Below are 144179 nucleotides of genomic sequence, written 5' to 3' on the forward strand. Positions count from 1 at the left end.
TCGCTGCAATCTATATAAACATCATGCATATTCTCACTGAATTAGCCAATACTGCAAGATCGTTAGCCAGACGTAACGATGTTGTGCAGCTAGAATTAGTCGGGGAAAATCTGAACCGTAACGTCACGTTTACCATTAACGATGATGGGGAATATGATTCTGCCTGCTTTTGAGAATTTTCTGGATGAGTTAGTACAGTCCAACGCTGAAATGCCTGCAGATAATAACCTGGAATTTGTTCTACAGGTAGTTAATGACCCTGCAGGAGGGTCAAAACGTAAGGTTAAAGGAACGTTAGACTGTGAACTGATTAATAAGAAAAAGCGTCACCTGTATATTGTAGATAATACCGGTAATCAGTTATGCTTTGCCATAAGTCTTGCACACGTCTCTGACTTTAACCTTACTGATAATCAGGCTTTAGAGCTGGGGAGGGAGTGGCAACACAGGGCTGGTTTAGATGATCAGACAGCAGTAACTTTCAGCGACATTGGTAAATTTGAAAACATTCTAAAGAGAAAAATTGTAGTGTTTCACAGAACCGTTACAGACTCTGCAGCTCTGTGTAAATTTGAGACCAGTTTCCCTGATCGATCATACCCTCTCTTTCTGCTGTTATTTCAAGGTCACTACTATGGGATAAAAAATCTCAAGGGTTTTATAGGATCGAGATACATCTGTGCATATTGTTACGGGAGCTATGAAAAGCCAGACACACACCATTGTGAAGGCTATTGTCCGGTGTGTCACTCATACCAGTGTATGCATGAAATTAACGAACCTGTCGCCTGTGCAGGTTGTCACAGAATCTGTCGTAACTCTTCTTGTTTCAGTAGACACAGGGAACCTCGCAAAAGACCTAGTGCTGACAGGCCCATGAGTGACTGTGAGTTGGTAAAACTGTGCAAGGTGTGCAAAAGGATATACATTATTCCAATCAGCAAGCAGGATAAACCACACGTGTGTAATGTAAAATGCCGTATTTGTGGTGAGAATATACCTCCTGATTTAGATGTGACGTGCGATGGTCATCTGTGTTACATTCAAACCGCCCAAGCCTGTAATCAGTTAGATGATAAACTGTTTTTTTATGATTTTGAATGCTTCATCGACGAGAACGGTGTGCACATCCCCTATCTGGTCTGTGTTAAAACGCTGAAAGGTGAGGAATGGCATGCTTATGGATTGAATTGCACCCAAAAATTACTTCTCCATTTCAGGAGACCGATGTACAGAGGCTTTACCTTAATAGCTCATAACGCACGTGGGTATGATAGCTACCTGATTATCACAGCTATGCTGCAGTTAGGCATTAAACCTCATCTCATTATGCAGGGAAGTAAAGTTCTCTGTTTAACCGACCCTGATTACAGGTTAAAATACATTGATAGTCTGTCCTTCATGTGTATGAAGCTTAGTGCGATGCCGAAAGCATTAGGTTTTAGTGATAAGACCAAAGGTTTTTTCCCCCACCTATTCTCGTCTGAGCAACATCTCCAGTATGTGGGGTCTTTTCCTCCTCCATCCTCCTACGCTGTAGAACGCATGAGCCTTCAAGAACAACAGGTGTTTAGCAGCTGGTACAGAGAAGCGAGCAAAGGGGTCTTTGACTTTGAGAAGGAAGCTCTTCGTTATTGTAAAAATGATGTGGACATTCTTTATCAAGGTTGTGTTAAATTCAGGGATGAGTTCTTTAAGGAGACAAGTGTGGATCCGCTTAAATGCGTCACGATAGCCTCAGCCTGCATGAAGGTTTTTGTAACCAATTTCCTTCCTCCTAAAACCTTGGCCATCCCCTCACCTCTGGACTATAGGCGTAGTAGTAAGACGTTTTCCAGCACGTCCATTCAATGGCTTGGCTGGATTTCAGACAGCAGAAAAATTGACATCGAACATGCATCAAACATGGGGGAAAGGAAAATTGGTCCATATTCTGTGGATGGGTATGCAGAGATTAACGGTGTCAAAGTTGTGTTTGAATTTTACAGCTGTTTTTTCCACGGCTGTAAAAAGTGTTACATGCCTCATGACAAATGTCCGTTGAGAGGGGTCGCATTTGAACAGTTTTACGCAGCCACTGTTGAGAGAAGCAAGGTGCTCCAAACTGTGTACGGTCTTCGTCTCGAGGTCATCTGGGAGCATGAGTGGACTGAAATGAAAAAATCAGACCCAGGGGTGATCAGCTTTCTTGAGAAAGTGAATGCACCCGAACCGCTATCACCCCGAGATGCTCTGTATGGTGGACGCACCTGTCCTATGAGGTTGAGGTACACAGCGGGGGCAGGTGAAACTGTACACTATGTAGATTACACATCTCTGTACCCCATGTAAATGCTAGCTGCGTCTTTCCCCTCGGGCACCCCACCATCATTTACAAAGATTTTGATGACCCCAGCAGCTACTTTGGCCTCATCAGAGCTGTGGTCTACCCCCCACGAGGGCTCTTTTCCCCTGTTTTGCCTTACAGAACATCCCAAGGTAAACTGGTGTTTACTCTCTGCCGCACATGTGCTGACATAAATAACCAGTCAGGTCCCTGCAGGCATAATGATGAGGACAGAGCTCTGACAGGTGTGTGGGTGAGTGTAGAGTTTCGTAAAGCGTTACAGTGTGGTTATAGCCTAGCTAAAATCACTGAAGTTTGGCATTTTGAGAAGACCAGCGACACAATCTTTAAAGGTTACATTCACTGCTTTTTAAAGGGTAAGCAGGAGGCTTCAGGCTACCCATCTGAAGCGGTGGATGAGGAGAGCAGGTCAAAGTATGTCGCAGACTACAAACTTCACCAGGGTATCCAATTAGACGCAGGCAAAATCGAGGTGAACCCTGCCAAAAGACAGGTAGCGAAACTGTGCTTAAACAGCTTTTGGGGAACGTTTGCGCAGCGAAGTGATCTGTCTCAGACCACAGTCATCACTAACCCTGATGAGTTTTTCCGCTTCATGTTCTCGAGTAAATACAGGGTTAACTACTTCCATTTCTTCAACCCTGAAATGTGTGTAGTGCAGTGGAACTACAGCAAACGTGTCATCTCTCCCCCAAGCAAGGTAAACAATGTCTTTATTGCAGCATTCACCACCGCTTATGCGCGTTTAAAACTTCTCAGCAGCATGGAGCAATTGCAGGACAGATTGATTTATATTGACACAGACAGTTTGATTTATGTGACAAAAAGTGGTGAAACTCCTCTGGAGTTGGGGAATTATCTGGGTGATCTTACTGACGAGCTCGCAGGAGACAGCATTTCGGAGTTTGCATCAACAGGACCCAAGAGTTATGCATATCAAACCAAAAACCAGAAAAAGCTAGTGATACGTGCTAAGGGTATCACTCAGACGCATGAATGCAGCGAGAGGGTCAATTTGGACAGCATCAAAGGGCTGGTCCAGGGCTACTTACAGGGGTCAACTGAGGGTGTCATTGAAATCCCTCAGCACACGATCAGGAGGGATAAAAAGAGATTCCTCTTAAGAAATGCTGCATTTGTTAAAAGGTTTCGGTTGGTGTATGACAAGAGATGCCTTTTTTCTGACGGGACAACTCTGCCTTTCGGTTATTAGAACATAAGAAGAAGAAGAAGAAAGATAAAATAAAAATGTAAAATTTGTGGAAGGATTGCCTCATTCTTTTGAAGATGAAAACCTGTTTCCTCCTGATCAGAATCATCTGATTATTCTAGACGATGTTATCGCTCAAGCCTCAGATGATGAAAACGTTATGAAGGTCTTTACCCAGTTTCGTCACCATCGTAATATGAGTGTTATGATGTTGACTCAGAATGTTTTTCATCAAGGAAAGTTCAGTCGCACTATTAGTTTGAACTGTAATTATATGGTGTTGTTTAAGAACCCGAGAGATAAGCTGCAGCTGAATATACTGGCCCGTCAAATGTTTCCATCTCAAAAGGGTCTCTTCTTGGAGAGTTTTGAAGATGCGACGAGAGAAGCTCATGGATATTTAATCATCGATTTTACGCCTACCTGCCCAGAACATTTCAGATTGAGAACAGGCATACTTCCTCACCAGAGGCCTGCTGTGTATGTGCCCAGAACAAAGTAAGTCATCATGTCTGCACGTATAAAAAGGAATGTACCATTATTCAGAGCCTTGTTTGAGGCCACCCCGCAGAAGCGCAAAGATATTCTTGCACACTGCTCTCCCGACTTTCTTCAGGCTCTGTGCGAGATTGCTCTGAATATCCTAAAAGGTAACATTAAACTATCTCCATCTCAACACCGGAAATTGAAGAAGCAAAGAAAAATCATCAGATTGTTGGGTGATAAAAAAACCGGAATAAAAACTAAACATCTGGCTCTCAAAAGGCAACGAGGTGGTTTTATTCTCCCCATCTTAACGGCTCTTGCACCCTTGATCGGTGATCTAGTGGGTGGTATAATCAGGAGATAATGTCTCTCAGAACATCGCAGAAGATGTTTCTCATTTCCCCTCATCAATTCAAGCGTCTGACCCAGTCAGACACGTCCATCAGACAGACGGCGGAGGAGAATTTGGATGCTGAAATGAGAGCAATAATAAACGAGCCCGGTTTGACTTCTTATGAAAAAATCAAGAAATATGATGCACTTTTCCAGAGGTATCTGACTCTACTCAAGCAAGGTGTGAAAGAAGAACAGCGGGTCAGTTTAACGCTGCAGCGTGACACAGAGGTTCCTGAACATGAGCGGTCCCAAGAAAAACAAGGCCCAGGGCAGGACGAGGCCCCTAAGGATCAGGTTGTTACGGATGTACTGAAAAGCCTACCGAAGCATAACTGTAAAAATGCTGAGTACATTTTGATGAAATTATCCGAAAGAAGTGAGAGTTGGACTTCGCGAGGTGAATTTGTATATAAAGGGAATGTTGTAAAGGGGTCCCACATGATTGACTTGTTGAAAAATCTCATCCTTCCGTTTAAAAAATCTGGAGCATGGCTACCCCAAGGGTGGTCAGACTTTCTACAAAACTTGTCAGAGGTAAACATCCCCATATCTTCAGTCATTAACCCTTATGCTCGTGAAGAATATAGACAGTTCAAAACAGGGGGTACATCTATTGAAAATGGGGGTACACCCCCCAGCGTTAAGCAGAGAAGAACAAGAAGAAGAAGGCAGATAACTCATTCTCCCCATTGGTCGAGATCCGAGCTGGAAGATCCAAAAAATGCTGATGGGAAGTCAAAAAAGTCTCTTCGTATGACGACACTACCACCCCGATGGATTACATTTTCACCATAAACCATTATAAGAAAATGAAACATGTAGCCTATTTCTTTTATTCAATAAAATATTTATTATATTATATTTTCAAGTCTAGCTTCGTTCTCTACTTCACACACTAACATATGATGTCATTACACAAATATTATATCATAAGAAAAAATAAACAATGGAAAAAAAAAAAAAAAGACAATTTAAATTCCATAACAATCCAGAAACATATCCAAAGAGCATCTTCCGTGAGTATAAAATGTACAACTTTGATTAATGACACATTTCTGATATTTTTTCACAAAGTTAGATACCATTAAATCATTCTTAATCACATCTCCGGTGTATTTTGACAACACTTGCTGCAGTGATAATCCGCACGCTCTATGACATAGATAAAAAATGCAATGGTGACCGCACACAGTGGACATAGTGTTTTGAAGCTGATTATTATGATACAATATTTTTGAGGATCTGTCTTCTAAAAATGTTACGATGCTTGATGGGTAGAACTTGAAATCCGGAGAGAATCCATAAGAGTCAAAAAAGCTGGATTGACCATTCTCATCCAATGTCAGAGCTAGCCAGTGTTCGCCAGGCATGTGTGAAGGATGTGTGTTCACAATAAAGTAGGCCGGCCCTGGGAATTTGTCAGCTAGCAGCGGGAGCTGGTCGCACGGCCACACACCGCAAAACAAATCTCCCAGCAGATGATGCAGTATGTTCTCAATTTCATGATTATTCATGTCTGATTAGATTAATAATAATCCACCAGCACACGCCTCTTTGAATCAATCTCTAAAATAGAGTCATAACAAGCGTAGATGATCAGCGTGGTGGTATGAGGCAACGGGTTTCTGAAACGCATTTCCAGTCTTAAATTCCCACTGGAAACTGGAGATAGAGCATCTGTGTCCTCACCCGGGTTAAGATTAAATGCGAATAGAGAGTATCCTTGATTAAATTCCTGACGTGTTATACTCAGTGGAAGATCTTTTAGATGTCGTCCTGTAGCCGTAAACAAGTTGTAATACTCTCTCACTGAATTACCTTGGTTAAAATTGGGCTGGAAGGCCTTAGCTGGAATTTGTCTGCCAGCCTTACACAAAGCTAAATATTCCATATCAAAATGATTAAAGTCAAATGGATTGAGATTGCGTGTTCCTGTAAAAGCGTCATGATCCAGTAATGCAATAACCACATACTTGGGAAAGACGCCTAAGAAAAGATTCTCTTGGTTGCATACCCTTGAATTTTCAGGGATGGAATATGTTTTTACATTCACACGTGAAAGTGGATACAGAGCATTTGCTTTCATTAAAGCTGTAGTGTGACCCAGTCGTACAGCTGGAGAGACAGTAACTTTTTTGATAAAAAGAGATGCTCCTAATATCCTGAGTTTGAAAATAGAGTCTCTTGCAGCCATGAGACAAAAGGCATCGTTGGCTCTTGTAAGTTTAATTTTGAGGTCAACAGAGTTTAAAAGAAGTCTTTCACAGAAAAATATGTCTGCATGCAGGGGGCCTAGGAGATGTACCTCCCTGGAATTTTCCGTAAAGCCTGCTCTGCTGTTAAGACCTTGGTTAGGGCCGTTAGTTGTAACAATAGAGTTCAGAGCCCCTGCAGTGTCTTTATAAAAAAGACCAGAGCTAAACTGGCTTTTTAAAGAATCCTCAGAAAAGTTTAACAATGTCTCAATCATGGCTCTATACGGATGTGTAGCGCTGGATTGTGAAATCAATCGATCTCCGAGAGTGACGTCACACTGACTGAAGATGGTGTTTAACGGGTAGTTGATGAGCCCTACAGGTGCATCATCCGGCAGGTTTGTTCCATCCTCGTTAGTAATTTTCACTCTGAGATGCAAGAGTGTATCGTTGAGATCTAGATACTTTTCTCCATCTCCCGGAATGAAAAACTCGATCGGGCCTCCATCGGTGTTTGCTGATAAAGGCTGGATCTCGGTGTAAATTTTATCTTCAATCGATAGCTGCGTCATCGGGGCAGAAAATAAGTCCAACTCTGCCAGCGTGCACTCTGATGATTTGTTATGTAAAAGAGCCATTATTTAAATATATCAAAACATGCGGATGACTTCCTTCCTCTTCGTTTGTCAGCTCCAACTGATCTCCTTTTTCGCGTTTGTCGTTGTTTTTTAACCGTCCTTAAACGATCACCAGGGGGTCTTGTTCTGGGTCTTTTGGATAAAACCGTAATTCCTTAACCTTCTTTACCTTCGGTGTGTGTAGAACCACTCATTTTACTCACGGCTCTACCGATGACATCCGAAGCGATATTTGATGCAGCCGTTTTAAGATGGGGTTTTGCAATAGAAAATCCTTTTTTAACCAGAGGGGATACGAAGCGGAATAATTTTGAAAATAATGATCCGATTCCGCGTCCATACATGACCGGTGCCCCATAAAACCCTGGCAGATTACCGCCTGATTGACTTACATAGTAATTTACAAAGCGATTTGGATCCCGTCTCAGACTTAGATGTGCCATGTTCTCTCTTGCCTGCTTGATGCAGTGTTGAATGACCAGGGTAATATGAATGATAATCAATCAGTCTTAGAGGTTATATATATCTCTGTTTATACAAATAAAATTTATCTCAGGCTACGTTGTGATATCACCGGTTTGAAGTGTAGTCTTACGATGGTCTTACCATAGACGAAATTTACAGGAAGATTTTGGTCCGATTTAATTTCTATATGGATATTTGCAATATGTCTTCTGGAAACTGGAAGGTAGTGGGCAGGGTTAAACGTCAGAGTAACCATATCACTGAAGTCGCCTTGTACTTTGACGGTCCGCAGTAAAGGCGCAAAAGTGTCGCCTACTATTTGCGGGCTGACCACGTCGCTGTAACAGTATAGGTGATAGAAACCAGCCTTTATATCTGCCGGAAAAGGAGCCAGTTTTGGTTCAGATACATAAATCCATTCCCCTGGTTTCACGCCCATCATATATGCCAGAGTGTTGAAGAAGCGTATTTCATACGGACCGCTTGCTTGAAATGCAAATCTCTTTTGAACTTTGCTGAATTTAATGCGGATACCCGAGTTCATTTTTTTGAAAAACAGTTCCATCTCTGTCTCGAGTTGAATAGCGCTGTTATAGTAGCCACTTCTGATCCTTTGCGTATTGATCTCCACATCGCCAACCTTCCTCCATTCAAAGTAGGCATCATAATCCGGTAAATTATGCCATGTATGAGGGTATGAAATCTCTACTAATGCAACCATCCATTGGCCTTCTAAATCAATATGTTGAGCTAAATTTACACGGAAACTCGAACTGGTATTATTTTTAAACACTTCCATGCTAGCATTAGAGGGAAGGGTAATGTAAAAACCGTCATCCTCTGCCTTGCGTTCCATGATGCTGTATGAATCATTAGGTTTTAGTACACACCTGTTTTATACGTTTCGTAGTTCATCAAACTTGATCCAACTGTTGAATTTCTCAGGCCAATTTTTCCAGCGTACAAAAACCTGTTTGACACCCTTGACGGTGCGTTGATTTAATATTTTCTCCACTTGATACATCTTGTCCTTAAATATTTTTACTTTTTGAAGTTCCTCAGCGTAAAAAGAACCCTCAATAGGTTCTCCATCCAAATCTTTGAGTTTGTATACAGGAGGAGATCGGGGTATCCGCTCATACACTGTAAACACTTCATCCGTAAAACTCTGTATTTTTTGTCAAACACTCCACGTACCTTGGATATTCTGACAAGATCCCCCTGTTTAAACATTGTCACTGAGTCCCTGCAATATCTGTTGGAGGTAACATCGTACAGATTCTGAAAGGCAATATCTGTTGGAGGTAACATCGTACACTTGAAAGGCATTTTCTGAGGTCACTTCCATTGGGCTCATCTTAATGCTGGTGTGGTAGCTGTGGTTGTAGCTTCTAGTTAAATTTTGCAGGACGTCAATGTACCGCCGGGTGTTGTTAGCAGTAAAATATCTCCACATCCTTGTTTTTAACGTACGGTTAAACCTCTCAACCACAGAGGCTTTTACTTCACTTGCTGTGGCAAAATGTTCAATACCGTGCTTCTCCATTAGAAGCTTAAATTTCTTGTTAAAAAATTCTTTCCCTGCATCAGTCTGAAGTTTTTTTGGGATCTGACTTTCTTTAAAAACTGATTCAAAAGCCTTTAGCACCTCTGCAGCAGTTTTCCTCTTCAAAACACGTACATACGCCCTCTTTGAAAATATGTCAATGACTGTTAATAAATAATTGTAACCGTCATTTTCCTTGGCCAGAGCTTGCATGTCACAGAGATCGGCTTGGAACTGTCTCAATGGTCTGGTGACAAAAACTCTGTTTCTCGGGAACTTTATTCTTGCAGGTTTATGTAGAGTATAGGTATCTTCTCTCGATAAAAAATCTTTAACTTTTTCAACCGCTACCTTCTTCCCCATTTCATCTTGTATAACCCTCCTCAACCTTTCTAAACCCCCTAAACTTCCAGGATTTGATGGGTTGTAATATACATTTTTCATGATCCTTCTTTCAGACATCCCAGTTTTATGCTCACTCTGACGACTACTTGTTAAATAATGAATAAAACAAACACCTGAGGGTATATTTATACTTCTTTTTTTATTTTATACCCGTATTTAATAGAGAAACAGAAAAAAAAACACATTCAGATAATAAAGATCAATTCAAACGTTGCAATCTTAAAAAAAAAAAAAAAAAAAAACTGTTATGTATGTATACCAGTAGAAAGCTGAGAGAGAATACAGAAAAGACAAAACAAGTCATCAATCATCTGAGATCGGATCGTAGCACTCTGAGACAGAGTTAAGCTGCTTGAGACAATCATTACCGCTCATCTTATCGTACATATCAGTGATTGCACTATGGAAGCCTTGTACCGATTTCAGTTCATATAAAACCATCTCAGCAATCGTTTTCACTCTGAAGTCATCTGCTTGTATGCGTCGAAGTGTCAGAAGTTTCCGAATAGCAGGAAAGAGCTTGGGGTTTACGAGTCGTCGCACGATGCGTTGAAAGTTGACTTGGTAATACTCCTCCTCCAATATCTCCAGGCACTGATGCTGTCGTTGGCTCGGGTGGTTCGTAATGCACCCATAACAGGTTTCTTTGACATAGTTCAAACAGGTTATGTTGAATAAATGAAGTATTGCTGTTTTCACCGTATTGATGAGAGCGCTTGAGATCCAGCCGTCAATTTCATCACCTTGATTACTCTCCTCCTCCTCTGGTGAAGGCTGAGGGGCAGGTATTGGGTCTGGAGTTGGTGGGGAGGGTGAGTAGCTGATGGTTGCCTTGTCCTCCACGATCACCCTCTTGTCTTCAGGTTGGATATCTGTGTGTACAGACTCAGCCACGCATAGTGGTGAATAGAGACCGGGTGAAGGCGGATGATACGATCTGAGGTTGTATCCTGTCGGTGTCCCTGAACTGAATAGGGACTCAAAGAGCTGCGATGATGAGGCGACTGGTGAGTAGAGGTCTGGAGAAGGTGGATGATATGGCCCGGTGTTGAAGCTTTTATCATCATGATCAGGAGAGAAGACGGTCTCTTCTTGCTGGCTGTAGAGGTCCCAGTATGGTGTTTTCCCGTACGCTCCATAAATTCTCAAGGTCTGCCGCCCGCCGTTATGAAGAAGAAGAGTCTGTGAGCTCGCAGTTAGACCCTGATATATAGCACAGGAAGGTGGGAGGGTCCTCAAGAAGGGGAGTGGGTCCTCAAAAGAGGGTGGGCTTTAGATCCACAACAGGGAACGTCAGGATTCTTTTCACTGACATAACATCAATCCAGCAGCGTGAGTTTTCGAAAAGGTTGGAAAGACGCTGTCCAATTTAATTCATCTTCTCAACCCAAGCATCATACGGTAGAGCCAGCACAGTCTTGAATACACCGCAGTTCTGATTGAATGCCTCCAACACAAACCGATCTGAGGGGGTCGTCTGGTTATTCTTGCGTATGCTTGCCTGAAAAGACCAGCGGCCATTTGCTGTGGTTTTTGACCCCCACACTGCACTAAAGAGAGGTTCTCTCGCAGCTATTTCGACATCAGAAGGACACATTCTCATCCTTTTTGCTGGTCGAGGAGAGCTTTCATCTTCATCCTCCCTTTCGTACACTGAGACTGATTCAAGGTTATCATTAAGGTGTGGGATTGCCAGCCGTAACACAGCCCAGTCGTTGTGGGTGAGAGTACACAGAGCCAATGATCCCTTAAATACCTCGTCTTGATCCAATTGATACAGGCAGAGCTCTCCTATTTCGTACATGAAAATATACCCCCAGCTACCGCTCAGTCCATATGGTTCCAAAGACCACTCTTCCTGCAGAGTGTCGAACGGAGGCCTTTGTACCTTGCATAGGTAGTATGTTGATTTCTTCGGGGCATCCATTTCACGGCGCGTATGCCTGTAGACGGTTACTGGGGTTTCACACAGAAGAGATGTACGTCTTAGCTGACCTGAGGCCTGTTTTTCATCCATTGTTGTTGGTGAAGTTGAATCATCATCTGCGGAGTATGTTACGATAGGAATTCCGATAGGTATCTCAGACGAGGAAATAGATGATGTAGATGGTTGTTCATCATCTTGGCACATCTTGCTTTTCTCCCCGGTTTGATGAAAAACTCTCTTAACTCTAACCATTGTTCAACAAGCGTTCTTTTCCAGCGAATGCTGCAGGTAAATTGTTGCGTTTTCTGCTAGTATTTAAAACAAACAATGAAGAACGCCCCTCTGTTTTTTAATTTGTTGATTCTAGATTCGCCCCCTAGTGACAAAATCCTATTAGCGCGCTTAGTTACGCCCCTTGGCCATACCCCCCCGAGACACCTCAGCAACAGCGCAGACGCGTTAATTCATTAAACAGTGGATGTGTATTGTCAGACAATGCTCCAGAGTTATAGCCAGGACAGTGCCATTTTCCTCTTAATTACTTTTTGAGTACAGTTGGTGTGAAGACTGTCTGAGACAATGCACACCTGTGGATGTGTATTGTCAGACAATGCTCCAGACTTATAGCCAGGAAAATGCCATTTTCCTCTTGATTACTTTTGACTACAGTTGGTGTGAAGACTGTCTGAGACAAGTTGTCTGCTTTAATTCAATAAACAGTGACATGTCTGAGGATTTTATAACCTTTATTTTTTATTTTTTCAGTTTCTTGTTACGTTTTACATAGACATACTGGTTACAACCTCTGGCTCCCACGTGGAATGAGGAGAAAACTGTTTTCTCTAAATCATCAAGATCTCTAAGATGAAAAAAAGAAAGCTTAAGGTAAGTAAAATTATCATCCATTTTACCAAATGGAGTCTCTCATGATTTCAAACAAAGTCTTTTAGCTGTAGAATCCATTTCTAATTTGGAAACAGGATGCTGAGCACTCATAATTTTTTTTTTTTTTTCAGTTCATTGGTTTCTCCGTTTTAGATCATCTCTACAACAGAAGCCAATTCATCCTTCTTTTCTAAATAGCATCTAAATAACCCCCTGTGTTAAAACAAAATGAATTTACAATCTGTCAGGTTCTCTCTTCTTATCAGAATTTCGTGTGATGTGCCTGCATTAAATTGAGTGACCTTTTAAAGTGGAGAAACTACATGTTTTGTTTTTAGATGTAAAAAAAAAACATCTAAAAAACATACAATTAGAAAGATTCGCTTCCTTGTAATGACAACTTCCGGTTAATGACAACATCCGATTAATGATGATATCCGGCTAATGACAACATCCGATTAATGATGATATCCGGCTAATGACAACATCCAATTAATGATGATATCCGGTTACGTCACAGGAAGCCCCAGCCACCGGAAGTCCCGCCCTAGGATGTCCCAGCCACCGGAAGTCCCGCCCACCTGTCAAAATGTTCACACCTCGTTTGATTGAAGGGTGTCCTTTATGTGTGTGAGGTGCCTCAGGCATCTATACCGGATGCCTCCTGGACGCCTTCCTCGGGAGGTGTTCCAGATACGTCCCACTGGTAGATGGCCCAGGGGACGGCCCAGGACACGCTGGAGGGACTATGTCTCTCGGCTGGCCTGGGAACGCCTTGGGCTCTCCCCGGAAGAGCTGGAGGAGGTGTCTGGGGAGAGGGACGTCTGGGTGTCTCTGCTGAGTCTGCTGCCCCCGCAACCCAGTCCCGGATAAAACGAAAGACGAGTACAAGTACGAGTATATTTGACAATGTTGTGTTGGCCACCTTGTTGTCTAGTGTTGCAATAGTAATTGGTGGTTTTGTTGATGTCATTATTAAAAATTGAGAGCATCACACATTAAATTTAAAATACTAACAGAACTTGATCACCACTTTAAGTCCGCAAGCTGAATTTATAAACCACTGGTAGCAAGGAAAATAAGCTAAAGTGCAAATTTAGCTGCCTATATTATATACAACCATCCCTAAACACCACAGGGGTGTTTGTAGCAGCAGAATGGTCACCTTAGTTGACTGACCGGTTTCAACCAGGTGTCCTTTCGGCAGATTTGAGTTCTAGACTGACAGACGTGTGCCAAAAGTTGAACAAGAATACATTTAATATGACTCCACTAAAAGCTGCCTAATCCAGATGTTTTAACCTCTCATTGGGATCCGTTTTCCTTTCCGTTGTTTCTCTGCTTCAGTTCAACTGAAATAAATAAATGATAGATTGGCAGGCCTCTGAAAAACATTCTAATATGTTGTGGAGGTAATTAAAGCCATTTGAATCTGGTAATTAAATAAAGTGTATAAATTACTCTGGCACCAACATCAATCATGTTAGTAGTGGTACGTTTTTGAATGTCAGCATATGTATTGCTAAACTGCCTCTAAACCTACCTCTTTGGCTGGTGTTTGACTGGCAGAACTGATCATCAGCTGGGAGGTCATTAATGCAGCCACATGTGTCACCAAGAATGACATCACAGACTCCGTATGTAATGCATTTGTTATAAGACCAGACAAAGTTTTTCTCACACGAGCACTGGTACCCAGTCATATTTGGTGAGCACACTGTGGGAAAAACATCAGCACACAATGTAAATGTTAATGTTACACTTGCCAAAAGACAAGGAAATGTAGAGTACTGACATTTCCCAATCTTTGGGGCTCCATGAAGTTAATACCTGTCGTAGTGTCCATGCTGGAAATCTCACAGGTGCTGTTGATTGTTATGGGCAAGTTGAGGTTTTTGAGAAACTGTTCAAGAACCTCCAGGTCAGATAGACTTATAACAGCTTGGAACTCATAATCAGTGATATTTGTTGGAGCTAGAGTGGAAAAAGACACATAAAGCTATTAGAACAGAGCTTGGCGAATTATTTCTCCCAACAGTAATGTTAATTCTATATACTAATATAGACATATTCTGTAAGTAAATAATGGTAATTGTGCTTTACAGTGACTCACATTCTCTTTTTTCTCTGACATGGTGGCTGGATAGTTTAATGCCCATCAACACCTGCAAAAATCATCAGAATAATCAAACTGTGTAGTCAACACTGATCAATAATTGTTTTTGGTATCAATCTGTGTACATGGTATGGCACCACAACTTTAGCATTTTAATTTTTCATGCTAACCTCAAAGAAGGTGGACAAAGACTGTCTGAATCCTGGCAGGCTTGGAGGGTAGCATATAACCAGAAGAATAACACCAAACAACACTAGTTTGGGTAAAGCCATCCTGACTAAAGAGAAGATAAAAACTGAGATAATCAAAAAATAGTCAAGAACAAAACATATTCATCATTTGGGACACAGTGTTCTTTGAAAAGCTATCTGATTCTTGGAAAAGCTACAAGGAAGTAAGCAGTAAAAATGTACTAAACCTCAATGTGGTTCATAGTCTTGTTTGAGAGTGCACAATCCAGATAGTATTGTAATCTTAAGTTTTAAAAGTTATATACAGCCTATGAAAAATATATTATTTCCCCCAATAAATAACATTTATTAATTTTGAAATAAAAACATGTCATTAAACCTTCTCTAAACTTGATGTCAAAATACAAATGGACATACTAACGGTGTCAGTGGCTGCTTGGAAAGAGGAGATGAGGAAATGCAAAGTATTATGCTTATAGAAAACTATTTTTATCTGTTTTCCTTTCAGGATACAGTGAACTTTAATACTTACATAATCCTGACATTTGGAAAAAGTACAACAGAACAAAACATAAAACATCATCAAATTTAGCTGTTGTCCTTCTGGACATCCCACTTAAGAAGCCTTCACCTTTTGCTCCTCATTTTTTTAAACTATGCGAGTCTTTGTAGGCTATTGTTTTAAAACTTACAATCTGGTTGTCAAAAACAAAATGTGTTTTTTAACAAAGGCGACAATAATTAAAGCAATCTAAGCACTGTTAATTGACAATTGCATTAATTTTTGCGGTTTTGTCCAAATCCCTCATTGGAGCTTTTATGTAAGCTGCAGTTGTTGGCACACTGAGTTTTGATGGTACACAGTGTATGAGATTCATGTGACAAAATAATGAACTACTGGGAAGAAACCAAAAACACAAACCAATTCAAAACACTGCAGGGCCAAGACTTAACCATTAACTGTAACACCTTTGACATGGAACTTTCAAGAGTGGACTGAGACTTCTCAATGCACTCTTTGTGTAACCTGTGTGATGACCATGGTAGTATGGGGGCAATAATGTAAACCACCATTTAAAGGGGTTTTGCAAGTTGCTGTTAAAAAGGAGGTATTACACAGCAACTTTGCAGTGGTGAGTTAAACTGAATAATACTGTCACTCACTGGTTCTACACTCTGAATTAATTTGTGTAAACACCCACCATCAAAGGACATAGCTAGCTCTGGTGGTTGATCTGTAAATGGAGAGGTGCCTTTAAGAAGGTCTAGTCTCTTTGGACTAAACATTGAACTCTTTTGTGCTCAGAGGCAATTCTACAGTTTCGCAAGGGCCTAGGCAAAAACATACTGGGGATTTCTACAATAAGCATTCATAACACTTTTATGATAAATGATCTGACACTAATAAAAACATGTTAAATGTACATACTCAAGTTTGTTGTATAATTCTAAAATAGCAATGAATGACCATTTCCAACTGTGCTCTTGACAAAAATATTAAGCTAGTTACTAAAGGGCTTAAGCTAGGTAGTGAAAATCTGATTTAAATCCAAGTTGTTTTCTACTGCTTTTCAAACATTTGCCAATTTTAAATACCTAATATTGTGCCACCCCCTAATACAAAAAAGCATCAAAATGTATTCTGATCAATGAAAATGACAAAACATTTCATCATCTCAAAGTTTTGTGTTGCACAAACCAGCCACTGCAAAATGGTAATATAATGTTTCAGCAATTTGTAGCATGGCAGTAACAAGCAATGTGACCACCAACAGTCTAGCCAGTCTAGCCTACATTAAGTTCTTGCCTTTAAATTCTTGTACTAAACATTCGTAACTTGATAGGTAAGCTTGGATGGACAAAGCTTTAATTTGATAACTAAAGAGGGAGTACTGTCAAGGTTAGGCATGCTTATGCCTTTGTCCTCATTGCGACACCCAAATACTTAACAGGGTAGACAAAGCTCTCTTTATGTTCATACAGTAGGAAGCATGCAGGGTCATGTGGTTGCCTGATGGTTTTAGGTGATATTTTCAATGTAATAATTTGCATCTCATGGTACAATAGACCAGTATGCATGGAAATACACATTTTCTCTGCTCGTTTTTCATGTTTCTCATCTCTGTTGTAAAAATTCAGTATGGAAACAAAATATTTTAATTTGAAATAAAGATTGAAGACATTTATGCACACATCATGTTAGAACTTTGTAACAGTGATCAAAAGAAATCAGATCAAAACAGATTTTTTCTCTTTCTGTTGTTTTTACATCCAGTGTTAGAAAGTTGCTAGTAGAACATTTTAATTCTGTTTCTGTGACCACAAAACCCAAAATATTTTTTTCATACATAAATGCTCTCCTCTAACTACCTTGAAATGCCCTTGAACTTTTACAGTTAGCCAAAGGACTGTCAGGATGTAGTATTTTAATTGCATCAACAGATGTCAACACATGATGTATCTTTCATATTATCAATTTTATGATGCAGATTTAAAAACTTTAAGAAATTCTATTTCAATAATCTCTAATTAACGTTAAATGATGACTGATTTATTATAATCTCTTGATTGATTGATTACATGTCTGAAAGCTTGAGATCGGGAATTCAGCTCCAGGCCAAGAGATAACTTTTTCTACCATATTTTTTGTATGTTTGGGGTAAAAATAGCTTTATACATTTTGTTTTTCCTTTTAGATATGAACAATTATAATGGCAGAACTCATCAATAGTCCTCTACTAATATGCCAAGTAATTGTGATGTCTTCCTCTCCCCCAGAAGCTGCCAAGCAAACACGGATTTATTGTGTGCTTTCTCAGAAACAATTAAACAACAACAATTTAAAAAAAAATCTTCTCAGAAATTGTACATTCTGCAATTTGCCAATGCCACTTGAAAATAAGAGTAACTTTTTTAGCTTCACTAAGTACCAAGCAGCTTTTTGACTGTTCTTCAACACGAACATTTTTAGTCAAAGTTAAAATTTGTAAAGAGAATCAGTTTTTAAATATTAAACTCCACTAATATGAGCATAATGGGCTAACTGCAGAACATAGATACATGTTATAGGATAGGGGAAGAAGTGTAAAATAAGAGGATTACATTACCTCTCTGTGTGTCCTGGCATCCAAAGAGGCTCTAATCAGGAGTACACATTAATTTTCCTGCTCATCTTTGAATACAGAGAGGAAAAGTTTGTGAGCTTCCTGGTTCCTGTCAAATACTAGTGTACTGCTAAGTTGTTTCAGTGTCCAGTTTGATTGTGATGCATGTTCTTTTTATTTCAAGATCTGTATCATTTTTGTCTAAATTTAAAATCCAACTTTAAAATATGAACTTAAGCAAAGTACAAAGAAAATACACAGGAAATTCCTAGAAAGAATCTTGTGAAATAAAAAGGTGGCTTCAAAATAAAATGTTACAAAGTAAAGGCTGTAAAACAAAGTTTATTAGAGAAAGAAAGAAAGAAAGAAAGAAAGAAAGAAGATACTCTGATATCAATAACAAACTGAACTGAGCAACAGCTCCTTGTTGTTATAGCTTTGATGTTTTTTCTCCACCTCACTGGGTTAGCATAGTGCTAACATCCTGTTTATTGAGTTATCAGCCAGCTGCTGCAGCAATTAGCTCTGCTAATGTAAGTTAGCTACTCAGATGGAAATATGGTTGCCACAATTCAAGGATAAAAATAAGGAACACCTGTTAGGGTTTTTATGACTTTTTGTATTGTTTATCACTCATCTAAGTGCTTTTCCCTCCTTACATGTTACAGGAAGGGAGATGGTCACAAGAATGAGTTATGCTTTTATTATTTTATTATTTTATTATTTTACTAGCAGCATCTGGGGGCTATTCACCAGGTCCCACTTCCCACTTCCTCTGTTTGTTTATAATCAAGACAAATGAACCCTAACCTTTCTGACCCCCCCCCCCCCCCACACACACACACACACACACACACCCTGAATGTTTGTTGAACTGTGTGTGACCAAGCATGTATAAATAAAGAGAGAGGGTTGCCAACACTTTGTAGTTTTGCACTGCAGAGTGCGACCTACCCTTGCCGCAAGTATAACTGACTGTGTCGTTCCTTACCTCTGAGTTGACTAAATAATACCTATCATTAATTTGGTCCTTCGGAGCCGGATATTATAAGAACTAAACTGATTTTATCTGTCTTTGCAGTGACTGGCGGATCTCCGGGAACAGCCTGACGTCGAGTTAAGCTCTGCCACACAGCCGCATCTAGGCCTGCTGGCTGAAAGTCCCGGTGTGTGACGTTCGCATCTGGCCGGTGGATTATTGTCTTACTCGGCGCCGGGTGACTCTGGAGGTCCGACAGAGTCACCTAGAAGTCAACTCCGAGGTGAGATAGTTTTAAAATACAATACATGAGATAAGAGTATGCGCTATATAAATGAAAGATGAAAAGTACTTAAAAGTTGTTTGGTAGTGTCTCGCCGAAAGGAGGCTGCATTGGAAAGGTTTTATTTCGCCACAAAGAAATAGTGATAAATTCAGGTAGGATCTTGCCGCAAGGAGATTAAAAACGACTAGGCGCCGTAAAGTGAACTGGATAATTTGGTTGGTAACATTCTGCCGGAAGGGAATGAAATTAAGTGTTAAATAATAAAGAGAGCTCATAAAATAAGCTAGGTCGACCATACATATTGCTGAAGGGACATAAATATGTTAAAATACTAACTGTGTGAGTGCTGTTTTGTGTGTTTGGAAGACTAAGCATTTTGGAAGAATCTTAGTAGGATTCTTCTAGTCTTGTGTTTTCTTTTGCCCAGAATAGAAAGACGTATTGGTGATTCTTGGAGATAAAGGTCGGGTTTAATCCCAGAAAATTAACACCGCTGCGGATTAGTCGCAGTAGAAGGGCGTGTTAATGTCCTCTCCCTGAATCTCATGCCAGTGAACTTCTATCTAGGACATTTATAGTATTGTCAAATAAAATTAAACATCATGGGGAAGAAACAAATAAACTAATTAACTTGGAAGGGGATGTAAAGTTTATGGAGAATTATTTAAAAGGAGCAGGTATAATCTGTCATAGATGGAACAAAAAACATGGTATCTCGGGTAAACTAAATATTAACGATATCTTAAAATTGCAAAGGGATTTAAAATTAGAAATAATAAAAACCAAGAAACCAACTAAAAAGAGAAAGGTCAGTATTAATTCTCAGACAAATGGCTGGAACAAAGTAAATTAAGGAACATGCAGAGGCAAGAAAAGGAGGAGAAGCGACAGGAGAAGCTGACAGCTGCAGTCTTGGTGCGCCCACATGAGGAAACAGTGGTCGCATCCAGACAGCGAGGTGTTCAGCCCCCTGCTGTGCAGACAGCTGCAGGTCAGGCAGCTGGAGCACAGCAAATTGGAGGAGAGATAGAAGGAGCTGTTCCTAAAACTCCTATAAGTAAGCAAGAAAAATTAAGTAATCCTTCTAAAACAGAAGAACAGAGCTCTTCTAGTGGGCCCTGGTCTCCTAATTCCTGGTGGGACACAGGAGCGCGAACTAGGAGTAAATATAAGAAAACTATTCCTAGCATGTACCCAGGCGAAGCCTTAATGGCTCACGAACAGAAATTTCATCCATCTGAAATAAATTTAGAGGGAGACACATTCCCTCTAGTTGAGGTAGCAAATCCAAACGTAGGTGACGCTAATCACTGACAGCCGCCAACTATTCTAGTGTATAGACCATGGACACAGGAAGACAGAACTGCTGCTTTAAAAGGTATCCCATCGATACAAGAAGGCGTGGAAGAATTTCTAGAAGCTATTACAGAACTCAGAGGAAGTTTTCATCTTAATGGCAGAGAGATGCTCCAGTGTTTTACCCAGCTGTTTGGTCATCGCTGGTGTAGAGTAGCAGGAGGTTTCACTGGATGCGATGATAATGGTGACATATTGGCACATAATTCATTAGATTTAAGGGACGCCTTACGCTTACTCTTTGAAAGAATTCGAAGAGTTTATATACAGACAGCAGATTATGGTTAAATCTCACAATGCAAACAGAAGAAGGAAGAGGACCCACAAGATTTCTTGGATAGGATGAGACGTGTTTTTAGAGCAAACTCTGCTATACCATATGATGAAGCAGAGGCAGGAGCCTATCAGCAACAGTTGAAGAGAGCCTTTTTGCAAGGACTTAAAATTGAACTCAGACGGTATATAGATAAACACTGGGTTCATCAAAATACAGGAACTGTTACACAAGCTTTAGAGTATGCGTAGCACGCTCATAAAACACAGAGAGATAGGAAGACAGATACGTTTGGAATGCAAGACAGTTTAATGGCTTTGCATCGCTCAGGGGCAAGCGGGCAAAGAGGACGGAGGGGATTTAGAGGTCACAGAGGAGGAGGAGGAGGGCCACGACACACCTACACACAGAGCAATGTGTGTCTGAGGTGTGGAAAAATAGGGCATTATGCTAGAGAATGTAAGACAATTTTACAAAACCCTGGCGCAAGAGATGAAAACTGCTGGATCTGCAATGAGCCAGGACATTTTGCAAGAGAATGTAATGAAAAGCGGGTGTATAACCCCAACTCTACACAGAATTGACAATTACAGCCAAACCCCCCACCTCCTCCCCCACTAGCAGAGAAAAACAGTAGTGAAATGGAGGAGATTGATATACAAGCCGCATTAGAACTTATAGCACTAAGTAGGACGCAAGATTTGCCATATAAAAACATAATAATAAATGGCAAAGTATATAGCTGTTTGTGTGATACAGGGGCATGTAGAACTGTGCTAACTAAACCTCCACCCGGAGTAAAATATTCTAACGCCGCAGTGCATGTTAGATCAGCAGCTGGAACATCAGAGGTACATTACCTAAGTGCACCAGTAACAATAACAGAACCGGAGACAAAACTTACTTGTCAGGCTCCCGTTCTGATAAGTCAAAAATGTCCAGTAAACCTGTTGGGAAGAGATCTTATGCAAAAGTTGCATATAAATATAGTATCAACAGAAACAGGTATGAAAGCTGTAGTGGAAGAAGGGGCCCTAGTCCTAAATGAACTCTCACTGCCGCATTATTACTGGTCCCTCGATCTAGGCCCCACACCAACAGCTCGAGAACTGCTGAGGAGAACCAGAGAAAAACAAACCTCCCAGGAGGCACAGTACATGCCAGATACTGAGCTCCATGTAACCATGAGATATAAAAATACTGCAGGGCCAGATTATCAGTATGATACTGTTTTTCACAGAGAAAATAATCAGACTGTTACCATACAGCATCTGTATGTTGACCCCAAAACAGGGAAATCCTCCACCTCAATCATACTGTCAGGAAGACAGCTTCAACAGTTTAAAGGCAGTACACCTCATCTGTCATTAACTAAACCTGTGGGGGGTCAGTGGGAAGAATTAGAAAACTTTATATAGCATGCTGAAAGAGGGAGATATGAGGCATTAACAAGCTCTGACTGGAAAGTAGATCCTAACACAGGAATCTGGAAACTCACTCTAGGGTGGATAGTCAAAGTTCATCCAAAGACACATTTGGATGAGGCAAAATGACAGATACAGGGCCTAGCTGAAAGCAAAGAAAGCAACAGGCACCCTGCCTTAGCTGCTGTCCCACCTGAACTGTGGTCCCAATCATCGACCGATGTAGGACTTATAAAGGGGTGACCCACCATATAAGGTTAAATTAATATCTGAAGAACGGCCAGTAGTTCACCAGTATCCCTTGAAACCAGAAGCTGAAGAGGGTATTGTTGAGGTAGGAAAACTTTACCGGCCGTCATTTAATTCTTACATTACTCCTCACCTCTCCCCGACTCTTTTATTTGGCACCCAAAGGACAATCCTCAGTCAGAGATCAGTTGTACGTTTCCACAAGTTTATAAAAAAAACAATCTGAATTCAGAGAGGGGACTCACACTTACACTGGTACCTGGAAACGTCTGTGTGTTGTCTGTTTTGGAGGGGCCACAATATCTTTATATACCCTTCGCTGCTATGCAGTACACATACACAATCATCCTGTCTGTAAATATCTCCCCAGCAACCATATAACCTCATATCCAAATAAGGAGTACTTCTGGTTGTTATCCTGTCTGGCTCCAGCCTTGTCTCCTTCCCCAATTTATGACCTTGCCCTCTCTGTGCGCTGTTCTCCCCTGTCTTCTTCTCCCCCATCGATGATTCCTTGTCCTTCACTAATTTATGACTTTGGACTCTCTACTTCCCTCCCTAAGGACCTTGCACTTTCTATGCTTCACTCCGTAAGCTTGAACCCCTCTGCTCTATGTACACATGCCAGTTACACACAGAGATACAGGATATGTTGAAGTCAGGAATATTAAGGGAAGCACCTGATGCTACATGCAACACACCTATCTTTCCAGTGCAGAAAGCCAGCACAGGAAAGTGGAGGATGGTCCAGGATCTTAGACCGATAAATAAAAAAGTGTGACATGCGATTCCAGACGTCCCGAATCCACATACATTACTGCATTCATTAACTCCAGATAAAAAATATTTCTCAGTGGTAGATCTTAGCAATGCTTTCTTTACAGTACCACTGCATGAAGAGTCACAGCATGTATTTGGCTTTCAGTTTAAAGGGAAAAAATAAACTTACACCAGACTACCACAAGGCTTCAGTGAAAGCCCACATGTATATACACAAGCCTTAAGATACTCTATGAGCACCTGTGAGGTGCCTGAACATAGTCAAGTCCTGTTGTATGTAGATGATATTCTCATAGCTTCAGACACTCAACAACACTGTGAGGAAGCTACTATAACAGTTTTGAAACATCTCTACCAGACGGGGCACAAAGCCTCTAGGGATAAACTGCAGTTTTGCAAGGAGAAAGTGATTTATTTGGGACATATGTTATCACAACATGGCCGTTCCCTCCTAAGTAGTATAAAAACAGCCATACAGGAAGCCCCAAAACCACGAACTAAACAACAAATGATGTCCTTTCTGGGACTGTGTAATTTTTGCAGAGAATGGCTACCAGACTTTGCAGCCATTGTACAACCCTTGCAATCTATGATCTATGGCAAAGACATGACATTAAAAGACAAAATCATATGGACTAAGGAAGGAGAAGTAGCATTCACAGAGCTAAAAAATCTGCTTCAAACAACAGTCACCTTAGCTCTTCCGGATTATAGCCAGCCTTTCACACTTTGTGTAGATGCATGTAAGGGATATATGAAAGCTGTATTAACCCAACCATTTGGCTCCAAAAATAGACCTTTAGCATTTTATTCTAAAAAATTGGACTCTGCGGCATCTGGATTTCCAAATTGTCTGCAGAGGTGCATCGCAGCAGCAGAAGCTGTGAAGCAGACAGCTGAAATTGTGTTGTGCCACCCGCTCACTGAAAGTTCCTCATTCAGTGCCACTTGTATTGCTACAAACTTCACTTCCTTTCTTGAATCATGCAAGGCATATTACGTTGACCTCATTGTTACTCTCACAACCAAATATAACTCTGCAAAGATGTGGTCCACTGAACCCTAGCATGCTAATTCCAACAGCAGAAGATGGAAAACCACATTCTTGTAAAACAAAGGTTGAGGAAGACACAAAACCTAGGCAAGATATCTGTCAGACTCCTCTGGAAAACTCACAAATAATCTTTGTAGATGGATCAGCATCAAAAGATGAATATGGAAAAAACAGAGTTGGTTATGCAGTAACCACTGAAACTAAAAGTATAGAATCACAGGCCCTGCCCCATACATGCTCAGCACAGACTGCAGAGCTGTATGCTGTTATCAGAGCGTGTGAATTATATGAAGGAAAAATCCTAACCATTTACACAGACAGCCAATATGTATTCGGTTCTGTTCACCATTTTGCCAAAATATGGGAAAATAGAGGGGTTTAAAACATCAGCTGGAACAGAATTGACACATTTTAATCTGTTAAAACGACTGCTGTTAGCTATCCAGCTACCTGCAAAGATAGCACTTTGTAAATGTAAAGCGCATCAATCTAATGAAACCATGGAAACGAAGGGAAACACCTTTGCTGATATTTCTGCTAAAATAGCTTCGAGGCTTCCCCTCACTTTGAAAATGTCAGATCTCTTATTTATAGATACAGATGTGCTGAAAGATTCACAACAATCTGCACCAGCTGCAGAAATTAAATCTTGGCTGAGTAGAGGGGCCATAAAGAAAGATGACATTTATCATTTGGGAAATAAGCCAATATTACCAACGAATTTATACAAGACGGCGGCCCATGCGACACATGGGGTTTCCCATGTGTCAAGAGGGGGAATGATACAGTTAGTAAATCTACATTTCCATACCATATATTTTTCAGACTTTTGTAGATCATGTATTATTTGCTGCAAACATAATCCACAGGGGAACATGAGACCCAAAAGAGGCAAGTTCCCAGCAGCAATTCATCCCTTTCACACGATACACATGGATTTCATAGAGCTATCATGGTCAGGGGGAAAGAAATATTGTTTAGTGGTTATAGATGCATTTTCGAAGTGGGTTGAGATGTACCCTGCAAAACACTGTGATGCGCTCACAGTTGCGAAGAGTTTAGTGACACATTACTTCCCTACATATGGTATCCCACAAATCATAAGATCAGATAATGGGACTCATTTTGTAAATAATGTAATAGAACTGTGTTCTAAAGCATTAGGGTTTCAGTTAAAAAAAACATTGTTCTTACCACCCACAATCTGCTGGGCTGGTTGAACAAACAAATGGTACAATACAAAATACATTAAGGAAAACAATGGAAGAAACCGGGAGGCCATGGCCTGAATGTCTATCTCTGGTTAAATTATGGATGAGAATAACTCCAAATCAAATTGGTCTCACTCCATTTGAAATAGTACATGGCAGACATTTTCCATTGCCATCAGAAATGGATGACATAGGAAAAGCACAGCAGGAAACATCATTAGCTGAATGGATGAATAAGATGTTACAAACAAAAGAAGTACAGTATTCCAGTAGTCTGCCAGTAAATTCTGCTCCGATTTCACAGAACAACCTGAGGCCCGGGGACCTGGTCCTGATTAAGACACTTCACAGAAAGGACTGGAGCACCCCCTGTTGGAGAGGGCCATACCGTGTTCTCCTGACCACACCGACAGCTCTGAAAATCGCAGAGAGACCATCCTGGATCCACAAGAGCCACTGTAAGCTAATATCACCGTTACAGGAGCCAAACCAACCGACGGGGTAACAGGGGAATGACCGGGTACAAAGGGGTTGGACCCATATGGTCCAACATCTCAAACCGGCGAAGAAAACAACTGACCTGTGCCCAATTTAGCATGGCTTTCTGTGACGTGTGGACAGGACTGATAAGCCTGAGCTTAAACCTGGTAGCAGGGCTCTTTCTCTGTTTAAGACAGGATCCACAGGATGTAACATCACACGAGAAGAGATGGACAAGATAGACACTGGACCCAAAAAGAAGATGATTATGATGACATGTTGTAAATGAATATATCTTCAATGCCTGAGTGTATTCATACTTGTACTTCATAAAATGACCTTATAGCAGAAAATCGAAAGAAGTTGCTGTTGAAGTGAAATGAGAAAAAGTGCAATGATGATATGAACAAGGCTTGTTTTAATTATTTTATTTTTTATTATTACATTTTGTTTCTTTGCTTTATTATATTGTTTCACTCTGCCATGATTGGTGGTTGCCTAGGGGCGGAGGAACCGTGTAAGTGTTTCCCACAAAATAATCTGTTTTCCGTCCTGTGGGTTTGTGCTTACACAGAGTGTTTCATTTTACATGTATTTACTCATGACTTATTCGTGATAACACAGGGGGGAACTGTTAGGGTGCTCCTAGCCAAAGCCAGGATTGAGTGCAAGGTGGAGAAGCTGATTCTCTCATTTGGAATAAACAATCGTAACCAGAGAGAGAAACGCGCAGCACTCAGGGAACTGCAGTCAACCCTGAGAGTAGCTGCCCACCGGTTTCCTGAAGCTCAGGTTTATATACATGAGGTTAACATTGGCCCCCTCCTTCCTCAAAGGGATCAGGCGATGCTTCGCCACCAGAACAGCTTCATCAGAACCCTCAAGGAACCCCTCCCGGCCTTGAAAGAGGGTTTTGAGATGAGAGGGATGGGGTTCACTGGACCCAGAACACTGCAGCCTGTTTACGAGCCCACTGGTATGGGCTGGTAAAATAGACATCCCCACAAGTCCTACCGGTTTGGAAGGGGATCAGACTGTTATTAACCTCTCTGAAACTTTTGTTTTGTCCCCAGCACAGTTCTCCGTGCTCAACAGAGGTTTCACTTTTGTTCCTACAAAGGGTTGTGGCAACGAGTGGCAGGAACTGGAAAGCAGGTATGACTTTCAGCAATATCATAGAAGGGTCAAATTAAAACTATTCTTTGGCTCTGATATTAGTGGTCCATGCCAGCCTTTCACTGTTAAATCTATCTGGTCGCCTCCTATGAGGGAACTGCCTCCTGAAACCCAAATTCTGATTCATAGGGACCTTGAATTTTTTAAGAATTCTAAATTCCACCAATTGACCTCCAATTTGACCCCAGCTGAACTTTCAGCACTGAATAGAGAATTTAAGTACACCCTTTCATCAAACTTTTTGACAGGTGGGCGGGACTTCCGGTGAGGGCGGGACTTCCGGTGAGGGCGGGACTTCTGGTGGGGGCCATATGGTTGCCATGTGGGCAGGAGGTCACGTGGTCAAGCAGGTGGTGTGTCCAAGGTGGCGTAACCGTGGATGCTGATTGGTTGTCGTCATTAGGGGCGATACCTTAAATGAGTCAATTAAAACACAGGGGTGTGTTTAAGGGTGTTACGGGGAAGGCCTTAAATGAGCCAATTAAAACACACAGGGGTGTGTTTAAGGGTGTTATTAATAATCTGTATGTTTTTTCAGGCGTTAATACATCTAAAAAACAAAAAAAGACATGCATCCTTTTATATTTTAAAGGTATAATCAACTTAATGTTGACCTATCACATGAAATCCTAATAAATGAATTGTGTAACCTGATAGAATTGTAAGTTCATTTTGCTTTACAGCAGGACCTATTTGTTGAATATATGAGCCAGTCTAAATCAGTTCAAAATAGAAAAGACCTAAAAAGTAAATTAAAAGATTGTGCTTCACTACATCGATGGAACGAGAAAAACCTTCAGCTTCTGCGTCAACATACTGGAAAAGCAGCTGAAAGAGGTAAGACGAATATGAGATTAACAGAAAAAAAAAATAACTTCAGTATACTGTTTCCAAGTTACAAATTGACTAGCAATGATGTGTTTGTTTTTGAATCATGAAAGACTCCATTTTAGGAAAAAGGAATGATAATTTTAGTTACCTGTAGCTTTTCTAAAACATTTACTTTTTCATCTTAGAGTAAAAGGTTATTCAGGGGAGTTACAGTTATACTATATCCATCTGTTAGGGGCGATGTCAGGAAGGGGCAGTTAGGTCTGTTCCTTAGATAACCATATCACCTTTGAACTGGAAAAGCAGCTGAAAGAGGTAAGATGAATATGAGATTAACAGCAAAAAAAAGAACTTCAGTATACTGTTTCCAAGTTATAAATTGACTAGTAATGATGTGTTTGTTTTTTTAATCATGAGAGACTCCATTTTAGGAAAAAAGGAATGATAATTTTAGTTACCTGTAGCTTTTCTAAAACATTTACTTTTTCATCTTAGAGTAAAAGGTTTCAGGGAGTTACAGTTATACTATATCCATCTGTTAGGGGCGATGTCAGGAAGGGGCAGTTAGGTCTGTTCCTTAGATAACCATATCACCTTTGAACTCAAGAAAGGTTTTGGTCTTAAAAACATAGTCTTTGCAGTTGAGATAACACTGTAATGTTCTGGTATAAATACTGTGTGTAAAATGTTGTTCGGGGGCTGTTTCATTGGCTAACCTCAGTGTCAGGGTCTTCAAATGCTGAATATCTTTGAACCATAACACTTGTTACATTGAAAATACCAGTACTGACAAGAAAAAATGTTGGTAAATATTTCAGGAAACCCGGAAATTGTGGCTTCTACTTCTGATAATTCACAAAAGCACAATGACATCTTTAAACGTAAGTAAGTAAGTATTCATTTTTAAGAAATCATTAAATGCATGTGAATGTTCTCTAATTTTGTTTATATATATTGTTTATATATATATATATATATTTGTTTCTTTGTCATAGAACCCCCCGCTGATGACCTTGATGATTTCATCTTGACACAATCAGATTATGGTAAGTAAATGTTAAATGCAATAAAATATATATATATATATATTATAGTTAACCCTTGACAATGTTTCAATTTATAGATTTGATGAGAGAGGTAAACCCGAATGATCAATTTGGAGGGTTTAGTGGCTGGAATCGACAGTCAAAATTGAGAAGGCGAATTATTTCCAAACAAGAAAAAACCCCAACAACAACATCTGAACTTTCTTCTAACACAGAAATTAAAACTGATTCTTTGAATACTCCTCCGTCAATTATCATCATTTCCCCTGAAGACACACCGGATAAGTTACCGGCACCACCAGAAAGTAAGTAAGTCCTAGGAACCAGCTATTTTTTCTTTGAGAGTGAATGTATTTTAAACCTCAGATAAAAACTGTTTACAGATTCGACTGAGAGCTCTGTGGAAGACACAGCTGTCGAGCAGCAGCAGCAGCAGGGTAGAAAAAATAAATAAAAATTAAATAAAAACAATATATATGTATTTTAAGCATAGTTCAATAAAATGTCATATAAACCTGTTTACAGATACATCCAAAAATGCCACATTGAATCCACCCACCAGAAGGTCGCTTTTCAAAGATCAAGACAGCTTTCAGCAGAGAGGCACCGTTTCAGTTCAACAAGAAGTGAAATCTGGAGGTTTTACCGCAAAGAATCGGAGTAAGATAAAAAAAAAAAACGTGTGTATTTTAAAAACTATTTTTCGTTTTATTTATGAACGCTGTGCTGCGCAGCGTAAGATAACTTTTATTGTCTTCTGTTTTTACAGAATATTTAACCCCGGCCAAAAGACAGCGACTCTCTGCGCTACAAAGCAGAGCAACGCTAGTGAGTGGATTAATGAACGGTACGTTTTAATTCATACATACATACTGAATTAATTTGAATTCCTTTGTTTTTTTTCCAGCTTTAATGTGATTATTTCAATATATATATATATATATATATATATATATACATATTTTTATTTATTTATTTATTTTTTGTTCATTCTCCTTACAGAGGTAACGTTGATGGTAGGACAGATTGGCTACAGAAACGGACAGCGCAGGAAGACAGTCTCTATAGCCTCACGGAATCTTCGTAATAAGGCCTCATCGTTAACGCTTCTGGCAGCATGTCAGATTCTGTTAAAGAAGCATTTTGGTGACATCAAGGTGATTTTAAACTGAACTGATCAGTGTTTTGTTTTTGTTTGGTTTTTTTTCTGTAGGTTAGTTTTATATTTTTTTTTTTTCTTATGTTCATAGAAATGGATAACCGAATCAGACTTGCCCTGGATGAAATAAGAAATTTAGTTAATGAACTTAACGAAATTCACGTTAATGCAGAAGTAGCAGATAACATCGTTTTAAATGCATCTCCTGCTAACAGTGAAAATGTAATAAATGAACATCAGCACGGTGACGTTTTAAACGTAATCAATCAGGCTCTTGATGATTTAAATAGAGCATTTTGTCCACTCAGTATTGAGCAAAATGATCCACCTGACACTCATCAGAATCCTTCTACGTCACACGCTGCAGATCGGCACGGGGGTCATTTCAATACGGACGTAGCAGTTAGTTCTGATCAAATAATCAGACTTGCCCTGGATGAAATAAGAAATTTAGTTAATGAACTTAACGAAATTCCCATTAATGCAGAAGTAGCAGATAACATCGTTTTAAATGCATCTCCTGCTAACAGTGAAAATGTAATAAATGAACATCAGCACAGTGACGTTTTAAACGTAATCAATCAGGCTCTTGACGATTTAAATAGAGCATTTTGTCCACTCAGTATTGAGCAAAATGATCCACCTGACACTCATCAGAATCCTTCTACGTCACACGCCGCAGATCAGCACGGGGGTCATTTCAATACGGACGTAGCAGTTAGTTCTGATCAAATAGGACGAAACCCTCCAGCCGTGGTTGAACGTGAACATTTTAATAACCATGAAATAAGGAGACCTTTTACCATACCGCCGCCCTGTCCAAGTAACGTTCCAGATTTAGCAGCATTCTATACAGACATCATGCGTATTATCATTGAATTAGCCGACGCTGCGAGATCGTTAACCAGACGTAACGACGTTGTGCAGCTGGAATTAATGGGTGAAAATCTCAATCGTCACATCACATTTACTGTTACAGATGATGGAAATATGATCCTGCCTGCTTTCGAAAACTTCCTCGAAGATTTAGTACAATCGAATGCAAATATACCTGTAGATAATAACATGGAATTTGTTCTTCAGGTTGTTAATGACCCAGCAGGAGGTTCTAAGCGTAAAGCTGCAGGAACGTTAGACTGTGAACTGTTTAATAAGAAAATGCGTCATTTGTATATTATAAACAATACCGGTAATCAGTTATGTTTTGCAATCAGCCTCGCACACGTCTCTGATCCTGAGCTCACGGATCACCGTGCTGTAGAACTGGGGAGGAGATGGCAGCATCAGGCAGGCCTCGACAAGCAAACAGCAGTTACTTTTAGTGATATTGGTAAATTTGAAACCATTCTGAAGAGAAAAATTGTAGTGTTTTACAGAACCACGGGCTCTACTGCTCTGTGTAAATTTGAGACCAGTTTCCCTGAACGTTCAAACCCTCTGTTTTTGCTGTTATTTCAAGGTCATTACTATGGGATAAAAAATCTCAAAGGTTTTATGGGGTGCAGATATATTTGTAATTACTGTTACACCAGCTATGATAATGCAAATACACACCATTGTGAAGGTTATTGTCCAGTGTGTCGAACATATAAATGTATGCAACAGATTAGCAATCCTGTAAGCTGTGCAGGCTGTCAAAGAATCTGTCGTAATTCCTCATGTTTCAGCAGACACAGGGAACCGCACATCAGAAATAGTGCTGAAAGGCCTATGAGTGACTGTGAGTTGGTAAAACTGTGTAAAGTATGCAAACGGATATACGTTATTCCAATCAGTAAACCGAATAAACCACACGTGTGTAATGTAAAATGCAGTATTTGCGGTGAAAATGTACCCCCCAGCCTAGACATTACATGCGATGATCATAAGTGTTACATTCAGCCTTGCAGTCCAATTAATCAGCTTGATGATAAACTGATTTTTTATGATTTCGAATGCCTCGTCCATGAGAGCGGCGTGCATACCCCCTTTCTGGTCTGTGCTAAAACGTTGAAAGGTGATGAATGGTACGCTTATGGACTGAATTGCACCCAAAAATTTCTCCTGCATTTCAGGAGGCCGAAGTACAGAGGCTTCACCTTAATAGCGCACAATGCGCGGGGGTATGATGGTTACCTGATTCTCACAGCAATGCTGCAGTTAGGCATTAAACCTAATCTCGTCATGGTAGGAAGTAAACTTCTCTGTTTAACCGATCCTGATTACAGGTTAAAATACATTGATAGCCTGTCTTTCATGTGCATGAAGCTTAGTGCCATGCCGAAAGCGTTAGGCTTTACCGATCAAAGCAAGGGTTTTTTTTCCCCACCTATTTTCTTCTGAACAACGTCTCCAGTATGTGGGGCCTTTTCCTCCTCCATCCTGCTACGCTGTAGAACGCATGAGTCTTCAAGAACAACAGGTGTTTAGCAGCTGGTACAGAGAAGCGAGCAAAGAGGTCTTTGACTTTAAGAAAGAAGCTATTCGTTGTTGTAAAAATGACGTTGAAATTCTTTTTCAAGGATGCTTAAAATTCAGAGACGAGTTCTTTAAGGAGACAAGTGTGGATCCGTTTAAAAGTATCACAATAGCATCAGCCTGCATGAAGGTTTTTGTAACCAATTTCCTTCCTCCTCAAACCTTAGCCATTCCATCACCTCTGGACTACAGACGTAGCAGTAAAACGTTCTCCAGCGCGTCCATTCAATGGCTCGGCTGGATTGCAGACAGCAGAGCCATATTTATCGAGCATGCATTAAATAGGGGTGAAAAGAAAATCGGGCCATATTCAGTGGATGGGTATGCAGAGATTAACGGTGTCAAAGTTGCGTTTGAATTTTACGGCTGTTTTTTCCACGGCTGTAAAAAGTGTTACATGCCTCATGACAAGTGTCCGTTGAGAGGGGTCGCATTTGAACAGTTTTACGCAGCCACTGTTGAGAGAAGCAAGGTGTTACAAACTGTGTACGGCCTTCGTCTCGAAGTCATATGGGAGCATGAGTGGATTGAAATGAAAAAATCAGACCCAGGGGTGATCAGCTTTCTTGAGAAAGTTAATGCACCCGAACCGCTATCCTCCCGGGATGCTCTGTATGGTGGACGCACCTGTCCTATGAAGTTGAGGTACACAGCGGAACCGGATGAAACTGTACACTATGTGGATTACACATCTCTGTACCCTTATGTAAACGCCAACTGCGTTTTTCTCCTCGGACACCCCACCATCATTTACAAAGATTTTGATGACCCCAGCAGCTACTTCGGTATAATCAAAGCTGTGGTCTACCCACCACGTAACCTGTTGTTCCCTGTTTTACCTTACAGGACATCCCAAGGTAAACTTGTGTTCACTCTCTGCCGCTCATGCGCTGAATTAAATAACCAGTCAGGTCCCTGCATGCATAATGATGAGGACAGAGCTCTGACGGGAGTTTGGGCGAGTGTAGAACTCTGTAAAGCGTTGGAGTGTAGTTATCGTCTTGCTAAAATCACAGAGGTGTGTGGCATTTTGAAAAGAGAAGTGATACAATTTTTAAAGGTTACGTTCATTGCTTTTTAAAGGGTAAGCAGGAGGCTTCAGGCTATCCGTCTGAAGCAGTGGATCAGGAGAGTAAGTCAAAGTATATAAGCGACTACAAACAGCATCAGGGCATCCAATTAGATCCTGAGAAAATTGAGATGAATCCTGCCAAAAGGCAGGTTGCAAAATTGTGTTTAAACAGTTTTTGGGGGAAATTTGCGCAAAGAAGTGATCTGTCTCAGACCACAGTCATCACTAACCCTGAAGACTTTTTCAGCTTCATGTTCTCGAGTAAATACAGGGTTAACTATTTTCATTTTTTCAACCCTGAAATGTGTGTAGTGCAGTGGAATTTCAGTAAACGTGTCATATATCCACCAAGTAAGACAAATAATGTGTTTATAGCAGCATTCACCACCGCTTATGCACATTTAAAACTTCTCAGCAGCATGGAGAAGTTACAGGACAGATTGATTTATATTGACACGGACAGTTTGATTTATGTGACAAAAAGTGGTGAAACTCCTCTGGAATTGGGGAATTATCTGGGTGATCTTACTGACGAGTTAGATGGTGACAGCATTTCGGAGTTTGCATCGACAGGACCCAAGAGTTATGCATACCAAACTAAAAACCGTAAAAAAGTAGTGATACGTGCTAAAGGCATCACTCAGACGCATGAATGCAGCGAGAGGGTCAATTTTGACAGCATCAAAGGGCTAGTCGAGGGCTACTTACAGGGGTCAAGTGAGGGTGTCATTGAAATCCCTCAACACACGATCAGGAGGGATAAAAAGAGATTCCGTTTGACAAACGCGACATTTCTTAAAAAGTTTCGACTGGTGTATGATAAGAGATGTCTTTTTTCTGACGGGACAACTCTGCCTTTCGGTTATTAGAGTTGAAGAATAAATAAAATAAAAAGTCACATGGATTTACAGGAGATTGATTTTGATCCTAGATTTAGAGCACCTTTCTCTTGTATGATAGTTGGACCCAGCGGCTGCAGGAAAACTTTCTTTGTAAAAAGTATTTTACAAAACTGTAATCATGTCATGGATATTGTTCCAGAAAATATTGTATGGATTTACACATCTTTTCAACCCATGTATGCTGAATTGCAGAAGATGAATAAAAATATTACCTTTGTGGAAGGATTGCCTCATTCTTTTGAAGATGAAAACCTGTTTCCTCCTGATCAGAATCATCTGATTATTCTAGACGATGTTATCGCTCAAGCCTCAGATGATGAAAACGTGATGAAGGTCTTTACCCAGTTTCGTCACCATCGTAATATGAGTGTTATGATGTTGACTCAGAATGTTTTTCATCAGGGGAAGTTCAGTCGCACTATTAGTTTGAACTGTAATTATATGGTGTTGTTTAAGAACCCGAGAGATAAACTCCAGCTGAATATACTGGCCCGCCAAATGTTTCCATCTCAAAAGGGTCTCTTCTTGGAGAGTTTTGAAGACGCAACGAGAGAAGCTCATGGATATTTAATCATCGATTTTACGCCTACCTGCCCAGAACATTTCAGACTGAGAACGGGGATACTTCCTCAGCAGTGGCCTGCTGTGTATGTACCCAGAACAAAGTAAGTCATCATGTCTGCGCGTATAAAAAGGAATTTAACATTATTCAGAGCTTTGTACCAGGCCTGTCCACAGAAACGTAAAGATATTCTCGCACACTGCTCTCCCGACTTTATTCAGGCTCTGTGCGAGATTGCACTGAATATCCTAAAAGGTAACATTAAACTATCACCCTCTCAACACCGACAATTGAAGAAACAAAGAAATATCATCAGATTGTTGGGTGATAAAAGAACCGGGATAAAAACTAAACAGTTGGCTCTCAAAAAGCAACGAGGTGGTTTTATTCTCCCCATCTTAATGGCTCTTGCACCCTTGATCGGTGATCTAGTGGGTGGAATCATCAGGAGATAATGTCTCTCAGAACATCTCAGAAGATGTTTCTCATTTCACCTCATCAATTCAAGCGTCTGGCCCAGTCAGACACGTCCATCAGACAGACGGCGGAGGAGAATTTGGATGCTGAAATGAGAGCGATATTAAACGAGCCGGGTGTGACTTCTTATGAAAAAATCAAGAGATACGATGCTCTTCTCCAGAGGTATCTGACTTTACTTAAGCAAGGTGTCAAAGAAGAAAAACAGCGGGTCAGTTTAACGCTGCAGCGTGACACAGAGGTTCCTGAACATGAGCGGTCCCAAGAAAAACAAGGCCCAGGGCAGGACGAGGCCCCTAAGGATCAGGTTCTTACGGAAGTACTGAAAAGCCTTCCTAAACACAACCGTAAAAATGCCGAGTACATTTTGAAGAAATTATCCGAAAGAAGTGAGAGTTGGACTTCGCGAGGTGAATTTGTATTTAAAGGAAATGTTATAAAAGGGTCCCACATGATTGATTTGTTGAAAAATCTCATGCTTCCGATTAAAAAATCTGGAGCATCACAAACCCGAGGATGGTCTGATTTTCTACACTCCATGTCAGAAGTAAACATCCCTATATCTTCAGTCATTAACCCTTATGCTCGTGAAGAATATAGACGTTTCAAAACAGAGGGTACATCGATTGAAAATGGGGGTACACCCCCCAGCGTTAAGCAGAGAAGAAAAAGAAGAAGAAGGCAGACAACTCATTCTCCCTACTGGTCGAGATCTGAGCTGGAAGATCCAAAAAATGCTGATGGGAGATCAAAAAGGTCTCTTCGTAAGACGACACTACCACCCCGATGGATTACATTGTGACCATAAACCGTTACAAGAAAATGAAACATGTAGTCTATTTCTTTTATTCAATAAAATATTTATTGATTATATTTTTCAAGTCTAACTTCGTTCTCTACTTCACACACTAACATATGATATCATTACACAAATATTAAATCATAAGAAGAAAAAAAAAAAAAAAAAAACAATGAAAAAAAAAAAATAAGACATTTTAAATTCCATAACAATCCAAAAAGTTTGATGAAAGGGTGTACTTAAATTCTCTCTGGATGAATTAGTTGAGCATCCACAAATTGTTCTGAAACCAACAGACAAAGGGAGAGCAGTAGTCAATTTATTGATTATTTGTTCAGTTAAAGGAATTGTGTCCGGGTAGATAGGCTTGTCCAATTACTGGTAATAATTGGGGTCAGATAGTTGTCTGTAACATTCCTACAAATATTGGTGCTTGTCCAGGATGACTATTGGGTTAAGGTTAGGAAAAAACAAAAGGAGTAGGGATAAATAAATTAGGTTTAGAAAACAAATAAACAGGATAGGGATAGAAAAATCTAAAGGTCTGTGCATGCCACTGCTCTTTACCATTGTGACTATTCTCTCTGTTGTTGGCCTACAATTAAAAGAAATGCATAGCATTTTCCACATACTGATACTACTGCAATATCATGACTAAAAAAAAGAGGAAATTTGTTTATGATAATAAATCAAATAAAGCTGACTGAGTTTTGGTTTATGTGTTTTGTAATTTTTGTCTTTTGTGGACCTTACCAATTTTTTGTAGTAAGTCTAACCCCTCAGACTGTCAGAATCAGAATCAGCTTTACTGCCAAGTTTGGACAGACAAACAGGAAATATCTTTTCAAATATATATATATATATATATATACACAATTGACTTTACAATAGAAGTTAATGTGATATCAGTCCATGTATGCATGGTGGTGTTCCTGAACCATGACTGTTAAATGTTCATCAGAGAAAGAGCCTGGGGGAACAGACTGTCTTTGTGGCGGCTGGTTTTAGCAGACAGTGCTCTGTAGCGCCAACCTAAAGGTAAAACTCAGTTTGTGTGCAGGGTGTAAGGGGGCCGGCAGAAATTAAGGCTGCCCTTTTCTTGACCCTAGAACTGTATAGGTCCTGAATGGAGAGACAGTCAGCCCTGATGAGTCTCTCTACAGACTTGATTGTTCGCTGCAGTCTGGACATGTCCTGTTTTGTGGATGAGCCAAACCACACTGAGATGGAGGAAGACAGGACAGACTAAATTATGACAGTGTAGAAGATGACCAGCAGCTACTGTGGAAGGTTGTACTCTCGAGTTGCCTCAGGAGGTACAGTCTCTGCTGGGCCTTCTTCCGAACATTGTCTATGGGTGAGGACCATCTCAGGTTTCGAGAAATGGCCTTTCCTAGGAACTGGAAGTGGTTCACAGTAGATACAGGGTTGTTGAGGATAGTGAGGGGAGAGTGTGGGGGTGGTGTTCTCTGAAAGTTCACCATTATCTCCATAGTCTTGAGTGGGTTAAGTTCCAATGTACCACCCGATCCACCTCCTGTCTGTATGCAGACTAATCACTGTCCTGGATCAGTCCAATAACAGTGGTGTCAACTGCAAACTTTCACAGATGGGTCCGCTGAGCTGCAGTCATTGATGTAGAGGGAGAAGAGGATTGCTGAGAGAACACATCCCTTGGGGGTGCCGGTGCAGGAGAAGATGCTCCCCAGCCTAACCTCCTGCTACCGATCCTTCGGTCATCCGTGTGTTTTGCTCTCTGTCACTATTAGAGGTCATTCTAGTCAATGTGGTATTTTAAACTGGCTCCATGGTGCTGCGGCATGACAGAGAGCTGTCCTCCATCAGAAATATGGATCGAGTCTAGTTTTGATGGACAAGCGTGTAAAGGTCCAAAGACCAGATTGAGCTACACAGGAAGTCAGACAATGGAACAATAAAACACATCCAGTACATTTCAAAATAAGAGACCCTCAATCACATCGCAACGTACATCAGAACCAGTGACACAAGGTCCTTTTTATTCTTGCAGCTCTATATATTCATTGCTTTGAATGCAGGAACACTTGACGTCCAGTGTGAACTTGCTACTCTCAAATAAACTTATGATCTCAAGTCCAGTTGCTTCTGCTGTTGTCGAAAGCATTAACGGATCCTAAAACGCATTGTGAATTGCCACACAGCACAGTTTGCGATGGATGATGAAGCAGACACAAAATGGAGACAGTGTGAAAAAGGGATGAGCTTAGAACGCTTTCAGATAAAGCAGTGTTTCTTGGTCTAAACCAGACGAAATATAAATGTCTAAATCACGGTCACAAATAGATGTATCAATTAACTTGTCTAAATGAGGTCTATAGCTTTAACTTTTAAATCTGAAGTCTGTTGCTCAGCTGGCTTTCAGAGTAACTTGTGTCAAGTTTGTAAGGTAGCCATGAGGGTTAATAGGATTTGAGATCATGGATCCTTGAGGAGTTTTTAACTTGTAAATATTTGTTCTAATTATACAATAACTACTAAAATGCAGTTGTAAATAAATTTAGATTAGTACTTATGGTGATGGTTAGCAGCAGTAGGTTATCTTAAGTAACTCCTCACACTTACTAAAGATCCATTATCAAAAATTAATCAAGTGCCTTTGATTAGCAGCACCAGACTATATCTTACACTTCATAATTATTCAAGCATTAATGATGGATTTGATTGTTCAAACACTTTTATTTTTTTAAACAGTCTAATGATTAATTTGTTAGTATTTGTTTTGTTCATCTAGATTCTGCTCCGTCAAACCAGATATATAACCTGGAATAGCTGATTTATTTAAACTTCAGAACTGAAAAGGAAGTATTTTCATTTTACTCTGCCAGTGATTAAAGAAAATATTGCCGAAAACTAGTACAGCAATATTACACTGAAGTGTAATAATATGTGAAAGTGAATGTTTAAAATATTTTTGTTGGTCTCCTGGATACAAGGTAAATGTTGCATCATTATCTTAATGAGACGTAGATTAAAAGGAAGATAGTTTAAAAGTTCTTGTTTAGACTTTGAAGATATGGTAAGAGAAGCATTAATGCTGGGAAGCAAGTCAAAATTTTTTAATGGATAGCTGCAGTATATGTCTTAAAAATGCAGTTGAGATAACGCATGTTTTGAACATCTTTTGTCATTGCTGGTTAACTGAAGCAGGCTCCAAGAGTTACTTAAATTTGAAAATATGGAAACATTAAACAGAACTGGAGCTTTAGATTATGTTCATCCTTGCACTGAAATAGACAGTTTCTCTTATTCCTTAAACAATATCTCAGCTATAAAGTGTGTTTTATTATATATTTTCCTTGCATTTTTAGCTGTTGTTACAGTTTGTGGAAACCTCCTGATAATAATCTCTCTTGGTTACTTCACACAGCTCCACACTCCCACAAACTCTCTCATCGTCTCTCTGACTGTGACGGACCTTCTTGTTGGAGTTATGGTCTTTCCTTTTAGCATGGCATTCTCCCTGAGCTCATGTCTGCTTCATGCAGGTTTTATATGTCATGTACAGGACAGCTTTGATGTATCTCTGAGCACATGTTCCATTCTTAACCTATGTTGTTGTTGGACCACTTGTTTGCTGAGTATTGGATTATCTGCCCGTTGTTGGACGTCACTGTGCCCCTCCAATGGCATCGGCCATTTTGTACCCAGGACAGCCCGCTCCTACATATCCCATCAAGCATTGCGACTGATATGACTGGGCGTCCCCAGTCTGACGTCACAGGATGCTATATAGGAGGCGCTCATGTTTGAAAAACTGCCTTCTGCTGGAAATCAGATCCAGGGATCGAAGAGCGCCACTTTAAGAGAAGAACTCTGTGAAGAGTTTAATTCATTCTCTCTCGTTGGACAACGAACTATTCATAACTGAAGTCTGTGGACTAAGAAGGCCGCAGAGTTCACTTTTGCCGATCGAAGACGTGAGTTAACACGTAACTGGAGACACGGAGCTTCGGAGAGACGAACCGCTACCATGTTTCATTTTCAAGTCGACTTTGATGGTCAGATCATATTTTTCCTTTTTGTCCAGAAGACCGAAGGACAAAGACTGACCGTTCCCCTGAAGTTAATTGTGGACGCACAATTAACTCAACCCCACGTTTCCTCGCTCAAATTCCCTCGCTCAGGAAGAAGACGACACAAGTAAAACCCATTTCTTTTTTTTATTTCTTTATTAGGAGGCCTGGGCAGGGTCAGAGGTTGTAGAAGCGATCGGAATCGCTGGTTAGGATCTCATGTGTTCTGAATAATATGTGCATGTAACCTTGCTTATTGAAACTTTGATGTGTTATGTAATATCGGGATCCGCCGTGATCCCCAGAGCTGTCTGTGTTTACTATCTGAACGCAGGTGGGTTGCAAAACTGGACTGTTAAAACGACCTCATGGTAAAATTCTCCATTTTACCTTTGTCTTCAATCTCACTGTGCTAGCTTGCCGCCAAAAGTTATCAATCCTTTGTTTCAGGAGTAAAGGGGGGAAGTTTTATGATCAGAAGATCATAAAAGACACTCTAAGCTGCGCTCCAACCCCCACCAGTCATCACCACACCCCCCTTTTCATATCCTCTCCTTTCCTCTGTTGTGCCATAAACTGCTGGTTGACTCAATAATACCCACTACCGTTTGTTGATTTTGCTTATTTAGATGTGTTTACCCCTGTGTGTGTAGAATTTTGCATGTTGAGTAGGTGAAAATTAATAAATTTTCACATAGATAAAGAGAGAGCGTTTGGTGTTTCATTGTGTGCAAAAAAGTGATGTGTCAGTCAAAATAAGGTTCAAGTTCCACATGTTTCGGCAGAAACGATCGATTAAACAGTGACATCTCCGGCAATAGTTATTAATTATTACGGAGTATTTAACGGTTGTAATTGTCAGAGGCGTTGAGCCACAATTACAACACCAGAAACCTCTCTGGTCTCGATTCGTAAATGAGGATTTATGGTTAAGAAATTGATTTTGTCAGATTATGATTTGTAATTATAATTATTGATCAAGATTATTCAATCAATAATCATACTCCCAACATTGTATTGCCATTGATAGATATTGTGCAGTGTGTCAGCCTCTCACCTATAGAACCAGAATTACTAATAGTGTTGTTGTGGTGATGATTCTGGTGAGTTGGGGTATATCTGGATTAATTGGATTTGGGATAACTATTGCAGTGTTAAATCATGAACCATGTAAATAAAACTGTTCTATGGAGGTTCTGCTATCTAGTACTCTGGGTCCAACATTTTCCTTTTACCTTCCAGCTCTCATCATGCTGTGTATTTACCTAAAGGTATTTCTAGTTGCACAGAGACAGGCCCGCATTATCCAAAACAATAAAACGTCTAGAGTAAAGGCAACTAGGCTGGAGAGAAAGGCCACAAAAACTCTTGCTATTGTTATGGGTGTTTTTCTCATCTGCTGGACTCCTCTATTTGTTTGCATAACCCTGGTTCCTTTCAGCACTGATGCAGTCCCGGTTTCAGTGCTTGAGACTCTTAACTGGGTTACTCTAATTCAACGCTCAATTTGTTTATTTATGCTTTTTCTTTACAGCTGGTACAGGACAGCTTTCAGAATTATAATTTCTGGAAAAATATTTCAGGGGGATTTTACTAATTCAAAGCTGTCTTGATCGGTTTGATGACAGGGCCTTCATTTAGTTGGGTGTGTGTCTATGATTAAGTGTATTCAAATCATTTTCACCCTGTGTGGATCAGAGAAAAATCAGAATAGATATATTATCATAACACGTGCACCCACTGCTTGTCTTACATTTCATAGAAGTTGTATGTTGTGTTATCAGTCCGGATTGTAAAAACATTTTATATACATCAAATCCGCAAATCAGTGTGTAAACATTTGACCCAAATTGTTGATTAGGACAATCAAGAGTAAAGCATCCAGTGTCCTTTAATTTGCTGTATTTAGAAGTGTAAAATTTAATTTCAGGTTCTTGTGATATCGTTCACTCTTTGAGCTCACAATTGTTCACCAGAGAACAAGTAATAATACACATATACAGAATTTAAATCTAGAAAATTAGCCAGTGCTAATTCAAAGAATATTGTAAGCTGACATGATACATGACAGTAGTTTCGTCTTTCATCATGTAAATAATTAAAAAATACATCTGGTGATACTTAAAACCACAAAACCTTTCTTTTTCCAATATTATATTGGACCATACGTATCTGAAACCATTGTACAACCCTCTCATTGTACCCTTTGATTTTCTTGTGGCATTGTATGGCTACATTACCTTAAAAACAAACTAAACAGACTTTAAATAAGGAAGCAAAAGATGTTAAATATGTTAACCAATGTCGTAAAACAGGAAAATTCTAAAAAAAGAACTGTTATGAGGTAATCAGAAGACCTGTGCGGATCTGGAATTTAACTGCGGGCTCTGTGTTCAAAATGGTACTCCGTCACCTTGTTCTTTATTTTAAAAGTAATGATATATAAGGAACATGTTTACTATTAAGACTTAAAAGTTTTAACTTTTGAGAAAATAGCTCCTAAGACATATATAATGAATATAGTTGACAGTAAAAAAATACATAAATTGAATCCCTGCTGATTTACAAAAAAGGAAAAATAAAGAAGTAAAACATAAAAGTAGCCAAGACAAGTCTTGTCTTAATATATTAAACTTAAACCCAAAACAGGATAAAAATAAACAGGAATGCCTGTCATATATGACCATCAGACTGTGATGGTCATATATGACCATCAGACCAAAAATAAAGATGACAACTGGAACCAGACAAGCCGAGTCACTGGAGGATTGTGCTGAATATGGAGGTGAGCCCAGCATAAACCTCCTAATTTCAGTGAAAGCATCTTTGGCAGGCTCCTCGAGAACAGAAGTTTGAACAGGTAAAAATCTGTGCCCCAGCTGGACCTTCTTGCTCTCTGGAAAAAGACTGGTAAGACGCCTTAAAGCTGCATTAGGGAGTTCTGAGAAAACCATAGACTTAGCCTTACAGGTCGCTTCCCCTTGTTCTCTGCTGTGCTACAGTCCTCTCTCCACAGCAGAGCTTGCCGTGTACACGCAGGCTAGTAAGCAGGGCAACCGATGATGGTGGCAAAGAGCTATGGCACATTTACTGGTAGAGATTAAACATTACAGATGCACATTACACTGACTATGGCCTGACCATACTTTGACTACAAACTTGGTCCTTAAATTATTAGCACAGTGTCTTTAGCACATCTTCAGCACACCAGCAATCTTGAACTTGAACAAGGGTATGTGCTGTGTGGGGGAGGGGTGTGAGCAGCACATACATTTTGTGATTGACACTGCTAAGACATTCCTCCTGGCTCTGATTGGTTGTTTCTGACTGGGAGCGGTGTATTCTGCAAATGGCAGAAGCACCACTACGAGGAGCCAGAGGAGCTTAATTTTTCACAGATTATGTGTTCCACATTCTACTGTCAGGACATAGTGACAGTTTTAACAAAGGTTTTTAAAAAAAAAAATACATTTACAAAAGTTACCTACTGCAGCTTTAATGACTAACACACAAAAAAAGCATTTCCTCTGATCATCTAAGAACTGAAATAGGTGGAGAGGTGTCTGATGACTCCCCTGTCAGAACATTATGTAGAGAGTTCAACCATACCTATCTTTAAAACTTGAGATAAACAACTGGCATGAATAGGTTTTGGCCACAGTGAAACATTTGAAGCTGGTTGGGATCTGTCATGCTCCCAGGTAATTTCCTGTCCTACATGCAGAATCTAATCAGGACACAGGCTGTAAGATTGTTAAAAGGTTTATTTTACAAGACAAAATAAAGTTATGCAGCAGTTGAATCTGGCTTCGGAGTTCTGCTCCAACAGGGTCTGGAGAGGTAGAGATACTATTAGTGGAGGTTTTCAGTAGGAGAGAAAGGAGGCTGTCTAAATTGACTCAGCGTTGCAAAGCTTACCGAGTAGCAGAGCAAGATCGATTCCGGGGAGGTTTGCTGATCCTGGTTGAGGCTTGAAAGATGAAGTTTGAAGAATTAACTTCTGAGTGTTTAATTTGAATGGAGCTGGTAGGAAAACTGAGGAGGGGTAGAGAACAGCAGGCAGGCTGAGAATGGCTGGAGGCGTTGAAACTGCTGATGATTTGCGAAGACTTAGATCTAGAGAATAGCTTCTTCTTCTTTTTGAGATTTTTTGGCGGGTGGCATCAAACGTTTAGATGCATTATCGTCATCTGCTGTGCTGGAGTGTGGGCCAGAATATATAACTCACCTATTTTATATTCTTGCAAATATTCCCGTTTGTCTTAAAAATCTTAGAAATACTCTATTTATCATTTCATGTTTAGCTAGTACTGTATTCACTTTTAATGGTTCCATACCATACTTCCTTAATTCTTGCTTTAATTTTTCTCTACTCACCCTATATTTTTCACAATGAATTACAACATGCTCTACTGTTTCCAAATCCCTTCCACAATCACATCTGCCTGTTGGATGTTTACCCAAGATGTGTAAAGCTTTATTTAACCGTGTATGTCCTAATCGTAATCTTGTTATGACTGCCAGTTCTTTCCGATATTCTCCAATTACTTCTATTTTACCTACCGATTTTTGTATTTGAAATAGATGTCGCCCTTTGGTTCCCTCCTCCCAAAGCTGCTGCCATTCTTATTTTACATTGTTCTTAATAAAATTTTATTTCAGATTTACTATATGGAATTTCCATAATTCTATCTTGACTTAAAGACTGTTTGGCTAAACGATCTGCAACTTCATTACCTTCTATTTCTTAATGAGCAGGAATACACATGAACTTAACAATCAAATGAAATTGTATAAGTCTAAATAAAATTTCATAAATTTCATATACTAAATCTATACGGCTTTTGGATGAGAAATCCATAATCGACATCAAGGAGGACAGTGAATTTGAGCAGATAAGAACTCTTTCTATTCTGTTTTGTTCTACCCATTGTAACGCCATCCGAATTGCAATCATTTCAACTGTAAAGACAGCTAAATGATCTGATCTTTGTTTCAATGATCTAGAGAACAGCTATCATGGAGATGATCTTATAGAGGAAACAAGGTACGGCTAGAGCCAGTAAGGTAACTGCAACCTGGGAAGCACAGGGAGTCAGAGGTAAGCTCAGGGATGCAGAATTACAAAAAAAAAAAAAAACATTAACTAGATTTAAAAATCACAAACGCACTCAAGGCGATTAAGGTGGCTTGGATAGATTAGCTGCAAGTGAAGAATAGCAGTCTCACAGCTCCTTAAGTTTCCAGCAGCCTGATGAAGGAATTAACCAAAGGTGTGCAGGCTCCACCTGGTGGACGCGCCCTGAAACAAATATCATCTGTGGAAACACACCTCACAGGCGCACCAAAACACACACATTTACATGCCAGGATAAGACTTTTCGTAGGCATAGCAAAAATACCATCAGATTTAACAGCAGTATTTCAAATGTCTTCTTTCTAGATGTCAGGTCATTGACTGAAAAACTCAAATCTCCAACTCTTAATAATTGATGTGATACAGTTTGTGTTTGCTTTTCTCCAGGTTTGGTGCTATGTATTATTAGCCTATCCATTTATGTTTCATTTGTGCAAGCAATATTGTTCCACAAGTCTTGTGGTTTGTTCAGAAGCAATTCTACAAACCTTAGTTTTGTTTCATTTCTTTTTATTTTAAATGCATTTTTTTCAGATCTCAAGATCAAAATTTGACACACGGTTTCAACATTTATTTTGTCAGTTTCAACTAATTTTTTCAGATGTACAATAATTTTGACCCTTTTTTGGCTACATACAATACTTTCATCTGACAGAAAAGGCTAAACAAACTTAAAAGTTTGATTGGAACCTGCTGCAGCCCCCTGCCGTGCATGACTAACTCCCACCCTCCTCACTTTGTTATGGAATTTTGACAAAAATTCAATCAGGGAGACTCACCTTCATCTCCAGTTTCATCCAATGGCTCCTCCATGCGTCTCCGCTCCAACCAATCAGTGTCAAGTCCGCAGTCCTTCTCAGCTAATCACCCCTCAAGGCCCCATATTTAAAGATCTCCGACCATGTGTTGGACCACTTGTTGCTGAATATTGGACTACTTGCACAGACACCAGGCCTCCTGGTGCTTTCGGCCATTTTGTATCCAGGACATTGCGGCTGATATGACACGCCCAAGTCTGACGTCACAAGGCGCTATATATGGAGGCATCCATGTTGAACACGCCGCCTTCTGCTGGAGACCAGACTAGCAACTGAAGCGCACCACTTCAAGAGAAGAGTTTCTTGCGGAGTTCATTTATTCTCTCTCGTTGGCCAACGAACAATTCCTAACTGAGGTCTCTGGAATGAGAAGGCCAGGAATTTCACTTTGCCGATCGAAGACGTGAGCTTAACACATAAATAAGAACACGGAGTTTCGAGGAGTTGAACCGCTACCGTGTTTCATCCCAAGTCGACTTTGATGGTCAGATCATATTTTTCCAAGAATGCCAGAAGACGAAGCTGACCGCTTTTCCTGAAGTTAATTGTAGACGCACAGTTAACTTACTCCCCACCTTTCCTCGCTCGATCCCTCCGCTCAGAAGGAAGACAACAACAAATAAAACCCATCCTTTATTTTTTATTTCTTTATTAGAAGGCCTGGGCAGGATCAGAGGTTGTAGAGCGATAAGAATAGTTAGTTAGAATTTAATGTGTTCTGAATCGTATGTACATGTAACTCTGTTATTGAAACTTTGATGTGCTGCGTGTTACCTGGAAGCAACGTCGCTCCGCTCTGTGCGCGTTTTGTGGAGTATCGAACACTTGAGAGGTGTGCTGTAAGACTGGACTGTTAAAATAACCTCATGGTGAAATCCCCATTTTCTTTGTCCTCAACTTTACTGCTGGCCAGCTTGCTGCCAAAAGTTTATAACCCTTGGTGTGCTAAGGAGTAGGGGGGAGGTTTTATGAAATGAGCAGAAGTTATAGTGTATAAGCGCCCCACTCTCCACTCACCACCACACCCCCTTTTAATATTCTCATTCTTGCCATAACTGCTGGTTGATTCAATACATACCCACTGCTGTTTGCTTTATTTTGCTTAGTTAGATGTGTTACCCCTTTTATGTAGAACTTTGCATGTTGAGTAGGTGAAGATTATTAAATATTCACATAGATAAAGAGAGAGCGTTTTGTGTTTATTGTATGTAAACGTGATTCGTCAGTCAAGATAAGGTTAAAAGTTCCCCACGTTTCGGCAGAAACGGTCGATTAAACAGTGACATCTCCGGCAATAGTTATTATTTATTATGGAGTATTTAACGGTTGTAATTGTGAAAGGCGTTGAGCCACAATTACACCAGAAACATCTCTGGTCTCGATTCATAAATGAGGATTTCAGTTAAGAAGTTCATTTTGTCAGGTTATGATTTTTAATTATAATTATCGATCAAGATTACTTAATCAATAATCATACTTCCAACATATGGATCTCCCTGCTTGCCAGCCGAGCTTCGACCCTCCACCCCATCGCCTCCATCCGGCTCCTCAGATCCTCCCAATTCCCTTATTCTTAGGCCTCCACTCCATCACCAGTATTGGATCCCAGAGGGAAGGCATCTCTAATTCTAAGATGTTCATTCAAGTTCATGTCATTCTCAGCATTCATGTCTTCCTCTGATATCCAAGTGCCAAAGAAATAAACATCGGTTAAGTAACTTCTTTAATCGCATATTTGTGTTTCTTATTGTGAGTTTCTACAGGATTGAAATACATGTTACTTGCCTGACAGCTCAAACACCAATAATTTAAAGAGACAGAACATAGGTTCATTACAATACCAGTATAAATAAGTAAATTAAAACATTATAGAAGCAGGGCAAACTAACCATCCTTTGATGCTACATTCACTAGTAATCGTAAAAGGCAGGTGTGTTCACTGATGCATGGACAGCTTAGCTTCAGTCGTTAAACCAACATCTTCCCACATCTGGGGGGTGGCACTGTGGTGGCCATTGTTATTCCTAACCCCCCGCCCCCGATGGCACCACTTTACACTGATCATATAGCTCTATGTTCTTGTGCAGTGTCCACTCATTCCACTATTGGATTTCTGAGGAATAGTAATAATTTGTTTTATTAAATAAACATTAAGAGAAGCACAACTATTGCCTAGGTGTTACCTCATTGTGGTTTTAACTGATATATGTATTGTTTACTAGCATGAAGTATTGATTTTTGAAATACTCTAAAGAAAAATAACTAGTAATTGTAATTTGTATATTTGGGTTGATGACATCACAAAAGCTACAACAATTCATCTGATTAGCTGGTATTAGTGAACATTATGAATGATGAGCAACCTTTGAGAGATTTTGACAAATTCTGAACCATTTGAGTTGCAAGGGATTCAGCCTCACGTCTGACTCTGATGAGCGCCCAACGCCGTGAGATGCAGATGGTAAAGCTAAAGTAAATGGTGATGATAATCATCTTGAAAACATTAACTGACACAATGGTGATTATAGTACCATTTAGCTTTTCTATCTGAGTTTTTTTTTCCTTTCTTAGTAGGCACCCCAAAAATGAGAAAAATGCTTGATTCTGCCTTTACTCCCTTTAATGATTACCTGACCTGCCAGTACAGGGGAGCTAGTTCATACTTCTAACTGAAGGTTTGACAGGAATGATGGTAATGCTACAGGCTGTACTTGACATGTTTGGTTGTAGTTTCCTAATCCACATGCATCATAAAAAAAAAAAAAGAAAAATCACAATAGATAAAAGGTTAGAAGGCTTATTACAAAGATTTCAAAAATGAACACAACTGAGAAGGAGTTATTTTATGGATACATTTTGCAGGATGAATTGTTGAGAGTGTGTTGGAGTCATCCATTTTGGTCGCACAGTTGAACATGCGCAGATCAACAGACATCGCAGCTCTGCTGTCACCCAGGATTATAAAACCCGTGGAAAATAAACTTTTGTTGCCATTTCCAGCCTGTCTCACGGGACGACGCAACAGAGGCGCATATTTGCAGAGACAAAAGCTCGCAGGCGAACTTTTGCTCCGCAAGGCGATTCCCCGAAGAGCTTGAAAGCTGGAATTCTATCTGATACAAGGTCAGAAGATTCATATACCAATCGAAGACCACGCCGGCGCAGGTGAAAAACCCACAGAGGTTTTATTTCCAAGGAGATGAGTTTCCTCCTTGTTGATTCAGTTGACTAATATCATATTTTCCCCTTTTGGACGGATGAGAAGTTTACAGTTTTTCCTTTTGAGTTGATCACGGACACGTGATCCCCCCTCGTTTTTCTTCAGACCTTACCCATCCTCAACCGGTGGAGAGAAGAAATCAAGTAATTTCATTCTTTTTACATTAAATCGGATAGGTGCATTTAGAAGTCTAGGAAGGATGAGGCATAGTTAAGGTGATTTAGAATCACCAGTAGTTAATCTAAGGTATCAACTTGTTGCATGCAATACTGATTGAAGTGTTTTATGCTGAGCTGTGTTTTGATTTGCTGTGAATAGTGCGTGGTTAATGTTTGTCCGGCTGATCCCAAATCAGCCAGGAGTTAGAAGTTGGACTTTTAAAAGTTTTTCATTCAAAGCAACTGCGGTCTGGGCCTCGCCTGACCACTCCTTAGCTTCAGTGTTATTAATGGAGTTTTTTCACTGAGTTCCCGCCTCAGAGTTTTATGACTCTTTGTTCGAGATCCGTGGCAATCAGCTGTACGGCTAAAGGGGCGTGGCTGATTGCTGCAATTGAGACATCAGCACACCAGGAGGACTTCTCTTTCCATTTAACCCAAATTACACATTTTGTCCTGAAAACTGTTGGCTTGATCTTCATAGACACTAAATGGCAATTTTTTTTTCTTTTATTATTATTATTAGGTAGTCATTTGTATTCCCTTTGTGTAGAACACTGGTTGTTAGTTAGGTGAAGGTTTGGGACCAGAATAATGGATGGATGGATGGATGGATGGATGGATGGATGGATGGATGGATGGATGGATGGATGGATGGATGGATGGATGGATGGATGGATGGATGGATGGATGGATGGATGGATGGATGGATGGATGGATGGATGGATAGATAGATAGATAGATAGATAGATAGATAGATAGATAGATAGATAGATAGATAGATAGATAGATAGATAGATAGATAGATAGATAGATAGATAGATAGATAGATAGATAGATAGATAGATAGATAGATAGATAGATAGATAGATAGATAGATAGATAGATAGATAGATAGATAGATAGATAGATAGATAGATAGATGTTTGTGTTTATTTTGTGCAAGAGTGATTTATCTGTCAAAACAAGGTCGAAGTTCTCCCACCTTCGGTGAAGGGGTTGAATAAACAGTGACATTTTGTGATTCTGGTTAATAATTATTAACTGGTTAACTATTAATTATTAATGATGAATAGCTAATTGTAATTATTAAGAGCTTTGAGCCCATAATCACAACACCAGAGGACATCTCTGATTTCTATTTGTAAGTAATGATTTTGGTTAAGAAATTATTTTCCTGAATTATGATTTTTTTAAATAATTTTTGATAAATAATGTGACTATGTTTAGGACTATGATTATTGATTAATATTTAATTAATCAATAATCATAGTCCTTACTAGTGGCTTACTGTCTGGAGGAGGGTGAAACAATTTCAATAATGGAAGTTATTTGATTTGAGTTAATTCAGGAGTTCTGGCAGCATTTGATCTTGGTGAGCTTGAGTTCCATAAAGTAGGATAAGTTACACTGGAGAGAGTGGGCAGCCAGGTGACGGTTGGGGAGGTTGAAGCTGCAGTGGCCGACTGAGAGGCAGGTGAGTTGCAGAGGTGACTGTCACAGAGAGAGGACTAGAATTTAAAAACAGGGTTGGATTGATGCAGCAACCTGGGAGCATATAGGTAGGCAGCAAGTGAACATCAAAGTTCTACCAGCAGGTAGCAAAGACACTTACATCATAGGTGAACATCAGGCGAAGAGTGATCTTCCTCCAGTTCCTTATATTTACCCAGGGGCTTGGTGAGCAAATGCCTGACAGGTGTGCAGTCAGCTGCAACCAGCCACGCACACCAGCAGAGATTCTCTGTAGAGAAGAGGACTCACTCCAACACAAAAACACACACCAGAACCATGACAGTACTAAGGTGCATTCCTTTTTGGGGCTAACTGGGTTAGGGACCATGATAAGTATTTCTGCCATCTGGTCTTTTTTTTTTTTTTTGGAAAACATTGTGGGTGAGTCATCACTTTAGAAAAATAATGTTTCAGATGAAAACATCTTGATGAAATCCATCACTCAGATCATATGAGTTTTTAAAACAACTTAAGTCAAACTGTTTGCGGAAAGTCTAAGATAATAACATCAGACCATTCTAGTAGTCCTGGGTCTCTTAACAAACCCCTTCCATGTGATCTAAGGCCAATCCTTATTCCACAAAAGCAAGAAATGTGTTGTTTACTTTCTTTCTGGCCAGGACATTTTCTACCTCACAAGAACTGAAGTGCAGAACATACAAGTCTTCATAGTTATTTTCCACAGATTTAACCCACATCCTATTCCTCAGACACCTCACAAGAAGATAGTTCTGGTCAGAATTCCTGTGATAAAATTATGTAATTTTGTTCTTGCAGCTCTGGGAGCGAGCACATATTTCTCTGTTCTTGCAGAGTATAACTAGGCCTTTACTGTCTTCAATATATTTTTTTGAAATCCCTGTAGTATTTTCATATGTTGCTAAAATGTTTTGCTTCAGGTGTACAGAATAAAGGAAAACCATACCTTGTTGATATAGAAACTTTCTGATATGAGATTTGTAGATTGTCTCTTGGTTGCCTCTTGGTTTCACAACTATCTTTTCAGCAGGTCTCAGTATGCAAAAGGCAGATGGTTTCATGTATAGGACACTCAACATCTTGTAGAGTGTTCTTGAAAAGTTAAGCCTTGGACCAATGCTTTGGATCATCAACGTTACTGATCTTGCTTTAAATGTTTCTGCTACTAAAGTTGTACCATATGTTGATGATACAGTCATTTACTGTTCAGTAACACACATCAAGCACATCAGGTACTCTTCAAAATGCCTTAATCCTATGCAAATCTCACTAATGCTATTTTCAAATTCAAGATTGAAGTTAATAAACTGCAGACCTATTACTATCTTGGTAGGCTCAGAGACTGAGCTTGTCTCTCATGTCTTGGTATTCCTATTGACAGAGGTCTCGCATTTACACCACATATTGAACAAATACTGAAGAAACTTACATTAAACTGGCCATTTACTTTAGAAATTGGTCCTGTTGTTTCTCTTTTGAATACAAGAAAATACTTCTTTTTACTACTTTTCTGCTTGTACTGTATTATGATGACACTGTATACATATACATGTTTTCAATCAGTGTCTGCATGTGTTACTCAGTCTGTCATGGGATACTTAGATTTATGACAAATGTCAGAGTTTTTACAACCATTTTTCTTTGGAGAATATGGGCTGGTCTCTGTCCATCAGACGACTAAACCTTTGGTACATGTTTTGGTCCTATTCTATAAAGCAACTCTTGGAATTCTACTGACATACCAGCAAAAATATTAATACCCAAAAGACTGTAGGATTTTACTCCCTTTGCTCACAGAACTTCTATATTATCACAGTTCCAAGGGTCTTTGCTGAACTGCGGAAAAGGTTTTTTTTTCAATACTGTATGTTGTATGGTCTACTTTAAAACTTTTAAGTGAATTTTTAAAGGACTTGGAAATATGTATGTCTTGATGTCAATGCTTTTAAAATGTTAGGGATAACTTTTCTAATTCTTACTTATAGATGGTGGGTAATCATCTCATAGAAAACATCACCAAAAACATGTGCTTACTTTTATTGTTTGCTTATGCTTTAAATTTGTCTTTAAAACTTTTGTGTGCTGCTGTCTATGATCGGACCCTCTTGTAAAATAAATATTTAAACTCATATAGTGTTTACTGGTTAAATAAAGGTTAACCATAATGAAAAATGTTAAATAAAAGGGAAAGAAAAATACAAACTACATAATTAAAACTGAATTGAAATTGAATTGAATAAATATTTGAAAATATGAGGTGCAACAATTATATCTGATAAAGTTATTTTGTGCTCTGCACAAGCGGTAAAATATTCAGTATTTCGCCCTTTTCAGGACTTTCTGTCGGCACATTAAAACCACCCATCTAAGTATTGCCAGTAAACGGCAGTGGCCATCCCCCACAGGATTTCACACCTAGGATGAACTGGCACACTGACAGTAGTTTGGAGTAGGTTGCAGCCTTTTTAATGACATCCAGTTTCAGTAAACAAGAAAAGTATTCAGTTGTATTAGTTACTGATCTTATGGTTTTTCATGTTTTATGTAAAAAGCTAAATGCATTTGAATTTCTGCACAACTGTTTTTTCCCATCTCCAAGTAAACGGCTCATATGTCAATAATTTTTTTCATTTATGTATTCAAAACAAATAAAAAAAACATCTATAAACACTGGTTCTTAAAATAAAAATCCAATTATCAGAACACAGGCAATCATTTCTATTATCTGTGCAGCATTTACAAATGTCATGACCAACTGCAAGCAGTCATGAGTTAAAAGATGCTTTTCTCACAAGGTCAAATGGCTTCTCAAGACTTTTATTTTAATGTTCAACAATTTGCAAAAACAGTTAAACAATGTACAGAATATTATGACATATTCAAGAAACTAAATACATACAAAAATAATGACAGTTTCATTAAGATTCAAAGGAAACATGTTTAGCTAACTTTACAATTAGTGCTTGACATCTGCAAACACCACAGGCTTTTTGCAGCTCAGCTTCCAAAGTGTTAAAGAGGACCTCTTGCATTTGACAGAATTGAGGGGCAAGACAGACGCTTGGCAGTGTTAGTGTTTAAAGCTTAGCTTTCCAGTGGTCCTTCAAGTGCACAACACAAAAAAAAAAAATCTCAGAATCTGAGTAGACCCACCGCAAATCTATAAACAGTACACATTTCAATACAGTTTTGGTATTCAGCTGCGATCTTTATGTGTCTAACATATTAACAGCTCTAATTCAAAAATAAATTGTGCACTTCCAATAAGAACAACCACAACAAAAAAACAACCGAAGAAATGCTGATATAGAGAGCTATCATGACTGATTTCCTCCTTAGTTATGTGCATAACATACCAGCTACAAAGAAGTTGTACATAATGTAATGAGTAACTAATACGTTAAATAAGTGTTAAGTACAATGACCAGCACCAATTAATAACCCGTTTCCCTTTCCTGAAGATGAGTTTGTTTTAGGATCTACAAGGGGATGAAACCTCATTTACCTGTTGGAACTGAGTGGAACTGGGATATTTTTCCCTGGTTATACAGTTTAAACAAAAAACAGACATTTTCCAAATAGTTTGTGAAATTATCAACAAACATACATAACATATAAACTAAACTTTTCTAAGAAAAATACAAGACAATATTTTCTTAATAGAGTGAATCAATAGAAAATACATAAAAACAGGTAGCATGCATTATTGTACATTTCCCAAGAACAAAGGTTGTGTAATGTTAAAACATTTATCTGCATTGCATGCCTTTAAAAAACATTTGGAAATACTGCTTTAACCTAAAGACCGAATGAATGCTTCCTTCATTTTGCAAACAGAGAATCAAGCTTGACTCTTACAGGTCATTATGTAATGTCTTAACATGGCAGTAGTGAAGAGAGAAAAAAAGATGATTTGGGCAGTTGTTTGTGCTTTCTAACTGGTCAGGGTTTCCTGCACAAACTAAGTGTTAAGTGAGTCTGTGAATCCACTTTGTCCAGTAGAGGACACATGGTACCCACTTCTGGAGCCTGTAACACACATATACACACAAATGTAAATATACTGTACTCAGAAAAAGTTAGGTATATGTGGCTTCTGGGTGACATTTCAGGATGAACATAAAATGCACTATAACTTCACAGGTGAACTTAATGCAACCTTTTCTAAACTTTTGAATGTCCAAGTGTTTAAATTTTTCAGTGCTTTTTGCACAACTTGCTGTTCTCTATAAGGAGCTTATGGCAAAATTCACAATTCACAATTGACAATAGGTGTGTGATCTATGAATTTACCCACAAATGTTGTGGTTCAATCAGAATTGGTATTTGAACAGTCCTCATTATGCTGTTTACATGTTGACATTATGTCACCAAGATGACACCTAACAGTATCTCGCCATTGCAGAGCTTTAAACAGGATGTTTTCAGACAGAAGCCATTCCTGAAACAACACTGGTGAACACTGGGTAAATAATATGGATGGAATCTTACAGCTTAATATCTGAGCTGACACTTCACAGTAACATGTCGTGGATTACACCATCTTTTGTTCACAAGTACTGCTAATCGACCTCTGTTGTGTTTGCCAACAAAGGTCCTCTTAAAATCTCTGTATGCTTGAATGGTCAGAAAGCCTGGCAGAGAGACGGTGGAGACGGAAATCTGATCCTGCAGCCATGTCTCAGTGAAACACATAATACTGCATTCCTAATACTCAGTATCGGTCCTTGTAGCATCTTGCAGCATCTTGCAGTCTATTCTTGAGTGGAGGGTCAGACATGGGCATGTTGGGAGTTCTTTGGAATGTTTTCCAGTAGTTAACCATTTTACATACAGTAGAGTGGCTAAGTTCTTTTCAAACCTTTTTAAATCCCTTAGCAGACTCATAGACAGCTACAGTCTTGTTTCTCAAGACCCCAGACAGATCTTTGCATCTTACCATGGCGTTCACTCTCACACCAAACTAAGGGCCTGATTTTCATACATCCCAAATAAGTGGTGCTAAATTGCTTTTGCAAAAAAAAAAAAAGCACACGCAATAAGTGGCCACGTTGCTCGCAATCTTTGAATATTGCACATGCAATGGATAACAGGTGCAAAAGTAATGCAGACCACCCTATTTAAATGAGGAAATTGCGTGTGCTGCTGGCTGTCACTATAGAGTGTTGGAGAGCAGAACAGCCATAAAAGAAAGATGAAGTTCGAAGCCGTGGAGCCGGAGGTAATATTAATATTAAGAAATATAATAATAATAATTATTATTATTATAAAACCTAGAAAGCCTGACAGTCACTCCCAGAATTACATCGAAATAGAGCTCTACAGAGCTTTATTTACCTCAGCCAATTCATCCACCCCCCAGCCCCCCTGGTGCAATCTCCGACAACTCTGTTAGCGAGCCTCCTCTCTGTGAGAGCTTTCAGCTTTCTTTCTGTGACGTGATTTCAATTGAGGGATATGACTCGCTTGACCCAAACATTGCAAACCAAGGCAGGCCCATAATTATTTAATACTAGATGGATGTGCTTTTTAAAGAGCCGTAAAGGAACATTGAGAGAGAAAAAAAAAATTAAATATCTGTCTTGCGCACCAGGAGTGCACAGGACAGTTTCTTTATATGTTTTTTCGTCTATGTCTCTTTAGCTCCATAAAGGTTTTCTGGTCTCTGGTGGTCGTTAATGTTCAGTTTTGTTTGTTACATAACATGGCACAACATTTTGCAAGCAGATTAGCTAACTTTAAAAAGTACTAAATATAGACCATAAAACAGCACCCGCACCCCGTTTCAGGTTTGATAAATTGTGTTGCAGGTGGTAAATGATTACATTTGCATATCCCCCTCCCATAAATTTGTGTGTGGTTTTGTACACGCAAACCTTTTAAAGATCAAGGGCTTAATGTCTTTAAACGGGGCAGACCTCAAGATGTTGATTAGTAATATTCTAATCAGATGCATCTGATGTGATCACCCCTGTTTATAGACAGGTGTACAGTGGCACAGTAATCAGCACTTTTTTGTGGGCATATTTTTCCACATAGAGTTTGCATTTTCTCCCACTGCATGGGTGGGTTCTCTTTTTGTACTCCTGTTTCCTCACACCACCCAATAATATGCAAGTTAGGTCAGTTGGTCTACATAAATCACACTTAGTTCTGAGACCATTTGTGCATGGTTGTTTATCTTATGTGTCTGTATCTTGCCATGTTATGGACAGGCAACCTGTACAGCATGTACCTCAACTCTTGCCCACTGATTTCTTGAGATGGGAACGAGTCAGACAACCTTCGATGCGTAACTGGATATGGTCAATGGATGGAGAAATGTGTGTGTCCTAATTTATTCAAAACCAGAAATTGCTTTTTTATTTTAAAGAATGCTTGAAAATGTATTTTCTTCAGCTTTTATTTGTTCTGTATTATATAACGTGAATTGTTCATAACTGTTAAAGTTTATATTCAATATCCATATGTTTAAATGTGTTTGAAAGAACAAGCTTTCAATGATTTCTTCTTTTTTTTCAACTGACTAAAAAGCTAATTATGGTACATTTTGAAGCCTGCTGCATCCCCCTTTTCAGTACTAATGATACCAATATACTGCTAAGCTCAATTTCAACAAAAATCCACAAAGGCCCAGGCCTCTGGAAACTTACCTAGGCTCAGTACTTCTCCCAGGGATCTGTATGCCTTCCTTTGAAATCATTTCATTATTCTCTGGGCATTTTCTCAGCTCACCTATCCCTCCTTTCTCTCACAGTGTTTCTTGAACCTCTCTACAAGGAACCCCCACTTGAACTGAACATTTATAAGTTGTTTAAGAAAACTGTTAAATGTGTTTGGATCTCTTATTGATTTTCTGCCAGTGGGTCAGAGAGCTTCCTGGTAACACGAGAAATATATGGCCAGTATTTTTTCAAATGTTTAATTGGATAAGAAAATGTATAATTCCAACACTGCTTCAAAGTATAATTATACAGAAATGTCTAAATATCTTGCTAATCAGTCAAGAGTTGATTTTGTGTTTTGTCTAAAGTTTTGTACTAAAATGAAAGATTTTAAGTGATACTTCTTTTTTATCCAACTAACATACCTCTGTCTCCTCTCATTCTCCGGAACAATTTGCCCAGTCCACTGGATGAGGTTCCAGCAGAGGTGCTCTGAAAGCAAAATGAAATGTTCAGTAAGAATTCATCACAAAAAGAGGAATACAAAAATAAAAATGGGAACAAAAACATAATGGATACAACTATTCTTACCCCTGTTCTACCCTGTGACGTCAGTGACTTTATTGTCAAGGCTGACAGCACCTGAAAGTTAATTCTCAGAAGTTAGTATATTACTGCAGAAATTTAAGCAGTTACAAAGGAAGTAGTAAAATGTCAATATTTCTCATTTGTAAAGGTAAACACTGACTACATATTAAGACATGTAAAAATGTTCCATAATTAGTATCCTTTTAAGTGACAAACTTACCTTATTGTCCAACAGTGTTCCAAACACCAGAATGAAGAAACCCTTTAGAAAAATACAAAGTTTTCCCTTGTCAGTACAACATTTTGTAGCATTAAACACACATTAATACAAGAACATGCAGCGACACACTAGTATATATAAAAGTTAAAATGTTACCTGCAGTGAATTGAAGAATGCAAATGCAATATGGATCCCAATGTTTTGTGGGCTGACCATGGTTCCAACTCCCAAACCCCAAGTCAGTCCAAAAAATGGTGTGAGCACAGCCAAACTCCTGGCGATCACTACCAGCACATGCTTCTCTCCAGCTTGGGCTGCATTTCCTCCTACTCTTCTCCTCAATATTTTGTATAACACCACAATTAGGATGATAAGGTTTATCACCACTATCGAAAGTGCAGGGATCACAAAGGCCAGCAGAGCTTTGGACCCATCCCAGTTGAGCCAACAAACAACATTTTCCCGGATGTATTGATCTGAGGGAGCAGTTGCAGCAATAGTTATTGTTGCAATGATAAGAGGTGCACCATATCCCAAACAGAATCCAATTATCAGCATGGACATCTTAGACAGCCCTCCTTCAAAGACACTGAGAGTTCGGTAGAGCAACAGCAGACCTGAGGCTAACATCCAGAAAAACAGGGCGAGATAGAAAAAATGGATAAAGAAGGTAGCTGCTGTGCATGCTGGTGGGTTTTTTATGTCTGCATCTGAAATAGCCGCTCCAATAATGAACCAAATGTCTGCAATCAGGAGAGACACGGCGATGTTGACGATGGAAACATGACGCAAGTATGAAGTTGCATTCTTGTTTATTTTTCTCCATATGATTGCTTCGATGATGAGACATATGACCAAGCAGGCCATAGAAATGCCAACTCCAATGTAGGTTATGTAATCCAGAATAAGGCTTCTTGGGCTGTTAGGTGACATAAGAATGGAGAAGGAGGTGGTGTGATTGCAGTTGCAGCTGACTGTTTCATTTTCATAGTAAACTAATGAGCAACCATTGTCGCTCCATCCTCCAAGACCCTCAAAGAGGTTGAAATCCCAGAAAACACATTTAGGTTGTCCCAGGGTATCATTTGTATAATTTATTATATCAAATGTAAGTGAAATATTTGAGATTTTAACTTCAGGACGAACAAGGGCAACCCTTCCATGGACACGGTTGGATGAAGTATTGACTTCATCTCTTCCAGGAAGCACATTGTACATGCTAGCAAAAATTATTATGGTGATTAATTTATTTTCTCCACCAGCCTCTGGTATTTCTATTTCCACTGAGGAGTTTAATTCAGTGTTGAAAGGGTTTGTAAGTGTAGTTTTGTTCAGGAGAATGAAATCTGTGTAGATGTTTATTGACCCAGGGCTAATAAATGCTGTTAAATTCTCAAAAACATTCAAGAATGCAGAGCTGGAACTTTTTCTTAAAAGGATGTCTTCCGTTGTATTTCTAGTGTCATTGTAGTTTAGAAAAGCCCAAGAGTTTCTTGCACCGTCAATCGTGAGAAGGCCTGCACTTTCTAGGAAATTCTACAGAAGTAAAAAAGCAAAACCATATATATTATTAAATAAAAAAAATATTTTTTTACTTTGAGTTTGTATGTTTAAATGTACACATGTACCTACCCTTGTGGAATTGTCATTTATTTTAATTTTAAAGAACAATGATGCATTGGCAACATTTTCAAAGATCTTAACCACGGCAATGATGGTCGCTGGAGACTCAGTGATATCCTTTTTATTTGCAGCAGTCGCATTTCTAAGGTCCTCCAAGAATACTGGAATTGACAACTCAGTCAAGACCTATCAAATGAAAACAAAGAGGTTGTATTATTGTTAATTGCTAAATTACATTGTATATATTGTCTAAAGAATAACTGCATTATATCTATTTTTTATTTGCTAAAAATGAAAAAAAATCCTTATTCTTTTTGCTTTGTTTGTATTTAGAAAACAACTAAAATTTAAATACACATATGCCTGTCTTTTTCTACTGAAATCCAAAGTTGTTTTGTGATCTCTTCAGTTAAGCAGAAAAATATTAATAAAAAAATGCATTCCATCTTATTTAATATGTAAAATACAAAAAATATCAAATAGTACTACACTACAAATTACACTGTTTCATTATCTATTTTGAATAATTATTATTACATAATGGCTCAGCTTCAGACCCTAATAACATCTTCTGAGCGAGGTATCCAGTTATTTATTATGAATGACTAGAAGACATTGGCTTCTTCTCATGTTACTTTCTTTTCAAATATCTTACATCAACAACAAAAAAACTCAAATAGGTGCAACACGAGTGCCAGCACTTTCAAAAAGATCATTTACTAATGTTTGAAAAAAATAGATCACCTCTGATCGATCAAGCAGTGCTACAATCACTTTTAGGACACACTTGTCTTGTTTATCTCCATATTGCCCATCTGCCATACAAACTGCCGTCTTTTGTCCTTCCTTGTTCGTTTCACAGTCTGCAACAGCCATCGCGCCAACCAGAGCATTTCCATATAGTGGATCAGTGCAATCAAACTTGTCTAGAGAAATAGAAGATATGTTTTAGGTAGTACTTGACTGAAAGTAAACATGTAAACTGCAAGTAAATAATTTCTTCTTCATTTAATACTCACTCTTTCTGGTCAGTACCAGTGTTATTGCTTTCTTACTTTCCTTTGGTTGTGATATACATGTGAACTGCACCACATTCCCTTCTACACATTCACTGGGGGCTGTATACTCATAGGTTGCTGTTTTTAAATCTAGTAATACAGAAAAAATAAAAGAATTTGCAAATAATTTTTTTCGTATTGCGTGTCAAAAATATCTAACTTGTGTCTTTGTGTCACATTTACCTACTCCATCTGGAGAAATCAATGTAACTGTGAAGTCACTGTTTACAGAGCACGTCAGTATCTTACGATCAGCACATCTCAGTGTTTCTCTGTCTGGTTGAGCATTGATCAGAGGGGCTGGTTTGGACTTCAGTTCTACAGTCTGTCTGAAAGTTGAACCAGCTCCAAATGTCACCTTACATTCATAGTTACCTGGGAAGAAATAAAAAGGCAATGAAGACACATCGTGAAACTACAGGCAATAACAAAAGCTTTGATGGTAGCAATAAGTATACATGTTTTTGAATCTTTGAGTGTTCAGTTTTGATTGCAATTCACATTGATTGCTTTAACCTATTTATTTTGATGTGTTGTATAATGTTAAAAAGTTTATAATTTAAAAGAAAAACATACAGTTTTAGCCCAATTAAAAATCTATTAGAAAACTTTTTGTTTTCAGTTCAGTGAACTTTGTTTTTTTTTCTTAAATCCTTAGGCACAGTCTGGTCAACACTCCAACTATTTCTGAGTTTCTGTGAACTGATATGGCAGTATTAAAATCAGTCAAACAACGATCCCAAACAGTAACAACGATAAAGGAAAAAGGTGAAACATTCACATAAGAGTTGGGGTATGTCTCACGTTGAATTAGAAGCAATTACATGTATTCATTTGGCTAGGTTTAGGCAAAAAAAAAGCTAAACAAACCAACACACAAAAGAAACAAAAACAAATAATAATTAACTGGGATAGGTTTAGAAATACCCCTCCTTGAACCGCCTCCTTAACGTAGTGGAGGGGTTTGAGTGCTCAAATGATCCTAGGGGCTATGTTGTCTGGGGCCTAAGTGCCCCTGGTAGGGTCTCCCATGGCAAACAGGCTCTAGGTGATGGGTCAGACAAAGAGTGGTTCAAGAATCCCTCATGAGGACCAAAATATCAAGGCACGTGACGTCGCCCGGTACGGCGGAGCCGGGGTCCCACCCTGGAGCCAGGCCTGGGGTCAGGACTCGTCGGAGAGCACCTGGTGGCCGGGTTGCTCCTCGCGGGACCCGGCCGGGCCAAGCCCGAAAGAGAGACGCGAGGCCATTCCCCAGTGGGCCCACCACCTGCAGGGGGAACCATGAGGGACCGGTGCAAAGAGGATTGGGTGGCGGACGAAGGTGGAGACCTCAGCGGCCCGATCCCCGGATGCTTAGGCTGGCTCTAGGGACGTGGAATGTCACCTCGCTGGGGGGGAAGGAGCCTGAGCTTGTGCGTGGAGGCGAGCCCGACTATTTCTAGTCGATATCTCTCGACCTCCCGCACAGCGTGGGCTCTGGAACCCATCTCCTTGAGAGGGGTTGGACTCTCTTCTACTCTGGAGTGGCCCACGGGGAGAGGCTGCGGGCTGGTGTGGGTTTGCTTGTTGCCCCTCAGCTCAGCCGTCTTGTGTTGAGGTTTATCCCAGTGGATGAGAGGGTCGTATCCCTGCGCCTTCGGGTTGGGGAGAGGTCTCTGACTATCATTTCAGCCTACGGGCCGAGTGGTAGTGCGGAGTACCCGGCCTTCTTGGCGTCCCTGTTGGGGGTGCTGGATAGTGCCCCTCCCGGGGACTCCATTATTCTGCTGGGGGACGTCAACGCCCACGTGGGGAACGACAGTGACACCTGGAGAGGCGTGATCGGGAGGAATGGCCTCCCCGATCTGAATCCGAGTGGTGTTTTGTTATTGGACTTCTGTGCTAGTCACGGATTGTCCATAACGAACACCATGTTCAAACATAAGGGTGTCCATCAGTGCACTTGGCACCAGGACACCGTAGGCAGGAGGTCGATGATCAACTTTGTTGTCGTATCATCAGACCTTCGGCCGCATGTTCTGGACACTCGGGTGAAGAGAGGGGCTGAGCTGTCCACTGATCACCACCTGGTGGTGAGTTGGATCCGCTGGAGGAGGAGAAAGCCGGACAGACTTGGCAGGCCCAAGCGCATAGTGAGGGTCTGCTGGGTACGCCTGGCGGAGCCCTCGGCCAGGGATGTATTCAACTCCCACCTCCGGGAGAGCTTCGACCAGATCCCGGGGGATGTTGGCGACATAGAGTCCGAGTGGACCATGTTCTCCGCATCTATTGTCGATGCTGCTGCCCGTAGCTGCGGCCGTAAGGTCTGCGGTGCCTGTTGTGGTGGCAATCCCAGAACCCGGTGGTGGACACCGGCAGTAAGGGATGCTGTCAAGCTGAAGGAGTCCTTTCGGCTGTGGTTGGCTTGTGGGACTCCTGAGGTGGCTGACGGGTATCGTGAGGCCAAGCGTGCTGTGGCCTGGGCTGTGGCAGAGGCAAAAACTCGGGCCTGGGAGGAGTTCGGTGAGGCCATGGAGAAGGACTACCGGTTGGCCTCGAAGCGATTCTGGCAAACCGTCCGGCGCCTCAGGAGGGGGAAGCAGTGCTTCGCCAACACTGTTTATAGTGGGGGTGGGAGACTGCTGACCTCGACTGAGGACAGTATCGGGCAGTGGAAGGAGTACTTCGAGGATCTCCTCAATCCTGCCATCACGCATTCCGTGGTGGAAACAGAGGCTGGGGACTCGGTGTTGGACTCTTTCATCACCCAAGCTGAAGTCAACGAGGTGGTTAAAAAGCTCCGCGGTGGCAAGGCTTCGGGGGTGGATGAGATCCGCGCTGAGTACCTCTGGATGTTGTAGGGCTGTCATGGTTGACATGCCTCTTCAACATTGCGTGGCAGTCGGGGACAGTGCCTCTGGACTGGCAGACTGGGGTGGTGGTCCCCCTTCATAAGAAGGGTGACTGGAGAGTGGGGGATCACACTCCTCAGCCTCCCTGGTAAGGCCTACGCCAGGGTATTGGAGAGGAGAGTCCAACCGATAGTCGAACCTCGGCTTCAGGGGGAGCAGTGTGGTTTTCGTCCCGGCCGTGGAACACTGGACCAGCTCTATACCCTCTACAGGGTGCTCGAGGGTTCATGGGAGTTTGCCCAACCGGTTCACATGTGTTTTGTGGACCTGGAGAAGGCATTCGACTGTGTCCCTCATGATGCCCTGTGGGTTGTGCTGCTGGAGTATGGAATTGGGGGCCCTTTATTAGGGGCCATCCGGTCCCTGTACGAGCGGAGCAGGAGTTTGGTCCGCATTGCCGGCACTAAGTCGGACCTGTTCCCGGTGCATGTTGGACTCCGGCAGGGCTGCCCTTTGTCACCGGTCCTGTTCATAACTTTTATGGACAGAATTTCTAGACGCAGCCAAGGGCCGGAGGGGGTCTGGTTTGGGGACCAGTGGATTTTGTCTCTTCTTTTTGCGGATGACGTGGTCCTGCTGGCCCCCTCTAGCCAAGACCTACAGCATGCGCTGTGGCGGTTCGCAGCCGAGTGTGAAGCGGCTGGGATGAGGATCAGCTCCTCCAAGTCTGAGGCCATGGTACTCGACCGGAAAAGGGTGGCTTGTCTTCTTCAGGTTGGAGGGGAGTTTAAGTATCTTGGGGTCTTGTTCACGAGTGAGGGAAGAATGGAGCGGGAGATCGACAGACGGATTGGTGCGGCTGCCACAGTAATGGGGGCACTGTGCCAGTCCATTTTGGTGAAGAGAGAGCTGAGCCGAAAAGCAAAGCTCTGAATTTACCGGTCGGTCTACGTTCCTACCCTCACCTATGGCCATGAACTTTGGGTCATGACCGAAAGAACGAGATCCCGGATACAAAAGGCTGAAATGAGCTTCCTCCGTAGGGTGGCCGGGCACTCCCTCAGAGATAGGGTGAGGAGCTCGGCCATCCGGGAGGGGCTCGGAGTAGAGCCGCTGCTCCTCCACATCGAGAGGAGTCAGTTGAGGTGGCTCGGGCATCTATACCGGATGCCACCTGGACGCCTTCCTCAGGAGGTGTTCCAGGCACGTCCCACCGGGAGGAGGCCCAGGGGACGGCCCAGGACACGCTGGAGGGACTATGTCTCTCGGCTGGCCTGGGAACGCCTTGGGCTCCCCCTGGAGGAGCTGGAGGAGGTGTCTGGACAGAGGGACGTCTGGGCGTCTCTGCTGAGTCTGCTGCCCCCGCGACCCGGTCCCGGATAAGCGGAAGACGACGAGTACGAGGTTTAGAAATAGATTGTGATTTAGCTCCAGCACTCTTCATACATGTATTTACCACAACTGTAGTAAAGATGTGATTGATTTCATCACATTAATGTTGGATCACTGTTTTTACTATCTGTGTTATATTGTAGCACAACTGAAGAACAGCAGCAGCTAATTCAATTTGATTTATTTATATCGTGCCACTTTACAACACATATCAATACAAAACACTTAACAAAAAAAATGTTGCTGCGAGTGCAAGAAACATGAGATTTCAGAAATGTAAAAAATACAATAGAAGTTATGAAAAAAAACTAAACATGCTTTTGGCAGTAAAGGTACAGCTGATTCTAACTGCTGTTAGTTTAAAAATATGTATTTTCCTTCATTTAGTCAAAAAGGGAATTTAATCATGATTATATTCAAGCTTTGGTGTATTCAATTTTACATATATTTCATGCTTTTGTATGTTTATTACAGCTATATCTGTTTTGTTTTAAATGTTGTCTTTGTTTTTTTATTTTCAGGCCTTTCTTTTAAAACAAATCCTACATTTAACTACATCCCAGTCCAGATCCGTTTTTATCTAGGCTTGATATATAGGCTTGAGGTGCAAACACACCCTCCATTTCTGTTACCTGTATGACCCCTTCTCTTTTCCAATGGTTATAATCAGTCTGACAGAGGGAGGTATCCCAATCCTTGTGGTTTTTAGTATAACAATGACCATCAGTGGGACCCTTTGTGGGGTTCCTTGAGACGACATTGTTGTAAATAAGTGCCGTTTAACTAAATAACCTGAACTGAAACTATCTGTGTAGTTATGCTCCTATAGGCTTAGGCTGCTGGAGGACATAACGACCACTTTCACCCTCTTCGCTACATTCTCACACTACTCTCCAATTTTGCATTATTTGCTGTTATTTCAGCTTTTAACCTTGTTCTCTCTATTCTCTTCCTAGAAGCTACACCTGGCCTGGCTCTGTGTCTATTTGTGACACCTTTCTGGAGAGGGGAATCGTCCGAGCCTCTGCTGGCAACGACTTAATGCTCACCCTCTACCAATGATCCACATAGCCCTGTCTTTTAGTGTTTAACCCTTTCTCTATCCCAGACATAGCGATTGACTGACCTTAACTGTAACAAACTGCATGTGCTCTCTTTCAAACTCTAACCTTGAAAACTGGCTCAGAATTTATCTGTTCTTTCTTTCTATGTAAAACGACTAAAGGAGCTACATCCATTAACATTTACTTTTCCTTCCCATAGAAAGTATTCCTGGATCAGTGCTTCCATGTTCTTTTTGTGTCTCTGCTCTGTTCTCTCAAACCCCCAGTCGGTCGTGGCAGATGGCCGCTCACACTGAGCCTGGTTCTGCTGGAGGTTTCTTCCTGTTAAAAGGGAGCTTTTCCTCTCCGCTGTCGCTATATGCATGCTCTCACTCACTTAAAACTGTGCACATATATTTATATTATATTGTAGATATGTTTATACTGTTTAATTTGTACTGTATTGCACCGACTACGCCAAAACAAATTCCTTGTATGTCCAAAAACGTACTTGGCAATAAAGCTTTTCTGATTCTGATTCTGATTGCTGCAAAGTCAACGCCAGTGACTGTCCACTGTCTCTACATGCTCATCCGGGAGGAGGGAATGCTATAAGTCACTGACTGGATGCAATCTGCTGGGTTTCCTTGGATAGAAAAACTTTTTATCCAATTTGAATAAAAGGCTAACTCCGACTGCACTGTTCAATGGTTAGGATTAATTGGAATGTATGTACCTGACTGTTGTGAAGTGCCTTGAGACAACATGTGTTGTGAATAGGCGCTATATAAATAAAACTGAATTGAATTGAATATAAATAGTATTTGCTTTTCTTTCTTATGTCAGATTAACTTGTTCTACATCTATAAATCTTTGGATTTATGTGTCATTATAAACTGTAAATGGGGAAGCAATACTTTAGCACTTTAAAACAAATATCTTCAGCCAATCCATGTCATTTTGCAATAAAATGCATAAGAATAAAATATCTTGAAATCACTTCCAGTTACAATTTTACAGTTGGTTGATATGTGCTAGATTTCTTTCTTACCATCATTATATGTGAGAAACTTCGTGAATGTGTATGTTGATGTTCCATTAAGTAAACTGCGTACTTCGGCAATCTTGTTTCCATTATGCGTCCACAATACGAAAAATGTGTTAGCAAGATCAAGTAAAGATGGAAGGCGACATGTCACAGTGAGCGGATCCCCAACATAGAATTGATTTTTATCAACGTCCATCTGGTCTTTACCTTCATATAGACAAGGAAATAATTCATCAGTTGTCCTTAAACATATGAGATTTGAGGATGAATTTGACATTTTCAACATTCCCCAGATCTGTTAAGGTCTACTTACTGAGAATGCTGACAGGGTACTTTGATGCCACTTGTGTCAATATTCCATCTTGTGTTAACTGAATTTGTGTATTTGTTGGTGGTGTAGTGGAAGTAACACTCAAATCATAGTTAGCAATGGTACTTCCTTCACTGCAAAAAAGAAAAAAGAAGTGATTATTTCCCAATTTAAATCACAAAGAATACTTAATTCTACAAAAATCTCCAAAGTTGTTGCAAATAAAACATTTTGAAAAGATACCTAACAAAACTCAAAATAGTATGTAGTTAATAAAATAATACTCCGTTAAAGTAAATTCACAGTGCACTGAAAAAGTATTCACAGCACATTTTGTAATGTCACAACCTTAATCAAAAAATGGATTCAATTTAACAATTTTTTTTGTGTGCAAATATATTAAAAATAAAATAAAAAGTCACATGTACAAGTATTCACAGTCTTTGCCATTAGGGTCAACATTATGGTCTGGTGTATCCTGTTTCCAGAGATTATCATGACATTGTTTCTACTGTTTAGTTAGAGTTCACCTGTGGTAAATGTAGTTGATTAGACCAGATCTGACAAGGCACATGTGTCAATATGATGTCCCACAGTCACAGTACATGTCAGAGCACAAACCAAGCTTGGCGTCAAAGGAATTGCCAGTAGACCTCTGAGGCAGGATTGTTTCAATGCACAAATCCAGGGAAGGGTACAGAAAATGTTCTGCTGCTTTGATTGTCCCAATGAGCACATTGGCCTCCATAATCCGTAAGTGAATTTTGGAACCACCAGGACTCGTCTTAGAACTAGACAGCCATCGATCTGACCCATTGGGTGCCGTACTCAGGGAGATGACGAAGAACCAAATGGTCACTGTGTCAGTCCAGTGTTACTCTGTTGAGAGAGGACAACCTTCCAGAGAGACAAGCATCCCTGCAGCAATTCACCAATAAGGCCTGGAGGGTAGAGTCGCCACTCTTTAGTAAAAGGGACATGGCAGCCTCTCTGGTCTGATGAGACAAAGATTAAACTATTTGGTATGAATGCCTCGCGTCATGTTTGGAGGAATCCAGGCACCACCCATAATGTGGCTAATACCATCCCTACATTGAAGGATGGTAGTGGCAGTGTCATGCAATGGGGATGTTTTTCAGCAGCAGGAAATGGGAGATTAATCAGTATCGAAGAAAAATGAATGCGGCAATGTACTGAGACATCTTGGATGAAAATGTGCTCCAGAGTGGTCTTGTGCTTAGATGGTGCGATGGTTCATCTATCAACAGGTAAGTGACCCCAAGAATACAATCAAGAAAACAAAGAAGTGGCTTCAGGACAACTCTTTGAAAGTCCTTGAGTGACTCAGCCTGAACCCAGACTTGAACCCAGTTGAACTGTGGAGATCTAAAAAATTACTGCCAAAGCTGCATCAACAAAGTTTTAAAGAAATGCTGTTAATATTTAGGTTCATGTGATTTACAGGTTTTTGAACTTTGTGAGTAGTTATGAGGGATATGAAAGAATGTAATCTCTTTTGGAATATGGATGTAGAAAACAACACACCCAATAGTCACAACATGCATGCTGTTCATTATATTAATATGTGGTGTTCAGTGAAGTCAATCATTCTGTGAACAAACCCACAATCTGTGCTTTCCAATACTGCTGTAATTGAGCCACATTGCAGAATTGAGTAGGAACAGTCTTTTTAAGATCATTCTACAGATCATCGCAATTAGATTTAAGGTTGAACTTTGACTACTCAAAAACGTATCTTTTATTTATTTAATTGTTTTCTTATGTCCTACAGATCCCGCTGAATACCCCAAAGGTGTTTTTAGTACTTGGGAGTCCAGCCCTGGAGACGCAGAGCAGACCTAGATGATCTTACTACCACCAATAAGTTTGAGTGTCTTGAGTGTGTGATGATTTCTTTTTCTGAAATGCTCTTAGTTTTAGTTTAGATGTACTGAGATGTTGTAAATGTTGTTTTCTTTATTTTTGAACAATAGCTCTTAGCATTGTTTACTAGACTGCTAGATATCAATAACTTTGTTTTATTTCTGTTCTTGAATTTCTTCAGATTGTGGAATGATGTGTTGCTGAATAGGATTGTTTAGCCTATTTCATACTGTCAGAAATGATCTATTTAGGTTATTTATTGATTCTACAGTTCTGCAGTAAACAGACTCCTGTGAAATTAAACTTGAAATAAAACAAAAAGGGGTTAATCAGCATTAATTCTGAGTAAAAAAGGGAGATTGAACGGATTGGTTTGGATAGTTTCTTTCTCTTAATAAATTAAATCCTTATTTGAAAACTGCTGTTTTTACTCAGGTTATCTTTTCTCTGATATTACAATTGGCTTGATTATCTGAAACACATCACCAAAAAAGCAAAAAAATATATATATTTGTAAGGGTGAAAATAACTTTTCATAGCACATTAAAAAGTGCTTTGCACAGAGAAAACGCAGTGTTTTCTTTGTAATTAAATAAAGAAATAAAAGAAAACAACATTAAGTCACTCAAAATTATTATATAAATTTCTGTACATGTTCTGCTGAATTTCAGCTCTTCTCATACTTTCTCCCACATCTGTCACTCTCCTTTTAATATGGTCTCACTTGAAAAAACAAATAGCCATGTAACGCATATTTCCCCATAACCAACTCCACCAGGCACTGATGGTACAAAGCAGCCAAGTGCTCTTGTACAACTCTTAAAATTAAACAGAACTACGGCATAAATCTATTCAAGTACAAAGTGAAAAATAAATGACTATATTTTGATTTTTATTTAAATGCAAACTTGTGGTTCCGTTTAATTTTGATGGACTATTAAACAGAATTGATGCGAATAATGAGAATAAAATTTAACTTACCTAAAGATTAGATCCTTAACTTTACAATCTTTTGATACATGTTTTGTACACTCCTGTTCTGTCTGAGAGTGAAAAAGATCAGGAATAAACACTTATACATTCTGTAAATTTAGTGCTACGATACAAAAATAGAACAGACTCATATGAAGTAATGAGGCCTTACAGCATTATAAATGGTTTTATAAACTATATTGTCCTTGTCATTGAATGAGCTGTCGAATGGCATTTCCATGGTAATTTTGCCTGATATAACTTGAGGCCCGGGTGCTATTGGTGGTGTAGTTGTTGAATTGATGGTGGTTACTTTAGTTGTGGGTGTTGGTGTGGTTGGAATCACTAAAAACAGATATAGAAAGAATCAATTAGGGTTGTCAAGTGTGAAATAATGAAGAGCAAAACAAAACATGTTTTTCCATACATGGCAAGCTATAAGATGTGGCGATACCACTAAACCATTTTACAAATTTACCAAAAAATAAAGTCAATGAAAACATTTTAAAATGCTTACATTTTTCTAACTGGGAAGATATGAAAACGTAACTAAAATTGTGGAAAATTTTAGTACACAATTTTAGTAAATTTTTACATACTGCACATCGGAAAAGTTTTGTTTTCCAAACATTAGATAGTTAAAAATATAAAAATGTCTACTTCTTCAATGACATTTGCTATAAAAAAATAAACAGCTCAAAATAAACCAATCCCTAAATAGCTTACTTTAATTTATGTTGGGTTAATCATAACTCTAAAAGTTAATCCCAGCCTCAATCTGACACAAATTTCTGATTTTGAAGCTCTTTGAATTACAGCGAGACACATAAGACTGGTTCTTTTGAAACTGTTGTCCTCTTGAAATCAAATCATCAAGAAAAAACACTCCTGTTAAGGCAGGAGCCTTCAGCCTTCAATCTTACATTTAAATTAAAGCCTAAGGCATCATCGTCAAGTTTAAAGTGGGAGGAGAGGCATTTATTATCAATATAGGGTTCTCACAAAGACTGCAGAGATTTGATGTGCAACTGCGTTGCATGTACTAGCATGCAAACACACACGTGCACCCAGCAAGCTTGCTTTGAGGGAAAGTCTTTTCTGTTCGGTAAAATAGCCAGTTTGTCCCTTGACAACGCAGGATACATCTTTCCTTCACTTGTTAACAGTGTGTTGTTAAATGACATCAAGAAGAGCTGTCCTTACTTCAAATTTGTCATGTTAAAAACAGCACTGTTAAGATCAAAGCTCTCAAACAAAGAGAGCACTTCTTGAACGTGTTCAATGCACAACACCAACTGTATGTATCCTGTGAACTTAAAATATGTTATTCTGTCACAGAATTATTTCATTTTAAATTAAGGAATTTAAAATTGAATTATTTTGAAATTAATTGTTAGTATTTATATAACAAAATATGTAAATTATCAATTTGGCCATGAATTTGTGAAGAAGTTATGCTACTGAGTTAAGAGTTTAGTAAAAGTATCTTAAACAGGCCTGCTGAAAGCCTTGCCTGGGCCTTGGAAAAGAAAATCTTAAATGCCCCCCACAAGAAATTCATATCATTTTAATCACTCTGCCTGTTTTACATTAGTTGTCCACTTGATGGCACAGTAAAGCCAATGCAGCATCTTGATGCCTCAGCTCATGAGTCAAGCATTTGGATAGAAAACCCCCACGGGAACCAGCAGAGGGAACAAGGATGATAGAAATGGAATGATCCGGCGCTGAGCTCGAATCGCAGACTTTCTTCAAATGACTTTAAAAATCCAACTTTAAACTCACAGCTGATTTAGGATTGGCCAATTTGAAAACACAGATAACATTTTAAAACAGTAAAAGCAGCTGTTTAATAAAACTTTGCACAGGAGTGATCACAGTTTAAACCGCACTGAATCAGAACTCAAACAGAACTTTCCTTGAGGTCTGACTGAACGTGTCCAGATTTTGACTAATACAACTCAAACTTGAACCTGTTTGCTGAAGCAAACTGTAAACTCTGTTTAACTGTTTAAATTCAACTCAGGGATTGCTGGAAAGCCAATGCAAGTGACTGTCCACTGTCTCTACATGCTCATCCAGGAGGAGTGAATGCTACAAGTCACTGACTCGATGTAGTCTGCTGGGTTTCCTTAGATAAAAAAAACCTTTGAACAAATTTGAATAATAAACTGAATCTGACTGCACTGTTTGATAGTTAGGATTAATTGGAATGTATGAACCCGACTTGAAATCTGTATGATTTAACTGAACCGACTTCATAAAATGCCTTGAGACGACATGCGTTGTGAATTGGCACTATGTAAATAAAACTGAATTTAATTGAATTACATCTCCATGTTTACATACCTGTGGAAGGTGTAGGAGTTGGCTCACATATAGTGACATCTGTGGATTAAAAAAAGAAATAAAACTATAGAAAAGCAGTAAATGTGGAATCAGCAGGACTAGAATTTTAAATAAATATTTGCAGTTGAACAAATAAGGTCTCGATACTGAACAGACCTTTTATTGATTAGCACTAACAACCTGTATTTAAAAAGCAAATAAACCGTATTCTTACTTGTGACTGGCTGGCAGAACTTGTCATTGGAAGGAAGTCCAATTAAACACGTACAGGTTTGATTGCTACATGAGTTGTTGCTGTTACACATGTCACATGGCCAAGCAAAGCCATTCTCACATTGGCATTGGAGCCCGTAATCAGAGTTTGGATAGCAGGCTGTTTTAAATAAAGACAAATGCACAATTATTTATTCTTATCAGCATGAAAGCTGATTCAGCAGCTTAATCACTTAACAAGCAGACACTCTTACCTGTGGTGAAGGACACCTCTTTTATTGCAAGAGATGGTGAGACGGTTATTGGGTAGGTGATTGTTCGGAGATATAATCTGAAATAGTCGAATATATTTGATGGAACTGTAGAGGTTGGGATGCGCACAACAATTTCCACATCGATGTCCACTGGGGCTGTGTGTGGGATAAGAAAAAAGTTAATCACACCAACGTCACATGATGATGAAAAAAAGCTTTCACATGAACAAGTTTAGTTGAGTCAGGTCAAACTGCATGCACTTTGAGATGCTCAGTTAGTTTTAGAGATAAAATGACTAAGTTGTGCATAACTACAGTATGATAGCCTCACAGATGTATTTCTCTCTATTACACTAATATGACACTCTACACATAAGATTCCACACATACACACAACAATCTGTCATAATTGCTTGTGTAGAAGAGGGTGTTACAGTTGTTGTCACTGTGGAAATGTAACACAAAGGCAGTGGGAGTATAGCAGTGCTCAGAGCTGGCCAAACGGTTCGCCAAAGCTGCAGGTACAAGATGTTTTTTAAACATCAAACATGGTGGTACGTGCAGAAAGAGGTAACCAATTTCTTTGGTAAATGGCTTTCAATCAGCAGTGAGGGTTCAGAGAAAACCAATTGCAGCACATTCTTTGTTCATGATCATCTGTGGTGTAACCTGAAACAGGCCGTATATGCTTTAAAACGTTCCATTGTGGCTGAGTTCAAACAGTTCTGCAAAGAAGAGTGGGCTAAAGTTCCTCCACAGTGATGTAATAGACACATAACCAGTTTATTGAAAATGTTTAATGTCAGTTGTTGCTGCTAAGGGTGGCACAACTAGTTATCAGGTTAGGGGAAATTTTATCTTTTTACATAGGGCCAAGTTGGCTAGGATAGCTTTGTCCTGAATAAATGAAATTATCATTTACAAAAAGATTTTTTTACCAACTCGGATTATCTTTGTCTGATATTAAAATTTGTTTGATCATCTAAAACATTTAAATGCAAAAAATAAGCAAAAACAGAACAAATATCTAAGAAACAAATACTTTTTCAAATCACTGCATTTGTATTTACTATCTCCTTAATGAATTTTTCCATTCAGAAGACCTATTTAGATTAAGTAAAATCCTGTATTGTTGCATGTACTCTAAGGCCCTTGCAGTCTTTCTAGGATTAATGTTTTGTATGCTTACACACTTTCATTAAAAATGTGTATTGTATCGTACCATAAGCTGGTAGAGGAGATATTGTGCTTGGTGTCATTGTACTTCTTGAATTATTAGTGACATTTATTAGTTACCTTTCTGACAGGTACCTGTTAACTTAACAGTGACATATTACCCTGATAATTATGTCAGTTACCATGGTAGCTGATTCTCAATCAGTGAGGGACATGAAGTGACTGTGTGCCATTGCCAGGAGAAAAAGTTAAATGATAAATTCATTCCACATTGAATTTTCTCAAATACATCTGAATAAACTTTGATTAATTTTAAGGTTTTCCATGCGCTAGGCTCATTAGTGTTGGAAAGATAACTTTGCTGAATTATAGGAAAAATCTCCTTATTTGACATACCTGGAAGTGTTGAGCATGTAGTGTTACCTGTGGAACAACAGCAAAGGTTACAGTTTTGTATTTCTATCGAGAAAAACTTCTATATTTGATTTTTGATCGTTTAGACACAATTTGCAACTACACAAAAGTAAAAAAATATGACTTTTTTTCTTGAAAGTGGACAGACCACTCCTTTGATATAAACAGCCTTTTCTGCAACCAAAAAAAGCAATATGCTTACTTGTGATTGGCTGGCAGAACTTGTCATTGGAAGGAAGTCCAATTAAACACGTACAGGTTTGATTGCTGCATGAGTTGTTGCTGTTACACATGTCACATGGCCAAGCAAAGCCATTCTCACATTGGCATTGGAGCCCGTAATCAGAGTTTGGATTGCAGGCTGTTTTAAATAAAGACAAATGCACAATTATTTATTCTTATCAGCATGAAAGCTGATTCAGCAGCTTAATCACTTAACAAGCAGACACTCTTACCTGTGGTGAAGGACACCTCTTTTATTGCAACAGACTGTGAGACGATTATTGGGTAGGTGATTGTTCGGAGATAATATCTGAAATAGTCGAATATATTTGATGGAACTGTAGAGGTTGGGATGCGCAAGACAATTTCCACATCGATGTCCACTGGGGCTGTGTGTGGGATAAGAAAAAAGTTAATCACACCAACGTCACATGATGATGAAAAAAAGCTTTCACATGAACAAGTTTAGTTGAGTCAGGTCAAACTGCATGCACTTTGAGATGCTCAGTTAGTTTTAGAGATAAAATGACTAAGTTGTGCATAACTACAGTATGATAGCCTCACAGATGTATTTCTCTCTATTACACTAATATGACACTCTACACATAAGATTCCACACATACACACAACAATCTGTCATAATTGCTTGTGTAGAAGAGGGTGTTACAGTTGTTGTCACTGTGGAAATGTAACACAAAGGCAGTGGGAGTATAGCAGTGCTCAGAGCTGGCCAAACGTTTCGCCAAAGCTGCAGGTACAAGATGTTTTTTAAACATCAAACATGGTGGTACGTGCAGAAAGAGGTAACCAATTTATTTGGTAAATGGCTTTCAATCAGCAGTGAGGGTTCAGAGAAAACCAATTGCAGCACATTCTTTGTTCATGATCATCTGTGGTGTAACCTGAAACAGGCCGTATATGCTTTAAAACGTTCCATTGTGGCTGAGTTCAAACAGTTCTGCAAAGAAGAGTGGGCTAAAGTTCCTCCACAGTGATGTAATAGACACATAACCAGTTTATTGAAAATGTTTAATGTCAGTTGTTGCTGCTAAGGGTGGCACAACTAGTTATCTGGTTAGGGGACATTTTATGTTTTTACATAGGGCCAAGTTGGCTAGGATAGCTTTGTCCTGAATAAATGAAATTATCATTTACAAAAAGATTTTTGTACCAACTCAGATTATCTTTGTCTGATATTGAAAGTTTTTTGATCATCTATAACATTTAAATGTGAAAAATAAGCAAAAACAGAACAAATATCTAAGAAACAAATACTTTTTCAAATCACTGCATATTTATTTACTATCTCCTTAATAAATTTTTCCATTCAGAAGACCTATTTAGATTGAGAAAAATCCTGTATTGTTGCATGTACTCTAAGGCCCTTGCAGTCTTTCTAAGATTAATGTTTTGTATGCTTACACACTTTCATTAAAAATGTGTATTGTATCGTACCATAAGCTGGTAGAGGAGATATTGTGCTTGGTGTCATTGTACTTCTTGAATTATTAGTGACATTTATTAGTTACCTTTCTGACAGGTACCTGTTAAATTAACAGTGACATATTACCCTGATAATTATGTCAGTTACCATGGTAGCTGATTCTCAATCAGTGAGGGACAGGAAGTGACTGTGTGCCATTGCCAGGAGAAACACTTAAATGATAAATTCTTTCCACATTGAATTTTCTCAAATACATCTGAATGAACTTTGATTAATTTTAAGGTTTTCCATGCGCTAGGCTCATTAGTGTTGGAAAGATAACTTTGCTGAATTATAGGAACAATCTCCCTATTTGACATACCTGGAAGTGTTGAGCATGTAGTGTTACCTGTGGAACAACAGCAAAGGTTACAGTTTTGTATTTCTATCAGGAAAAACGTCTATATTTGATTTTTGATCGTTTAGACACAATTTGCAACTACACAAAAGTCAAAAAACATGACTTATTTTCTTGAAAGTGGACCGACCACTCCTTTGGTATGAACAGCCTTTTCTGCAACCAATAAAGCAATATGCTTACTTGTGATTGGCTGGCAGAACTTGTCATTGGAAGGAAGTCCAATTAAACACATACAGGTTTGATTGCTGCATGAGTTGTTGCTGTTACACATGTCACATGGCCAAGCAAAGCCATTCTCACATTGGCATTGGAGCCCGTAATCAGAGTTTGGATTGCAGGCTGTTTCAAATAAAGACAAATGCACAATTATTTATTCTTATCAGCATGAAAGCTGATTCAGCAGCTTAATCACTTAACAAGCAGACACTCTTACCTGTGGTGAAGGACACCTCTTTTATTGCAACAGACTGTGAGACGATTATTGGGTAGGTGATTGTTCGGAGATAATATCTGAAATAGTCGAATATATTTGATGGAACTGTAGAGGTTGGGATGCGCAAGACAATTTCCACATCGATGTCCACTGGGGCTGTGTGTGGGATAAGAAAAAAGTTAATCACACCAACGTCACATGATGATGAAAAAAAGCTTTCACATGAACAAGTTTAGTTGAGTCAGGTCAAACTGCATGCACTTTGAGATGCTTAGTTAGTTTTAGAGATAAAATGACTAAGTTGTGCATAACTACAGTATGATAGCCTCACAGATGTATTTCTCTCTATTACACTAATGTGACACTCTACACATAAGATTCCACACATACACACAAAAATCTAAAGTGTCATAATTGCTTGTGTAGAAGAGGGTGTTACAGTTGTTGTCACTGTGGAAATGTAACACAAAGGCAGTGGGTGTATAGCAGTGCTCAGAGCTGGCCAAACGGTTCGCCAAAGCTGCAGGTACAAGATGTTTTTTAAACAGCAAACATGGTGGTACGTGCAGAAAGAGGTAACCAATTTCTTTGGTAAATGGCTTTCAATCAGCAGTGAAGGTTCAGAGAAAACCAATTGCAGCACATTCTTTGTTCATGATCATCTGTGGTGTAACCTGAAACAGGCCGTATATGCTTTAAGACTTTCCATTGTGGCTGAGTTCAAACAGTTCTGCAAAGAAGAGTGGGCTAAAGTTCCTCCACAGTGATGTAATAGACACATAACCAGTTTATTGAAAATGTTTAATGTCAGTTGTTGCTGCTAAGGGTGGCACAACTAGTTATCTGGTTAGGGGACATTTTATGTTTTTACATAGGGCCAAGTTGGTTTGGATAGCTTTGTCCTGAATAAATGAAATTATCATTTACAAAAAGATTTTTTTACCAACTCAGATTATCTTTGTCTGATATTGAAAGTTTTTTGATCATCTATAACATTTAAATGTGAAAAATAAGCAAAAACAGAACAAATATCTAAGAAACAAATACTTTTTCAAATCACTGCATTTTTATTTACTATCTCCTTAATGAATTTTTCCATTCAGAAGACCTATTTAGATTAAGTAAAATCCTGTATTGTTGCATGTACTCTAAGGCCCTTGCAGTCTTTCCAGGATTAATGTTTTGTATGCTTACACACTTTCATTAAAAATGTGTATTGTATCGTACCATAAGCTGGTAGAGGAGATATTGTGCTTGGTGTCATTGTACTTCTTGAATTATTAGTGACATTTATTAGTTACCTTTCTGACAGGTACCTGTTAAATTAACAGTGACATATTACCCTGAAAATTATGTCAGTTACCATGGTAGCTGATTCTCAATCAGTGAGGGACAGGAAGTGACTGTGTGCCATTGCCAGGAGAAACATTTAAATGATAAATTCTTTCCACATTGAATTTTCTCAAATACATCTGAATGAACTTTGATTAATTTTAAGGTTTTCCATGCGCTAGGCTCATTAGTGTTGGAAAGATAACTTTGCTGAATTATAGGAAAAATCTCCTTATTTGACATACCTGGAAGTGTTGAGCATGTAGTGTTACCTGTGGAACAACAGCAAAGGTTACAGTTTTGTATTTCTATCGGGAAAAACTTCTATATTTGATTTTTGATCGTTTAGACACAATTTGCAACTACACAAAAGTCAAAAAACATGACTTATTTTCTTGAAAGTGGACCGACCACTCCTTTGGTATGAACAGCCTTTTCTGCAACCAAAAAAGCAATATGCTTACTTGTGACTGGCTGGCAGAACTTGTCATTGGAAGGAAGTCCAATTAAACACGTACAGGTTTGATTGCTACATGAGTTGTTGCTGTTACACATGTCACATGGCCAAGCAAAGCCATTCTCACATTGGCATTGGAGCCCGTAATCAGAGTTTGGATTGCAGGCTGTTTCAAATAAAGACAAATGCACAATTATTTATTCTTATCAGCATGAAAGCTGATTCAGCAGCTTAATCACTTAACAAGCAGACACTCTTACCTGTGGTGAAGGACACCTCTTTTATTGCAACAGACTGTGAGACGATTATTGGGTAGGTGATTGTTCGGAGATAATATCTGAAATAGTCGAATATATTTGATGGAACTGTAGAGGTTGGGATGCGCAAGACAATTTCCACATCGATGTCCACTGGGGCTGTGTGTGGAATAAGAAAAAAGTTAATCACACCAACGTCCCATGATGATGAAAAAAAGCTTTCACATGAACAAGTTTAGTTGAGTCAGGTCAAACTGCATGCACTTTGAGATGCTCAGTTAGTTTTAGAGATAAAATGACTAAGTTGTGCATAACTACAGTATGATAGCCTCACAGATGTATTTCTCTCTATTACACTAATATGACACTCTACACATAAAATTCCACACATACACACAAAAATCTAAAAGCTTTGTCCTGAATAAATGAAAATATAATTTACAAAAAGCTTTTTGTATCAACTCAGATTATCTTTGTCTGATATTAAAAGTTTTTTGATCATCTAAAATATTTAAATGTGAAAAATAATAAAAAACAGAACAAATATCTAAGAACAAATACTTTTTTACAACACTGCATTTGTATTTAGTCTCTCCCCTCAAGTCAGTCCCCTCAAGTCAGTGTACTTCTTGAATTATTAGTATCTGTATAACTTTCACAGGTTTCCTGTAAGGAAGCTTTGTGACAGGTACCTGTTAAAACAGTGACATATTACCCTGATAATTATGTCCGTTACCATGGTAGCTGACTCTCACTAGAATCAGTGAGGGACAGGAAGTCACTGTGTGCCATTGCCAGTAAAGAAATAAATGAAAAATTCATTCCACATTGAATTTTCTCAAATACATCTGAATGAACTGTGATTAATTCTAACATTTTCCAGGCGCTAGTTTCATTAACGATGGAAAGATAACTTACAAGCTAAAATACAAGAAAAATCTCCCTGTTTAACATACCTGGAGGTGTTGGGCATGTAGCGTTACCTGTGGAACAACAGCAAAGGTTACAGTTTTGTATTTTTATCGGGAAAATTTTCTTCATCAATATCTGATATGGGATCATTCAGACACAAATTGCAATTAGACAAAATTTTTAAATATGACTTATTTTCTAAAAAGCGGACCTACCACTCCTTTGGTCTAAACAGCCTTTTCTGAAAAGCAATCAGCAATATGCTTACTTCGGATTGGCTGACAGAACTTGTCATTTGAAGGAAGTCCATATATGCATGTACAGATCTGACTGCTGCATGAAGTGTTGCTGTTGCACACGTCACATGGCCAAGCCAATCCGCTCTCACATTGACACTGCAGTCCATAAATGGAGTTTGGATAACACACTGTTGGATATTTCAAGAGATGAAAATCACACACTGTTTTATTCTCAGGGTCAAATCCACATTGGCAGATAAATCATGAAGTAGGCAGACACTCTTACCTGTGGTCAGGTTTAACTCTATAATGTTTACAAACTTTGAAATCGGTATGAGGAAGGTTTCATTTCTCAGGGCCTCTCTAAACACATCCAGTTGATCAGGTGTGTAGCCTGAGACCGGGATTCGTATTTCCAGGACCAAATCAATCTCTGTCGAGGTAAAAAGATAAGAATTCAAACAGAATTAGACTATGGACCAGTTGCAAGAAATCATTAAGGAGATACAACTGTATAATCTCTGACCACTGAGCAAAAGAGGGAAAATGAGAGTGACAATACAAATATTTGTTTATTGTCACAATTTGCAGTGTGTTTACTCCAATAAATGATGAATAAATATCAACTGCAACATCCTTTATTGTTACTTCATATTCTCATAAACCTTTGCAGTTTTTTGTAAAATTCATATTGCAGTCATGCAAGTTTACACACAGATCATTTTCAAATAATTTATTTTGTCATACCATAAGTTGGTGAAGGAGTTGTCACTGTAAATGAACAAAAAGAACAAAGAAAAATCAGAAACATATTATTAATTGCACAATTTACTTTAATGTGTCCACATTTAAACAGTTTTAATAGGGGAATTCTAGAGAGAACAAAAAATCAGAAACAGTATTTTGCACAATTTCTTATATCAATCCAAATTTGAACTGTTTTGACAGATAAATTCCAGAGAAAAGCCATATGGAACCGGTTAATCTGTTATCTATTCTTCTGTGAAGTATGAGGGAGAACCCAATCCTCAGAGTCACTTACCATGAATATCCCCTTGAAGACTATAGTTACACATTTGACTCAAACCTTTTCAGGTGCTAATGCCCACATATGCAGGTTGATGCATATCCGCCACAAACAAAGAACCATATTGGAAACATTCTGGAAACATTCTTGTCTAGCTACAGTAGTCAATGGGAAAGAGCTAGGATAGATTCTGGAGAGATCGTCCACAGGTGTACTCAAAGGCAATTTATAGTAGGCAAATCAACAAGATGCCAATCTTAGTTGTCTGTGCTCGGAATATAAACTATCCCCATATCTCAAATGGGACATATCATGCTCTTAAATCCTTCCTTTTCACATTAATAACTCCTACAGGTCGCAGAGCATTCCACTGCACCCTATTTGGCCAGTTTTGTAGTTTGATTACAGAGATACAATTACTGAGCCACGCAGAAACTCTTTATTCCCAAATTGATTAAAAGATGTCAACAACAGAAGAGTCACAACAGGAAACGTGTTTCTTTGTTAAATGGTTTCTATCAGTTGTGAGGGTTCAGTGAAAAGCGATTGCAGCACATTCTTTGTTCAAACAGGCATAAAGGAATGGACTTCTGTGTTTCATGTTTGGGCAAGGCAAAGAGTGGAGCACCTCTAGCTTCTCATTTAAACAAAAGAAAAGCCACTAGTAAAAGGGTTTTTACTTACAAATGTGTACTAGTCACAAATAAGATGCTCAGGTGTGGTATATGGCGTTACCATAATACCTTCTACTTGAAGTAACTGCCAATTTCTTAGAACCTCCAAGATGATATAATACTGTTAACACATTTTGTAAAATGGCATTGTTCCCAGTGGAAAAAAAAGAAAACAAGTGGCCATAAAGAAGCTCGAAGACAAATGAAGGATGAAGTGAAAATATTTAAAATGCCTTCATTTTATATGGCAGTTACAGTACAAAGAGTTCTAACCCTTCTTTGTCTTCGTCAGGGGAATTGTCTGTTTTGGTATACCCCTCCGTTCTTTTTACCCTAACGAGTTGATTAAACAAACTTTCCTTCACCAATCAGTAAATCACCAGTCCACAAAAGGGAAATGACATAAGGTTGTAAAAAGAAATAGCAAAAGAAGATAATAAATAAATAAATTAAGGAAAATAGATTACAAAACAAAGGATTTTATAAAAAGATGTCAAAAGTGTCAGAATGTGAGATTTTGGACTTTGTTTGTGGTTTGGTGTTTTTGTTTTACTAGATGCTCTTGTTTGAAGTTTTGTATTCTTGTTCATCATTTTGTGTTCTGATAATTCTGGTTTCCTTTTGCCTCCCTGTCTGTTCTCCTCTCATCATTTAGTTTTCCTCTTTTAGTGGTTTAATTACTCAGTTTCTGTTCCCTTTACATTCATGGTCCCTCTTAGCTCTGTTTCTTCTGTTTATCTTTATTCTCCAATTCCTCCTTTAACAGTTTAGCTTTAGTTACTGTTTACTTTTATTCTACTCATCATTTCTCCTGTTCTGCTTGGGTCTGTTTCTCCTTATTGGTTAATCTGTTTCACCTGCTCCCTCTGCCTCCCAGCCTCCTTGTGTCACCTGTTCCCTGTTCCTCTGATTACCTGCCCTATTGTTTCTTGTCCACCTTTGTCTGTATTTAAGTTTGCCTTCGTCCTTTGTTCCACACGGTGTCGTTATGTCTCTTTGGATTTAGTTCTTGCTCCGGATCTTGTTAAGTTCTAGTTTGAAGATGCCTTGTAATCAGGATTATCCTGTCATCCAGAACCTCGCCTGCATGTAAGTGGACTCGCTTTAAATTAAAGGAGTTTTCGACCCCCTCTGTGCTTTTCTCCATGCTTGTCTGCCTTTTGGTCCACCACTAAATATAATTATGACAAAAAGAGGGGAGAGGGGGACTAGGGGATAAAGAAAATCATTCCTATAAACAAGATTTTATAAAAATGGAGTATCATCTTTGATATAACATTAGTCTTAATAAATATGAAAATATTAATCATTCCTAAACTACATTCATGGATTTGTGCTTTGGTGTTGTATTCATTCAACCATTAGATGTCTTTAGTCACCTCTTAGTTCCCTTTTCACCATCTGTTTCTCACATCTAATGAACCCAACTGTCATGATATGCCCAGGTTAGGTGTTTGAATTTTCTTCTTGTCTGTTTCTCTGCACTTCCCAGCTTATGTTCTTTAGTTGCAGTTTTTCTCATTCATTCATTGTAATTTAGGTTTGTAGTTATTTCTTGTGTCTTGTTACATTTAGGTATTTGTTTACTTCCCTGGACTTCTCTCCTGCCCATCTGATTTAACTAGCCTTTCTCCTTCAGTTGCTCTGCATTCTCCTTGTCCCAGCTGCTCCACATTTTATCTGTCTAGCTGTTCTGGTTCATTGGTAATTTCTCTACCCAGGCTCAGTTTGTAAGCTGTGTGGCTTTCATTGTTTGCCACTGGATTTTACACTTCCTTTGCCTGCCTGGCACATGCCAAACCCCTACCTATGTTCCTTGTAAGTTTACCAGATCTGTCATCATTAAAATGTTTCTACTCACCATGAGGCTCTTAGGTTCCTGTTTGCATTTTGGTCCTACAAACAACCCACAATCCATGACACCACCACTTTACAGTATGTAATGAGCCCTCTCTGTGTTGTACACTGTATTTTGAACCTGCTTGGAACCCTGCATTTGGATTCTATCTTCACCTCATCTCCTAGAGTGGTTGAGGAAGTAAATATGTCCAGACTATTTTCACAAAAATGTAAGTGAATTAAGAGTGCTCTTCATAAACCCTGTCTGTGCTCTGTCAGTTGTATTAATTCTTGTTACTTTGCAGTAATATGTAAATAGTTACTCCTTACTGTTGTTTGACATTCATTACTTCATGGTAGCGGCATTATCTAAAATATTCATAGTATTAAGTTCGATATGAAACTTTTTGAAAACTAGCAACCAACTAATTGAAGAATGTTGTAGAATGATGTTTATAAAGCACTATGTACTTCAAACCTTCTAGAGAGAATCAGAGGGTTTAAAACAACAGCATCATGGTAAAAGTATTACATCTAATGTCAGAAGATGTATTATGACAGAACTTTCAGACCTACCTATTTCGCTGCTGTTTAACTGGCAGAATTGACCGTCGGCTGGGATGTCTTTAATGCAGCCACATTTGTCACCAATGATGGTGTCACAGACTCCGTAGGTAATGCAGTTGTTATAAGACCAGGCAAAGTTCTGTTCACATGTGCACTGGTACCCAGTTATATTTGGTGAACACACTGTGGGAAAAAAAACATCAACAGACAATATTATGCCACTGTCCTTTATGTTCCCAGAAAAGGGGAAAATGTACAGTTTAAATCCTTTGCAATCAAAGGATGAAGACCAAACTGAGTCGTATTATACCTGTTGTGGTTTCAATGCTGGTGATTTCCACAGTGTTGTTGGTCGATATGGGAAAGCTGATGTTTTTGAGAATCTCTTGGAGACTCTCAAGGTCAGAGAATGTTATGACAAGTTGGAAGTCATATTCAGTGAAATTTGTGAGAACTAGAATGGAAACAGCGATGATTAGAGGCTGTAACAGAAACTGCCCTAATTACTCTCCCAACACTGACAGTTATAAGACATTTTCTGTATGCAGGAGGTGGCCATCGTTCTTTGCAGTGACTTACTTTCTCTTTTCTCTCTAGCAAAAAGCATAGATGATGTAGCATCCCTTAGTTCCTGTAGAGAATCAGCACATATGTTTGTATCTGTAACCTTGACCAATAACAGTAACTAATTATGTGTTTAAACTATAAAAGGACAATCTTACATGGGATGACACTACAACAAGCATGGTAAAATCTTAGGCTCACCTCAAAGAAGATGGACGCAGATTGTCTGAATCCTGGTCGGTCCAGAGTGAAGCATAAAACCAGAAGCAAAACACCAAACCGCACTGCTTTTGGTAAAGCCATCCTCACTACAGAGGGAATAAAAATAGTATTAACATAATTTTAAAAAATCTACAGAAAGCCAGCAATTAAATATGTACCATTTTAGTAGTTTACTGGTACAAAGGCTTGTAGTTGGTGGACCTGACTGATGACATTCCACACAAATGCTTCACACATGTCAGGCCATACCAATTAAAGCCCAACCGTCAGCAATCCTTTGAAAAGGTTAACAAAATAATTTAAGATTGGTGGACGATTATTTAAGTTTGGTTTTTATTTGCAGGGGTTGATTAAAGATCAAACTTGATGCTAAAAAAATTGTTTTCGAATGGTCACATTGTCTGGGCAAAAGTTAGTTAGTGAAGCAAGAAAGAAAGTGAAACCACATTTTATGCCTTGTGTATGCATTTGTTCAGCTAGAACAAACAGTGGACTGTAATCCTTAATATTACTTTTTCTTTACAATACTTCTTACAGTTTGTTTTGTCTTCCTCATTCAATTGAACAATTCCTCATTGCAGTTGAACAGATAGGTCTCTTGTGTCAGCATGTATTATCTTCAATGTGAGACATGTCCCTGCCCTGCAATCAGTGATACTATCTCCACATCTACTGTGCTTTTCACTTGGCGTAAAGTTCTCTGTCTGTGTCAGCCCAATATGGTCAGCTTGGAATCTCTCTGTGCACCTCACACTCTTATAAGACAATAAGACAACGTAAATGATGTCACTACCAATTCAATCATGGTGTCAAATACTCATCTGATAAATAGAAAGGAGTCAGATCATCAGCAAAAGAAGGAGAACCATGAAATTTTAAAGAAATTCATTGTTGAGAGATCTGCTGTTTTCCCCTTTTGGATAATTTATTGCTTAAGAACAGCTAGGATGCTAAAACTCTTATGACTGCACTGTTCAATAGTTACGATTAATTGGAATGTATGTACCTGACTGTTGTGAAGTGCCTTGAGACAACATGTGTTGTAAATTGGTGCTATATAAATAAAACTAAATTGAAACTGAATTATGACTTTCTGGTAAGAAACCACATTTTTTTTAAATTTTTATCAGTTCTTCTTCTAAGTCTCCTCCGAGAAGATAGTGAACAGTGAGTGCAGTTTAGCCCCTATGAGTTGTAAACACTTTATCTTTGAGTGGAATGTGGTTGTTCAACTGAGTTTAAATTCTGAATATGAGTGCGTACTTTCCGCAAAGAACTCACTGCTCCCAATCACAGACAAGGAGAGGACCCTAAAAACAAGCACTGTTGTGGATGGCCTATTTTTTTCCATGGCATGACAAAAATGTAAAAAGTTGCATTCCTCTTTCAAGATAAAAGCAACAACATCACATAGTTAATAAGATAAAGAAGTAGGTGTCACGCACAAAAAAAGATGAGAGCTTCCTACTAAATAAAAATGCTTCAAGATGATAACTGTAATCAATCCTGGTCCTCAGGGCCTACGGTCCAGCATGTTTTAGGTGTTTCCCTGCTACCACACAACTGACTTAAATAAATGGTTGATTAGCAGGCTTGCTAGCATTTGAGGGGTTAACACAATTTAAATTAGGTGTGCTCGAGCAGAGGCACATCTAAAACATGGACAGTGGACCTTCAGGACCAGGACTGAGATCTACTTAGTAAAAAGACAACAACCCAGCTTGTTTTTGACAGTTATCAATTTGCACTGAAAGCCCACTGATGCTCAAAAGATTTCACTTCTGTGTTTTGTGGACCTGGAGAAGGCATTTGACTGTGTCCCTCGTGGTGCCCTGTGGTGGGGGGTGCTCCGGGTGTATGGAATCGGAGGGGCCATCCATATAAGGGGCCATCCGGTCTCTGTACAAGCGGAGCAGGAGTTTGGTCGGCATTGCCGGCACTAAGTCGGACCTGTTCCCAGTGCATGTTAGACTCCGACAGGGCTTACCTTTGTCACCGGTCCTGTTCATAACTTTTATGGACAAGATCTTTCTGCAGATGACGTGGACCCTCTAGCCAAGACCTACAGCATGCACTGGGGCTGTTCACAGCCGAGTGTGAAGCGGCTGGGATGAAGATCAGCTCTTCCAAGTCCGAGGCCATGGTTCTCAACCAAAAAAGGGTGGCTTGTCCTCTTCAGGTTGGAGGGGGAGTCCCTGCCTCAAGTGGAGGAGTTCAAGTATCTCGGGGTCTTGTTCACGAGTGAGGGGAAAATGGAGCAAGAGATCAACAGAGGGATCGGTGCGGCTGCCGCAGTAATGGGGGCGCTCTGCCGGTCTGTTGTGGTGAAGAGAGAGCTGCTCTATATTTACTCTCACTCACTTAAAACTGTGCACTTATATTTATATTATATTGTAGATATGTTTGTACTGTTTAATTTGTACTGTATTGCACCGACTACGCCAAAACAAATTCCTTGTATGTCCAAAAACGTACTTGGCAATAAAGCTTTTCTGATTCTGATTCTGATTCTGATTCTGAGCCAAAAAGCAAAGCTCTCGATTTATCAGTCGGTCTACATTCCTACCTTCACCATTGGCCATGAACTTTGGGTCATGACCGAAAGAACGAGATCCCGGATACAAGCGGCTGAAATGAGCTTCCTCTGTAGGGTGGCCGGGCACTCCCTTAGAGATAGGGTGAGGAGCTCAGCCATCCAGGAGGGGCTCAGAGTAGAGCCGCTGATCGTCCACATCGAGAGGAGCCAGTTGAGGTGGTCCGGGCATCTATACCTGATGCCTCCTAGACGCCTTCCATGGGAGGAAGTCCCACCGGGAGGAGATCCACGGGACGGCCCAGGACACGCTGGAGGGACTATGTCTCTCGGCTGGCCTGGGAATGCCTGGAGCTCCCCCCAGAGGAGCTGGAGAAGGTGTCTGGGCAGAGCGACGTCTGGGTGTCTCTGCTGAGACCGCGACTCGGTCCCGGATAAAACGAGTACGAGTACAAGATTTCACTTCTACTTCTGCCAACTTCACATTCTAAAACAGGAAAGGATCTATACAGAGATGTATCAATTAAGCCTCTATTCTCAACTTTAAAAGCAAAAACAAACCTTCGATTCCATAAGAAAACACAGTAGATCACAATAAGCCGTAAAAAAGGCTGAATTCTTGAGCCGTATTCTTGCGAACCATCAAAAGCCTTTCAGCGTGAACCAACAGAAAGCAACGCAGATTGACCGGAAATAAGCACAGCACAAGACAGTTTGACACTTCAGAAAATAACTTTGGCAAAGAACATTATTGCTCTGAGGTGGAGCTGGTGCTGGAGCTGTTTGTTTTCCTTTTACTTTTAAGATTTATAGAACCTCTCTAAAAGTACACAGGTGAAAGGTCAACACCCTGTGTTACAAGACAGAAATCTAAATGCTTTAACAACCAATTGGCCGAAAAACACCTCAATGACAAAAATGCAAAAATATGTACTGTATGCTAAATTTGAAACTGTTACATAATGCATTATTTATGCACATTGTAAAATTTTAAACATTATCTGGCAATGCATAATTTCTAACACAATCTGGAATGTGAGGAGGATTCATTTAAAAACCATGCTATCAAAGAAGGTAACTTTTGAACTGTGTACTTATCACAAGCTGAATCATCCCTTTACAGAACATATCCATTTATTAAATCCAAAGTTTATGTTAAATTAGCTTAATGGTTGAGTTTAAATGCTTATTTATCTCCAAATAATCTATGGAGCACTTTGCAAAAAACCCACAAAACTATGTGCAAAGCAAGTGGATGCAGAAATAAGGCCAACCATATATTCATAAATGAGAATATGATAGAATACAGATTCTACATCAAAAATAAAGTGGACCATCCAACATCAGCATACAACATACACTGACAACAGATGTTTGTAAATGAACTCAGTGCTCATTTGTGGACTACTTGACAGACATGCAGTACTGTGTAAAAGTCTTGGGCAGGTGTGAAAAAATGCTGTAAACAAAGAATGCTTTCAGAAATTTAAATGATGATTATTTATTTTTTATCAATTTTCAAAATGCTAAGTGAGGAACTTCTTCTTCTTCTCTTCAGTTTTGGAAGTTCCTTCCAAAACTGTGTGCAAGTGTATCAAGAAGAATTGATATTGTTTTGAAGACAAACAGTGATCACACCATATATCGATTTGATTTAGATTTCCCTTTTGTTAATTCACTGCATTTTGTTGATTGGTGAAAATAAATCAGAATCAGAATCAGAAAAGCTTTATTGCCAAGTACGTTTTTGGACATACAAGGAATTTGTTTTGGCGTAGTTGGTGCAATACAATACAAATTAAACAGTATAAACATATCTACAATATAATATAAATATATGTGCACAGTTTTAAGTGAGTGAGAGTAATGATTAACACTTAAATTTTTGAAGGCATTCTTTGTTTACAATTTTTTTTTAACACCTGCCTAAAACATTTGCACAGTACTGTATAAGCATTGGTTATCACTACACCAACATGCTGACCCGTGCAAGAAGATGTAGCTCTTAGCATTTTTTGTTTTGGTTTCATGACTTCTCCACCAGCCCAGAAGCACTGTAAGGTTAACTGTCGGAATATGTATGTGAACAAAACCAACAGTGTTCTGACCGTTCTGATGTTTCTCCTAGAGATTTCACCCTGTTGATAAATAAATCCATATGTAAATAAAATCTGACATTTTACTCCAATGCACTGTTGTAGACTGTAACAGCAGTTACATTGAATGTTACCCTGTTGCATAATGTGGTGATTTTTAGGTCAAACTTGACTGCTGAGAAAGAAAGTCACCTTGGTAATAAAATTCCATGGGTAGGTCACAGGATGGCAGTGTGGGAAAGTTGCCAAGGTAAATCTGTGCACTGTATGTATTTACATTCCTGACAAATGATTGTACCAGTTTGACCATTTATCTCCTTTTGAGAATACAGAAAGTATGGCTCTGTTCCAGCATGTTCACTCCTGCTTTGTCTAGTACTGGAACAAACAGGCCCTGAAGAATTAAAGAATGTTCCAGTGTGTATCTACACCCAGTTTTGTGAGAGAGTCTTTTTGAGTACAGTTGTATAACAGTGTTATAGATATATTTACTATGATTTAGTTATAAAAAACAAAATAAATATATACTTTTAGTTTTGGGATTGGAAAACGGAGCATAGTGAACAAGAAAAAAAAATGTTGACCTTTTTCATATATAATGGACAGTTGATGTTTAAATAAATTGTATAAAAAGGCACAGAACATTTCATTTTTGTCACTGCCTGATATCAAATCAGAATAAGCTTTTCTTTCTTTAGGTTAGTTATGATTACCATTTTTTTCATTTGTTGAATGCCAGAATAATCAGAGAGTTAAATGTTATATTACCTTCTTCAAAGTTAGAAGTTTGCATACACTAAGATAAGATTACTATGCCTATAAATAATTTGGGAAATTCTATATGAGGATTGAAAGGTTAAGTAAGATTTTGATTCACAACATGCAACTGTATGTTCTCATATCCATGTTTTAATTATTTTTTTAATCTTAAAATAAGGTTAGCATATATAAGCATACAGCCATTGTAACATTTTATGTTTAAAGATTTAACAGCCACTGTGTTAGATTCTTTTGTTAAATCATGTAGCACCATATTGTATTAATCCTGTCTTTATTGTACACATTACGAAATGTTGCTCGGAAAGAAGGGAGACACATAATTGTAGTACCTCTGACAAGTACAGTACATACCATCCTGCTTTTATGTATTAACTATTTAGTATGTATATTGCCCTTACAACCTGGTCAATATACAGGTTGCCGAACCGCAACCTGCCTGCGATCCTGTGTAAGGATCACATCCAGTCTGCGATTCGGCTCAGGTAACATCTCAGTCTGAGTGTTGATCGCTCTGAAGATCCCATCATACATGCCAGGCAGCCTTACAATGGCCAGAACAGCTGCTGATGTTTTTCGAATTTCTCGATATGCCAGGTAAACCGCCAACTCCAAAAAGCAGAAATCCTGTTATCAAACATCCAATTGTGTACACATCTTCAACATCCTTGACTGACAATATCGACAAATACACAATCCTCCACTTCTGCCAGGAGTCCATCCTGTATCCGGAGAAAAATGTCCCATCTGGACAAGAGGGTTCCCCTTCACCCTGTCTTCTAGTCAAGAAAATTTGATCATTTGCATTGCGAGACCAGCTGACTAAATCCATAACTCAGAATTTTGGAAGATATGCAAGAAGAGGCTCCAAAAAGAAAGACGACACAGAGCTGAAGCAGGCCAGATATGGGAGGGTGCGGGAGACAGAGAAAAGCAGAAGATCTGTGGTTTGTTCTCCAAGATGTTTGGAACAACCTACCAGCCGAATTTGCACAAACATTGTGTGCATGTGTACCTAGAAAAACTGATGCTGTAGAATATAATAAATATTGACTTGATTTAGATTTCTCTTTTGTTCATTCACTGCCTTTTGTTGATTGATGAAAATAAATGATTAACCCTTCCATTTTTGAAAGCATTCTTTGTTTACAGCATTTTGCAAACCTGCCTAAAACTTTTGCACAGTACTGTAAGTATTTATAAAATAAATCACCTCTTCCTGTGTTTCCTAATTTGTGAGCCAAACTGAGGTCTTTCAGCAAAGATTAAATAAACTGACCATTTACTGCTTGCAATAAAACAATGCGATCCAATATTAGACTGTAGTAGAGTGACACTTATCCAGAGTATGCACTGTATCTTATCTGCTAACCCCGGAGATACATTGTTACTTTTCATAAAATTCCTCACTCTTTAGATTTACCCCTTAAAGTGGGTCTTCCCCCAGTTATTGCAATTTAACTTATCTCATCCCTTAAAATGACCCCATTTGATATTATTGACCAACATGTGAGTGATGTATTGCTAAAGTGAAACTAACCTACTCTTACATAAAGTGAGCTCACAATAATTAGTCATCATACCGGTTTATCAATAGAAATACGAGAATCCAGCTAACAGTATGACTCACTTCCATTGTCTAGGCATGTGGAAAAACAATGTGCATGCCTACCTCGAGGTGAGGGCTGTCTCATTTAATAATCCATTGTGATCAAACAATGCATGGCATATTTACCTGTGCACTTGCTTGCATAAAAGCACACATTAAATAGTTCACTCAACTGACCTTCTCAAACTTGTTTCCTCTGCAAATGCAGGCAGCAAGTGACTCATTGTAAAACAAACTTTTATTTCCAGCGTAATCACAACATCCTCACCAAAACACATATATCCGTGCATCAATTATATGTTCAAATGTGGCCATTTGAAAAAAATGAAAAACAGTAAAATGTGAAATACCTTCAAGTCTTCCCTTATTTTGAAACACTGAGATTTAAACTGCTGCTTTTTGAAAAAAACATATTCTGTAGTGGCTAGCTGTGGTGCAGTGCTAGTGCTAGATTGTATATAAATGAGTAAAGATTTTTGTTTCACACCTGTTTTCATTGTACAGCCAACCTATTTTGCTAGCATATATAATGTTCTTTAATGTCTTTAATGTTCTTTAATGTTTTACTTTATTTTGTGTTAGGTCTTTCTGGAGACTGCCAAAACTCAGCTAGACAAAAAAAGGTTGGTTACCATGGTGAATGAACGCAGATTTCTAAAGCCCTGCTGCTTGGGTATCAATGGTGCTGCTCATGTCCCTCTTGCTGTTTGATTTCCAACAAAAGACACTGCTCCACTGATATTCTCATGGCAGAAAAACACAATTTACTTTAATTATATATTTTTGAAATTGGCAATTTAATCTTGAAATCCAAAGCACTGAGGGAGAAAGTATATCCATAGATGTTTAAATGATGAATAAAAATAAAATTTAAAGTTAACGCAGATACACTGTTGGATATGTCAATACAAGACTTTCATAGTCTCCATAGATTTAGTAAAGATTTGGAGTTAACACTTGAATCACACTCTTAACAACTTTGCCTGCTGTTGGATCACAGACTACAGGATTTTTCAGCCCAGCTTAAGCAAACTAAGCAAATCAAACTGTTGTGAAAACTCGCGCAAGGGCAAGATTTTAAAGGATGAAACATACCCGTAGGTGGCAGTAATAGAAAATATACTCATAATTTGGACAGATTATATTCCCTAATAAAATTAGAATAAGACATTAATTTTAACTAAGAAGTTAATATAAGTTTAATGTTGACTGTATTCTTTGTTATACTCATGTCAAGGGTTTGGAACGTTTATTTGAGGTTGTGAGATTGTATGTGGATTTTGAAATAACTGGCAGTTGTGGCAGTAATCTAAAAAAAAAATTTTCACCAGTATAATGTTTGGGATGCACAAATAAACATTAGGAATTTCTAAATAATAAATGTATTCTACAACCCCAAATTAAATGAAGTTGGGATGTTGTGTAAAACGTAAATAAAAACAGAATACATTTATTTACACATCCTATTCAACCTATATGCAAAATATTTATTGTTCACACTAATAAACTTAGTTTTTTTTTTTTTTTTTTGCAAATATTCGCTCATTATGCTACACCTTCCAAAAAAGTTGAGACAGGGGCATGTTTACCACTGTGTTGTATCACCTTTCCTTTTACCATCATTCAATAATCATTTGGGAATGAGGACACTACAATTAATGCATTGTTTTGCTGAAATAAGCAGTGATGTTGTCTGCTGTAAATGGCAAACCTTGCCCGGATTAGGGTTATGTATTAAAATTCTACATATGATTTGTTCATCACCAATCTAACTTTGCAGTGATAGTAACTTCCAAGACCCTTAAACTCTTAAAACAAAATCTTAAGGCTGATAAGGACATTACAATTTTTCACAGTTTCTGCTACAGTTTATGCACTTTAATAGGCACAAGGAAAAAATTGAGTAGATAAATTATCAAAACCTGCATCTAAACTCAAGCAGAATGTACTGTACATCAGCTGATCATACATTTAAGACCATAGCCTTAAAAAATTCAAATCTTCACGTAAATCTGGCTGTCATGTGATTCTCTGTCAGGTATTCACTTTGCCATAATTTGCCCTGATGGCAGGGGCAACAAGGCCTTTTTGTATTTGAACATGTCAGGATTGCTTAAATGCAAAAGAATTACAGACTTTTTTTAAAACATTCCCTATGGTATAGGATGAAAAAAGTCAAGTTGTAGATACCCCAGTTATCCCCTGGGTTGAGCAGGTGGATCAGAGGGGTTTCACATGAAGACACCTTGTCCTGAATTAAAGCCCTTATGACTGTAGGTCAATATCCATGAGATGTGGGGAGAGACGGGCTTAAAAAACAAGTCATCTTAAAAGGCCAGGTCACCCTCCATTTCCACCAACTTGCCCATTTGCTTTTGCAATTTTTCACCAAACATGGCATACTGAAAGGTAGATGTTTTCTACACAGCACTGCAGAGGATGCTACATTATGATCTGGGAGTGTTCTCTTTCAGTGGAACAATGGAGCTTTGGATAGCCCTTGATTTTCAAATCTCAGCTAGCTATTTGGAGATGTTTCACTGGAACTTTTTCCTGACTGAAGGCCTAAGTCTGTGTGGAGTGAGTATTAGGTCTTTCAACAGGTCTAATGATGGATTTCTTCACAGAAAATAATGTCCTCCTTTGAACCATAATGCACGTTATTCTCATCTAAATCCCACTGAAAACCTTTTTAGTATTATTGCAAGTGATATTTACAAAAATGATAGTGGAAAACCTTTGTGAAGCCATCTTTACCACATGAAGGAAGGTTTTCTTCCACCTACTGGAAAGACTAGCATCAAGCATTCCTAAAAAATTTTTTATTAGTCCAGAAGAAAAGTATTGCTACTTTTAGTCTAATTCTCCCATTTCTTCTATTTCATTTTGAAGCAAAACCTACAACAGTGTTATGCCGGTTCATCCTGATCAAGAACTAGTTCTAAAATCAGTTTAGCCTTAGAAATGAATGAATGTTCACAGTTATACCAAAGGTGTGAAATAACTCTAAACATTTTTATATTTTAGATTCTTCAAAACAGCCTCCCTTTGCTCTGATTACTGCTTTGCACCCTTAGCAATCTCTCCCTGAACTTCATGAGGTGGCCGCCTGAAATGGTTTTCCATAGAGTCTTGAAAGAACTTCTCAAAGGTTCATTGAAAGACGGCCAAAGGTAAATATTTCAATCACAGCTAAGGGCGGCTACTTTAAAGAATCTAAAATAAAAATAACATTTAAAGTTCTTTTGCAATTTTTTGTTTGCTACAGAATTCAATTTGTTCATTCATAGCCTTGATGCCTTCATGGAGAATCTACAGTGCCTTGCGAAAGTACTCGGCCCCCTTGAACTTTTCAACCTCTTGCCACATTTCAGGCTTCAAACATAAAGATATAAAATTCTAATATTTTGTGAAGAATCAACAACAAGTGGGACACAATCGTGAAGTGGAATGAATATTATGTGTCAAACCTTTTTAACAAATAAAAAACTGAAAAGTGGGGCGTGCAATATTATTCGGCCCCTTTACTTTCAGTGGAGCAAACTCACTCCAGAAGTTCAGTGAGGATCTCTGAATGATCCAATGTTGTCCCAAATGACTGATGAAGATAAATAGAATCCACCTGTGTGTAATCAAGTCTCTGTATAAATGCACCTGCTCTGTGATAGTCTCAGGGTTCTGTTCAAAGTGCAGAGAGCATCATGAAGACCAAGGAACACACCAGGCAGGTCCGAGATTTAAACATCCCAAGGAGCACTGTGCAAGCAATCATATTGAAATGGAAGGAGCATCACACCACTGCAAATCTACCAAGACCTGGCCGTCCCTCTAAACTCTCATCTCGAACAAGGAGAAGACTAATCAGAGATGCAGCCAAGAGGCCCATGATCACTCTGGATGAACTGCAGAGATCTACAGCTGAGGTGGGAGAGTCTGTCCATAGGACAACAATCAGTCGTACACTGCACAAATCTGGCCTTTATGGAAGAGTGGCAAGAAGAAAGCCATTTCTCAAATATATCCATAAAAAGTCTCGTTTAAGGTTTGCCACAAGCCACCTGTGGGACACACCAAACATGTGGAAGAAGGTGCTCTGGTCAGATGAAACCAAAATCAAACTGTTTGGCCACAACGCAAAACAATGTTTGGTGTAAAAGCAACACAGCTCATCACCCTGAACACACCATCCCCACTGTCAAACATGGTGGTGGCAGCATCATGGTTTGGGCCTGCTTTTCGTCAGCAGGGACAGGGAAGATGGTCAAAATTGATGGGAAGATGTATGGGGCCAAATACAGGACCATTCTGGAACAAAACCTGTTGAGAGTCTGCAAGAGACCTGAGACTGGGACGGAGATTTATCTTCCAACAAGACAATGATCCAAAACATAAAGCCAAATCTACAATGGAATGGTTCACAAATAAACGTATCCAGGTGTTGGAATGGCCAAGTCAAAGTCCAGACCTGAATCCAATTGAGCATCTGTGGAAAGAGCTGAAGACTGCTGTTCACGAACACTCTCCATCCAACCTCACTGAGCTCCAGCTGTTTTGCAAGAAGAATGGGCAAGAATTTCACTCTCTCGATGTGCAGAACTGATAGAGACATACCCCAAGCGACTTGCAGCTGTAATTGCAGCAAAGGGTGGCGCTACAAAGTATCAATGCAAGGGGGCCGAATATTGCACGCCCCACTTTTCAGTTTTTTATTGGTTAAAAAAGTTTGACACATCCAATAAATTTCATTCCACTTCACGATTGTGTCCCACTTGTTGTTGATTCTTCACAAAAAATTTGAATTTTATTACTTTATGTTTGAAGCCTGAAATGTGCCAAGAGGTTGTCTAAGAAACATTGTAATATGTCTTCACTTTGAAATGTAATAACTCACAGCACTGTATAAAGTTATGTAAAGACTTTTTATAAAGCAACATCAAGCTATGCACAAAAATAGACTTGTGTCATTCTTGTCATTTTTTTTAACTGCAAACTAAACCAAGTGAATAAAAACATGTGTGACCAGTGATTCCACTTTCTCTAAGTTAATTTTAGCTCAAGTGAAAGTTAAAAAAAGGTTTTCATTTGAGCTGGAGAAAAGTCTCAAAAGGCTCTTCTCCCTGATTTTATACCCCTTCATATTTAACCAAAGCCAGTAATTTATGCTTGTTTACCTCAAACTCTGCCATTGAAGCCATAAGTGAGTTGTCTCTCGGTAAAATATTTTTAAGATAGAATTTAAAAGTAAACATTTTGCATTTTTCATTAAGTATTATTAGGTTTTAAAGATTTCCTTTAGATTCATGGTCTAATTTTTGCAATATTGTGATATTCCCAAAACCTATATTTTATAACCCTTACAATAAGTTTTAAAAAGTCAGGTTAAAAACTAAACAAATCTGTGCATTCTTACCTATTTTACTCCATTTTAAAAGAGTAATCAAACAGTAAATGGTCTTATGAAATCTAGTGAATGAACATACAAAAATGTATTAACGAAGAACAAAATCAAGCTGGAAGGAAAAATTATAATTATTATTGTTCACTTTCATGAAAAACTAAATAAATTTAACTTTTCTGTAAACAAGATTTTAGGTGAATAAAAAGGTCAAGAGCATCAGTCCTTCAATCACACGCTTTGCCAAAAATTGGCACAAAGTGATTTTGGCAAAAGACAATATTAATTAAAAGTAAAGATTTAAAAACATTTTATGATCAACTCACCTTTCTTATCTTTTGGCTTCCCAAAAACCTCTTATCAAAAGGGTACTTTCATTTTACTGCTCTTCTCTAGAGACACACTGTTACCAGAACCAAGTAAAAGCCTTTGATTTAACTTCCTGACGAATCTTTGCCGAGTCAAACACTTGTCAGGCTTGTTGAACAAGATAATTTTTAACAAATGCTCATGTGAGTGTCTCAACACTTTGACTGCGCCGATTGTCCTGTCAGGACAAATATATGCATCATGTCTTCTCAAAGTGCCACTGCGTAGCTGGAGGACGTGCCTATTTCCTTCAACAATTCTTCCGTATTCATACCAAGCTGATCCTGTTTTTGTGTGCGTGCGTCAACACACAAAGCCAAAAACAGGCTTACATACTTAACTTTCAGAGAAATAAAGATGATGACACACTCAAAATTTCAAACATCTTGCAGTTTATCTTTGATCTCTGGAGAAAGATTCAGACATTAGCAGAGTGGCGCTTCAGACCAAACACTGCATAAACCATTTCTCTGATGTGTCATTTCTCAGATGGGGTGCATTCTGATCTCTGTCTGGAAATGAGGTATATCATTTCAGCTGGTTGTAAAGCTATTCCCGTGGTACATTTAAAAAATATGGTTCAGGTTCCTTTGGTTGTTTAATCCATTGTTCAGTTGTCTATTCCTAACTTTGTCCAAAGTCTATAAGCTAGCTCAATTTTCTCCCCATATTAGCTCATATTTCTGAAGAAAACTCTGGATTTATACATTACACTGTTGTTTTAGTTATGTTAGCTTATGATGAGCCGGCCATCCTTGCATTGTTCTTTCAAATTATTATTTTTTTTTTCAAATTTTGTTTTTGACAAATGAAGAAATTCAAGTGGTCAAGTTTTGTCTCTCTCTGAATTTCTTCATTTGTAATGGCAGCTGAATCATCACAGTTACATGATACACTTTTGCTGGTACAAAAGATAACTCGTCTCCTGTAGTGGACAATTGTAGCTATGACAGCCTATTGGTATTACAGTGATTTTTGGTTCCCTTGAATTCAATCTCATACTGTTCCTAGGAATACTGCCCAATCATGTCAATGAGCAGCAGTAACCACATGTATCCCTTTGCAAGGGGTAAAAATTGCCACAAGCGAGGGTAAACCATTTTCTATAGAGGTATTGGTGAAATTTCTAGAAACCTCATACTAGGTCCTCAGCCTGGTATGAGGAACCTCTCTCTTACCAAAGATGCACAACTGTCTAGTGGGTACTGGACTGTGTGCAGCACTGGGTTGTAACCTCACCGAACCACCCCTAGCATGATTGTAACTGAAGGACAGTGAGGCCCTCTTTTTTTTTCTTTTTGAACATTCAACTACGCGGGTCAGCAACCATTATCTTTTTCACAAGGCAGTTAGAGGAATCTTGTGTCTTTGTTTAAACTTACAGTGCGTGTATGTATGCTTTAAGCAACTGATTACAATCTTTTTGAAAGACAATAGAGTTAAGTTGTTTAACAGGTTTGTTGTAAAACCTGTCAAAAAAACTCATATTCAAACCAGACAGTACAATCCAAACAAGCAGGAATGAGACTGTAACCAAAAACCAGACAAAGAGGTTACAGAAGGGATAAAAAAAAAAATAATAAATTGACTTAAACATTTTCACTAAAACAAGTAAAAACACTTCCAAACATGGCACAAATGGTTGGAAGCCCATTTCCACCACTCTGACGAAAAAACAAAACTTATCTCATAATTATGACTTAGCTATCTCATAATTATGAGATGGTTTCTTATAATTATGACTTAGCTGCCTTATTATTATGAGATAACCAAGTCATAATTATGACTGGACCCAGCACTTCGGGAGACTAAGATGTTTGTGTCTAAAGAACTGGTGTGGTGCTTGCATACTAAACATGAGGTAGGCTACTGTAATCATACTTTTTTCACATCATAAATTCTTACAGTGTTAAATATCGTTTCAATATATTAGATACTCTGTTTTTAGCATGTGGAACAAACCAATGAATTTGCCTATTAGATCCCAAAACATAATATTTATACAAAACAGTTCATTATATTATACTATTTTTATTATGCTTGAAGTGTGCTTGAAATTGTTTACTTTTTCAAATTATATAAAAAATTGTAAAACTCCGGTCAGTTTGAACTTCCTTTTGAGTTGGTACAGTCCACCTGAACCATCGGTTTCGCTTCCAGTCAGTCGCGCTTGCAAGCATAAAACACAAGCTAAGCATAGCTGTGTACAACGGTAAGAAACGTGGATTTGTTAATTAAAACTGGATCTGTAACATAAGCTAGCATAGTATAAAGTAATCAATTTGACATATTGACGATAGCTAATCTTTAAGATAGCTTTAGGGGATGCTTTGCTACTTTAAAGCTAACATTTTCCATTTTTTCAGTCCACAGCCAGGTGGGTTGGAGAAATGTTGTCTTGCCTTTTCGGTAACAGTTAATACCTGAACCTTACGTAATTGGTACTTTTTTATTTGCTGTAATGACACATATTCAGTTTACCATAAAGTTGTGGTGTAAAAACTGGTATGTAATTCGTAGATACTGCCTCTTGCCCCCAAATCACTCTTTACTGGCTTCTTATGCTATTTGCGACTCCAAAACAATACCTTTTAGGTGTGTGTATTTTTTTATGTTAAACTAAAATATGTCATGACATTTTATTCCATGTATAGGAAGAAATCTGGATTTGTACTTTCCATAGATTAAAGAATATGTACAAAATGTATGTCTGACAAAGACGAACAGACTTCATTGCAAAGTATTGTTCTGGATGTAATTAAAAACTTAAAACTGTCAATTTTTTAAAATTCATAATGACTTTGTAGCTGCAGTGCCTCTTTTTCCTTTGTTTATTTATTTTTTATTTTTTTTAAATAATTGACAATAGTTTAAGCAACTATTTGTAACCCATTTAAGAAAATGCTAAACATTTTTTCTTTCTTCAAATCTATTGCAATGATTTTATCAGTTTGCTAAACTAAAAACCTAAACAATTTGTGTTTACTTTTGTAGAGTGCAGATTTTTTCAGAATGACTGAAGACGAGGTGTGGTGCCACTGCATTTTCACAAGAGCCTTTTCTGATCACGTAAGGTAATGTACAAAGTGACTTCTCTGCTATAGCGTGTCTCTCCATTCCTCTACTCAAAGGCCTCTATATGCTCCACTGCTGTCTTGTTTAATTTTCAGTGTCTTTCTTGGTCTGTTGTTAAACACAAGGTGAATTGGAACTGTACAGCTCTTTGTAATTACCAAGCAATACTTGTGTATCTTATATGTACATTTAAAAAGGTTTCTTAACAGTTATTGTTTCATTTTGTAACATGCTTTCTCTGTAGCTTACTAATCCCCCCTCCCCCCTCAAGTTCAAATGTTTGATCTTGCTTCCTTACCCCCACACTGAATTAATAGTTCTTGTGAATTCACAGCTTTATGACTTCAGACATTGGCTTTTTCAATAGAAAACAAAAGTAAAAGTTCCTAAATATTTTTGTGAAATACTTTATTTGAAATGTTGAAACACTTTAAAAGTTGTCCTTCTATCACCTGAAGAACATTTCCAGGATTAAAGGACTAATGTCTCAACAATATCTAGAGAAACTCATCCATGAGTTTATCTTTAGGCGCATTGATTACTGCAACAGTGTCTTCACAGGCCTGCCTAGTCAACCAGACAGCTGCAGCTGATTCAGAAGAATGTTGCTGCTGGCATTCCCACAAAGACCATGAAGATAGAGTACATCAGCGCAGTTCTAAAGTCCTTCCACTGGCTCCCTTGAGCTCACAGAATAAAAGGACCTGTTGTCATAGCAACCTTCCAGACCACTCAGATCTTCTGGTTCTGATCTATTCTGCATCACTAGAACCAAATATGGAGAAGCAGCTTTCAGCTTCTATGCTCCACTAATCTGGAACAAACTCCCACAAAACTACAAAACAGCCAAAACACTGAGTTCCTTTAAATCAAGGCTGAAAATCCACCTGTTTAGAGCTGCCTTTGATTAGTAGGAAATGGAATTTGATTACCCTTATGATTTTGATGCATTGATATTTTCTCAATGACTTTGTTGAATACTTGATTGATGATTTTATGATGTAAAGCACTTTGGACTGCATTTCTGCTGAAATGTGCTACACAAATCAACTTGACTTAAAGTTTAACCTTGGTCAAAACATTTGACAAAAAAGAAAGTGCTGAATAGCATTGTGAGTGACCAGATGATTAGTGTTTTAGGTACAATTATAATTTATTGCATTACTTTGTTTATATTATATCAGAAACATCTGATAATGGTCTTGTGCATCTTTCCTTTCAGTGTATGATCACAGAATGGATGACCTGGGTGATTTCCTGAGACAAAGGAAGATTCCTAAGGAAACCATCAAGACCATGTTGAAAGAGAAGGTAGTTCAGTGAAAAAGAAAATCACAGTATTTAAAAAACAGCAGTTTTTAAGGTATTTTTAAGCATATTATCTGATGGCAAAATATTTTAATCCATATTATCTAATCAAACTTAAATTACATGTGATTGTGTTGCCACCTTTGTTTTAAAGTAATTATATTTCACTGTTCTCATTTAGATTGATGCCAACGTGATCCAGCTGATGACAGATGAAGAGTTAGAGTTATTTGCCATTATATGGTGACTTCCTAGCACTGTTAGGATATTGTAAAAGAAGGGAAAATGGCACCCCAAACAGTCACAAATCAAAACTGTTTGAGCGCCTGAAATCAAAACTGGGTAAAAGAACTGCTGATAAAGATGGCTGCAGTACGGAACAAGATGAGAAATCTGAAACAATTGTAAAGACGAACACTCTGAAGTCAAAGAGAAAAATAGAAATAGGCTGGATGGCTTACGATGAAGAAAAACTGGCTTTTAAACAAGTGAGATAAAAAAAGTGAGATAATACAAATGGCAGCTGCCGTATTCTTTCCAAATGGAAGAAGTAGATAAGGGGCCTTAGCAGATTATGAGGTAGATCTTAAAGATTATCAAGAAGTGCCAGTTGATGACAAAATCAGAGTTGGCCAATTGTGTAATGATACAAAACACCCTATTATTAGGTTTTATCTAACCACACGTAAAAAGAAGGATAACCAGTCAGTCAAGATGAAGTTTTGTCTTCACCATTTTCAAGATCAAGATCAATACTTTTTCTGAAACGTCTCATAATTATGAGATAAGTTATTGATTTTTTTTTATCAGAGTGGCGGAAAAGGGCTTCCATACTGTGTAAAGGTAAGACATAGAAGAATATTTTTCAAGTGGAACCACTATTGTAACTGTTACTATGTTGGATTTATTTGTGATTAAACAAAGCAAAAATCTAATTTTTTAACCTGGCTAAACGTTTTTTTTCTAAATAAACATTGCAAAATACCATGACAATTCTTTTTAAATCCTAGGAGAACCCCCAGGTTGTATTCATCAGTATCTCGACTATGACTGAAGTAAATTTGGACTGAATCAGTTTAAGCATATTTGTTCCACAAAGGTTTTAGTGGACAATGTGCCAGGCAAAACTGGGATTTTGGCACAATTAAGCCAAATGTGCCAAAACTGTCCCAAATGTGTTTTTCATCTCATAAAAGGGTATCTGGTTAAATAAAAGTGGTGATTTCCATTGTAGGACTTCTTCTGCATATGACAAGACCTTTGGCTATGACATCCTGTGTATCATCAAAATGTACAATTGCGCACAACATAAATTCAATATAATAGAAAGAAATAAAAGTAAATTGTATCCTTTTATCCTCAACTGGGGGAATTTTATTGGAAAAAAAAGACTTAGCACTGAAAAACAATGTAAACAGATGTGCAAAAAAACTATCAATAAAAACATTGCGAACAAATGTACAAGAACTGTTGGAATAATTGAATATAGATTTATCTTATATTTTCTCCTATTCTTTAACTTAACTATTTGATCTCATAATCTTTCATGATGTATGTGTGAGAAAGGATGTGTGAGTTTGTCTGCAGGCAAAGATCATAAATGGTGCTGAACTAGCAGAGAAGGAAGCAGTCCAGTTGAGGAGGTCATAAAGATGAAGGCTGATTACACTCAACAAAAAGTCACAGCTGACCCTACCAGTTGAAGGGGACTGTGGAAATGTGTTGTTAATGTATAAAGCTGTTTATGACCTGTTTACGATGCAGTTGTTGTTTTCCCCCATCCTTTAGAGAACAATGTTTTTGTAAACTAGGGACCCCCGAAAGACAATAAAAAGAGGAAGCGGTCGGATAGGCTTCAGAGCGGTGTGAGATCTGTAACTGAGCAAATCTTGACCGTTTCTCCTCGCAAAGCGAGTAAAAGGAACTAATACTTTGTCCCTCTTTTCTTTTTGTGTTGTTATAAGTATTGTTAGGTTGGTTAAACCTGACATTAATTTGGTCCTTCGAGAGCCGGATTCCAACTACGCCTGATGGTTCCAGCGGGTCGGTAGACTCCAGGAAAAGACCGTGCGCACGGCTGTTTTCAACAGGAAGACACACAGACCCTTTCCGGGACTGGATTTCGGCCCGCCCGCTGGAGTCTGATGGCTGACGGAACTCTGAGAGAGAGAGGAGAGGACAAAGTGGTGAGTTGAATCTGGATTTAAAACAAAAGTGTGACGAATGACTGGGGGTCATTGCGTAAAGTAAACAAACCCTGTAAACCTAGGCACTGACAGGTAACAGCAGTGCGCCGGAGTTCTGCTTAAAGTATTAGTAAAAAATACTGAAAATTCCGAGGTTATAGGGGACGACAGAGTCCTCTTAAGTATTAAGAAAGTAATACTAAAATTCCGTGTTTCCAGAACGGCGGAGTCTGCGTTTAAGTATTTTAAACAACAAAAAATACTAAGTAAAATCCGCGTTTAAATGTGTGTACGTGAGAAATAAATGGAGGATTTAAACCACTAGGTTTTACCTCATACCAAAAACAGTGGGATTGTAAGTGACTAACTTTTGTGGAAGCAAAGGCAAGAATTCTCCACTCGAAAGAGTTGAAGTGAGAATTACCACAAAAGGAGATTTTTCTGTCACCCTACTGAAGAGAAAAGTCCAGTATTTAGAATACCCTAGGTATTTATATGCTGGACCAAATTTTAATAAAAAAAATGGGAAAAGGGTGATTTAAATACACTAAAATGAATAATAATGTAAAGATTGGAAATTTATGGAAGCACAGGATCAAATGAAAATATTAAAATGAAAATATTTAGATAAATGGATAACCACATGTCATTATGATCGTCGTTTAAACTCTAAAAAAAAAAAAATTAGGTGATCTATAGGATGCAATAATTAAAAGTACATTAAAAGTAAACGTGATTTAAGAAAAATGGACAAAGCAGTAATGTAGATGAGGATGTAGATTATTGCTTAAAAATAACTAAAAAGAGAGAAATGTGATGCAGGAGACAAGAATGGACGTTTTTGTGGAAAGCAGAAAAGGTCAGAGGGCTAAGAAGTAATTTTTGATAGACTTGCAAAGTGGAATAGCAGGACAGAAGAAGGGGAGTGAAAGAGTAGGTGGAAAGTTTTGTTTTGTACCAAAGATCTGATGAGGTTTGACAGGATTGGATGGGATAAAATGAGTCCCTTTGGTGAATAAATCCATCCCCACCATGGCTGTACCTCATGTATGTTTTATATGTGTTTATTTTTTATTATTATTGTTTTGAGATGCTGAAGGCTGTTGATACAGCGTGTCACGGAGGTTCATGGCATGACATGGGTTTTTTCTGTGTAACCTTAGAAAATATTTTACTATTTTTAATAGCCAGAGTGAAACAAAAAGAGGAATAACCTTTTGAAGAATATAGGATTAGACTGACAAAAGTGTTTAAAATACATAGTGGTCTACAATAAGCAAGGAGTTTATTAACAGCAGTTAAAAAAATGCACTACATGCTGGTTCCAGGGATGCAATTAATACCTGGGTAAGGAGATATTTTATAGGGTTCCCCACAGTAAATCTAGAAGACTATGTAAATCATGCCCTCCATGCAGAAAAAGTTATGAAATAAAAATAAAAAAAAGGTAAATAAATAATAAATAGGCAACACCTTTTTTTCAGCAAGAAGAAGTTATTATTAAAACAACAGAGGAAGAGAACAAATTAGAGGCAGAGGACAAAAACCGCAGGGGTCAGAGAGGAGTGAGTAGAGGAGATTACAGACAATACACATCAGGGTGTTGATGTTAAAAAAGGAGTAGGACCACCTTATTACCACTATTCACTGGTTGTTCCAAATAAGCCACCCCTAGACGTAGGGACAGCTTTACTAACAGAAGGAAGAAATGTCATTACTCGACTACAAGATCAGATGACACCAGATGATATACATATTACCATGTGGTATAAAAATACTCCTGGACAAGATAAAATTTATGAAGAAGCATTAAATAAAGTAACCCCTATAAAAGTCATGGTAACCTATGTTTATGCAGATGGGAAGAGTACCTCAGTTGCTGAAGTAGTGTTAGAGAAAGACACTAGGAAGCTCTGCAACATGTGGTCACCTCCACACATATCTTTATTCAAGGATAAAGAACTCAAGTAGCATGATATGGGAAGAATAGTGCAGAGGGGAAAAGATGCCACAGACTGGTTTGTAACAATAATGAATACAGAAACCAGTGAATCCACAGGATTAATTAGAAAATTATTATTATGGACAGTGACAGTGCAACAAGGAATACATTTGCATACAAAACAACAATGAGAAATATTCCTTACTGAACAGGAGGAACAGTGTTTGAATGAAGTCCCTGATAAATTATGGTCAAAAGACCGTACTGATGTGGGTTTAGTAAAGGAGCATTACCTGTTCAAATTAGAGCAAAAACAGAATACAGGCCCAGAATAAATAATACCCTTTGAAACATGATGCACGTGAAGGAATAAAACCAGTAATAAAGGATTTAATAACTGCAGGGGTGATAATAAAATGCGAGGATTCACCATGTAACACCTCCATTTTTCCAGTTAAAAAACAAGCTCCATCAACAGGAAAGATAGTCAGTTCTGGTTTGCATTTACTTTTGAGGGACAAAGATATACTTATACCAGACTACCTCAAGGCTACTGTGAAAGTTCAACTATATACTTTCAGGAAATGAGTGCAAGTATGGCCAAGTTTGACCCTCCAGGAGGTAGTCAGGGTTGATTATATGTTGATGATGTGCTATTAGCCTCTCCTGATGAGGAAACCTGTAAAAATGATACCATAGCATTATTAAAACATTTAGCAGAAGAAGGACACAAAGTTAGTAAAAAGAAACTTCAATTGTGTAAAAATGAGGTTAAATATCTAGGCCACAATCTTGGCGCAGGATGACGCACAATTGTAGAAGAAAGAAAGACTGCAATATTACAAGGTCCAAAACCAGTAATAAAAAAGCAAATAATGTCCTTCCTCGGACTAACTAATTATTGTAGAAACTGGGTGCCAAATTATGCAGAAATAGTAGCTCCATTAAACAAACTAATGTATGAGGAAGAGCTGAAAATGACGTCTGAACTAAAATGGAGTGTAGAAGCTGAAGAAGCATTTACCAACATAAAACAAGTTCTAGTTTCCAGTACTGCTTTAGCATTACCAGATTATAGTAAACCGTTTGTTCAGATGGTAGATTGCAAGGGACATTTTATGACTTCAGTTCTGGTTCAACAACATGGAGATAAAATGAAAATAATAGCCTATTTCTTTTCAAAACTAGATAGTGTTGCATGTGTGTAACTATATTATGTGAGAGCTGTAATTGCTGCAATAGGGTTGTTTCACCTTTTAACCTTAAGAGTTTCCCATGCAGTTTCAGTATTGATACTGCAGAATTAGGAAAAAAAAAATTAGAAGTGATTTGCAGGATCACAAAATAGTTTATGTGAATGATTTCTCTAAAAGATGAGAGGGAGAAGACACAAACAGGATATGCATTGGTGACAATGGATATAGTGTTAGAAAAGATGCAACAATAAAGCTCACTACAGGAGATAGAAATGTGGAAAAAACATGGAGCCGCATTTAAAGATGAAAACTATATTTGACCAGATAATAAACCTGTCCTACCAAAGAACCTATAAAAGGAAGCAATATTTGAGCCATCGTGTTTCATAATGTCTCAACAGGGGGGAATAGTAGGACAGATATATTAATATTATATAACATATTGATTAAATTCTAAAAAATGCTTATTAAAAAATTTTTGTAAAACATGTTTAGCATGTGTAAAACATCATCCACAAGGGAATTTAAGACAACAAAGGGGACAATTTGCAAAACTAAGATACCCTTTTCAAACAATTCATATGGATTTTATTGAATTAAACCACAGTGAAGGGAAAAAAGTTTTGTTTAGTCATTATAGATGCATTTTCTAAACGGATAGAACTATTTCCAACTAAACATTACAACTACCTCAGGGTTAACACCCTATGAAATGTTATGTGGAACACCATACAGATTACCACAGTTCAAAAATCAGTGGGAGTTAGATGAAGAAGCTAACCTAGTTGATTATATGAGGAGTATGTTAGAAACCAACAGAAATATATTTAAACTAATGAGGAATGTTCTATTTCCCAGCAGGAAAACTAACTAGTGAAACCAGGAGACTGGGTGTTAATAAGGAGTGTAAAGAAGAAGCATTGTTATTTCACCTAAGTGGGAGGACCCATATTAGTTATTATTAACCACTGCAAGGGCAGTAAAATAGCTGAGAGATCAACCTGGATTCACCTTATACATTGTAAAAGATCATTTCGGTTGAAAGCTCCGTCAGGGGAAGTGATTTATAGACTGATAATAGGGTGGACCCAGACATTTCGAGTCTGGAGAGATCCGAAAGTCAGTGAAGAAAATTAAGACACTGGAACCATTTAGAGGAGTGAAAATTTCAGCCAAAATGATTTCTAGATGGATGAACAATGCTTTCCGATGCTGTGTGTTTATATTTTTTTTCTTATATTGATTTTTTTGTTTTTCTGGTACTTCTGGAAACCAGTCAAGATGAATTAGAATGTAACAACATCTGTTATGAGTTATATGAAACAAGTAGCGCTAAATCAAGGTAGGCAAGATAACCTAACTATGTGTACTAAACAAACTTCTTATACTTATGGTATTCAAGTGTGCGTGAAATATAAAACCATAGCTGTGGTGCTGATCCCACTCATTAGCTTGACCAAATGAGGAAGGAAAGGGCAGGATTATAGAAGTTATAAATGGTACTTAACTAATGATAGAAGAGACACCTCATGGTCCATGATGGTAGCTGATGAAGGGAACAATTGGACACCAGAGTGGTGCACCACTGCTTATGCTAGTTATTAAAAGAAGTTGTTTAAGTTCCATAAAGCTGATAATGTAATCCAGGTAACAGAGCGAAGAGAGTGAAAATTATGTTAGAAAAGTTAACCATAGATGACTAAGTACCAGGTTATTACAGGAGTATCAGGAACAAATAATTACTGATTATTGATGGTAGAACAAGCGGCTAACATGACTAAAAGAGATTGTGTTGTGTGTTTGGGTTCAAGGCTTTTATTATAAATAATTCCAGCTGTGATACCACAACTCTGCATGATGGAAGTAATGAATCAAACTAATCCTAATGAAATGTGTCAGCATAAGGATTCTGTTTTTCCTGTAATTAGAGCAGATAAGGATAAATTAGTTTTCCATAAACGAGTCACCACTGGAAACTATACATGTATAAATATGACAGAGAGAGGTAATAAATTGGGAAATCTCATTGCAGTATGGTGTATTACAATTGTAAAAGTAAATAAGTGTTTTAAACTAGTCTCTAGAGGAGACATTTGGTGGTGGTTGTTTGATTGATTACCTTCAAAAGTAACAGGACTCTGTGCTTAATTACTTTATGGTTATATCCTATGTTAGTAGATGAAGTAACAGATGGACTATTTAGTGTTAAATCCACATGATTGGTGTGATAGGAAGTGCAGAGCTGCAGCTTGGCAGACTGAGGGAGACTCTACATACATAGATGCCATAGATGAATATAAATTAATTGATCAAGTAGCTGCAAGATTTGAATCAAGTATCTGTTGGTGGTGTACGTTGAACAGAAACGTAGACAGGATCAATTATATTCACTACAATGTACAAAAACTAGGAAATTGGACACAAAGCGGGTTTGAACTGTCCATGACCGATTGGCTTCAACTTCCCTGATGGCATTCCAGAATATAATTGCTTTGGACATGTTGTTAGCTGAAAAAGGAGAAGTTTGTGCTATTTTTGGAGAAAAATGTTGCACATTCACACCTAACAACACTGCTGCTGGCTGATGGCAGCCTAACGAAAGCCATAGAAGGTTTGAGATATCTAAATGGCAAAATGAAAGAGCATTATGGAGTAGACGCCTCGATGTGGGACTCCTGGCTGGATATGTTTGGGAAGTATAAAATTTTAGTATCATCAGTAATAATTTCCTTTGCAGTGTTTGCTGCAATTTTGACATTGTGTGGATGTTGTTGAATGCCCTGCTTTTGTACTCTGTTAACCATCTCATCACCACAACTATTTCTCCTATGGAAAGCAGAGTTACACAACTATCCGTTATTTAAACATCAGGATGATGAAGATGATGAGGATGGGACTGACCAATTTTCTGACCTGTATGCAGATCCATTTCTATATGATTCTATGATTTAAATGTCAGTAAGTACCTCTTGTCTTTGTACTCATGAAGATAAACTTACAGTTACAAAATTTGACAGAAGTGGCTGTTAAGTGATATGAGAATATGAGCACATATAAGATATACAGGGGGGAAATGTTGGAATAATTGAATATAGATTTATCTTATATTTTCTCCTATTCTTTAACTTAACTATTTGATTATATAACCTTTCATGATGTATGTGTGAGAAAGGATGTGTGAGTTTGTCTGCAGGCAAACATCATAAATGGAGCTGAACTAGCAGAGAAGGAAGCAGTCCAGTTGAGGAGGTCATAAAGATGAAGGCTGATTACACTCGACAAAAAGTCACAGCTGACCCTACCAGTTGAAGGGGACTGTGGAAATGTGTTGTTAATGTATAAAGCTGTTTATGACCTGTTTACGATGCAGTTGTTGTTTTCCCCCATCCTTTAGAGAACAATGTTTTTGTAAACTAGGGACCCCCGAAAGACAATAAAAAGAGGAAGCGGTCGGATAGGCTTCAGAGCGGTGTGAGATCTGTAACTGAGCAAATCTTGACCGTTTCTCCTCGCAAAGCGAGTAAAAGGAACTAATACTTTGTCTCTCTTTTCTTTTTGTGTTGTTATAAATATTGTTAGGTTGGTTAAACCTGACAAGAACAATTAGCAATAAAATCTATATAAATAAACTTGGTGACTACAGGAATTTCTTGCCAGCTGAAATTGTCCTTTGCACATTGGAATTGGTATAATTGATCATGGTCCAAATGGTGCTTGCAATAAAAAACAGCTTCATCAGGGTCAGCGGTGACTATGATTTTGTGGTGTCAAGTCTAGGTCCTGGAGGATGCATCGGGGTAAATGTAGGAGCTTGTGCCAGGCTCACCTGGAGAGTGCCACTTGTCCTCTTTGTCATCACCAGGTGTAGCTGACGAGCAGGTGACTCACCTCAGCCTAAGTAGTGGGAGGCTGGGTCCTCTCAGTGCCAGATTGTCCTGCCTCCTCCTGGCTGTAAAAATGCATATAATTTATTTCCTACTGTACACAAAAAATAATAAAATAACATACAAAACCAATGATGTAATGCTGTAACATTAAACGGAAATTGGTAAAGTGACAGTGTTCACACCTCAAATCACCCCGTCCATATCCCATTCAGGAACAAATTTGAACCGTAAAACAACCAATCCCCTACCTTCAGATCCTCTGCCTGCACTAAAGATCTCTGAGGAAGATGTAAATAGGCTCTTTCAGCGCATGAAAACAAAGAAAGCTTGAGGACCTGATAACGTCTCCACACAATGCCTGAAAGCCTGTGCAAATCAACTCGCTCCGATCTTCACAAGGATCTTCAACAAATCACTGGAGAAATGTGAGGTCCCCTCCTGCCTCAAACGATCCACCATCATCCCCGTTCCTAAGAAACCCACCATTCTAGGATTAAATGACTACAGGCCTGTAGCCCTGACATCTGTGGTCATGAAATCCTTTGAGCGGCTGGTGTTGAAGCACCTGAAAGACATCACAGGCCCCCTGCTGGACCCCTGCAATTTGCTTACCGAGCAAACAGGTCGGCAGATGATGCTGTTAACTTAGGTCTACACTTCATCCTGCTACACCTCGACCACCCAGGGACGTACACCAGGATCCTGTTTGTAGACTTCAGCTCGGCCTTCAACACCATCATACCAGACATCCTCCACCAGAAGCTCACCCAGCTCAACGTCCCAGCCTCCACCTGTCAGTGGATCAACAGCTTCCTGACAGACCGACAGCAGCAGGTGAGACTGGGGAGCATCTTCTCCCGATCTAGATCAATAAGTACTGGTGCCCCAGGGGTGTGTTTTCTCCCCACTCCTCTTCTCCCTGTACACAAATGACTGCACCTCATCGGACTCGTCTGTGAAACTCCTTAAGTTTGCAGACGACACCACTGTCATTGGACTGATCCAGGACGGTGATGAGTCTGCATACAGACAGCAGGTGGATCGGCTGATACACTGGTGCGGTCAGAACTACCTTGAACTGAACCCACTCAAGACTGTGGAAATGGTGGTGGACTTTCGGAGAACACTACCCTCATACACCCCCCTCACCATCCTCAACAACACTGTATCGGCCCTGGACCACTTCAGGTTCTTAGGAACCACCATCTCTGAGGACCTTAGATGGTCTTCACACATAGACACTGTTCGAAAGAAGGCCCAGCAGAGACTGTACTTCCTGAGGCAACTCAAGAAGTTCATCCTTCCACAGGAGCTGCTGGTCATCTTCTACACTGCCATCATTCAGTCTGTCCTGTCTTCATCCATCTCAGTGTGGTTTGGCTCATCCACAAAACAGGACAGGTCTAGACTGCAACGAATAATCAGGACTGCAGAGAGAATAATCAGGGCTTACCTTCCCTCCATCCAGGACTTATACAGGTCTAGGGTCAGGAAAAGAGCTACTAAAATCTCTGCAGACCCCACACACCCTGCACATAAACTGTTCAGAGCTTTACCTTCAGGCCGCCGCTATAGAGCACTGTTCGCTAAAACCAGCCGCCACAGAGACAGTTTCTTCCCCCAGGCTGTTTCTCTGTTGAACATTCAATAGAATACAAAACAACAGCATACTGAAGTTGACAACAGCATACTGAAGTTGGTAATGCACCTTGGTATATATTAATATTTAAGGACATAAAGATACACGCATAAAAATAAATATTTTTTAAATATATTTAAAATATATTTAAAAACCCAGAGAGCAAAGTGTACCAGAGTCAAATTCCTTGTTTGTATGTACGAACTTGGCAATAAAGCTGATTCTGATTCTGATATAACAGCTATAGGCCTTCAACCAGTTCCACAAACAAGCCTTGCAGTCCTTTTGTTCTAAGGGGAAGGGGCGGTTGAACTGGTTGAATCGATCACAAATAAAAATACAGACGCTCTACACAGAGGTAATTACAAACGTAAAAAAAAACAGTAAAGCATTATTGAAATAGCTGACATGTCATGTAAAGTTGCTGTAAATAAAAAGTAACACTAGCTTACTCGTGAACCGGGTCCCAAAGAAGAGGTTTCTCATCTTCTTTCACTTCAAAATCAACACTGCTGTCCGAAGAATCTTCTACTTCAGGGTCACTGCTCTGCAGATTTTTTTTTCAAGGCTTCCAAAGTGCTGATTTTACTCTTCTGCAACATTATAATGTTTGAAGTTCATGGAAAAACACAAAAACAAGAAGCAAGCTGTGTGCATAGCAGTGCGTGAAGACGGTTGTGCGATTAGCAAAAGTTACGACCACTTTTATAACCTCAGATACGCAAGGGAATTACATGACCGAAAAACGTCTTACGAAGAAGTGGGATACGTCATTGCAAAGGTGGGATTCTCTACATTCCATTGGTTCCAAGAAAGCAGGGGTGGGGAAAATGCATGTGTGTCTTGTAGCATTTTACCTGTACTCCGATATGCCTGAAGGACCCCTAAGCATCATCTAGTGTGTTTAAATTGCTGTAAAACCAAAAGTATTTGTGAAAAACTAATTTAGCAACTTTGTAAACATTAAAGGCTCCTCTTGCAAGGAGTCTGGGGAAAAAAAAAACTTGGCAGTGTTGGATCGACTTTTAGAGCCGGCGAAAAATGGACACTGTGATTTACCTAACTTTCCTGTTTTCTTTGTAATTTCTCTGCAGTTTTTCTGTTCCACATCAGTTCAGCACTTAATAAAAAGCTTACTTTTACTTCATCTTTTTTCTAACACAGAACCAAACATTTAACATTTTTAGAGCATCTTCATATTCATGAATGCTGCATTGTGGTGTTTCAAAAGCTTCACAATAATTTGATTTGGTTTAATTTCAAGGCAGTCTATAAGACAGGGTCTGGTCGGACTGTAATACCAAGATAGGCAAAACACTCGGGCGTAGATGTGCTGGCAGTCCGTCTTCTTATAGCTCCCCGGCTGATGAGGGAATGAGGGACACCTGCCACTCCCTCGAACCTCGCGGTACCGCGTGTGCGCAAAAAACCACTTTTTGTCTTCTTTTCCTTTAGACTTATTGTCAGGTTGGGTGGAGCGGGCAGTGATTATGTGGAACACAACAGAAACAAAACTATTTTATTTTTTTTATAAAAACGTGAAGTCCGTCATTTTGGGGCTTAATGCATCTTTTGAACAGACATTAACTCCTACATATCTTCTTTCATGAAATTTGGGGCTGTTCTGAAAACATCTGAATGTTCAGCCCCAGAGCTCCATGTGGCAGGTCTAACAAAGCACCTGGGTACCACTGTATTTAGGAGCTAGTCTACATGCACCACCATTCAGTGTGTCTAAGTGTACAGGCGTGTGTGAGCGGCATAGAGAAAACTAACTTAACAATACATATATATTTACCTAATTTTGATTTTCGCTCTTTTTACAAGGAGTTGTTGTCAACCAACAGTGAAAAAAATTGTTCTGTCCACTTTTTTGAGAGTACAACCACTCTCACCAGTGACTGAATCAAAAGTACAGCAAACAGTGAATGCTTGGTGGAGAAAGTGGGTTGGTAATACCAAGTTTTTGGTTTCTTTAACTGGGAATCTTGGTTTTACTCATCTCATGGAAATTTTTAGGTTAATTTCATTCTTCAACATTTATATATGGTGGCATGATTAAAAAAAAAAAAAAAAACAATGGTTGTAAATAGATAAGATTCAAATTCTCAGTGAAACCGAATCCACACAAAGTCTTGTTTGGAATTTGAGGCATGTTGTTTATCTAGAAACCCACTTATGTGTGTTTCACTCTTACTGGAAGACAGCTGATATTTAGGTGCAGCATTGTTGCAGATTCTGCCCTAAAGTGTTCATAAAAAGTCTAAGGCAATTTGTTTTAGTGATGTGTTTTGTTGTATTACTTACTAGTTCAAAAGAAATCTATCCTGACTACGTAATAATTTGTCAACAATAACATCACTACTTGGAAAGAAAACAGGTTGTATATCTATCACACAAGTGCCTTGATGGCTGGTGTAGATTTCTTGTTGATTATTATCTCAACTAGCTTTACCTGCTTGCAACATGCTGGCTTCACAACTTTTGTGCTTCTAAGTCCCCAGTGGAAAGGATGAAATGGGTGGATGAAGACTGAGTTACAGTTGGCATGAGCTCTCAGCGGCAATGGTATCTAAGGAACTGTCAATAGAGACAACATGCATTCACACCTCTAATTGAAGGGTGTCTATCCAGAGACATTATTAGAAATACATAATTTTTAGTCTATGATTACTTTACAATAAAGTGTAACATATATCTTTATTTTTGCAAATGTGCTGTTACCTTGATTAAACAGTCATATTAAAAAGAAACAAATCAAAGTGACAACTAAATTATTACTTTTTCCTTTTGATATGGAATGAACTGTACATGTTCTAAGTGGTAATGTTAATAATAGTTCGTTTTGTCCTTACTTTTAGAAAGGGAATCCAAACATGTAGTTGTTCCTATGACTGTGTTGTGTGTTAAAGATGATCCTGGAAACTGGATAGAATGAAGTAATGGCACATGTTTCTTTGATGTGTATGTAGTAAATGAAGAAGAGGTGTATAATATGTAGCAAAAGGATGTGTATCTGTGTTATTTGTTTAATGTAAGAATTCTGGTGGCAGTGAGACTGCAGTAAAACAAGTCCTGTGATGAGTGAATATTGGTGATAGCTCCCATTCTTTTCATGCCCACTGTTGGGCACGATGTGGACTTCTTTAATGTACTATCCCTAAATGAAAAACATTTTTATTTCGCTTTCTCACCTGCTTAAAAAAGATGATAGGAGGCTAGAAATTGGAATGGTTTATTAAGATCAAAGAAAGGGTCTCTTAAAAATAAAGCAAATCAAGTTTAGATATTGAACGATAATATTTTTTACAATTGGATCCAGATTAAAGAACGGGGTTAAGGGGTGGAAAGAAAATGAACACTTCTACCAATCTACTTCCTCTTGTTTTCACATTCCTTTTTTTTTTTGCTGATGTTGCTTTAGATAATTGCAGCTGGCATTTCTGTTTTTTATCTGCAAAGTTCACCTGCAAAGTTCAGCTGATTAGTCATCGCTAGTTTTGTTAGTTGCACAGGCCCTTGGATTGATCCATCTCCAACCACCCTAGGTGGTGGCTCCCCTTTGTGGTAATTCCAACCTAAACTGCAGATGTATTCATGTTTAGAAGTGTATTTAGTGGTTTCATTTCTTGCAATATTGTTCAGGGTACACTGTGGCTTTGCTGCATCTGTATAATTAGTCCTTGGACTGTACACCGAATTGCATGCCTAATCTTATGAGGGACTGTTAGGTTGACCTGTACTCAACTGAGATTTATTCATAAAGTTCCTTTAAAAAGGCGAGAATACCCAAATGAAAACAGGTAAGAAATAGATTAAAACATTAAAGAGTAAAACTACTTGTAAGTACTATATTTATACAGTACTGGCAGGCGAAATCAGAGTACAAATAAGGAATCAAGCAACCACAAATGATATGAAAAAAAGTATTTTAAGAAGTGGTGGGACACAAATAAATAATCAAAAATAATTACGGCCTTTGCCATGAATTCATCACAATTAAATTTCAGGTTTTTCAATAAAAAAAACATTTGGATGACTGCCACCTACTGGGCTGTGTGGCCAGTGTGTGCACTGTATGTGTGATTATAATGCCTTATTTTTAACAGGTATTTTTTGCAATTAATCAAAATGAATGTGTGAAAGTCCTTGCCTAAATTGTAATACTTTTAAATGATTCAATGCTGATGTGTGTGCTTTTTTACAGTTTGGGAGCAAATACAGAGAATGGTTGTTCTGCTATGAGTATTGATCTGGAGCAGCAAGAAGCATCTGATCAGCTGATCCAAGGGACCTGGAAGTAGAGTAACAATGCAACATTTCAGTGATGTTTAGATCAAGTTTAGACCATGTTTAGACTCTGTTTAGACCGAGATGATGCTGCTGATGGCAGCCTCGGAGCTTTGTTCTCTTGTTTTCTCTGTGTTTTTGTGGCGCTTTCTGCCACCAATTCGGTGGTCACTTTCAGCAGAGAGGAACTTCTAAACATCAGACAGTCCTCTCTTGGCATTTTTGAACATCATTCATTGACGCCAGCTTAACTGAGATCCTGACTAGCAGACTGGCAGCTCTTTATGGGATATACCACCGGAGATGGGGCCAGAAAGAGAGCCGGCGTTTTCGTGAAGCTCCGACAGCTACGCGTACCATTGCCTTCAATCCACCTGGCAAATGTGTGTTCCCTGGGGAACAAGATGGAGGAACTGCTTCTTCATACATGTAAAAACTGACATCCAAGGATCTGCTGCCCTCTGGTTTACTGAAACCTGGCTGAGTGAGAACACCCCTGACTGCACACTTCGGATACCAGGCCTTCAGCTGTTAGGAGCTGTTAGGAACAACCTTGCTTACTATTACTTATAGATGAGCTTTCACACACAGACCAGAACGATGAATGAATGAAATGTAAATGCTAATGTTTTCACTTTTCTTAGGATAGGATAATAATCATCAGTGACCTACAGTTTGATGTAAAGTTTGTTGCATTGGGTTTATTGTGGAACATACTGAAAAGGGAGCGATTAGATTGCTGCAGTCACTTTAATTCAGGGTTGGACACCTGCTATTGCACACTATCAGATACACACCAGAATGGTGACACATAGTCTACTGATAAACACTGAGGGAGTGTACATCCCATGGAGGGAATACCAGACATAAAAACCATGTGTGACCTTCTTTCGGGGCTGTTTCGTCACTTCAATCACTGAGCGGGTAAGGGTGGGAGACATCAGCGCTGATTTCTGTAACCATTCTTCTACCATATTTAGAATACAATTGTTGAGAGTCTAGAACAGTTTGAGAGTCATTATTTTTAAGAAAAAGGGATTGTAAGCAGAGATGATGCTTCTGGGGAAAAGTATTCGGGGGAGATCCAAGGCGTCTGACTGCCAACAGGGTGCAATAGCTCGGATAGAGAGGACCGCAATGCGGACGTATTGGGAAAAAAGCAAGAAGGCGGAATATGCTTTTATATATATATATATGAAGGTTGGTGCACAGATATCAAAGTGTTGAAGAAGACATGTAGTCCTGACCTGGAATAATTTCTTACAAACTTTAAACTGTTTTATTCACTGAGGGAGTTCTCTTCATTTGTATTGGTTGGTTCTTACATACATCCTCAAGGCTTCATATCAGATGCTGAAAAACAACTGACTGAGCTGATAACAGACGTGGGGAAAAAAACATCCAGACTCTCTCATCATTCTTCTTAGGGATTTTAACAGTGGAAACTTCTCCAATGAACTTCCCAAATACAGACAGCACATTAAGTGTCCTACCAGGAATAACACACTCTGGACCACTGCCACACAACTTTAAAGGATGCATATCATGCTGTCACCAGGGCTACTTTGTGACTTTCTGATCACTCTCTGGTCCATCTCATCCCAACATACAGGCAGAAATCAAAAAGCATCCAAACATGTGGTTTGGTCTGTTAATAAGTGGACTGATGATTCAAAGCAGATGTTAAAGGCCTGCTTTGACTGCACACATCGGAGTGTTTTTGAAACTTCAGCCACTGATTTATACCAACTCACTGAGGTGGTGACATCATACAATAATTTTTCTAAGAAAATGTATGTGCAGATATAGACCTTTTGCACATACAACTCCAATGAACCTTGGTTCACATCTCATCTGAGGAAGCTGCGCAGAGATAAGGAAAAAGCTCACAGCAATGGGGGCCCTTTATAAGCAGGCCAGGAACAAGCTGACCAAGGAGATCAAATCAGCGAAGAGAAGCTACATTGAGAAACTAAAGAAAACCTTCTCCCATGGAGACGCTTCTGCTGTTTGGAATGGTTTGAAAAACCTGACTGCCTACGGGAGCCCTTCCCCCAACCCTGAGCAGAATCCTCGCCTGGCAAATCAGTTGAATGGCCCCTACGGCAGGTATGAAAAATAGTACTTCAGACCTCAACTCAACTCCTCCATGTCCCATTCAGACACAAATTCTTGCCATACAATTCAATTCAATTCAGTTTTATTTATATAGCGCCAATTCACAGCACGTCATCTCAAGGCACTTCACAAAGGCTTTGGAATGGTGCAGGATTGTTGGGGACGTTAGAACTACTGAGTGTTAGAGTTTGGACATTTTAGAATGGGCTATGTGTAGGGGTGCTAAGTAAAATAATAAACTGATAAAGTTTGTCCATCTAGAGCCCACTGGTGGCCATTGTTATACTAAAAACCACAAGGACTGGGGATACCTCTCTCTGTCAGACTGATTATAATTATTGGGAAAGGGAATCTGGGTTGCACAGGTAGCAGAAATTAAGGGTGTGTTCGCACCTCCACCATAACTGAGCCGTACTCGTACCCGTCGTCTTCCGCTTTATCCGGGACCGGGTCGCGGGGGCAGCAGACTCAGCGGAGATGCCCCGATGTCCCTCTCCCCAGACACCTTCTCCAGCTCCTCCGGGGGGAGCGCGAGGCATTTCCAGGCCAGCCGAGAGACAAAGTCCCTCTAGCATGTTCTGGGCCATTACCTGGGCCTCCTCCTGGTGGGACGTGCCTGGAACACCAGGCAGATCCTTTAGTTTTTTTATTATTTTATTATTTTACTAGCAGCATCTGGGGCTATTCACCAGGTTCCCACTTCCTCTGTTTGTTTATAATCAAGACAGATGAACCCTAACCTTTCTGACCCCACACACACAGACACACATACACCCCCACCCTGAATGATGTTTGAACTGTGTGTGACCAAGCATGTATAAATAAAGAGAGAGGGGGCTAATACTTCGTAGTCTGTAGTGCACAGCTACCCTTGCAAGTAAAACTGACTCGGTGTCTTTCCTTACCTCTGACTTGATTAAATAATACTTACCAGTTAGCTAACGCGCCTCTGCAGCATCTAGTGGACATCGGGGGCAGTTCCACTGGATAGGCAGACCGGGGTGGTGGTCCCCCTATTCAAAAAGGGGGACCATAGAGTGTGTTCCAACTATAAGTGTGTCACAATCTTAAGCCTCCCTGGTAAGGTCTATTCGAGGTTTCTGGAGAGGAGGGTCCGTCGGACCTCGGATTCAGGAAGAGCAGTGTTGTTTTGGTCCAGGCCATGGCACACTGGACTAGCTGTACACCCTCAGCAGGGTCCTGGAGGGTACATGGGAGTCCACCCAACCAGTCTACATGTGCTTTGTGGACTTCTAGAAGGCATTCGACCGTGTCCCTCGGGGAATCCTGTGGGGGGTACTTCGGGAGTATGGGGTACCAGGCCCTTTGACACGGGCTGTTAGGTCCCTGTATGACTGGTATCAGAGCTTGGTCCGCATTGCCGGCAGTAAGTCGGACTCGTTTCCAGCGAGGGTTGGACTCCGCCACCGATTCCTTTTACAACTTTTAGGGACAAACTCTCTAGGTGCAGCCAAGGTGTTGATGGGATCCGTTTTGGTGGCCTTCGGATTGTGCCTCTGCTTTTTGCAGATAATGTGGTCCTATTTGCTTCATCAGCTCGTGATCTACAGCTCTCGCCGGAGCAGTTCGCAGCCAAGTGTGAAGCAGCTAGGGTGAGAATCAGTGCCTCCAAGTCCGAGGTCATGGTCTTGAGCCGGAAAAGGCCTGCCTCAAGTGGAGGAGTTCAAGTATCCTGGGATCTTGTTCATGAATGATGGAAAAATGGAGTGTGAGATCAATAGACAAATGGGTTCTGCGTCCGGATGGATGGATGGATGGATGGATTGATTATGTAGAATCTGGAAAAATAGACACTTCCCCAAGCTGGAACAGCCATTTTCTCATCATTAATAGAGAAGAATAAGAATAATCCTATTTTCTTTTTAGTGCAGTTGCTAAACTTATGCAGAGTCACAACTCTGTTGAGCCATCCATTACCCCAGATCTAAGCAGTAATGACTTAATATTAGCTTAATATTAGCTTCATCTATACCTTCAACTTGTATGTTAGACCCAATCCCAACCAAATTATTTAAGGAGGTGTTCCCTTTGGTTACCAGCCACATTCTAGATTTTATTAATCTATCCTTAGTAAATGGATATGTACCAAAGGCTTTTAAGGTAGCTGAAATTAAACCTTTAATTTACTAAATTACAGACCTATAATTACAAACCTATATCCAATCTTAATAGTTGCTAATAAAGTGTGTGAGCATTTACACAATAATGGTCTGTTTGAAGAGTTTCAGTCAGGTTTCAGGGCTCATCCTAGCAAAGAGACATCACTAGTAAAAGTCACTAATGATATTCTTATGGCCTCAGATAATGGACTTGTGTCTGTACTTGTTCTATTTGTCTGACAGATTCCAGTTTGTTCATGTAAATGATAAATCATCTTCAAACATCAGGGTTAACTGTGGAGTACCACAGGGTTCAGTTTTTGGGCCAGTTCTCTTTACTATATATATGCTTCCAATAGGTAAGATTATCTATACATCTTCACTGTTATGCTAATGACGCTCAACTTTATTTATCTATAATTTTAGTGAGACCACCCAGTTAGATGGACTACAGGCATGTCTAGAAGACATTAAAACTTGAAAGACTTTAAATGTTCTGCTTCAGCAGACGTTGTCTTCTTTGGACCAGAATCTTTGAAAAAAGAAACTGCTTAGTCAGTCAATTAATATGGACGTCATTAAAATGACCTCTGGTAATACAATAAAAAAAAAAAAAACTTGGTGTTATTTTTGATCAGGAAATGTCATTTAAATCCCATATTAAACAAGTCTCTAGAATTTCCTTCTTTCACCTCTGGAATATTGCCAACATTAGAAATATCCTATCCAGGATTGACGCTGAAAAAATAGTCCATGCAGTTGTTACTTCAAGGCTGGACTTTTGTAATTCTTTACTGTCAGGATATCCACAAAAATGCAGTTAAAAGCCTTCAGCTGATCTAGAAAGAGTTCTGATGAAAATGAAAAAGAGAGATAATATTTCACCTATTTTAGCTTCCCTTCAGTGGCTCCCTGTTAAAAATTTTACTTCTCACATAAAAAGCCCTTAATGATCAAGCTCCATCATATATCAGAGATCTGATTGTTCCCTATGTTCCTAACATAGCACTTCGTTCTCAGACTGCAGGTTTACAGGCGGTTCCTAGAGTCTCTAGAAGTAGAATGGGAGGCAGATCCTTTAGTTATCAGGCTCCTCTCCCGTGGAACCAGCTCCCAGTTTTAGTCCGTGAGGTACCTTTTAAGGCTAGACTTAACACTTTCCTTTTTGATAAAGAGTGGCTTAGGTTATCCTGAGCTATCACTGTAGTTATGCTGCTATAGGCTTAGACTGCTGGAGGACATAATGACCACTTTCACTCTCTCTTCTACATTATCATACTACTCTCCAATTTTGCATTTTTTGCTGTTATTTCAGCTTTTAACTCTATGTTCTCTCTGTGTGTTTTTCTCTTTCTAGAAGCTACAGCTTTCTGGCTCTGTGTTTAGCTATGGCACCTTCCTGGTAGGGGACATCAGCTGAGCTGCTGCTGCCAACAACTTAATGCTCACCTTCTACAGATGATACACTTGGGCCCGTCTTTCAGTGTTTAACCCTGTCTCTCCTAAAAATAGCTACTGTGACTAACTGTATGTGCTCTCTTTCATACTTTAGACTTGAGAACTGGCTCAGAGTTTATCTGCTTTGCTGTCTTTCTCTCCTAGATGAAGCCACCAAAGAAGCTATAACCATTAATGATTTACTTTTCTTTCCTACAGAAAGTACTACTGAATTAGTGCTTGTGTTCCTTTTTTGTCTGCTTTGTTCTCTCAAACGCACACTGAACCTGGCTCTGCTGGAGGTTTCTTCCTGTTAAAAGGGAGTTTTTCCTCACCACTGTGGCAACATGCATCCTCAGTATGAGAGATTGCTGCATAGTTACAAAACATGCAAGCAACTGTGTGTTTGTGTGTTTGCAGGGACAAGGTGGGGGTCGATGCCACAGGTGTGTGCTGTCTACCGTGGGACTGCTTAACAGGTAAGTTGATCCTGTCTTAGCGTGGAGTCGGGGAATTCGGTGTGGGTACAGGGCTCGGTGTTGCCTGCTATGTTGCTCTTATGCGTGGTTGCTGGGGTGCCATCATGCAGGGCCGTTGCCTTGCCATCGCAGCACACTCTGTGGTGGGGGGGCAGGATGCTGCGGAGGTGCTTGGAGAGGGGGCTGTGTGCAGGGCTCGAGCTGTGTGGATGTGTCTTCAGCTTTTTGGGGGTGTAGCTTTCTTGTGGGAGTGTGCCCTTGTGGGGAGGGGAATCTTGGCATTTGTGTTTGGGGCATGTGTTCGATATCTATATCTCAGGCCCTGTGGGGACGGGTCGTGTAGTTCGGGTTCAGGCTGTGCCAGCTTAGTCTGGACTGGTGGCTCGGGCAGTCTGTCTGTCTCCCCCCCGAAATAAAGGAGACCACCTCCTGGGTCCCGTTGCCTCTCTGTCATATCAGTACTTGGACCTTGGATTATAGTGTGTATGGGCAGTGCGAGTGAGTCTATAACCTCCATTCTTGTATGTCTTTATGTTGGGTGTGTGGTTGTGAGTGTTTGTATGTGTAAGCCTGAGGGTGGGAATATGTGATGGTGACTGTGTGTGCCTGTTTATTATGTCGTGTTGGGTCTTGGGCTACTTCCTTTCATGTCTCAGCTTGTGCCCCATCAAATGTGGGGCCTATTTGCTCCCTGCCACAATCCCAGCGGGTGGCTGGTGTCTCTACCTGCTGGTGCGTTGGTGGTAATCTTTGCCCGGGGCTGGGTGCTCGGGTGTGTACTAGCTCACTCCCAGTGACTTCTTGGAGGGGCCTGGGCCCCCTGTGTCTGATGGGCCTCCTTTGGCAGGTTGTGTGCACTCGGCCTAGAGTCCCTGGGTCCATTTGCTGGATCCGTCAACCGGTGGGGTCTGTGGGCTTATTGCTGCAGCTCCTTGGGTGTTTTGCACTTTTCTTAATGTTGTTAGTGTTATATGTGTGTTTGCTGTTTGTCCCTGTTTTTTTTTTTCCTTCTTTCCAACTTTCGTTTGGCAGGTGTAGAACCAGGCTTCTAGGGTGCTGTATTGTATGCTCTTCATCCTCTCCTCTATTCTTATGCCCTCTTCCTTTTAACATTTTGCACCACCTCTCTCCCGTTGTCTTTTTTTCATTTTTTTCACTTCATTAGAAATAGCTATATATATATATCTCAAGGGGAGCGTTATAACAAAAGCTGTAATTGTTAAGACTTGAGCAACGTAGGACCCCAGAATGCAGATTAGCAGGCAGCATGACGGTAAGTGCAAAATATATTTAATAACAAAAAACTCACTCACAGTAGGTGACGGAAAAAACAGACATGGGCAGGTTGGCAAGACAGGCTTGGCATGATGAACAGGTGACATGAACTGAACAACAAGACATGATCTGATAAATGTTTCCGCAATGTGTAAACAGAACAGGTGTGTATAAATGAAGTGTGAACCAGGTCCAGGTGAAGCAAGACAGATTAACTAGGTGCAGGTGAACCGAATAAAGTTGATTAACAGAGAACACAATGTGACAGGAGCAAAACATGGCTTGAACAGAATGCAAATCCATGGAAACAAACTAATAGAACTATAACTAGAAAAACATGAAACAAAAACATGAAGAGGAAAATTATAAACAGAAGCATGATTCAAAACTTGAGCTGTGAAGAACATATAAAGAAAAAACCTGAAACCTGAAACCAAAAACCAAACAACCCCATATCATAACAGTAATGCTCCATTTGTTAAAGTAAATATGTTGGGCTTCTTATTGGCACTTAGACAACAACTCTTAAGTGCTACTCTGCTGGACGGGACATGTTTAAAAAAACACTTTGTAAAAAAAACCAAGAAAAAACAAATATGGAAGCTTGGCTGCTCACGTGATCTCTAAACACAAGTGCAGTAACAAAAGGAAAATAAAACAAAGATGTCCACAAAACAGCCAGCTCTATAATGTGTAGAAGCAAGGCAGAAAAAACAGAAGCACGTATTTAAAAAACAGACTTTCCATGCCACTGCTTCTGCAGCTCCGGAAGCAGTGGCAACTGAAGGGATTCAGACACACATACTCTTTGACTAATTGTTCATCACTGCTCTCTGATGAGAGATAGTTACAAACATCTCATTGGACAGCAATTACAAGCATCTCATTGGACAGCAATTATGATGGTGTAAAAGAGGTCGGTGAGGAGTTTCCAAAAGGTTCTAGCATAGGGACTCGTGGCAAACAGCAATAACTACTGATGTACTGACCGTCTGCAAGTATTGAATGAAAGTTTTGCAATGCCCTGAAATGCCATGTTTTTGATGTCTTTCTGAAATGATATTAGATGGATGTTCTGTTATGTTGTTTCTATGTCTGATATATGTTTTTAATGTTTAGGTCATGGACATACAAGTGACTGTGAACAACACTGATATTCTGACTGACTTACATCCATGCTATGAAACTCTTAATTTCAGTTACAAAATAACCACAACTCCCTCTGTTGTATGTGTAATGTTATATGGTTTTCTTATGCTATTATCTGTTGTAACAGTATGTGGAAACCTCCTTGTAGTAATCTCAATCATTTATTTTGAACAGCTGCAAACACCCACAAACACTCTCATTCTGTCTCTAGCTGTGGCTGACCTTCTTGTTGGGATATTAGTATTTCCTTTCAGCATGGCTTTCTCTCTCAGTTCTTGTACCTATTATGAGAGTTTATTTTGCAAGGTCCGAGACAGCTTTGATATATTGTTTAGCACATGCTCTATTATGCACCTGTGCTGTATTTCAGTTGACAGGCATTACGCAGTATGCCAGCCTCTAACCTATAGTTCTAAAATCAGCCGTCACGTTGTTGTCATCATGATCGCTGTGAGCTGGGGTGTTTCTGCTCTCATTGGAATTGGTGTGATAATTCCTAAATTAAAAAATGAACCATGTTTGGAAACCTGTTTTATTGATGTTCTGATGGCAAACACTATTGGACCAATATTATCATTTTACCTTCCAGTGGTCCTAATGCTTTGCATCTACCTGAAGATCTTTGTTGTTGCACAGAGACAGGCACGGAGCATCCAAACCAGGACTAAGTCTGGATCAAGTGCCAGTAAGATAGAAAGAAAAGCCACTAAAACTCTAGCTATTGTTCTCGGAGCTTTTCTGTTTTGTTGGACTCCTTTCTTCCTTTGCATCACATTTCTGCCATTTACCAGTAATTCAGTACCAATTTCTGTGATTGAAACACTAAACTGGCTAGCTCTATCCAATTCAATGCTTAATCCGTTTATTTATGCTTTCTTTTACTCCTGGTTCAGGTCAGCCTTTAAAACTATTGCTTCTGGGAAAATATTACAAGGGGATTTTGCTAACTTGAGACTGCATTAAATAAATGTATCAATATATGAGCTGTACAGATTTATTTTTTTAAATGACATACATTAACTGTGAATGTGACCACATTCTAATATACAAGACTTTAAGCATTTCAGTCATGTTTCACTAAAAAATTGTGTGCAGATTTAACTAAACAAAACACAGATCTGGTGTGTGTGTTGACATATTTTTTAACAATGAACATTAGTTAAAATACAGTGAACAAAAGTTCAAGCTGGTCTACTGTTTAAGCATGGAACAAATATTTGTTTGGCAGGTAGCCATGACACCTTTAATGCTAGAGCATGATAAAATGGCATACTGTTTAGAATAAAATAGCTATTGATGTATTTATTGCAATATTGAAACAGCAACATGAAAAATACGGTTTTGACAATAATACAAAAACATAATAAAATTACACGATTTTCCTATAAGCCTGTGTGTTGAATCCTTTTTTTTAAACAATAAATAATATTGCTTTAATTTTAATTCAGTTCTTTTAAATCAAGATGTTTCTATCATGTGACTCATTTAATATTTAGATGAGATATCCATTGTTTATTTTCATCCTGCAGACTACACCAGGGGACTTCATTTGAATTCTATGGAGTTTTGGATAAGGACAAGTTTTTCGAGCGTGCAAAGGAGGGAAAATATGAAAGACAAAAGTAGATTTTTTTTTCTACCATTTGGAAAAGACAAAGTCAGTAACTCACCATATTACAGACAATGTACAATATGCAGTGAAAGAAAATTTATTTTTATGGATTTTAAATTTAAGCAGCAGCCAGTCTTTGTGTCCAAGATATTCTTATGGCCTCAGATAATGGACTTGTGTCTTTACTTGTCCTCTTAGATCTCAGTGCTACATTTGATACAGTTGATCATAATATTCTCTTACAAAGGCTGGAATATGCTGTAGGGATCAGGGAAACAGCGCTCGGCTGGTTAAAATCTCATCTGTCTGACAGATTCCAGTTTGTTCATGTAAATGATAAATCATCTTTAAACTCCAGGGTTAATTATGGAGTACCACAGGGTTCAGCACTTGGGCCAATTCTCTTTATTATATGTATGCTTCCAATAGGTTAAATTATCAGGCAGCATAGGATACATTTTCACTGTTACGCTGATGATACTCAGCTTTACTTATCCATAAATCCTGATGAACCCAACCAGTTAGACTACAACCATGTCTTGAAGACATAAAAACTTGGATGACCTTTCATTTTTTTGCTTCTAAATTCAGACAAGACAGAAGTGGTTGTCTTTGGACTGGAGTCTTTAAAAAAGAAACTGCTTAGTCAATCACTTAACCTGGATGGCATTAAATTGACCTCCGGTAATAAAGCAAAAAACCTCGGTGTTACTTTTGACCAGGACATGTCATTTAAATCCCATATTAAGCAGGTTTCTAGGATTTCCTTCTTTCACCTCCGGAACATTGCCAAAATTAGAACTATCCTGTCCAGGAGTGACGCTTAAAAACTAGTTCATGCATTTGTTTCTTCAAGGCTCAACTATTGTAATTCTTTACTATCAGGATGTTCCACAAAATGCAGTTAAAACCTTTCAGCTGATTCAGAATGTTGCAGCAAGAGTTCTGATGAAAATTAAAAAGAGAGATCCTATTTCTCCTATTTTAGCTTCACTTCACTGGCTCCCTGTTAAATCCAGAATAGAATTTAAAATTCTCCTCCTCACATGTAAAGCCCTTAATGATCTAGCTCCATCATACATCAGAGATCTGATGGTTCCATATGTTCCTATCAGAGCACTTCGTTCTCAGACTGCAGGTTTACTAGTGGTTCCTAGAGTCTCTAGAAGTAGAATGGGAGGCAGATCTTTTAGTTATCAGGCTCCTCTCCTGTGGAACCAGCTCCCAGTTTTAGTCTGAGGCAGACACCCAGTCTACTTTTAAGGCTATGCTTAAAACTTTCCTTTTTGATAAAGCTTATAGTTAGGGCGGCTTAGGTTATCCTGAGCTATCTTCCTTATTTTTTTACCTCCGCTCTCCTCCCTCCCTGTTGGATGGAGTAAGGGGGAGTCAGGTTTAGCCTAAACCGGCTCAGTTATGGTTGATTTGCAAACACACCCTTCATTTCTGCTACCTGTATGACCCCTTCTCTTTTCCAATGGTTATAATCAATCTGACAGAGAGAGGTATCCCAATGGTTGTGGTTTTTAGTATAACAATGGCCATCAGTGGGCTCTAGATGGACAAACTTTATCTGTTTATTATTTTACTTAGTGCCCCTACACGTGGCCCGTTCTGGGGTGGCCGGGCTCTAGCACTCGGTGGTTTGACCGGGCCTCCCCGGCGGCCCCGCGCCGTTCCGGACCCTTTGTGGGGTGCCTTGAGACGACATTGTCGTAAATTAGCGCTATATAGATAAATAAACTGAACTGAAACTATCTCTGTAGTTATGCTGCTATAGGCTTAGGCTGCTGGAGGACATAATGACCACTTTCACCCTCTTCGCTACATTCTCACACTACTCTGCAATTTTGTATTATTTGCGGTTATTTCAGTTTTTAACTTGTTGTTCTCTCTCTTTTCTCTTCCTAGAAGCTACACCTGGCCTGACTCTGTGTATACCTGTGACACCTTTCTGGAGAGGGGCATTGTCCAAGCTTCCGCTGGCAACAACTTAATGCTCACCTTCTACCGATGATCCACATGGCCCTGTCTTTCAGTGTTTAACCCTTTCTCTCTCCTAGATATAGCAATTGACTGAGCTTTTACTGCAACTAATTATATGTGCTCTCTTTCAGACTCTATCCTTGAAAACTGGCTCAAAGTTTATCTGTTCTTTCTTTCTAGATGAAACGACTAAAGCAGCTACATCCATTAACATTTACTTTTCCTTACCATAGAAAGGACTCCTGGATCAGTGCTTCTGTGTTCTTTTTGTGTCTCTGCTGTGTTCTCTCAAACCCCCAGTCAGTTGTGGCAGATGGCCGCTCACACTGAGCCTGGTTCTGCAGGAGGTTTCTTCCTGTTAAAAGGGAGTGTTTCCTCTCCACTGTCGCTACATGCATGCTCAGTATGAGGAATTGCTGCAAAGTCAACGCCAGTGACTGTCCACTGTCGCTACATGCTAATTCAGGAGGAGTGACTGCCACAAATCTTTTACTCAATGCAATCTGCTGGGTTTCCTTAGATAGAAAAACTTTTTACCCAATTTGAATAAATAACTGAATCTGACTGCACTGCTCAATAGTTAGGATTAATTGGAATGTATGTACCTGACTTTTGTGAAGTGCCTTGAGACAACGTGTAGTGAATTGGCGCTATATAAATAAACTGAATTGAAACTGAAGATAGATTTCTTTGGACAATAAATCTAATCTAATCTAAGCCGTTGTGCCCACGACCATTGTCAGTGTGTGCATGGACATAGATGTCTTAGTGATTGTTTGCTTATTAAAAGGCGGTAAGGAGTTCCCAGGACTCTACATCCCATGACTGCCATCAAACCACTACCTCATTCTCCCCCAACTCCCCAGGCTCTAGGACTACTTTGATGCTAGAATTTGAGGAGCACGTTTTGGCTGTAATTTGTAGCTTTTTCATGTAGCATTTTGACTTCTGTTTTTGTATGTTTTTTAAATTATTATTACATGCATGCTTGGTATGAGTGATTGCTGCAAAGTTACAAACAATGGAAGCGATTGTCCACTGTCACAACATGCTCATCCAGGGCCCCGTTTCAGAAACCGGGGTTAACAAGATCTGAGTACAAAGCAGAAACTGAGTAGATTTGCTTTCTGAGTAGATTTGCTTGGCTGTGTGATACTCTACGTTTTCGTTTTCAGAACAGATGATAACAATTGGCTTAATTAAGTCTGAGTCCAGTTAGCCCTGAGTTAAGCATGAGTATGGGCATATAAGAAGCCCTCATCAGTGGAAGGCAGATGACATGATTCACCTAGACAACAGGAGGAAATAAGAAGCCTCGAAGCGTGTATTTCTTGTTGAGAGAATTAAAAATACTGATGGCATATGTAGTTCTTTACTATAGGTTTTCTGTGCATTAATAGCATTTTAACGCTGTATGTAATATAGAAACAAAACAAAGACAGCAAAATGTAACAAAATAAAAGAGAATAAAGTGCATTTGAAATAAAAAAATTAAAATGAAAATATCACCAACTTTAGCATTAAATCACCGTTAATACAACGCCGTGATGGTAAACAACAATTAAGTGGAAACATTAACCAAATAGTGTGCAGACATTTTGTTGCGCCACTCATTGTTTCGCCCTCGAGCAAGGAGCACACTGTGACCATCATCCTCTTATGCAGCGTGCCTCGGCATTGCAGGCAGATCACATGCAGTGCCGCACCCCCTGCCACTATGACAATTGATGAAGACAAACAGTGAGCAACGAGCATGTATGCTCGTACTCATGTTTGTTTTCCATGTTAAATAGCCTATTATAACATAATTTAAAATTAAATTTAATTGAAAACGCAGCATTATAAGCAAACAATTGGTATAAAATGTCCAGATTATGTGGGACTACGGAAGCAGCTGATGGGTACCTGAAGTCCAAGCAGCATGCGGCTCGGGTGGTTGCTGACACAAAAACTCGGCCGTGGGAGGAGTTCGGAGAGGCCATGGAAAATGACTTCCGTATGGCTTCGGGGTGATTCCGGTCCACCATCAGCAGCATCTCAGGGGGGAAGAGGTACACCACCAACAATGTTTACAGTGGGGAGGGTGTGCTGTTGACCTCAACAAGGGACGTTGTGGGTCGGTGGGTGGAGTACTTGGAAGACCTCTTCAATCCCACCGGCACGTCTTCCACTGAGGAAGTGGAGCCTGGTTGGGGCGGGCTCTCCAATCTCTGGTGCTGAGGTCACTGAGGTGATTAAAAAGCTCCTCAGGGGTAATGCCCCTGGGGTGGATGAGATTTGCCTGGAGTTAGTTAAGGCTCTGGATGTTATAGGGGTGTGTTAGCTAACGCGCCTCTGCAGTATCTAGTGGACATCGGGGGCAGTTCCACTGGACTGGCAGACCAGGGTGGTGGTCCCCCTATTCACAAAGGGGGACCATAGAGTGTGTTCCAACTATAGGTGTGTCACAATCTTAAGCCTCCCTGGTAAGGTCTATTCGGGGGTTCTGGAGAGGAGGGTCCGTCGGACCTCGGATTCAGGAAGAGCGGTGTTGTTTTGGTCCTGGCCGTGGAACACTGGACCAGCTGTACACCCTCAGCAGGGTCCTGGAGGGTGCATGGGAGTCCACCAAACCAGTCTACATTTATTTTTAGTGCAGTTGCTAAACTTATGCAGAGTCACAACTCTGTTGAGCCATCCATTACCCCAGATCTAAGCAGTAATGACTTAATGGGATTTTTCTTAAATAAAATTGATTCTATTCAAAATAAAATCATTGGCATAGTCCTGAACATGATTACTTCACCCTCAGTAAGTGAGACAACTTTGGAGGAAAATGCACAACCTGATCTGTGTTAGGACTGCTTTGATCCAGTGGAGCTTCCTGAGTTATCAAAAATATCAGCTTTATATAAACCTTCAGCTTGTATGTTAGACCCAATCCCAACCAAATTATTTAAGGAGGTGTTCCCTTTGGTTACCAGCCCCATTCTAGATTTTATTAATCCATCCTTAGTAAATGGATATGTACGAAAGGCTTTTAAGGAAGCTGAAATTAAACCTTTACTTAAGAAACCTAATTTAGATGATTTACTAAATTACAGACCTAAAATTTACAGACATATATCCAATCTTAATAGTTGCTAATAAAGTGTGTGAGCATTTACACAATAATGGTCTGTTTGAAGGGTTTCAGTCAGGTTTCAGGGCTCATCATAGAGAGACATCACTAGTAAAAGTCACTAATGATATTCTTATGGTCTCAGATAATGGACTTGTGTCTGTACTTGTTCTGTTAGATCTCAGTGATACATTTCATATAGTTGATCACAATATTCTCTTACAAAGACTGGATCGTGCTATAGGGATCAACGGAACAGCACTGGGCTGGTTTAAATCTTATTTGTCTGACAGATTCCAGTTTGTTCATGTACATGATAAATCATCTTCAAACATCAGGGTTAATTGTGGAGTACCACAGGGTTCAGTTTTTGGGCCAGTTCTCTTTACTATATATATGCTTCCAATAGGTAAAATTATCTATACATCTTCACTGTTATGCTAATGACACTCAACTTTATTTATCTATAATCTTAGTGAGCCCACCCAGTTAGATGGACTACAGGCATGTCTAGAAGACATTAAAACTTGAAAGACTTTAAATGTTCTGCTTCAACAGACGTTGTCTTCTTTGGACCAGAATCTTTGAACAAGAAACTGCTTAGTCAATCAATTAATATGGACGTCATTAAAATGACCTCTGGTAATACAGTACAAAAAAAAAAACTTGGTGTTATTTTTGATCAGGAATATTTAATTCCCATATTAAACAAGTCTCTGGAATTTCCTTCTTTCACCTCTGGAATATTGCCACAATTAGAAATATCCTATCCAGGATTGACGCTGAAAAAATAGTCCATGCAGTTGTTACTTCAAGGCTGGACTATTGTAATTCTTTACTGTCAGGATAGACTTAACACTTTCCTTTTTGATAAAGAGTGGCTTAGGTTATCCTGAGCTATCACTGTAGTTATGCTGCTATAGGCTTAGACTGCTGGAGGACATAATGACCATTTTCACTCTTTCTTCTACATTATCATACTACTCTCCAATTTTGTATTTTTTGCTGTTATTTCAGCTTTTGACTCTATGTTCTTTCTGTGTGTTTTTCTCTTTCTAGAAGTTACAGCTTTCTGGCTCTGTGTTTAGCTATGGCACCTTCCTGGAAGGGGACATTGGCTGAGCTGCTGCTGCAACTTAATGCTCACCTTCTACAGATGATACACCATTAATGATTTACTTTTCTTTCCTACAGAAAGTACCACTGAATTAGTGCTTGTGTTCCTTTTTTGTCTGCTTTGTTCTCTCAAACGCATACTGAACCTGGCTCTGCTGGAGGTTTCTTCCTGTTAAAAGGGAGTTTTTCCTCTCCACTGTCACTACATGCATCCTCAGTATGAGAGATTGCTGCATAGTTACAAAACATGCAAGCAACTGTCCACTGTCACTACGTGCTCATATAGGGCCCAGTTTCAAAAAGCGGAGGTAACATGCTCAGAGTAGAAAGCATAAATTCTGAGTAGACTCCGGCTCTGTGATTCTCAGGGTTTTTGGTTTCCAACAGGTGGTAACAATTTAGTCACTCAATCCGAGTCCTGTTAACCCTGAGTTAAGCATGAGCACAAGCATATAAGAAACCCTTTTCAATGAAATTCAGATAACACGATTTACCATGGCAACAGGAGGAAATAAGAAGCCTTTGAAGTGTGAATTTCTTGTGGATGGAATTAGAAATATTAATGACCACATATGGAAAGCTATACTTTTGCTCCTGCAAAAGAGTGAGATTTAGCGTAGCAGAGAATTGCTGACCAAGAAAATGTGTAAATTTGATTTGATGGATAATTAAAGTTGTATTTTCCACATTACACTTATTCAACGTCCAAAAAAAAAGTTTGTGTATCTTGACCTAGGAGTATAGAGTGTGTGGGTAAGGTGACCACTTGGTGGGGAGTTAGTTGTATTAATAAGTTGTTTCATGACCTTTTTGGCTTCACACGGAAAAATGTCACGGCAGCTAAGCGTCCGAAGATTCTTCAAAAAGCCCAATAACAATGACGGTGTAGATAAAAGGTGAAAAAAGAGGGACCTATGTACCAACAGATGAAGAACAAGTAATCAGCCCTCTGTAACTACAGAGTGAGCAAGCTGCAGCAAAGGTTTTAGGCCAGAGTACAGAGTTCATTAGTAGCAGGAGTTCTTGTTGAGGAGGAAGGATGGAAAAATTTTCTTGGACGTGTAAAAAAGTCAGTATAAGAAACAGATTTGTACGAAGATATTTTATTTTATGTCTTAAGTGCAATTGTTAGTAGTTACTGAGAACACAGTTTGTATTTTTTGTCATTGCGGATAAAAAGTGATATGTATTCATCTAGTCGATGTGAATTCTCTGTTCAGCTCGTCCGAACTAAATATTAATCTGAATAAATGAAAATAAATGCTACTTAATGTTTTACATCATTTAAAAAAATCATGTGACGGGTTATATAGATTATGACAGTTTCTGACACTTTCCTTGTCCCAGATCTCAGCTACAAAATAGGCCAATACCAAGGTTAGTGCAATAAACCTTCTACCAAGCAGGGTTGGTTCACGGACAATGTTGCAGGGGTAACTTGACACAGGGTAATGGCTTTTTGAAACCAAATACCCAGGGTATCCACATACTTACCCCATGGAGAAGCTAGCGTTGCATTGGTGGCAATGTGTGTTTGTGTGTTTGCAGGGACAAGGTGGGGGTCGTTGCCCCCTGGTGTGTGCTGTCTACCGTGGGACTGCTTAACAGGTAAGTTGATCCTGTCTTAGTGTGGGATCGGGGAATTCAGTGTGGGTACAGGGCTCGGTGTTGCCTGCTATGTTGCTCTTATGTGTGGTGGCTGGGGTGCCATCATGTAGGGCCATTGCCTTGCCATCGCAGCACACTGTGTGGTGGGGGGGCAGGATGCTGCGGAGGTGCTTGGAGAGGGGGCTGTGTGCAGGGTTCGAGCTGTGTGGATGTGTCTTCAGCTTTTTGGGGGTGTAGCTTTCTTGTGGGAGTGTGCCCTTGTGGGGAGGGGATTCATGGCATTTGTGTTTGGGAGCATGTGTTCGATATCTATATCTCAGGCCCTGTGGGGTCGGGCCGTGTAGTTCAGGTTCAGGCTGTGCCGGCTTAGTCTGGACTGGTGGCTCGGGCAGTCTGTCTGTCTCACCCCCAAAATAAAGGAGACCACCTCCTGGGCCCAGTTGCCTCTCTGTCATATCAGTACTTGGACCTTGGATTATAGTGTGTATGGGCAGTGCGAGTGAGTCTATAACCTCCATTCTTGGATGTCTTTATGTTGGGTCTGTGGGTGTGAGTGTTTGTATGTGTAAGCCTGAGGGTGGGAATATGTGATGGTGACTGTGTGTGCCTGTTTATTATGTCGTGTTGAGTCTTGGGCTACTTCCTTTCTTGTATCAGCTTGCGCCCCATCAAATGTGTGGCCAATTTGCTCCCTGCCACACTACCTGCATGCGGCTGGTGTCTCTACCTGTTGGTGGTTCTCTGTGCCCGGGGCTGGGTGCTTGGGTGTGTACTAGCTCATTCCCAGTGACTTCTTGGAGGGACCTGGGCCGCCTGTTGCTGATGGGCATCTGTTGGCGGGTTGTGTGCACTTGGCCTAGAGTCTCTGGGTCCATTTCCTGGATCCGTCAACCGGTGGGGTCTGTGGGCTTGTTGCTGCAGCTCCTTGGGTGTTTTGCACTTTTGTTAATGTTGTTAGTGTTATATGTGTTTGCTGTTTGTCCCTGTTTTTTTTTCCTTCTTTCCCGCCTTCTTTTGGCAGGTGTAGAACCAGGCTTCTAGGGTGCTTCTAGGCTCTTCAACCTCTCCTCTATTCTTATGCCCTCTTCCTTTTAACATTTTGCACCACCTCTCTCCCGTTGTCTTTTTTAAATTTTTTTCACTTCATTAGAAATATATATATATATATATATATATTTATATATATATATATATATATATATATATATATATTTATATATACATTGCTCAAAAAAATAAAGGGAAAACTCAACACAATATAGCTCCTAACTTCTGTGAAATCAAACTGTCCACTTAGGAAGCAACACTGATTGACAATCAATTTCACATGCTGTTGTGCAAATAAAATAGACAACAGGAGGAAGTCTTTGGCGATTAGCAAGACACACTCAATAAAAGAGAGGTTCTGCAGGTTGGGACCACAGACCACTTCTCAGTACCTATGCTTTCTGGATGATGTTTTGGTCACTTTTGATTGTTGGTGGTGCTTTCACACTCGTGGTAGCATGAGACGGACTCTACAACCCACACAAGTGGCTCAAGTAGTGCAGCTCATCCAGGATGGCACATCAATGTGAGCTGTGGCAAGAAGGTTTGTTGTGTCTGTCAGCGTAGTGTCCAGAGCCTGGAGGCGCTACCAGGAGACAGGCCAGTACACCAGGAGACGTGGAGGAGGCCGTAGGAGGGCAACAACCCAGCAGCAGGACCGCTACGTCCGCCTTTGTGCAAGGAGGAACAGGAGGAGCACTGCCAGAGCCCTGCAAAATGACCTCCAGCAGGCCACTAATGTGCATGTGTCTACACAAACGGTTAGAAACCGACTCCATGAGGATGGTATGAGGGCCCAACGTCCACAAATGGGGGTTGTGCTCACAGCCCAACACCGTGCAGGACGCTTGGCAGTTGCCAGAGAACGCCAGGATTGGCAAATTTGCCAATGGCGCCCTGTGCTCTTCACAGATGATAGCAGGTTCACACTGAGCACATGTGACAGATGTGGCAGAGTCTGGAGACACCGTGGAGAGCGATCCGCTGCCTGCAATATCCTTCAGCATGACTGCTTTGGCAGTGGGTCAATAATGGTGTGGGGTGGCATTTCTTTGGATGGCCGCACAGCCCTCCATGTGCTCACCAGAGGTAGCCTGACTGCCATTAGGTACCGAGATGAGATCCTCAGACCCCTTGTGAGACCATATGCTGGTCCAGTTGGCCCTGTGTTCCTCCTAATGCAGGACAATGCTAGACCTCATGTGGCTGGAGTGTGTCAGCAGTTCCTGCAAGATGAAGGCATTGAAGCCATGGACTGGCCCGCCCATTCCCTAGACCTGAATCCGATTGAGCACATCTGGGACATCATGTCTCACTCCATCCACCAACGTCACGTTGCACCACAGACTGTCCAGGAGTTGGCGGATGCTTTAGTCCAGGTCTGGGAGGAGATCCCTCAGGAGAACATCCGCCGTCTCATCAGGAGCATGCCCAGGCGTTGCAGGGAGGTCATACAGGCACGTGGAGGCCACAAAAAATACTGAGCCTCATTTTGCCTTGTTTTAAGGACATTACATCAAAGTTGGATCAGCCTGTAGTGTGTTTTACCACTTTAATTTTGTGTGTGACTCCAAATCCAGGCCTCTATTGGTTAATACATTTGATTTCCATTGATGATTTTTGTGTGATTTTGTTGTCAGCACATTCAACTTTGTACAGAACAAGTATTCAATGAGAATATTTTATTCATTCAGATCTAGGATGTGTTACTTGAGTGTTCCCTTTATTCTTTTGAGCAGTGTATATATATATATATCTCAAGTGGAGCATTATAACAAAAGCTGTAATGCTCCATTTGTGAAAGTAAATATGTTGGGCTTCTTATTGGCACTTGGACAACAACTCTAAGTGCTACTCTGCCGGAGAGGACATGTTTAAAAAAACACTTTGTAAAAAAACCCAAGAAAAAACAAATATGGAAGCTTGGCTGCTCACGTGATCTCTAAACACAAGTGCAGTAACAAAAGGAAAATAAAACAAAGATGTCCACAAAACAGCCAGCTCTATAATGTGTAGAAGCAAGGCAGAAAAAACAGAAGCACGTATTTAAAAAACAGCCTTTCCATGCCACTGCTTCTGCAGCTCCGGAAGCAGTGGCAACTGAAGGGATTCAGACACACATACTCTTTGACTAATTGTTCATCACTGCTCTCTGATGAGAGATAGTTACAAACATCTCATTGGACAGCAATTACAAGCATCTCATTGGACAGCAATTATGATGGTGTAAAAGAGGTCGGTGAGGAGTTTCCAAAAGGTTCTAGCATAGGGACTCGTGGCAAACAGCAATAACTACTGATGTACTGACCGTCTGCAAGTGTTGAATGAAAGTTTTGCAATGCCCTGAAATGCCATGTTTTTGATGTCTTTCTGAAATGATATTAGATGGATGTTCTGTTATGTTGTTTCTATGTCTGATATATGTTTTTAATGTTTAGGTCATGGACATACAAGTGACTGTGAACAACACTGATATTCTGACTGACTTACATCCATGCTATGAAACTCTTAATTTCAGTTACAAAATAACCACAACTCCCTCTGTTGTATGTGTAATGTTATATGGTTTTCTTATGCTATTATCTGTTGTAACAGTATGTGGAAACCTCCTTGTAGTAATCTCAATCATTTATTTTGAACAGCTGCAAACACCCACAAACACTCTCATTCTGTCTCTAGCTGTGGCTGACCTTCTTGTAGGGATATTAGTATTTCCTTTCAGCATGGCCTTCTCTCTCAGTTCTTGTACCTATTATGAGAGTTTATTTTGCAAGGTCCGAGAGAGCTTTGATATATTGTTTAGCACATGCTCTATTATGCACCTGTGCTGTATTTCAGTTGACAGGTATTACGCAGTATGCCAGCCTCTAACCTATAGTTCTAAAATCAGCCGTCACGTTGCTGTCATCATGATCGCTGTGAGCTGGGGTGTTTCTGCTCTCATTGGAATTGGTGTGATAATTCCTAAATTAAAAAATGAACCATGTTTGGAAACCTGTTTTATTGATGTTCTTATGGCAAACACTATTGGACCAATATTATCATTTTACCTTCCAGTGGTCCTAATGCTTTGCATCTACCTGAAGATCTTTGTTGTTGCACAGAGACAGGCACGGAGCATCCAAACCAGGACTAAGTCTGGATCAAGTGCCAGTAAGATAGAAAGAAAAGCCACTAAAACTCTAGCTATTGTTCTCGGAGCTTTTCTGTTTTGTTGGACTCCTTTCTTCCTTTGCATCACATTTCTGCCATTTACCAGTAATTCAGTACCAGTTTCTGTGATTGAAACACTAAACTGGCTAACTTTATCCAATTCGATGCTTAATCCATTTATTTATGCTTTCTTTTACTCATGGTTCAGGTCAGCCTTTAAAACTATTGCTTCTGGGAAAATATTACAAGGCAATCTTTCTAACTTGAGACTGCATTGAATAAATATATTAGGGGGTGGGGTGTTTTGAAAGACAAAAGTAGATTTAATTTTACCAGGGGGGAAAGACAATGTCAAGAGGTCACCATATTGCAGACAATGTGCAAAATGCAGTGAAAGAAAATTGATGTTTATGGATTTTATATTTAAGTGGCAGCCAGTCTTTGTATCCAAGATAGATTTCCTTTGGAGAATAAAGTTAATCTGATCGAAGCAGTTGTACCCAACTTCACTGTCAATGTGTGCATGGACATAGAGGTCTTAGTGATTGTTTGCTTATTAAAAGGTGGGAGGGGGTTCCTATGGAAGCAAAGGGGTACAAATATTCAAATTAAAATGTATTAATAAAATTCTTTTTCATTTTCAAAATGAACCTTCCTTTTTCTGACTCAAATAAAATTAAAAATAAATCATTCAAACTGCCTTTTCATTTTCCTCTTCAAGACTGCTCAAATTGTAAAATAATTAAAATGATGAATAAAATAACGTTTAACATTTAATTTTCTTAACATATCTTAGCAAAAAGTGACCAAAATTCATTTTGAAATGTCAAATTTGAAAATCAAAATGTATTAACAGAAATGCTTTTTCTTTTTAAAGTCATAGCTGCCTTTTTTGACTCATAAATGAAATTGCTAATAGATCTTTTAAACTGCATTTTAATTTTCTTCATCAAGACTGCTCATTGTGCAACACAACTAAAGAAATAACTAAGAAGAAAATGCAGTTTTGTTTTCATGCCCGCGCCCGCAAAAAGTGTTTTATAAATCAATTTGACTTCGCAATTACGAGCAGCGCAGAATAGTGACTTAAGTGGCAACTCTTCTTCTCCTGCCCCAGACAGCACCATTATGCATCTTGTCCGTTAGGTGGTGGACACTGCACGTAACTTGGCGTTCCCTCATATCATCGCACGAGCCTTGTGTTTGCGGCTGATTTTGTGAGAAGAATTCTTCCGACAGTGCCATACCAGCTCAAAAAAATAAAAGGAACACTCAAATAACACATCCTAGATCTGAATGAATGAAATATTCTCATTGAATACTTTGTTCTGTACAAATTTGAATGTGTTGACAACAAAATCCCACAAAACTCATCAATAGAAATCACATTTATTGACCAATGGAGACCTGGATTTGGAGTCACACAAAATTAAAGTGGAAAAACACACTACAGGCTGATCCAACTTTGATGTAATGTCCTTAAAACAAGTCAAAATGAGGCTCAGTATTGTGTGTGGCCTCCACGTGTCTGTATGACCTCCCTACAACGCCTGGGCATGCTCCTGATGAGACGGTGGATATTCTCTTGAGGGATCTCCTCCCAGACCTGGACTAAAGCATCCACCAACTCCTGGACAGTCTGTGGTGCAACGTGACGTTGGTGGATGGAGCAAGACATGATGTCCCAGATGTGCTCAATGGGATTCAGGTCTGGGGAACGGGCAGACCAGTCCATAGCTTCAATGTCTTCATCTTGCAGGAACTGCTGACACACTCCAGCCACATGAGGTCTAGCATTGTCCTGCATTAGGAGGAACCCAGGGCCAACCGCACCAGCATATGGTCTCACAAGGGGTCTGAGGATCTCATCTCGGTACCTAATGGCAGTCAGGCTACCTCTGGTGAGCACATGGAGGGCTGTGCGGCCATCCAAAGAAATGCCACCCCACACCATTATTGACCCACTGCCACACCGGTCATGCTGAAGGATGTTTCAGGCAGCAGATTGCTCTCCACGGTGTCTCCAGACTCTGCCACGTCTGTCACATGTGCTCAGTGTGAACCTGCTTTCATCTGTGAAGAGCACAGGGCGCCAGTGGCAAATATGCCAATCCTGGCGTTCTCTGGCAAATGCCAAGCATCCTGCACGGTGTTGGGCTGTGAGCACAACCCCCATTTGTGGACGTCAAGCCCTCATACCATCCTCTTGGAGTCGATTTCTAACCGTTTGTGCAGACACATGCACATTAGTGGCCTGCTGGAGGTCATTTTGCAGGGCTCTGGCAGTGCTCCTCCTGTTCCTCCTTGCACAAAGGCGGAGGTAGCGGTCCTGCTGCTGGGTTGTTGCCCTCCTACGGCCTCCTCCACGTCTCCTGGTGTACTGGCCTGTCTCCTGGTAGCGCCTCCAGGCTCTGGACACTATGCTGACAGACACAACAAACCTTCTTGCCACAGCTCACATTGATGTGCCATTCTGGATGAGCTGCACTACTTGAGCCACTTGTGTGGGTTGTAGAGTCCGTCTCATGCTACCACGAGTGTGAAAGTATGGATGACCAATCCTGACAAAATTAAAAATAAAAGCAGAAATATATATGTTTTGTTTTTCCTTTTCCTTAGACATGCATTTTTATCAAGAAATGTAAATATTTTCTTTTTCCTTTTCCTTACACATGCCTTTGTTCTTTTTACATTTCCTTGTCTCTCTTTTTCCTTTACCGTATGCATTTCTGCTTCATTATGCAAATGAGGAGGGCTGCCTTCTTCTCTCCAGCTCCTCTACTATTGGTCAATAAACAGAAAGGAGGAGGATCCATGTGCAGGCCGAGGGTGTGACCCAATTCAGGGGCTGGATCCTTCCAAGTCCGTACTTGTGGGCCGATTACATCACAGCGCATCACGGAAGGTCTGTCAAATGCGGCAGACAAATGTGTCCTTCTTTTGTCCGATTTGAAGGATACATTGTGAGTATCCTTCACGGTCCATCTTTTCCCATGATGCGGGTCGAAACGGTTTGGTCAAACAGGGGCAGCCATGGCGGACCACAGTGGCAAAAGCTGTGAGTAAACTGTGAAAACTGTGACTTTTTCAATGTTTTTAGTGCGGGAATATAACTGTGTAGATGTGAAAACTCTGCTTGATTTATCTAGACATCGCTTAATTTCAAAGGTGCTCCGACGTGTTCGGAGTTTTCCACTCCCGCTGTATTAACTCCCGGCTTGCCTCGCCAGTCCTACCGGCGGTGGGGCGAGCCAGCCCGGTAGAGATGTGACCGGACTATCGGCACTGAGCTCCTGCTGCCAGTCATCACAGTGAACGTTAAACCCAAGTGATTTCTATCAGTTTATGTTAGTATTATTTTAATGTATTGTGTCATTTGTTCATGTAAGTCGATTTGACAATACAGGTGATATTAAAGTTAACCTGAATAAATTGACGATTTTATGTAATCTTACCGTATCACTGGAGAGTGTGATTGAGAATAAACAAGCTTTTAAATATTCAATTTTGATGAAGAAATGTGCAATATGTGTTTTTAAAAGTGTATTTATAATTCAGCTAACATTATAATTTGTGATTCCAGGTACAGCTGAAGAGAAATACACTTTCAAATGCTAGTAAATCTCAGTAAAGAAGTGAAAAGATTGAAAGAGCTTGTTTTAGGCATCTGCATAGAAATAT

At 39.4% G+C, this 144179-nt stretch overlaps 3 protein-coding genes and 1 pseudogene across 3 annotated transcripts; 3 read left to right on the forward strand and 1 right to left on the reverse strand.

Moving 5' to 3' along the window:
- Positions 1 to 39699: 39699 nt before the first annotated feature.
- On the forward strand, positions 39700 to 42150 carry LOC124881840 (annotated as a pseudogene).
- Positions 42151 to 54165: 12015 nt separating this feature from the next.
- LOC124882553 (adhesion G protein-coupled receptor F5-like) lies at positions 54166 to 98894 on the reverse strand. Its single transcript, XM_047388998.1, has 34 exons — positions 98733 to 98894; positions 85976 to 86082; positions 85790 to 85841; positions 85521 to 85664; positions 85220 to 85393; positions 81851 to 81874; positions 81390 to 81536; positions 81133 to 81291; positions 80909 to 80935; positions 79956 to 80111; positions 79703 to 79861; positions 79484 to 79510; positions 77907 to 78062; positions 77654 to 77812; positions 77435 to 77461; positions 75863 to 76018; positions 75610 to 75768; positions 75390 to 75416; positions 73818 to 73973; positions 73565 to 73723; positions 73351 to 73389; positions 71174 to 71346; positions 71011 to 71072; positions 68149 to 68279; positions 67839 to 68042; positions 61702 to 61893; positions 61480 to 61608; positions 61205 to 61386; positions 60470 to 60646; positions 58994 to 60373; positions 58838 to 58879; positions 58621 to 58671; positions 58455 to 58521; positions 54166 to 55393 (listed from the first exon to the last, which is right to left on the reverse strand). The coding sequence occupies exons 2-34, from the start codon at positions 86075 to 86077 to the stop codon at positions 55326 to 55328; spliced, it is 5067 nt and encodes a 1688-aa protein (XP_047244954.1). The 5' UTR covers positions 86078 to 86082; positions 98733 to 98894; the 3' UTR covers positions 54166 to 55325.
- A 27955-nt stretch (positions 98895 to 126849) lies between these two features.
- LOC124881483 (trace amine-associated receptor 1-like) lies at positions 126850 to 127839 on the forward strand. The gene has a single exon (XM_047387058.1). It carries the CDS (start codon positions 126850 to 126852, stop codon positions 127837 to 127839), a length of 990 nt encoding a protein of 329 aa, XP_047243014.1.
- Positions 127840 to 139786: 11947 nt separating this feature from the next.
- On the forward strand, positions 139787 to 140776 carry LOC124882547 (trace amine-associated receptor 1-like). The gene has a single exon (XM_047388992.1). The coding sequence runs from the start codon at positions 139787 to 139789 to the stop codon at positions 140774 to 140776; it is 990 nt and encodes a 329-aa protein (XP_047244948.1).
- Positions 140777 to 144179: the final 3403 nt, after the last annotated feature.

Source organism: Girardinichthys multiradiatus, chromosome 15 (assembly GCF_021462225.1).
Source record: "Girardinichthys multiradiatus isolate DD_20200921_A chromosome 15, DD_fGirMul_XY1, whole genome shotgun sequence".
Classification (NCBI taxonomy): Eukaryota; Metazoa; Chordata; class Actinopteri; order Cyprinodontiformes; family Goodeidae; genus Girardinichthys; species Girardinichthys multiradiatus.

Coding starts and splice junctions, on each gene's coding strand:
- LOC124882553 (XM_047388998.1), bottom strand. CDS start 86,077: ATGGCTTTACCAAAAGCAGTGCGGTTTGGTGTTTTGCTTCTGGTTTTA. Junction 81,292..81,389: donor AGAGTTAAACCTGACCACAG/GTAAGAGTGTCT, acceptor AATATCCAACAG/TGTGTTATCCAAACTCCATT. Junction 78,063..79,483: donor TACATGCTCAACACTTCCAG/GTATGTCAAATA, acceptor TCCCACACACAG/CCCCAGTGGACATCGATGTG.
- LOC124881483 (XM_047387058.1), top strand. CDS start 126,850: ATGGACATACAAGTGACTGTGAACAACACTGATATTCTGACTGACTTA.
- LOC124882547 (XM_047388992.1), top strand. CDS start 139,787: ATGGACATACAAGTGACTGTGAACAACACTGATATTCTGACTGACTTA.